The sequence below is a fragment of the Diprion similis genome, chromosome 2 (genome assembly GCF_021155765.1).
Source record: "Diprion similis isolate iyDipSimi1 chromosome 2, iyDipSimi1.1, whole genome shotgun sequence".
Taxonomy (NCBI): Eukaryota; Metazoa; Arthropoda; class Insecta; order Hymenoptera; family Diprionidae; genus Diprion; species Diprion similis.
In genome coordinates, this window is record NC_060106.1 from 1,884,644 (window position 1) to 2,008,529 (window position 123,886).

The window sequence follows — 123,886 nt, forward strand, 5'->3', positions numbered from 1 at the left end:
AGCTTCTTGTACATTTTTAGTGTATTTGCAACAGAAATATTTCGTGAGTTTCAAATTCATAATCAACATCAGATTTTTGAGTAATCCGATTCTGGAGTGGCAACTAATTAGATTTCTATTAACTAGAAATTACTGAGATCAATGCGGTACAATTTAACTAGTTTAACCGGTTAAAATAGTTAGCATGGTTAATTGGCTCTCGGCCAAACCGGTTGACTGATTTAGCTGGTTAATCTAGTAAAAAATTATAAATGGCTTAATCAGCTGATGTCCGGTAAATTTCCCCATTCGAATCAAACGAATCAACTCTAAATAATCGTCAACTGACCACTCCGGTAATAACTTATTACCGGAAAATTCTAATTTCTATTAAATTAATTGAATGCATTAATCATAAAAGAAAAATCCATGCATTGTTTAATAGGTATAATACTCAAGTCCTATATATTAAATTTTGTGACTTGAGACGTCAGTGCAAGTAGTTGCATCACAGAGATAATAAGGCTAGGTTGAGTAAATCTGACGATGAGCAAAATGTCGTTAACGGCCCCTATAAATTTTGACAAAACCTATCTGGCAAGGATAACCATGCCATTCCTTGCTATTCTCGTTGCTATTTGTATTCTACCAATGATGTGGCCTGCTCCGCTGATGCCAATGCTGACCTTTTTGCTGTCAACTTTCAGAAAGCCTACAGCAATAAGTCCTTGGGTCCTTTGCTGGTCCCTTCTGTTTCTTTTGATACTTTCTCTCAGGTTGATATATCCTGTAAGGATATTGACCTAGTCATTAATAAGTTACGGATCAACTCTCCTACGGGACCCGATGGAATCAGTGCTGCTTTGGTTAAATTTTTCTTGTCATAATAAATTGCTTCCGCCGCTCTTGATTTTATCCCGTCTAATTCTGACCAGTGACACTTTTCCCAGTCAATGGAAAACTAGCTTCATACTGCCATTATACAAAAAAGGTGATCGTAATTGATTGTGTTGATACTTATAGACCTATCTCAATCATTAATGTATTATCTAAAATATTCGAAAAGCTTATTTATAATCCGACATGCTTTTACCTTCAGAAACATATGGTTCCTGAACAACATTGCGCCATGCTAAAAAAGTCTGCCATAACGAACCTGGTAGCTTTCAAAGATTATGCTGCAAGGGTTATTAATGAGAAATCGATATTGCAAGTAGTTTACGTCGATGTTACTAAGGTTTTCCATCAGGTCAACCACTTGTTACTAATCAAACGCTTCGAGAGCATAGGTTTTCATGGTAACCTGCTTAGCCTGTTTAAAAGCTATATCAACGATCGCATTCAAATTGTTAAGGTTTTGAATACCACTTCCAAAAATATTTATGTTAAATCAGGTGCTCCGTAGGGGTCCAACTGGAATGCTTTATTCTATAACCTTTACATTAACGATATTACTAAATACTTGACAAAAGCTAAGTTTCTGTTGTTTGTTGATGACCTTAAAATCTTTATGCACATAGATTCTGAACAAGATATCATTATTCTGTGAAACGAATTAATCTCTGTGACTCAGAAGGCTTCTGAATTGGGATTAGTGTTCAATCGAAATAAATGTTGCACCATAGTCATGGGTAAACGTTGTTCACCTTTTGACCACACCCTGTCTATTGGCAGTCAAGCTATCGAAAGAGTTCAGAGCATGAAAGATCTAGGCGTTATATTCCAAAAAGACTCAAGCTCCACCCTCCATATAGAATATATAGCATCGAAAGCTTTTCGAAAGATAAACTTCATCAAATATAAGTGCAAAGAATTTAAGGTTATCTCCGTCTTTGTTTTACTTTACAATACTATTGTTAAGTCGATTTTAATGTATGCCAGCGTTGTGTGGTCCCCAAATCTTGCTGTTGATGAAGATAAGCTTGGAAGGTTCAGCGGGGCTTCTTGAAGTTTGCGTTCTATTACTCGAATATCCCTATGTCATACGATGACCATGATTATAGTCGCATTATGAAAGTTTTGAACATTCCAATGCTTGAAACCTCTCGTGCCAACAACGATATTCTCTTCATTTCCAAACTTATGAATAATAATATTGACGAATGCTGTTTGACCTCTAGCCTCAACTTCAGTACACTTCATGATATTCCAAGATCTACACAGTCAATGCTGCCCTTCTTCACGCCCCTTCAGAGATGTATGAAATTAGTAAACATTAACAAATGGATTACCGACTTTTTCCACCTTAGCGAAAATTCGTTTATGAAGATCATAACTATGAATTTTGATAAGATCAGATTAAAAGATTAAATTTATTTAGTTTGTATAATATTTGTGTTTTTCTCTATAGCTTTTTTTTTGTTTATTTTCTGCCTGCCATGTTATATTTTGCTTTGACAGTTTATTATTTATCCTGTCTTTTTTTCTGTTAGGTTCTATACCTGTATTGTATGCGTAAATGAATAAATAAATAAATTTAATTATATTCTTGTATCAAAACCAGGATATTCTGGAAAAAATTACGAACGAAGGTATATAGTTCAACATTGAACATAACGGTCACCAAATAAAGAATTTTAACAAAAAAATAAAAAATTCTGCATTGATTACAATTTCATTGTTCTTGAAATTATAATTCTCTGATAATATATGATAATTTGTTTATATTTATTTATTATTGTGTATTGTGTATATAAATTATAATTCTCTGATAATATGATAATACATGATAATTTGAATAAATGAAAAATATAATTTTCTGATATTTGTAGCTTAGTGAGTTGACCATTTTATTCACAGCAGATTTGTTAGCTTCGAATGATGACATTTACCAAGCATTAATTGATGCAGAAAATTATAAATTTTCATTAGATTAACCGACCAAAACGGTTAACCAAATTGACTAGCCAAATCAGTTCATCAAATTAATTGGCCAATTCAGTTTGCCAAATTAACCGGCTTGATCGGGTAACGGGTTAAACCGAGAGCTGATTAACCAGGTCAACTACTTTAACCGGTTAAAGCGGCTAAATTGGATCACTAGCATACTATTCCATATACCAACCCATTCGATTTATGGAGAGGCTATCGACCCTACACGGATCATTACTACGAGTGCATTAGTTCATTCCTACAAGCAGTAGTCTTGTAAATTCGTTTCTGCAACCGGCGGTGCGACAAGTTGTTTTTTCCAGAGAGTCATTTCGAAGAAGGAGGATCGATTTCATAGAAATCAGTTCTACACGCCACAACTTCATGTTCTGCAAAGATACGAACTGTACCTTTACTGCAAGAACAAGTCAGCAGCCTTGGGTTGAAGAAGCCACAATTTAAATGGATTGACGATGTATGAGATGCTTCAAACTTAGTTATAGTGAATAAAATTCATGTTTATTGTAATACTGAACTGTTTTGGGATTAATATAGTCTTATTTTTGAATGGATTTTTCATACTTTTCCTACCCACTTATTTCGTCGTATATATGTATTAAACAGAAAGAAACAATGTAGCGACATAAAGAAATCGATTTACGGTACAAAATATAAGCTACCTGAAAATATAAAAAATTCGTGATATTGAAAAATTCATAACTCTTTTTACAGAACTAATCCGCTAACGAAACTTGTGCGAAGAGTTAGTATCTTTAAAGAACTATTCGAGAAAAAATTGGTGAGAGAAAAAAAAATATGCAATTCCCGAAAATCGGAGTTGAACTTTTCGGATTATTTTACATTACGTTGAATAACTCCAGCGATTTTGTGTCAATCTTCCTAAACTTGTAATTTTCTGAAAGAAGATAAAAATACGCACATTTGGAAAAAAAATCACTCAAATCCGTTAATTCGTTCAAAAGTTGTAGCAGTTTAAAAAAAACAGTAAATTTACGGAATTGATTTTTTTTTTTTTTTTTGCTTAAATAGATAGTTTTGACCTTTAAGAATATGACTACAAATTTTAAAAACAATATTCGGCTTATAAGTATTCAAAATTGGCACCAAGCGTCGACTGTCGGACGCGTCCGGCCCGACTTTTTCGTCTATTCAGGCGCTAAAATTTATACCGGCGTGCTAGAGGAAGCCAGGCGTACATATATTTGTGTATTAGAAGACGGTTGGTTAGTTACAAGCCATATTTCGAGTAGCGTGCGTCTCAACGGTTTCTTGTAGAATTTATAAATTGTAAAAGTTCAGATAAACAAAATTCGCCACTCCGAAGAATCGATATGTTTTGTAAAAAGAAAAATTATTGCCACGAAATCGACCGAAAACGTATCGAGGACGCCGAGCGCTACTCAGCAGCAAGCACGCACGAGGCACGCTTAAGTGCTATAAACCGACGTGAGGATATGGAAATGTTATTGCTGGACGAAAATGAGCTTCTATATGGTCCAGGGATAGCAAACTAATCGGTAAGAACTTGTTTTATATCAATATTTAAGTTACATCATTCAATTTTATCCTTTAAAAACTTTAAACGTGTTTTTCTCGAAACATGTTTTTTGACCTGGTTGACAGCATAACTCTGTCAAATTTTGTCCAATCGACTGCGTTCAAAAAGTATTAGAAAACTTATCGCTATCGTCGTATCGTAGAGTTTTTTTTTTAATGTTTGCTTTTTTTTTCATAATTCACTGCAAATTTTTTGTGTAAAATTCGATTTTTTCTTTAAATGGCCGCCATTTTTTTCCAATCAAAATTTTCAAATTTCCTACGATGCTGCGATATCTATACTATTATAATTCCATAATCTTTTTGAATTTTTGATTTCAGATGCTTGCTGTGGCACTTATGTAGTTAACCGTCGGGAAGTTTTTTTTTGACGCGCCATTTTGCGACCGCTCCTCTGCTTTATAAAATGTACCAAAAATAAAAAAAAAATTCCTTGTATACTTGAATGCTTCAATAACAAATACACAAAATCCCAAATAATTCGATCGAGCCGTTTTTTCAAAAAAAATTCCCAAAAAATACCTCATTTTTCAGCCTGTCACACTGATATCTTCCCTTAAGTACTTATGAAACAGTAATATTGATTATCTTATTGCACCGACAGTATCTGCCCACATTCAGGTCGTGCTTAGCCACATTCCTGATAGTGCGTGAACGCTTCGGTCAATCCCCATTGAGTAGCCGTACCGAACCGATCGATCTCTTGACTTATGACCAGATCTGTCATGTGTTTCCGACATTAAAAGGTTAAACCCATTACGGGAATCATTACAAGCGATGTCAGTATTATCGAAGTACCGCACCCAAAAAAATTTACAACATCATCGATTTATGTTTCGTCTTTGAAATGACAGAATTATTCCAAATAATCTATGTATTATTTATATATTAAATTTTGAAAGCGGAAATTTTCGATGTTCGGATGTGCGAATGTCCAGAAATTGAATTTTGACATCACCGGGAACTTTTTCTCTTCTCCACCGTCAGTCTAAGGCACCCTGTGAGCGACCGTCGTGATCGATGGTTCATTCTCCCATCTTGGGGACTAAGAACATTAAAATTAAAACACTCAAGCGTCGAGACCTATCTCAATAGAAGATAAGAATACAGAAGAAGACGTACGCCCCACTACTTGCAGTTGATGGTAACTCGGGACGATACACAACATTCGCCACATGATACACATATCTGATTACGTTACTACCAATATCATGTCAGAATGGTCATATTCTGTAAATTTAACATGTTTTTCTGAAATTATACCAATGGGCCTAAACACGTCATCAAAACTACAAACCGAGGAAGCTGTAGAATTTTCTACGCGCTACTTTGGTGATTAGAACATTTTTATCAGCGTTCCCAGATATATTTACAATTAGGCAGCAAGATTAGGTTTGATGTGGTAAAACTACTTTTTGAATATCATAACTTGGTGTGATTTTGATGCCGCAATACTGTCATAGGTAAAAAAATCGACCCAACTAATAGATTGTTTACGAAATATAATCTTATACCGCACTACCAGCTCATATTATTATCAACCGAGCGTGAGCGATCGGCACGCGCTCTGTTGTACTGTCTCCGTAAGCTTCTTGGGTAGAGTCCATATAGCATACATGTGGTTGTAAGGTTAAAGGTCAACGAAAACTGACGATTTCGACGATATTGGAAATATTACAACTGGTATATCTCGGCTGTCCGTGCACCGATTTCATTGATATAGAGAAATAAAAGCTTCTGCAAACAACGTTCTCGATAAAATTGTCAAATGTCGAATTTCATCGTTGATTGTCCCCTGAGACGCTCCACCGCTGATAACGTGGGCTGGGAGTCGCCTGCATAAGTTTTTTTGTCTTATGCATCCTACGCGTGATCCTTGACTAGGCAGTCTTTATTCTACACCTTTAATAAATGGTCACGTCGACGCTTACGTTATATTTTCTTCTTGCACACTCCCTTATATTTACTTTACTTACAATAAATAAAAGACGATCTGACCATTAATCCACTTGATTCAAAAACTTATTCCGTGGCAATCCTCGAAATTCTCTAAGCTTACCTGATATTCCTAGACCCGAGAAGGAGGCGGCAAGGTAATACCAACCGTGTGGCAACACAGGTAGGTTTCCATCTAATAGCGGTAAAAAATAGTGTGCCGGCTCCTGTGTGGTTATTTATTTATTTATTTATTTATTTATTTTTAACGAACTTGGTACAATCGGTGGCTGCCGATCTTGATGAATAATAAACGTAGGCACTTTTAAACTTCGTTATCATATTCAATATTGTTATTCTTGTGACTCCCTTTTGATAACTTATCCTACTGACGATGAGGAGTAGGTTAGTGTTCGACTTGCACCTCTTCAATTCGCCTTTGCTTTGCTAAAATGTTCTATAAGATTTTATTGTTAGCGAAATTTACGTTTTTTGCAAAATTTGCCTAATTTTCAATCACGTAGAAGTGTATGGAATTCGTCTAGTGCAAAAAAGTAGGACTAATACATACACGTAACAATTTAGTCCACATTTTAGACTGTCCCAATTATTATTTATTCAGATGTAGAATACAGTACTTCTCAGGTTGACTATAATTAAAAACTTTCCTTGTACTACAGTTATTTTCCAAACCAATTTCAAACGGATACCTGCTTTGACAGTGACATAGCTTTAAAAGTGCGCTAAGGTAAATACCTGAGCTTTCGACCCTGTCCGAGTTCCTGAAGTGTACTGATACAACGTTTCCTTCCCCCATCAACTGGTAAATGTCGAATAGTTAGTCCCAGTCGAAAACTGAGATACTAGAACTCTTCATGTTTATTTTTATGAATTTCTACGGGCGAAGTAGGACACTTACCTTAAAAAGTGATTAACTGGAGCAGTTACCTTATTGTTAGTTCGTAAGGCCAGATTTTACTAATTTTTTTTTCATTTTATTTCGTATAATTATAGCAAATTCAATGTACAAAATCTGTTTTTTATTGATTTTCTCAACAAATAACAATATTTATCTATAGTGCAAATAAATACTTATACGTGCCGGCTCATGTGATTTCTGCGAATCATCTGCGAATCGTACATTGAACCATAAAATACAGGTAATATTTTGTCTGTGTAAATATGTGTAGCGCTCTTTAAATATATATTTTTCTACTTCTAATAACGCTTGCAAGAACGGTCGCACGTATTTATGCATTTTTGCAACTACGTGTACCTATGCGCCATCACTTATTCTGAAGAACTTTTAGTATTAAGTTAGAATGAAACCTTCCAAACTCTCTGCTCCCGAATAATTTTCTGCGATCCTCGATACCCCAATACATACATCTGCTTTTGTGAAGAAGTTACGTCTTATTATTCCTAAGCAACTGCGTATTTCAGTGCAGGCTATGAAAATTCGCAGTGGGCGGCGAAAGGACCCAAACTCAAGGTATGTATACGTGGATCGCCCAGTATTACTTAGCATCTTTGATTTTAAGCAATATTAGAATGCATATTAGAACCACCCCCGTACCGTAAATTGTATAAAAGTAATTACATATTCATAGCTTGCACATATGCATATCTGTATTAAAGCGGTCCTTATTTAGGATATTGATGAATTTTTTCCGGGCCGCCTCTCAAATCGAATCCAAATATTTCTTTTTTTTAATTCCCACATTTTTTCAGATTCTTATCTCAACACGGACTAAATTTAACTTTTTTCATTTAGAGGGTGCCTAGATTGCCTGGTACAATGATATGAATTTTTGTCAGATAGTAACACTAATCGTGGTGTGAGTATACATGGTGTGCCTAAAACTCCTACGAGACACCTCTTAGTTCGAGATCGAAGCCTTCAAGTAATTTCGTACTAATTGTCCAAAGAAATCCCTGTATTGTTAGGGAATGGTTTCTCTAGCAAATGCTACCCCGTTCGGCAACACCGTCGTGTAGAGTACATAAACACACACCGGTCAATTAGTTTGACAGTTATGTATCGTGTAACATAGAGGTTATTCATGATGTGAATCGAAAATCTATTGTTTCAAATGTTAATCGCAGATAAATATAAATTTCATACAATATACACATAAAAAAAACATACATCTATCAAAATATTTGGTAATGAACAATTTTATTTTTGTTTTTTGTAATAACTTTTGGCATTATTACCGTTAAAACTTATTGTTCTTCCAATTGTCAATAAGGTGGCAGAGCTTTTTCAGATTTTTAACTGTGCAATAACATATAAATCTCATTGCCATGGAGTTTTGAAGGTGATTGTATTTCCTATACATTCTTAAGCGGGGCTCAGTTTTTTTACATACTTTGCTTAAAATCGGGTTAGCTTTGCTAAAGTCGAGTATTATTCATTTATTAATACATAACAGTAACGTCATCATACACATCGCGTAATGCTTAATTTCCGTGATTTAATTTTTGAACCTCGCACTGATATTCGAATTATTCAATGTTTCAACAAATAAGTGTACTCACCAGAACATGAATTCTTTAACATTATCGCTACAACTTTGGAGGTACTCAAAAGACCTGCGCATCTTTTCCCTACGCAGATTACGTCACAAAAATTAATCACCACCGATATAGAGTATTTTGGCGCAGTTGGTACCGCATTTACTCAAGTCTTAGAGCACATAGTACATAAATGGAGGGAACCAGTCCTATCCTGTCCCATATACGATGAGCGTAGAGAGGATAGATATCACAGCATGAGAACCTTTCTCTCTCTCACAAGATGTGATTGGTCGGTTCAAAATAGTCATGTGACTAGGTCAGAGCTGCACCAAGCGATACGGTAAGGATGTAGCTGCAGTGCCCACGTAGTGCGCAGTATTGAAATAATATAAACAATCGCGTCAGTAACCAAATTCCAGCATGGGTATGAAATACTGTGTTTGTAATATAGAAAGTGACAAACCATACGGTTCGAGCATCAATTTTGACAAGTAAGTGACATTAGAAATTGTATGAGTTAGGTCATTGTTTAAATTCCCTTTGGAATCAGGTTCTCACATTATATATTTGATATTACACAGATCACCAGCGATACACGAAATACATTCTCTTCAATCATGAATAAATATTTCATAATATAAACGCTAACCAGTAATTCATTATTCATGTCTATTCTCAATTATCAATGATATTTAGTTTTCTTTAAACATAAATACTGAAAATATAATTATTCTAAGTGGTTAGTTAGTGTCAAGCTAAGTAAAGTGAGTTACTAAGTTAAGGGTACAGTTTAATAAACTATGGTCAAAGTGCTATTGTATAAATAAAACTATCATTTTTTTTTGTCGCTGATTATGCATCAGCACATCAATGATTTCTTTAAGCCCAAAATCCCAAAAATTCGAGACAAATACCAGATTCCTAAAGCAAGTTTTCTTTTGAACGAAAATTATCTTTCTTAATTACAATTGTCATGAATTCTTGAGTGTAAATATAATATAATATATTATTATGTATTATATTCAAATATATGTCGGAGTATGTCAAATCCGTGTTCATTTATTCCATTGACAAATCCTTGTTCACTTATCCTATTTAAATCAATACATTGGAATTTGAACTCTTGATGAGTCTGCCGTATTAAGCGTCAAGCGTTATTTTGGTAAGCTATGAATATAGCATAGCGATGGACCTTAGTAACAAACAAATGGGTTGTTTATAACCACGCTCAAACGAAATCGACAGTCATGGGCAAGCGAGAGAGTTAACCGGACGTGTTTGGGATTGTCACGCTTGAATATGCGTAATCTTCGTCAGGATGATCATTTTTCGTCCTCTCCGCCTTTCCGAGGCTTTTCCCCGACATATACATAACATATTGTGTATTATATACGATAATAATTATATAAATAATTACAGTACATAATATATACTATAATGAAGGCAACATACACTATTCAAAATGTCATACAAAATTTTAAGTAGGTGACAATCATTAACGTGGCCACTAAATTTACCACGATACGCTCTTAGCTTAGATGGAGAGAGGTTCTCATGTTACTGTTTCTCTCTGTCTTCCCGCTGTATGGCCAGAAGGCTCATGCTCCAAGACAAGTCCAGTCCAACGAGAGAGAGAAAATTTTTTAGAGAGAGAAGCTGCACTCCTAGGCCCACCACGCATACTCATACCACGACACTAATGTCTTCTCAAACCCAACGCCCACTGTTGTGGATCCGATCATAGACTTATAGAGATAGACTGCGCGCTCCGTGCACCGAGTTGAAGCCCAACGTAGAAAGAGAGGGCAACAGCGGGAGTCCGACCTCTCACTTTAATCGACGACTTGGTGGGGGGAAGCAACGTGTCTCTAGTCCTATCTTGATAACTACCTCCCCGCTTGCCTTATTGCTCGCGGCGCTGCTCCGGCTGCTCCCCACTCTTTCTTCCGTGCAAGAGAGAGGTCGGACTCCCGCTGGTGCCTTCTCTTTCTACGTTAGGCTTCAACTCGGTGCACGAAGCGCGCAGTTTATCTCTATAAGTCTATGGATCCGATCTAATGCGATTTGATGCGATCCGAACGGAACGAGTTCGACCGGCTGCGCAAGCTTATTATGGAAGCAAGTAATGTTCATTCAGCGTATACTTATAATTATTGTCACCCTTGCGTTTACCTTACCTAGAAAATCTTCCTTGTCTTATACAAAGTTGATGCAACCGTATCGAACAATTGATCATCACATATGTTGCTTCCATAATAGTAATTTGAAAACAAATGCAGCGATTTTTTCATAAGCTGAGAACATCAGAGCAGCTGTCAGGACTGTCTGCAAAAGTTTTGCCTCCATTCCCTTGTATAAGCCGCTAATTCCATTTCTCCTAGAAGAAAGACAGAAAGGTACACGTAGCATTTAGACACATCAACTTATTCACACTGTATGTATACGTATTGCATGGTGATTCACATTACCCTGTTCGAGCTAACCTAACATAATGATTACTGTCGCGAAGTATAGTCTATTACCATAAATATACTTACTTCAGAATGTGAAGGAGAATTTGTAGAGTACCAGCTTGAGGCCATAAATCAGAATACGTGTGGCCGTGCTTGAAACAAAGAAGAAGACATTATTTTGTTAAATCAATTTTAAAATAAAAGAAGTTTGAAGACATCCAGGTTTGGTCTCAGAATTTGATGAAATCTAGGAATATCGTAAGGGACCATACCCGACAATGAAATCCCACAGTTTATATTTATTAAATACTTGCTTTGCCTACCCGTGAAAAATTTACAATTTTCTTATGAATTATTGATCACGTTATAATAGTTATAGTCAACGACAAAGCGACGGATTACGGATTGAAATATTCAATACACTAAACTGCAAGATTTCTCATCAACTATGTCAAATTGACAACTTTCGAGTACTATATTACACAAATATATATATAATTTTGGATAGAGAACTTAATGCTCTTTTATCTTTATTACTGCTTCTTACACGTTCATTCACTCACACTCCACATCATTCTATCTTTCAGCATGAATGGCATTGAAATGATGTGCAAATAATATCATTGATCATCCTCCCGGCGATCATTGAATTTAAATAACTGTAAGTGTACCAATTTTGAATCCTGAATTGACTTCTTCCGTCATTTTAGACCAATTGGCATCATATTGCACATTTATATACTATTATGTAAATAGGGCATGCCAGCTCATTTCAACCAGCCAATGAAATTTATGTCTCTAATTTTCCACGAAATTAGTATGTTTGATGGATTAATTGTTATTTAATGACTTATGTCTTAGCTCTAATGAGCTATGAGGCTGGGTGAAGTAAAAGCCACGACAAGACAAAAACGAGTGGTTTACACATATATTCCAAAGGACGATAAATAAAAATTAATAGACAAGATCTTTTCCCAATGAATAATAGTGCAAATAACAAACAAACTTTGCTCCAAAGATGCCAATTTCTTGTGACGTCAAATTATGTGATAATAACAAATATGTAAAAAATCAAAACATAAATAATGGCAAACAAGTGACGTTTTTCTCGTTATCAAAAAAACAGCAACTGTAAGTAAATATGAATATATAACCTCACTTTCGCGGGAATGAAAAATACAATAGGTTTTTGAGTTGATTTAATATTTTATGTAACCATTCTTTATGATACGGTATTATGTACGGATATACATCTTTATTAAAATTTGACATTATTGTTTACGTTTTTTAAATATAAGTACTTTTTTTGATGTTATGTATTGAAGATTAACTATTTAAATATATAATTTCGATACAATGTGTTTGGTTTGTTGCCATTTATTTCATTAATTTTGTCTTATACTAAATTCACATCACATTCATAGAAGAAATGTGTATGTAACGATGCTTACTTTATGTTCTGTATCCATGCAAACATATTTATAGGCTGCCAGATATGGAAGAAAATATGAGATCGTTCTGTAATAACAGCGTTGACTGAAGAATTCATTGCAAAAAATTTATTATGAGAAGTTTTAAGAATTCTTCCCTCAACCATAGTACACGTATGTATGTATCCCGGTTTAAAGGGAGCGCCAAAATCGTAGTGGGGGTACTTTACTTTTCCTCTGAGCCACCAGAGCGTGCTGAAAATCGAGTTACGCTTTTATACATTAGCTCTTATGGGACCTTCCACTCTATCCTATACTCTTTGATCATTCCTACGGAGTGGAGAATCTCCGCCAATTAAATAACGCCGTAAAACATCGTATTCTATCACGTAGATGAGCATACTGCCTTAACACCCAGTCGACTATCATGACGCCGACTCGGAAGTTTCTGAACTAAGAGCTGAGTAGAGGGAATTTTCGCTTCTCGGGTGACCTCTAATCAATGTGTTGCTGCCCATGCAATGGTTCCCCACCCGAGAGAATGGACCAGAAAATCCGGCGAGTGTGACACGGCTCAACGTATCGGTCGTAAGCTGCTGCAGCCTGGCGACAACGCGCACACTACTAGTGACCGATCTCGAGCAATCAGGAGCCTCACAAAAGACGAGCCAATCCGGTGGTGCGGTACCTACCGCAACTCTGGCTGCCGGACGAGGTCCTGCAAGACCGCAGCGACTTCACTTTTGATCAGAACAAGCTCCTGGCCAGTCAGTCAGTTTCTTTGTTCTTCAGTATTTTTTTTTTTTTTGTTGTTTGTCCTCTGTTCCTGAATCGACACTCCGTTTCTTTCTTTAGGTATATGAGCTTTTTGTTATCGCTCGAAACCCCGAGTTCTTGCTTTCATTTTTTTTTGTCGACCGCTTACGTCGACCAGTTTTACCTCCGGCACGAATTTTTAATCCTAGTATTAGTCATAAAGACCATGGTAACGAGCCTTTGTATTATATTATATTCCTCGTTTTGTTCCCGAACTTAAATATTGTTCAACCTGATCCCGCCTCGTGCAATTATCCTTCTCATTACGTCAGATTAAATTCTATGCCTCACCAGGGTGACTAATCCCTGTAGTCGATTCGCTGATGTCTTTTCCAGTGACCCTTACGACGCAAATTCACATTTTGTGAAATATTACGAAGTGGAGCTGCGTGCAGAACGCCGCCCGCGCAGCAGCGCCCGGTTTGAATACCACACGCACTTTTTTCCCCTGGTCCAAGTCTACTCACGTTGGAAAATTAATATCCCGCGGTAGATCAAAGAGGCCCGACACATTTGCACTCGCACGCGAGTAATAGTTATAATAATAGTAATGAAATAATAGTAACGTTCACTTGCGTAAATAATTCTTTCAAGTTATTAGTGGCTTTGTTCAGATTTTATAACTATCCTCGTTGTCGAATTCCTCCTTGTGTCTCGCGTCGAGGTCAGAAAAAAGTGACTAGCACCGCCCATATTTGTTTTATTTATGCTTGTATTATATTGAGTCACTTATCTTTAGCTCAGACATACTTTTCCATTTCCGATATTGTCTTCCATATTGCATTCGTTCTATTCGCGTTAGAGTGATTATTACTGAACCTCTAGTTCTGTTATGCTGTCTGATTCTCCTTGCGCGTTATTCGTAGTATTTAATAGCCAGTTCTGTCATATTGTCCGATTGTTTGTATGCATTATTTCTATTACTTGTTAGTCCGTTCTGTCACTGTCAAATTGTTACTAACCGATCATTCGTATATATTGAAGCAAAACAAAATAAAGGGTTTATCGCGTCAATAACTAATTGATCTAATAGGTTATGGGCCCAGATCACCCATACTGCGTAATAACTTTGTGAGAGGAGAGAGGTCGTGAACGCGAGGCGCGAGCGGTAGCCATCTTGCTGTGTGACGCATGCATACAAAGAGCGCGAACGCGTGTGAATAAAATCCGTTATGTCTCAAGAGATATCTGCACGGAACGTGAAGAAATTCGACGGGTCGAACTTCCAAGGTTGGAAATTTCAAATGACTATGTTATTTACCGCGAATGAAATAAAAGAAATCGTCACCGGCGAGCGTACAATGCCGGATGACTCAACGACGGCCGAGGCTAAAGCGTGGATTCGTGATAACGCAAAAGCAATGTTTCTGATATCGTCAGCACTAGCATACGTTCATATGGAACCGTTACTAGTGTGTGAAACGGCGAAAGACATGTGGGGAAACTTGTGTCGGATCCATGAACAAAAATCCGCAGCCAACAAACTGTTATTGTTACAAAAGTTCCACGAATACCGCGTGGGATCGAGTGATTCGATTGTTGCGCATATCTCAAAAGTACGGAATATGGCCGCGCAAATTGAAAACGTGGGTGAAAAAGTGTCAGAGTTAACAGTGATTGCGAAAATCTTAGGCAGTTTGTCGCCAAAATACAGCACGTTACAGACCGCGTGGGATAGCGTGGATCCGGCGCGCCAGACCCTCGATAATCTCGAGGAAAGATTAATCCGTGAGGAAATGAGATTGGGTGCTGGAAGTGAGGAAAGTGCGAGTGCGTTTGCCGCAACGAAAAGTGACAAGAAAAATCGTGGCAATAACAAAGTGAAAACAAATAAAGACAAAAGAAACATAGAATGTTTCAAGTGCCACCGAATGGGACATTTTGCGTATGAATGCCCAAAGAAAAAAAATCAGAAGAGCGGGGATAGTGAGGAGTCACGTGACTGTGCTTTCGTGGTTGAGGAGAGTGTGTCGGGTCAGTCGAATGTGAGCCAGCAGCAGGCGTTACTCGCAGTCGACCCAAGCGATGTCTGGCTTACCGACAGCGGAGCCTCAAGACACATGACATACCGACGAGATTGGATCACGGATTTTCAACCAATCAAAGATGGCAGAACAGTATCCCTCGGTGATGGTAAAGAGTGCAACATTGCCGGCGAAGGTACAGTGTTGGTTCAAAAGTTCACAGATGGCCTGTGGAGTAATGCGCGAATCGAAAATGTGTTTTATGTTCCCGGTTTGCAAAAGAACTTATTTTCTGTCGGTGTTTGTACAAGAAAAGGGTTCGAAGTGTTTTTTACAAATGATAGTGTAAACTTAATTCGCGAAGGAAGTGTAGTCGCGTCAGGTGTCAGACAGGCGAACGATATTTATCGAATGCTTTTCCGCGTTGTGAAAACTCGTGCCGAGGAAGCGAATGTATCAGCATACAATTTGCGTGTATGGCATGAAAGACTCGGTCATGTAGACAAACGTGCAATTCGCGAGCTCGTAACAAAGGGGCTCGTTCACGGAGTAACAATGACAGAGACAAGTGATTTCGTGTGTGAAATGTGTCATCTTGGAAAGGCACATCGGCAGCCATTCAACAAAAAACGCGAAAAAGTGTCGACGAAACCGGGCGAGGTTATACACACCGATGTGTGCGGACCGATGTCCGTTGAATCAACGGGCGGTGCAAAATTTTTCGTGACGTTTAAAGACGACGCGACGGCATATCGACACGTGTTTTTCTTGCGTCACAAGTCTGACGTGTTCGAGAAATTCAAAATTTTTGAGAAACAAGTGTCAAATAAGTTTGGACGTTCTATCAAAATCCTGCGATCGGATAATGGCCGCGAGTTCTGTAACAGACAAATGGAAGATTATCTCAACTCTCGCGGGATAAAAAAGGAGAATACTGCTCCATACACTCCTCAGCAGAATGCGAAGGCTGAGAGAGATAATCGGACCATCGTCGAAAATGCGCGGACAATGTTACACTCAAAATCTCTCCCACTGAGCTTGTGGGCAGAAGCAGTTAATACGGCAATTTACGTACTGAATCGAACCGTATCATCTGGTGGTAATGCGACGCCGTACGAAATGTGGGTGGGGAGAAAACCCACCATGAGTCATCTCAGGATCTTCGGGTCTGTCGCGTTTGTGCATGTGCCCAAGCAGTTCACCAAGAAATTTGATTTACGTGGACGAAAAATGTTTCTTGTGGGCTACGAAGGTGAATCGACAAATTACAGAGTATATGACCCAGTGTCAAAACGAGTAAGTGTCACGCGTGATGCAACATTCCATGAACGAGTCGGTAAAGTAGAAGTACCCAGTGAGGAAGAGCACAACGAGTCAGTAGTGTTCCCAAAGGTGAAAAACGAAGTTGAAGAAGAGAATCGAGAAGAAGTTCAGCAACAAGAAATCCGGAACGAACCTGATGATCAAATTCAAGACAATCTGCAACAGCAAAACGTAGTTGCTTGCGAAGGAAGAGTCTTGCGGGATCGTGCAACAATACGTCCCCCGGTAAGGTATGACGTAGACGTGGCAGAATACATAACGCCAAACACCTACAAAGAAGCTACTCAAAGCATCGATGCCGCGCAGTGGGCACGTGCTATTGAAGAAGAGCTACGAGCACACGAGACTAACAACACATGGTCTATTGTAGAGAAAACTCCGAACATGAAAACAATAGATTCCAAGTGGGTATTTAAAATCAAGTACGATCCTAACAAAAAAACCCAGCGCTTTAAAGCGAGGTTGTGTGCTCACGGTTTCATGCAAATAGAAGGAACCGACTATTCAGAAACTTTCGCACCTGTCGTGCGATATGACTCGTTACGAGTACTCCTGGCAACGGCAACCGAGAAGGACCTAGAGTTACTCCAATTTGATGTGCAAACGGCCTTCCTCTCTGGCAAGCTCGAAGAAGACATCTTTATGGAGGTACCGGAGGGGCTCAAGATTGAAGAAAGTGCGTCGAAAAGTGTCACGTGTAAACTGAACAAATCTCTCTATGGTTTAAAGCAGGCGCCGAGGTGCTGGAACCAAAGATTTTTGCAATTTTTAGATAAATATGATTTTGTGTGTAGTGAAGCTGACCCGTGCATTTTTACAGGACAATTAAATAGTGAAACGGTTTATTTAGCCCTGTTTGTAGATGACGGTTTAGTTGCGGCAAAATCTGAGATAACGTTAAAACTTATAGCTAGTCATTTAGACAACGAGTTTGAGATTAAAATTGGTGACGCGAGTTCTTTCGTCGGGTTGCAACTCGAACGGAACAGAGCCAGTAAAACACTAGTCATTCACCAAAGAAGTTACACGGAGAAAACAATTGAAAAATTTGGCATGCGCGACGCGAAACCGGTAAATGTACCGGCTGATCCTCATGTAACACTTTTCCCCGTGGACGAAAACGAAAAACAGTCAAATAACGTACCGTACCGTGAAGCGGTCGGATCTTTAGTTTTTCTAGCCGCTGTGTCCCGTCCGGACATAGCGTATGCCGTCAATTCCGTTAGCAAATTTCTCAATAATCACAATATCGAGCATTGGCGAGCAGTTAGACGTATTTTTGGATATTTAAAGGGTACCATAGACTACGGGCTAAAGTACGAAAGCGGCGGTAGCGAAAAACATCTGATCGGTTTTTCCGATGCAGACTATGCGAGTGATATCGAAACACGAAGATCGACTACGGGATATATCTTTTGCCTATCAAATGGTCCAGTGTCTTGGTCCTCGCAAAGGCAAAAATTAGTGGTACTTAGTACGACTGAGTCCGAGTACGTGGCAGCCGCCACAGCCACAAAAGAAGCCATATGGCTACGAAAGTTTTTAAAGAACATTAGCTATCCGTGTGAAAGAGAAACAACGTTATTCGTAGATAACCAAAGCGCGATCCGCTTGGTGAAAAATCCCGCTTTCCACAAGCGGACCAAGCATATAGATATAAGATACCACTATATCCGTGAGAAATACGAGAATAAAGATATAGTGGTAAAATATATTCCGTCCGAGCTGCAGCGTGCAGATATACTAACCAAAGCATTGCCGAGAGATCGACTTCGTCAGCTGTGTGAGCTGATTAACATAACGACAATAGATTAGACGCTCAAACGGCGGTAGTATTGAAGCAAAACAAAATAAAGGGTTTATCGCGTCAATAACTAATTGATCTAATAGTATATGTTATTTCTATTATTTGAACATCACGTCTGTGACTGTATGTTTATTCTTAGGTGCAGTTCTATTATTTTACAATTAGTTCTGATAGGTTAATCGTTCATGTTCTGTGTCACCCCTATTATTCAATGATCCGCCTAAAATACTGTTTGTTCATCCGAGGCTTTGTACAGAGAGGAATAATCTGTGATCGTTTTTACCACCTTTCACTAAATTGAATATTTTTCATTCACCTGAATTCAGCAATTGAAAGAGTGTGGCTCAATATTCCTCTAACCGGCCCATGTTCCCCTTCTTTTTGTTCTTTTCTGCCTCCTATTCCTATCCCACCGTACATTGTACCTGGTACCCAAGATTCTTTCTTTTAATTCAGTATTTGCACTAGATTAAGAGTACATTCCGACTGTTCGCCCATCGCGGCTGACTCATCTTATTTGTAGACGCGTTCCTGCTGCCCGTACGAGTTCCCCAGAGGGTAAGTAAAGGTTTGCCGGTCACAACCTATGGGACAAATGCTACACAATTACTAATCAAAGCTTTGATCTCACTGATTGTGAGTTTAGGAAACAGCTCGTCCCAACCTGTAGAAGATATTTATAGAGCCGCGATTTGAAAATTCAAGGAGATGGCGCATTTGTGACCTGCGATAGAAGACTGTTCCAGAAGCAAATCGTCGATGGCGCAAAACAATTTTATGTTGTGTTATGACCAATAAAACAGCTAGCGCGAGGTCGTACATGGAGACTGCTAAGTTAGATGAATGCCAAGCGCTATGACTCAATTCGAGGAATCGATCAGTCAAATATTTCGGCGTGGACGTCGCAAGAATTGAATATGAAGCTGAACGTAGAAAATATAGCTGACGATCAACGATCCAAAGCCTCTTGAGCTTGCTATAAAAAAGTGTGATGTGAGCATCCCTCCTCAAAGATGTAGATAAATCTAATACCACTGTTTACAAACTTGTGCAGCTTGCGATTCAAGTATTCAGCGGCACCATGATAGACTAACAATAAGCTGCAGTAGTCGATATGAGGTAGGACCAGAGCTGGACCAGCATAGCCTTGACCTGAGGGGAAAGGATAGCACATTGATGCTTAAGCCTATGAAGCGTAGCATGGACCTTTTTCGAAACTTTAGCAACATGCGCGTTCCAACTTAAATCTGCAGATATGTGAACTAGATTTCGGGCCATGTTAACACGGGGCACTAGCATGTTGTTGATGATAACTGGGAAGGGAGGCCTGCTGCGTTAACTGATATACATATGAAGAGCGACCTAAAATATTAGCCTTTGTTTTATTAATCCTCCGTGTGTACACTGGGTCTTTAAAGGCACAGTCAAATTTTCAAGCTCATATCTTCCGCTTGCAAATTTAATTTTTATTAACAACGGTTTTAAAATTTTTACTTTCGCAACTCCTGGGCTATATAGTAAATACTTCAAGAACTAATCCACATTTTTTTTAGATTTTTTGTCTGTCTAAAACATTTTGAAAACCCAACTGTTTCCTAAAAGACGCAGTGTACACAACGCATCTCTAAAAATATAGTGTACATACGGAGGGTTAACATTCATCTGTAAGCCATTGAGTCTGCATCGTGATTTAGTTTGGTAATGGCATCGCCGATATTATTGGGAAGGGTATGTAGATGTATTTGTAAATTATCAACAAACATTACATGTTGGTGTGCGCTAACCCCAGTTCACCATCGTTAATAAATATCTGAAAAAGCAGTGGTGTTATGTTGTAGTATTACCGGAACGAAGATACTTCTGTAAATATGGCCCTCAATTCATGAAACCGGACCAACTACAGCTGAGCAAAGTCTTCCACGGTTTTCCTTGTATATATATATATATATATTTATCCTTTGTTGACGTTTGACCTCAAATAACTTTTGAAGGAGTAGATTTATCGTAAAATGACAAAAGACCTTTTTTGTAGAACGTTCAATTCCCTACAAAATCATGTTTATGGATTTTCTGTAGGACGCGTCGTTATCTAGTTATAACAATCGCAAGGAGCAAGAACCATTTTTGCCATGTTATTCTTATGGAAAATCGAAAAGCGCGATGCGCCGCCCGTTAATATTAATATTAAAATTCCAAATTTTAACTGGAGTCTTCATATATCTGAATGAAACTTTCAAGCTTGTTTCCAAAAAAAAATTTTTTTTTGACACACCCTAATATATATATAATAATAATATATATATATATATATATATATATATATATATATATATATATATATATATATATATATATATATATATATATATATTGTTACAAAGGGTCAAATCACCCGTTTTACCCCCTTTTCTAATGATCTAGTAGTCGGCATGTAACGCAAGAAAACTAAGCCTTCTTATGTCATCAAATGAATAGGGTTGCTGCGTCAACCGCTATTATTGTAAAAACAGTTCTGTTTCAGACTTAAAACGAGAAACACATATTGCCATTAAAGCAATTTTCCTCCAAATATTTTACATAACGCCTTTTATTGATTCCGTTAACTAAGCTCACGTACCCACATTTTATTTGAAACGCGAGTCCGTTTCAATATATTAGGGTGGTTTTTTTTTTTGAAGTTTTTTTGCGTACCTTCGAAAACGTTAGTTTGGCGCCTCAAACGAAGCCTCGTGCAAGCGGAGCACGGTGGCTCAAGTTTAAAAGGTGACGCATCCGGTTTGAATTTTTCCCATTTGAGTAACACATGATGAGGGCTACGCAAACACTCTAACCGGGATATCTCGGAAACTATGCAAGTTACAGAGCCGTTTTTTTTTTATTTTGTAGGTAATAAAATTTCCTATAAAAAAGGTCTATACTACTATACTCCTAAGTATGCATCTTGTACTCGATACGAACGTTTGAAGTTGAGTTCATTGAATAAATGAATAAACATGTTTGTTACCGCGTAAATTTTGATTTCATGAAATATTAAATTATCCACACACTATATCTCTCCATTTTTTCTCTATCTCTTATCACACACTATATAGTTTAAAATAAAAATTGAGACAATTTTTCAATAGTAGAATTTTTCCATTTTAGCTGACAGAAACTTTTGTAATTAATTTGAGTTCCACCATTTTAAAACGTAGTGAAACACACTAGAAGTAGGCTGCTGGAGAATAATCCTTTTTTTACCTGAATGAAATGTACAATGTATTGCTCGTAAAGGAAAATTTGAATTTTCGCGCAATGCATCACGCGCGGTGGCTGTCGAAAGCCATTTATTGCCTAAAAATCTTTATGTTTAAAAAACAGTTCAAATTAAGTGCTCACGAACTCCGCGAACTACGGCACATTTGTATTTTCATCGTGAGATATTACATCGTATCGTGGTTCACTGCACCGAATGCCATTCAAGCTCCTCATTATGACCTGAATTTGATTAAAAAATTGTGTCAATATCGCGATTTGAACCCGAAAATGTCAGACGTGGCTTGCGGTAAGCTGAGGAACCATTTGTGGTATTTATCGGAGGAATTAGTTTCATTATCTCTTTTTGACAATAATGTATCGATAGATGTTAAACGAAAGATGCTACATGCTATCAAACATCGAGAAAGTAATCCGATGAACCGTAATCGTGTTCAGTTAAAAAAAACTTCGCTTCGAGTCACTCTGTTCTCAAGATGTGAGTAATTTTGCTAGCAAACGATCATTGTTTTTATTCGAACACTTCGAATTGCCATGCGACTTTATTCAGATTGATCCCGAATTGTGGGAAGGAAACGAGTCGTACCAAGTTTGGTCATCATTTTTGAAAAAATTGAAAGTCGTTAATGACATTGCGGAGAGAGGAGTCGCGCTGGTCCAAGAGTACAACGCTATATTAACTAAAGATGAGGAACAAAAGCAGTTCGTCATGCAAGTCGTTTACAATCACCGCAAAAAATTTCCGGATTGTAATAAAAAAACTTTCTATGAATAAGCTCTAGAGCAATTGAAAATTATAAACTTGTTTCTACAATTTTCATTTCAAACGATATATTGTAAGCAGTAGAAGATGTATAGATAATCGTAACACGTATTGTATGAATAATTGAAATTTTCATGTAATATTTTGCGTGACATAATTTGAATACAGATGAAATAAAAATTGACCAGCCGGGAACATTCATTTATTCAATGAACTCAACTTCAAACGTTCGTATCGAGTACAAGATGCATATTTAGGAGTATAGTAGTATGGACCTTTTTTATAGGAAATTTTATTACCTACAAAATAAAAAAAAAACGGCTCTGTGACTTGCATAGTTTCCGAGATATCCCGGTTAGAGTGTTTGCGTAGCCCTCATCCTGTGTTAATCAAATGGGAAAAATTCAAACCGGATGCGTCACCTTTTAAACTTGAGCCACCGTGCTCCGCTAGCACGAGGCTTCGTTTGAGGCGCCAAACTATCGTTTTCGGAGGTACGCAAAAAAACTTCAAAAAAAAAAAAAAACCACCCTATTATATATATAATAAGTTATCTTTTATTCTTGTTATATTCACATTTTCCTGTTGAAAAAGTGCAATCTAATTGTAAAAGAATTACGATGTACCCTGTCAAAAAGGGCACCTTAGTGCTGCTTGTAGGTATAAAAAATGCAGAAATCAATACATGCATTACAAAAAATATGGTGTGTACCAAGGGTTGACTGGGCTTTTTGACTGCGTGTGGTTGCAATACTCGTCTTTGGCTCGCGGACGCATTTATCTTCAGCTTGCAGACACACTCACCCCCGACTCGTACTGCAAACTCCACACCAGGTCTAAAAAAGCCCATTTTACGCCCTTGGTACACAATATACTTTTATTAGCCCAAATATTAGGCGTTCCATAGAAACAGACTCTGTGAAACCGAAAACGTAAGATTATCTTTCTGTAGAATTGAACTCCATACCACGATCTCTATAGAAACAAATACTGTAGAAACGGTCCTCTTTATCTTCGAGAGTTAAAATAAGTTATGCTTCACTTTCTGTAAAGATAAACTCTGCAAAAATGAACTCTGTAAAATCGAATTCTGTGAAAATTATACTCTCTCATCTTCTACATTATTTTTTGTTCGCGAATCAACAGCTGATATTCATAAAATTATCTTTTTTTCGCTAACACTACGATATACTAATTTTGGAAAAAAATCGTTAACATAAGGTTTGTTGGCAGGTTCAGATAAAGGCAGTAGTCATCTATGAATACAGTTGACTGATTGAAAAATGTATTCATTAAATTTTTAATATTATTCAAAATTAATGTATGTATTGAAAGTTGAGTTACCCTTAATTTGGTTTGAGCCAGTTGTAATGGATAAGTCACAATAGTCGCAACGGTTTTTGCAATGGCTCCAATTACGAAGAACACAACAGCTGGTGGAGGTACCGTGCCGAAATTTTTCGCTATTCGTCTCTTAATAGCCTCGTAGGTCATGAATTGAATGGCGGGATTCGAGACCAAAAGTAAGCTCGGTAACGTCCCAGACCACAGCTTCTGGATACCTTCGGTTTTCCAGATGTAGATGAGACCCTCTAAGACCCAAAATAAATGTTATTTCCCATTGGATTATTTCGTTGCTTTGTCAGATTAGAGAACATTGTATTATTAAATTAACACGCCTTGAAAAACAGAAATATAGGGGGGGGGGGGGGGGTGTGTTGGCGAGTGCGGTGGTTAATTCAGTGCAAATGCTGACTTTGAAAGAAGCGAAACTGTGATTGTAACGGTAGATAGCCTGTCGGACTCCGGATGTATTCACCGACCAATAAAAGGGGAGAGGCTTACGCAATACCAACTCGTTTTAAACGATTCAGTTCAGGCAGTATTAGTATTGTGGACTGATCTTTGCCATTAACTATTTCCTCGAACTGTGTAGGTATGTACGAACACAGCAAAATTAATCATCCATTTTGATCAAAAATGAGACATGGTACATTCAAATATACAATTCGACTGCGCATTTTATGTAGGACATGAAAACGGTTTCTGTTGTGTAAAGCAAATTCCCTCGTTAAACGGCTCTAGTCCATTTTGCTCCCGTCGCGAAATACCTATAAAACGTGTATGGTTAGAGGAATTAATCATTAGGCTTGGGTTCGTCAACCCTATCCTATTAAACCATATCCTTCTACTCTTAATATTTTTCGAAAAACTTGAATAAATATAGAAAAAAGACAATTACGCGGTATCACAACATTCACATTACTTACAGTTCCAGAAGCGTTACTTATACTTACAGGTGAAATGTAGCCTTATTTTCTAATTAAACCTCACATTGATTTTTGGATTTTGAGAAAGATCTGTTTTTGCAATTAGGCGCAATATAATTAGGCATGTTGTATTATTCTGCATTCTTATCCACTATCGATTACCTTCTGACCTAACCTATACAATAATAACAAGTAACAGCACGTGCGTATGTATCGGTGGCATACGTATATCTATTTAGCTCATCAAGATGGCTGTCGGCACTGATTCTTCTTCAGTTTTTCGGCGCAGCCCCGCAGAGGGTGACTCCATTCATAAGTCCGTGATTTGGAGCGTCGCCCGACGCTGCCAGGTCTACCGCTTTAATGGTAGATCTACCGTTTTTGGATTCAATCTACCCCTCTGCCGTTATTTCGTGAATTCTACAGTCTTTTACCAGTTTCATCGAAATAATTTTTTTTTTTTTCATTTCTGCCGGGTGAAATATACGTAAATATATTTACGCTGTGAGCGTCGTTGCAAGCAACTATAATTATTTCATGATCGGTAATTAGTACATAGTCTATGGCTAAATGCTTGAGCTTTCAATACAACGAGGTATTCTCGTGTCAATCCGCTGTTGTCTTGTTGACCAATGAACTTGTTTTACAATGAATACACGGGTATGTAAGTTATTCACACCTAACGCTTATATTTACGGTAGGTTAAGAACTTGGCCTGAAATGATCAACATAACACCGTTCATTTCAGAATGCATAATTGTCTCAGAATCTCAAAACAGTGATGATTCCGAAAATACGCCACCAAACAAAACATATAAACGCCACGGTAAACAATCAAAAATACAACTCGGTGTGGGAACATGCCGCTGATTTCAAGGGTGGATCAAAGCACATCCTGAGGACATTGTTAAGAATAATATAAGACTGATGTTTTCATGTCTGACCGTAGAATTCACACTTTCAAATATTGGAGCCAGCGGCCATCTGCAATTTTAGATAATCGATACTAGTCTATAGAATAATCGATATAGTTTTAACCTGTTCAATATATAATCTATCTCTTCCATCTTGAACTCGATCAGTACGCCTGTAAACACTATGCAAATTGTGATCGAATAAAAATCTTCTGCATCCACAAGTTAACGAGTTAAAAACTTATTCATAACAACAGGTTATGGGCCCAGAACCTGTATCGCAGAAATATTTTCGGAATAAGGAAGTTTTAACAAGCAAAGACTTTGATCAAGACAAACGATTCATTTTGGGGTTGGTTCAGCCTCGTGCAAAAGTGCAGGTAATTCAAAATGGAACCAAAGGAATAAAAATCACAAAGTTGATCGATGCGAAGAGCTAGGGACAGTGAAAATTTCAGGTGTCAGTTTTGCTTAGAGACAAAGATGCCTTTAAGGTAGTGAATGGCGACTTGAAGAGACCTGTTCCAGATCCCGAGCCAACAGTAGTGCAGCGTCAATAGATGAGTGGCTGACTGAAGGCATATAACACCGCACAATAGATTATTGCTACAGGGGTGGTAGATTCTCTACTGATACGCATCATGAACTGCGGTAACGCCAAGGACATGTGGCTGACGCTGCACAGCCTCTTTGAGCAAAAGTCGGAGACCAGCACCCACATACTCCAACAAAAGTGGTACCAGCTGAACAAGGCCCTGAAGGACAGCATGGTAACTCACATTGCGAAGCTCAAGGATCTGGCGCGTCGTCTGCAAGCTTTGGGTGAACCAATAGCAGACTCCGTGGTTGTGACTAAAATTTTAATGACCTTGCCTCCAGTCTATAACCACTTCATAACGGTCTAGGAGTCCAGTTCCCGCGCCGACAGAATGTTGCCGAACTTAATCGAAAGACTTTTTGCCGAAGAGACGCAATTCTGAACCCTGGAACATGGCTTGTCAGAAGCTTTGGGCATGCTGAAGGTATCATCGTCCAAGAAGAATGGAAACCGAAGAGGAAAGAAGAATGCAAAATCTTGTAAGGACGCAGTCTCTTCAAAAAAAGGTAACGAAGACATTTGCTTCAATTGCCAGAAGCCTGGACATTGGGTACATGGATGTTGAGCAGAGAAGGTAGAAGCAACGAGCCACGATAGGAAGGCCAAAGGTCATGCAATGATAGCGCAGGCAGCCCTGTATCTGAATAACTCACAGAGTCGAACCGAGGATTGGTACTTAGATTCAGGTGCCACGCATTACATAACGAATCAAGAAAAACCGTTTTTAATCAAATATTTTTACAAATTATTCTCACACATTTTGAGCCCAGTCCCATGAGATTTGATGGTCAAATGACGAAATGGTAGCTGATCTGGTTTTCGATTACGAAAAACACCGAAATCTCATTTGGGCGACATTTGTTATCGACCTTTCGTGCATGCCGGTAATTTTTTACCGACATTACATACATAAATTACCGGCATGCGCGTAATGTCGGTAACAAATGTCGTCAAAATGAGATTTCGGTGTTTTTCGTAATCGAAAACCAGATCAGCTACCATTTCGTCATTTCACCATCAAATCTCATGGGACTGGGCTCAAAATGTGTGTTTTATCACCGCCGAGTGGCATCATACCGGATAGTTCGATCCATTCAGTGCAACTGTGAAAATTTGGCCAATTTCTGTGGGTGGTAACCAATCTATGAAAATTTTTTCCAAATTTTGGAAAAGTAAAAAGACGCTCCACTTTTTGCCAAAATAAGGCATTAACTGCCCAAGTTTCACTCTGATCGCTTGAGCGGTATAGGAGTTTTGCATCCCCGCATTGTCGAGGTGTACAATGTGTCTTTATAAGCACCTTAAGGTTGACTTGACGCGTGCGCAAGATTCTCTCTTTCTGTTAGAAATTCCGTTACCGGTCGTGATTTAATATTAAGACTCTTTGTGACATTTATGACATAATTTGAAGCTTTCAAGTCTCACGACAGCTAAAGTTTGTATCTCGTTTTCGATCCCTTTGTATTATATCGAGCCATCCGTTATCAACTGTTTCGTCTAGTTCATTCCGTTTCCTAATTTGTTAAGTTTTCCTGTATCTCGTTTATCGAAGACTGTATATTTTATTGTTAGTTGACGTTATTACTTCCGTATTGTATCGAGGTTAAGTTTCTTGTATTTCGTTTACCAAAGATTGTTTATCTTACCTTACGTTACTAATTTCATTTTGTAACGAGTTTTTAAGCTTTCGTGTACTCCGACTGACGAAGATTGTCTGTTTTATTAATTTTTGTAACACCTGCATGGAAAGTCCACTTTTATGCACCATTTACAAGCACCGAAAGTGGTCTTTTATACACATGTGCGGGAAAAACTTTCGCGCACTGCTAGCGGTGCGAGAAAAAATTCTTCGCACATTGCTGGCGGTGTAAATGGTCTGTTGGAAGTCCGCTTTTCCAAGATTACCGGACGTTTTCATTCTTTGACTGGTTGCAATTTGTTATATCAGACTTTCCATTACAGGTGTAACAAAAAATAGAGTTCGATAATAGTGCGAAAGTTGGTAATGCCAACTTCGCGCACTAGTACCGAAAAATACTATTACGTTATTATTCTCGTTTCCTGTATCGAGTCTTTTAAATTATCCTTTGTTTGTTACCACCGTCCGTTGAAGGTTGTGTACGATTTAGGTGGTTTTGAGACTTAACTCCGTTCCTATTAATAAAATAACTTTTCGTTACCTTGTGACGTTGCACCACCGCGTGCACGTCACAATAAGCCCCAAACCCGCGGAGCGAGGCCGAACACGGCCGAACACGGCCAGAATGGTCACTCGTGAGCCAAGATCCGAAAGGAGAACAGCAAAGAGTTCCAGGAAAGAGGAAGAATAACCGACTTCAGGAAAGAAGGTCAGACCACCACCGCACTAATCACCCCGATCACCATCTTGCATCCCGACGTCATCTACCTCCTCCTCCACCCACCCCATCTCATCTCTGCACTCTCGCAAACTTACTTTCCCTGTCTCTCGTCTCCATCCTCCCTCCCCCCATCACGTGCGAGACCAAACACCTCGTCACAACCTTTATTTTAGCAGTTTATAGAAAACTGTGTTGTACGTTCACTATCCGGCCATTCTCCTCCGCCAAATACTGAGCTACCGAGTTCCCTTTTCCCTTCCTATCTTAAGGTGCCGCTGAAGTGACTTGAAAATATCAAATCGTGACGTCATAAATACGTGCAGCGCTTCTGAACGTTGAACGGTGAACTAAGGCCGCTGATTTCATTGGCTTGTTCTGTTAGATCCAACCAATGATGTCAGTTACAGATCGGAACATACTTCTTGTGGACCATAAACGGGCTGCTGTCACATGAAAAACGCCTATACGAATCGAGCCATGTTTACAAAAAAATAACTGATAGTACAAGTTTTCCCGGATAACGTGTGAATCTCCCTGGCGAGGGTGAAAGAAATTGTGGAACAGTGCAATCAGTGAATATTCAACATGCGGTAGCTCCGACCGGTCATGTTTGTTGTCGCGTGATTTTATTCACTTCATCATTCTTTATTATAAACATTATCAGCGATTTGCCTGAGCAGTGACTGAGATTCACACGTACACTATTATTCAAGCTACGATTTAAAATATTTCCGAGTAAGATTCATACTCTCGTTATCGCAGGATTCGTATAGGCGTTTTCCCCCAATTTCCCCGTTATTGGTTGGAATGTTATGTCCTTCAATGCTAATTAGGATAAATAAATCATCTGTGAGCTCGCTCCACCTTTCTACGAAGAAGTTTAGTTTGCCGGCCATAGTTCTGTTTACCTGTTGGTTTATCAGTGGTTCCTGACCGAAGAGGCCATTGACTGAGATTGGTTATAATAGCGCGTTGGATAATGATGTTGTTCTTGGTTCATTCTGGAGGTGGACTGTCGCCTATATCGATAACTCCTTCTGACCTTCACCATTCGCACCTTTCTCCTCCGCGACTGAACTTCAGTTTAAAGTATTTCTGCGACGAAGCGACATTTTCTGATCTTATGGCTGAGGTGGCTTCAGCTTTGTTCCGAGCTTGACAATGTTTTTGACGTTGTTTACAAAGTCTTAGAAGTTGCTGCCGAATATTATCTTTTCTGGTTCTGTTTTTTCCAGTACGTTCTTCATACTTTTTACCAAACCTGCGATTATGAAGGCTCATCGGGCTTGAGATTGCCAGTGAAGCAAGCCTGCTAATAATAATTTAGTTTTCTCGACAAGTTTTTAGCCCTACGGCCCGAAGCGGTGGATCTTCTTTGTCGATTAAAATGTAAATAATATCGTTCAGTACTTGTGACACGGCTGACAGTGCTGACCCTGTTATATATTAATGAGTCTAAGGTATACATCTCTTTTAATTGCTTGTTCATTTACGGCCACTGTCACATCTTCGTTTGAACCAAATGCCACGAAGGAGCATTCCCCTTTCCTTGGAATGAGTGCCAATAATTTCTCCTTTTCGTTATTTGGAATTCCATTTTTCACCTAAATTTTTAATCTTGATGTGAGATCTACCGAAAAGACAAGTTCTTTGTCCTTGTCATCCTCTGACCCATAGCGAGAACTAAATCCATTTCATTTTCGTTTTCGTCGATTCTCTTGTTTAGTGTTTCCTTTTCTTCCTCTTCCGCCTCAGTTGAAGAACCGTGCCGCTAATATTTTGTTGATTTGTAATAATTAAACTCGACATTATAGACTATTTGACCTAGAGGTGTTAGTTTTGTTTGTTTCGATACGGGTGTCCTAATTTCTGTTGAGCCTGTCCATTAGTTAATGGCGTCTCAACTCGTAATTAAGCTCGACCATGGTTTCACATTGTTGTTTCAACTTTAGTTTGAAAAGAAGATTCAGGTGGGTCATAATAATTGAAACTTAGTTTAGTTTAAGATCCGAATTGCATAGCTCCTTATCCTCCTCGATCAAGCGTGTTCTATTCAACATCTCGAACTAACAATGAGCAAGTATGCTCAACTCTCAACGATCGACACCAATGGCGTCGAGACACGTTGTTAAATTTTGGAAAGCTTGTGATGGCCCGATTTAACTTCGATGATCTGCTCGTATAAATTTTCACGTTCAGCTTGCCTGGATCTGGAATTATCTTGTGGGTCATGCCAACTTTCCCTATGCGTGAACGAAATAATTATTCGCACTCAACACTTTAATTTAAACACACATTTATCAACAATGTGTTGTTCTTGTAATCGATTTGGAGATTTGGTTTCACAATGATGTTCTCAACTTATTTAGTTATACTAAGTTCTGAGGTTCTGAATTTAAGTATTCGATGATTTAGATTGATGTGTTCTTGATTTCGAAGTGTTCTGATTTGTCTGAAGTCTGCATTGCTTCCGTATTCGTTGACGTTCAATTTAGTTCCGATGATGATTATCTGTTCATCAGTCTGTTTTGAAATGTGGGAGTTTTGGAAAGACTCTGGCTTAGTCTTCAGCTATGTCAGTGCAAGAAGATTAGTCTTAAAGAGGCGAAGATCTGAGAATGATACTTTGTGAACTGCTTATCTTTTCGTTTCTGACGTTCTCTGCGTTCGGTTATTGAGGTTTATGAAGAGTTCTGTGAATTTGGCTTGTAGACCATACGGTCTATGTGTGAGTTGAAGTTAAAGATACAAAGTTAAGACTGAAAAAAATATGTATATATATAATATATATACTGCATAGCATTACACGAGTGTAAGTTTGGTTGCAAAATAACGAATGGTATGTTGTATGCAGATTATCGGTACAAGACCGTTGTATACTAAGATGGTAACTGTATCTAAATCGATACGGATCTTAAATCTATGGTGTGAGCATGTGAAGCTCTGTTATAATTGTTAATAAATGAGGTCCGGGATGGATGGAATATCTATTTTATTCTTTTCACTGATTGATTAGGAATATTTATTTATCATGATTTCTTAATTCACAAAAGGGGTTGCAGTGATAGTTTACGATTATCTTTTCTACGTTATCATCACTCTCTTCTCTCGCTATGCTTTCACTCTTACCTCAGTCACCTGTCGCGTTGCGCGCGCATCCTCCTCACCCATACATATTTCTACACAGGTAATCTATTTCTATATAGCATAAAATTACACGTATCTCAATAATAGTAACTGAACGTCGATAAGTTACGGTACAAAGAGGTTATCGTTGCATTGTCACCTGGGACGTAACAACGTGATGAAGACTAGAAGTTGTGACGTGGGAGGTGAGCTCCGAACGTCACGTAATATGGTGGCAGATAGCAGTAACACACTGTTAATCTCGTGAACAAGGAGAGAAATATCATAAACTATGTACTCTGCATTGTTGAGCCGCTGATTACAAATTTAGGGCGAAAATAACAATATTCTTGTAATGGAAACGAAAAATCTAATAAATTGCTAGAGTTAACAAAAGAGTTGGAAAATTTTGACCATGACGTACTACTGTTATTAATTTTTCTCAAGAGAGTAAAAAAATATATTTAATCAAAATCGCTATCACATGAAAATGTCGGAACGTCGTTTCTCTGTACCATCAAGATAGTGTACCTTAAAAATCTGAGAAAACGTTCAATAATGAAAGCTACTTCATCGCAAAATAGGAAAATTCTTTAGCAATATTCGTTAGCAATTCCATTTGATAGTAACAGAAAAATGTTTTGTTTTTCTATTTTGTATCATTTTTTCGTAAATAAGGAAGCAGAAATGATGGGAATCCAAAAAATTTTATTTTGAGTTCTCTTACGATTAAGATTGGAATGTTAACAAAGTCTTTCATTGAGGACAGAATGCAAGTATACCTATATTGATCCACATGAGGGTTCTGGGGGGAGATATTTCGGTTTAAGAATGTGAAATACTCACCGTAAAGTGTATTAAAGTCACTCCTGTTATGTTCGTCGTGAGAGACAATTCCTTTCATCTTTAGCCTTGTATTGACGACCCATAGTGGAGTTGTCGTTAAAACGTTAATTATACCTGAGGGCAAGGTCAATTACAATATTCATTGTGAATTAGCATTTGCGTCAAATTTATACTCTGTCGAAGAATTATTTCGACAGCACTGCCGTCACGGAAAAAACCCTCAACTTCGGTGTAGATTCGCACCCTCAAATTTTTGCGTATGAGAATTGAGCATTATCTGTGAGTTAGGGGTACGAATTTACGCCCAAGATGAGAGTTTTTTCCGTGAGGTCGAGGACCTTTTGATGTTCAGTTTTAGATGCCATTTTTAATTTAACTGCTACATTCCGTGAGGATTCTTTAAAGGTGATGATGTAAACTACGCCTCCCTAGCATATAGGCAATCGCAGTTACATCATACATGCAGTCAATTCAGCCACTTTTTTTTATCCTCTCAGATCTGTTCCATAATTGGTTATATAGTAGTACATACTACTTAAAGGTACTCTCTCTAAATTTTTTCAGATTCTTTAATTTACCGGTTTCGGATTTTTTTTTACACCCGTATATCATGGAAGATTAAAGTCGAGAACATTTTTTTTTTTTAAATAAATAAGTTATGTTTGTCATTTTATCTCGTTGAAAGTAGTCTTTTTGATGCCATCGAAAATATAACGTATATTGCATTAACTAGTTCATAGAAAAACATAACTTATTTATGTTAGAATAATTTTTGCCCGACTTCAATCTTCTATGAGATACGGATTAAAAAAAAAACTACTTCCGAAACGAGTAAATTAAAAAATCCGAAAAATTCACAGAGAGTATCCTTAAAACTACTACTATATAAGCAATTATGGAACAGATCCGAGAGTACAAAAAAAGTAGCTGAGTTGGTGCAGAATGCCTCACATATGCCCAAAAATGTCAATCACAATTTTAGACCCCAAGTGTAGGTTTTTTGGTTTTCACTGTATGTTTGTATCAGTATAGAATTCGTAACTCAAGAGATTGATTTGAGGAGGAATTTCCGCGGGAAAGGTTATTGGGTTGACTTGTGCAAAATAATTCAGTTTCAAATTGTTTTCGACGCTTGCAGCTGAGTCCAGCCAGCCATCCTGAGGTTATTTGTCAAACGAACAAAACAAAATAAAGATGCAATTCGTAAAATTAACTTGCTAGACAAACCATTTATCACGCGGTGCCAAGAGGTACATGTGCTTTGAGGTTATGAATGTATGTGATTATAAGTGTGAGGTTATGTCTATAGATTTGATATCATACCACAAGTTTTTACAAAGATAACGGAAAAAGGTGCTAGTCCTCTAGGATCTTCTTCTTCGATGTCAAACACACCATGTATACAATTCCTAAGCTTCTTTCTCACCTTTCTCCAACTTCAACAATCAATACCAACACAATCAAAAAAACAAGGGATAAGCTAGCTAAGAAACAGAATTCAGGACAGGCTCTAGGCCATAAACATGGCATTCCTTACACGCCAAATAAAATTCTTGTATATGACTTTATCTGCTCTGTGGAGACATGGCCAGAGCAAATGTTGCAAAAAAAAAAAATCCCAACACTTTGCCACTCTCCCAAAATGATCGTCTCACAACAAAGATGCCATTAGGCAAATTTAAAAAAACTAAAGAATTTCTTGATGGACATAGTAACTTAATTATTATAAAAGCGAATGTCATTGTTATATTGGATAAAGAGGAATACAATCAAAACCACTGAGAATCTTAACGAAGCACAAGCTTATAAAACCTGTGAAAATCTAACCAACAAGATTGAAAAGCACGTTAATGATTTGATTAATACTATCGAAAAGGAAGATATAATGTCAATCTCAGTGGAATACCCGAACGGCGCTGACCAGTGACATTTTCCTTGCGCGGTTACCGATCTCTGAATGGTCACCGACAGAGCGACTTTTCAAGCCTAAGTAAAGTGAAGTGCCAAAAGGAACGATAGCTGCCTTCTGTTGATGCACCCATCTCATTCCTAACACATACTGTTGTCCTTTCTTTTCGCGAATATTCTTATAAACCTCTCAATAGCTATCATTAAGAATGAATGGACTTAAATAACACAACAAACTGCTTGTTGAGGCCGAAGGACTTTGATATAAGCATAGTTGGTAAACGTGAGACGTCGTAGTCAATAGTGCAGTCTTATCTAGAAGTGATGTGACTAGTGAGACTGCCAGTTATACTTGTAACTAGCTAATAAATAATCATTATAAATCTCAATTATGTGTCTTCACTAACATACAACACTGCTATTTCCAAGAGTGAATTTGTTAAGGCTGTAGAAATTTGCCTCAACTCAACCTACATCATACGTAATGATTGTTTTTACAAATAAATCTTTGGTGTAGCAATGCGTTCTCCGATAAGTCCTATAGCTGATCTGGTCAAGGAAAAACTGAAACAGACTGCTATCAACCAGCTCCTCTTTGATTTGCCTTTTTATGAACGACTAGGGGCTCCGCCCCTGCGCGCTTCGCGCACCAACCCCGCTCGGCGCGCTACGCGCGCCTCTGATGCTCGGCGCTTCGCGCCTCGCGCTTTTGTGCGTTTTATTCGTTTATGGTTCAGGGAGTAAGAGATGTACTTTCTGGAGTTTCCCACACTAACCTTGTCACCCAATTGAATAGAGTGAATATAAGAGATGTCCTTATTGAGTGTTTTATTATATTACTTTATCTTTGGGCTGCAAAAGTCCCCTTCTGTGTTTCTAAAACATGGCACCTTATATCTTGATTACTGAATTCGTATTCCCGTCGACCTGGACCACGAATGCTACAGAGCGGTGGTTCTGGACGACGCAAAACATCGTCCCTGCGACATGTACCGATAAGTACCTAATCAAACAGTTCGTAACGCTGCCCCTGGACGATGAAAAACATCGTCCTTCTGATTACGCTTGTTCCGTCGACCTCGACCACGAATACTACGAAGCGCTGCTCCTGGAAGATGAAAAACATCGTCCTCATGCAACACCGTTCGACTCGTCTACGACTCACCTCCAACTCGTCTCACTGCTCGTGCAGCGCCTCGAATACGCTTGTTCCGACGACCTGGACCACGAATACGAAGCGCTTCCCCTTTACTATGAAAAACATCGTCCCTCTGACCTGGACCACGATTACGCTTGTTCCGTCGACCTGGACCACAAATGCCTTCAGGCGTCCGATCAATATTTTTTTACTAAACAGAGGGATTCTTTTTTCTTTTTATTTTTAAACCGTCAGTTATGGGTTATGAGACCGTGTACCAAGAGAATCGGTGCTTCGCACCTCACACAGCTATTTCTGCTGTGGCTTCAACATGCGTTGCTATGAGTTGAAATTAGAATTTCTGATTTGACAGATTAATCGAACCCAGTTATTTATAATTATATGTTAATTTGTCTATGGGATAAATTGCGAGGAAGGCGGTGCCATGCGGCCGATCGAGTGAAGCTTGTCGCTGTCAGCCGCGGTCCGGCAGAGAATGTGGAGCCATGTTCTGCTTGAACTGCTATCTTCATGCGTCTTAAAAACGCTAACTTCATGTATTTCCACAAATCTTTTCAGTAGATAGAGAGAATAATTCATTTTTTTAATTACTACGAATACTACGGAGCGCTGTTTCTGGACGACCCCTCGTGGTAGCGCTATGCTTTTACTAAAATTCTGGACGGTGTAAAACACATTCACGTTAACCTGGACCACGAAAACTACTGAGCTCTGTCCCTGTACGACGGCAAACACCTTCTCGTCAACCCGCACTACGAATACTACGTAGCGCTGGTCCTGGACGAATGAAAATACATTCCCGGCAACCTGGACCACGAAAACTACGGAGCGCTGGTCCTGGACGACGGCAAACACCTTCTCGTCAACCTCTTAAAAACGCTTACTTCATGCGTCTTACAATTTCAATCTTAAAAACGCTAACTTCATTAATCTTAAAAAACCTTTTTTTATATATAGATAGGTAGATAGATAGATAGATAGATAGATAGATAGATAGATAGATAGATAGATAGATAGATATGTGGACGATATTATTACATGTCTCCACAAGGATAACATGTATGCTCTAATCAATACTTTCAACAATTTTCATCTGCGTCTAAATTTCACCTATAAACTAGAATTGGAAAACAAAATCGGTTCTCTAGACACTTTGATCATCAATGGTACAGGCACATTAATAATATACTGGCACAGGGAAAAAAACTGGTCTGGTAGATAAGTCAACTTTAATTCACATTACCTTTTCCAGTATAAAAAAAGTGTAGCCATCGGATTTTTTAACAGAAATATAGCCTTATTGCACCCTAAATTCAGAAAGAAAAATCTAAGGCTTGTGAGAAATACACTCAAGGATGCGACGTGCACATAAGGCACCATTAATAGAAAATATGCCCATAAGACGAAATTGGAACGTTCTAGCAAATCAATACGACAATCAAGTTCGTAGAAGCGTATAGAAGCATCTATAGAATAAAAACACTCTGGAAATTGATAGAAGGTCGTATGTAACGATATTTATCGTGATTGACTTTTGTGCGTTAAAATTATAAATAAAAGAATAAATAAATAGAAATAAAAAGGACAGAGACGCGATGTAAAAGGGCAATAGCCAATCAAATTAAATATATTGTAAAAAAAGATAAAAAAATATATGTATAAATAAAAAATAAAATCATTCACACACACACATAAAAATAATGTAAAACAACACTTAATGGAACATGAATGATTTTAAAAGAATGACACAGTTTCTTTGAATAATCCTTGTCGCGTTATAACTTATCTTTCTTTCTTGTGTCGTCGAGTGTCGTCGAGTCGGTCCGTATTATTTTACCAATCAAAAATGCAAAATCCAACAGGACTGTCGAGATTACAATGTTTTTCGCAGATGATTGGCCAAATTTTGTGTGCACTCGAGACCATACCGTGAGGTTGCTTAGTTAAGCTTAAAATTGACAGTCGTGCTCTGTATGAGGTTCCTGGACCGACTGCCAATAGGCCGTGAACCTTGACGTGTCGCACACATACACTTCCACTGATATCGGCCAACCATCGACGAGTCTGGCGCTCTGATATTCGAATCTCACATTACCCCCCCCTGACTTTTATTTTGTTGCGTATCTGCCAAATAAAAGTCATACACGTTCATTCATATTTCATTCATACCTTGTTACTCATTTTCATTTTATGTTGTCAATCTCAAATTTTCTTAATTTCTAAATAAATATATATATATATATACATGATTTCCTCTTCGTTGATGGTCTTGCTGTACACTGACGAATCATACTTCGTAATAATATGATCATTATACATTGTCTACAATTCGTAATTATGCGTTATCTTTTATATCAGACTCAATTTAGTAAGTCATCATCGATAATTTATAGCGGATTTCATTTAAATTATAATATAAGATATATCCTTCGTCATTCATACCTATAAATCTATTAAAGTCTTACGTATAATTATTACAAAATGATGTAGTGAAGATCGGAAACGATTAGATTTGTGACAAGAAAGCAAGTTGCTAAATGTGTTGATATTTTCTTAGATTAGTTCTATTATATGTACCTTTAATTTTCTCTAAATCCTGTGGATCTGATAATACAAATGCATTTCGTCCAATTATTTTTATTATTTTATATGGTCCTTGATAAATATGGAAAAATTTATGTGTTACTCTATCTAGTGCATTGGATGGTAGCGGAACTTTCAATAATACCAGATCATTCACTTTTAATTCAATTACTCGTTTAACTTTTTGACTATTTTTACGCTTTTGAAAGCTTTGCTTCAAATTTTCTCTTGCTAGTAAAATTTTTGTTTGATGGTCGATTGGTATTGTATCAGGATATTTAATTATTTTCTTTATTTGATCTGTAGGCGTTTCACCAAAATGTAATTCGTGTGGAGTGTATCCTGTGCTGAAATGTGTAGTAATATTCAAGAGAGTTTCTATCTGAGGTATAAATTTAGCCCATTTGGTGTGTTGATCTGCGCAAAAGGTTCGGAAAAGTCTACCTAATTCCCGCATGACACGTTCCGTCGGGTTGGATTGTGGATGACGAATGCTCGAATAACAAATTTTGATGCCTTCTTTTTCTAGAGTATTTTTCCAAGCGTGAGCTGTAAATTGCGTTCCGTTGTCCGATAATATTCTCTTTGGCTTACCTGCTTTTGGAATGTAATACTCTAAAATTTTCTTCAGACTGGAATGAGTTGTAGCTTTTTTCATTGGATATAAACTAACATACTTAGAAAACGCATCTATCATTACAAAAATATATTGCACACCTCCAACTGATCTTGGTAAGGGGCCATAAAAGTCAACAGTCACCAATTCTCCTGGCTCGTCAGCTTTCACCATGTCATATTCTCCTTCCATATTTACAGATATATGTTTAACTCGTTGACATAAATCGCAATTGATTACAAATTTTTTAACATCTTTAACCATTCCTTTCCAATAATAGTTATTCTTCAAATATTGTAATGTTTTGTACTGTCCTGGATGACCCAGTTTTGAGTGAACAAATTGTACTAAAGATTTCTTTAAGCATACAGGTACCACGACTTGCCACAGTTTTGTTGTTTTGTCTTGATGGAATAAAATGTTTTTATAAATTTGAAAATAAGGATCTTCCTCATTACTATTTGATAGTTGCTCTTTTTGCTTTAATATTAATTCGTCATTGTGTTGTAATTTAGCCAGCTTCTTGAATTGATTTTTTAAATCTTTGTCCATGACTAAACTAAGGATTATATTTACAGTTTGCATATTAGTTTTTTCCGGTACCTTAATGAACGATTCTATTTTTGATATTATAAGAGGTTTTTGCGAATCATCTACAATTTCAAATTTTCCTTCAGGATTCCTGCTAAAGAAATCTGCCACCTTATTGTCTGTACCTCGACAATACTGAACATCAAACCAATATTCATTCAACAACAAACACCATCTTATCAATCTTCCGTTATGAAAGGTACTATTTTTGAGAAACGTTAAACTTTTATGATCAGTAATTATTTTAAATCGATTCTCTACTAGGAATGTTCTAAATTTTTGAATAGAATACATAATCGCAAGTAGCTCTTTTTCTGTTGTGGTATAATTCATTTCTGCTGCTGTTAAACATCGGCTTGCAATTGCAATTAAAAAATTATCTTCATGATCATCAGTTTGATAGAGAATCCCACAAATCCCTTTGTTACTTGCGTCAGTCTGCAATTTAAATTGGCAATTTGGTATTATATGACTTAACGTTACGCTTTTCATAAAATTTTCTTTAAGTAATTTGTATGATTCAGAATGTTCTTTAGTCCAATTCCATAGTGCATCTTTTTTCAACAGTTCTCTGAACGGATCTAAATATTGTGAATGGTTGATACTAAATTGTCTATAGAAATTACAAATTCCGAGAAATCGCTGAAGTTCTAATTGATTTCTAGGTTCTTGAAAGTTTTTAATTATAGCAAGTTTTTCTGGATCAGGAGTGATTCCTTGTGGTGTTAATAAAAATCCTAAAAAGATAACTGATTTTCTACAAAATTCTGACTTCTCTAACCGTAATGTAAAATTATGTTCAAGCAATCTTCTGAATACAAGTTCTAAATGTACGAGATGTGTCTCAAAATCTGGTGAAGTTATTAATAAATCATCTACATAACAAGTTAAAAATGATGAGTACTCATTTCCAAACGCTAAGTTTAAAGCTCTAATAAAGGCACTGCCTGCTGTCTTTAAGCCAAAAGGGACTCTACAAAATTGATACAAACTAGATTCGTGTAAAAATGCTGTTAATGGTCGAGATTTTCGTGATAATGATATTTGCCAATACCCATGAGTCAAGTCAATTGTAGACATACATTTTGCACCATGATGTTTTTGTAGTAAATCTGAAATATTTGGTGGCGATTCGTTGTCACCTTCGACTACATCATTTAAAAATCTGGCATCTAGGCAAACACGTATCTGATTTCTCTTTTTCTTTACAATTCTCAAGGGATTACAATATGGACTGATCGAACGTTCAATTATACCTAAATCTAGCATGTATCCAATTTCTTTATTGACTTTTTCTTTTAGTGCAAGTGGTACTGGATAAGACTTTCTAATGTATGGATTTTGTTTTGTCAACCTTATTTCATGCTCATATACGTCAGCACACCCTGGTTTGTCCGAAAATAATGCTTTATATCTATCTAGTAAGTCTAACAACAATTGAGCCTGAAGATCATTTAGCGTCGTTAGGTTAACCGCGACCGATGGAAGTTCCTTGAAAAAGTTATGATCCTCCTCAAGATCATTTATTTCCCGATTATCTTTGGATTTTACAGTTGTGTGAATATTATAAGAATCTTGAGTTTCAGTTATGTTGTTTACCTTTGAAAAATCATTAAGTGATTGCGAAAAATCAGCTTGATTACATTCTTCAATATGTACTGTTTCAGATGTTTTTAATTCAAGAATTTTGTGTATATTCACATTACTTTCATCATTTTTATCATATTCATTATTTTTAACATTTAATTCTATTTGGGTATCATCAACTATTTCATCAATCACATCTTTGCATAACACATCATTAATTCGTTCCGGGTAATATTCTTTGTCATTATCAATTTCTACATTATCTAAATCGTTGATTTCTTCCAAATTTTCAACAGTCTGTATATCAAAACATGAATTATCAAATTTTGTTGTAATTATCTGTATAACCATCACGTTATTGCTGGTTGAAGATACTAACTTATTCAAAGTTTCCCATTCGAACGACACTTTTGAACCACAAACTCTCATGTGATTAACTTCGATCGTACGATTTTTATAATTGATTATTACATTATTTCGTAACAACCAATCGTTACCTAGTATAATTTGATTCGCTAAATGAGGTATGACTAAACAAGGATAATCCAACTTTTGATTATCTATGACCATTTCCAAAAGAACTTGTTTTTTGATTGTAGTCGCCTTTTTACCTATAGCTGGAATGACTATCACATTACTAACCGGTAAAACATGTAATTTGTTTTTTGCATATAATTGATTAAATAACTCTTCTGAGATTGCTGTAACTTGACTTCCAGTGTCAATTAGTGCTTGAAAATGATTTTGCATAACTGTTACTATAAGATGTGGACATAAAGGAGTAATTGTCTCTAAATTTGAACTATTTACATTTTTATCTAAATTTACATCATAAGCTAGGTCTTCTATAAAATCAAATGGGTTACGATGCGGTGCCAGACCTGTTTTCATCGCATCGATCTTCAGTTTAAAGGACTATTTTGTGAATTGCCAAATTGTTGAGAGCTACTATTTGACGAGCGTGAACTCCAATTGCTATTTGTTTGTGGATATCTATTATTATTGCTATTATAATTATACGAGGGCGGTGGAACACTCGTATTAGGCAAATTAAAATTAGGAAAACTACTTATATTATTCTGATAACTATTAGGATATCGATAACTGTTTGATGCTTGTTGTTGAACGCCATATCCCTGGGGATCAAAATTGTTTTGTTTATTTACTTGTCCCATTTTAACATTTGAACCATAATCTTTATTACTGGAAAAATTTCTTCTCCTTTGTTCATTGTCTTTTTCTTCTTGTATGACATCTAATTGTGACAAGGCAGTTTCAATCAGTACTGTTTTAGAAAAATCTATTGCTATCATTGATTCTTTAACACTATATGGCATTTGCTGTACAATACTATAATTAATTTCATAATCGGACATTTTTGGTTCAAAGTATTGTGCCTCTTTTACTTGCTTTAAATAATAATCTCGCAAATTACCATCGCTTTGTTTAAATCTGCGCTGTGACCATCTGTTCTTTTCTCTAATTTGTATTGCGATTGAATAAAACTCTTGAATAAACGCTATTTTAAAACCATCATAATTATTAACTCTACCTCTTCGTCCATCAATCCAAATTTTTGCTCTACCCTCCAACGCAGTTTGTACAACCCATATTTTCTGTTCCTCAGGTACATTTTTAACCGTAAAATATTTTTCCAAGTCATTCACAAATTCACGCGGATTTGTATTATCTTCTCCAGAAAATTTAGGCAATTTAATATCAATATTGAAAGCTTGTAAACGATTTATCAACCCACTAACAACTCTACCCTCTACGTCACCTTGTTGTGCTGCTTGCTGAGCTCGAGTACGATCAACTAAACGCTTTTGTTCCTCATTTTCAAGTCGTAATCTGTTTAGTTCTGCGTTCAACTCGTCATAATCCTTTTTTTCTCGCATGATTCTCTCCAGCTCCGCACGCTGCTCGTCTATTTTCTTTCTTTCCTGTTCTAATCGTTGCCGTTCCTCCTCCATCTTTTGACCGTTATCACGACCAGATTTCAAATTCTTTGGTGTCTTTGGAATTGCGCCTTGCGATTTTTGCTGTTTTTCGCCTCGATCCGTCGTATTTTTGGACCTAGTTTGAATTGGCGAATGAATAGTTTTACCCACCATAAATGTTACGTTATGTTCTTATAAACTAATTACAAAATCATGAGATGTCGAGCCTTTGAAACGTTGGGCGCCAAATGTAACGATATTTATCGTGATTGACTTTTGTGCGTTAAAATTATAAATAAAAGAATAAATAAATAGAAATAAAAAGGACAGAGACGCGATGTAAAAGGGCAATAGCCAATCAAATTAAATATATTGTAAAAAAAGATAAAAAAATATATGTATAAATAAAAAATAAAATCATTCACACACACACATAAAAATAATGTAAAACAACACTTAATGGAACATGAATGATTTTAAAAGAATGACACAGTTTCTTTGAATAATCCTTGTCGCGTTATAACTTATCTTTCTTTCTTGTGTCGTCGAGTGTCGTCGAGTCGGTCCGTATTATTTTACCAATCAAAAATGCAAAATCCAACAGGACTGTCGAGATTACAATGTTTTTCGCAGATGATTGGCCAAATTTTGTGTGCACTCGAGACCATACCGTGAGGTTGCTTAGTTAAGCTTAAAATTGACAGTCGTGCTCTGTATGAGGTTCCTGGACCGACTGCCAATAGGCCGTGAACCTTGACGTGTCGCACACATACACTTCCACTGATATCGGCCAACCATCGACGAGTCTGGCGCTCTGATATTCGAATCTCACACGTAGAAGCTTCTCGACGGCGATTGCTCTTTTCGACGCGTGTTCTTTCAAAAAAAAAATATTCATTGCTCATAACAACAAGAAATAATAAGATGAAAAAAAGAAGACAAAACAACTTCAAACTCTACCAACGTCCAAATAGTTAATTAATATCTAGGTCCCGATTTAATCATAAGAAAAAACACAGAGAAAACTATAGAAGATTCCAGATACACTCACACTAATTCAAGAGATCCAAAAATCTGTGTGATGCACAGTATACCTAGCTTATACCTAGTATAAGCGAGGCAGTCCAGAACTCCTCAGTTCAGTACCGGATCATCTATTACCGCGAAAAGTCGATCAAGTGAAAAAATCCCCTCTTGACTTTTTGAAGTAATAATGATAATAATAAATAATTTAGAATATTCGGTAAAAATAATAATTTAAAAGTTTAGCAAATTATCTTAAGACGTTTTATAGAAAAAAGTTTTCGATTTGTTAATTAGTCTAGGACTAATTAACCATTTTCTTTAGTTTTTCTACACGTCCTGTATTTTCTTTATTTCGTTTATTTTCCTCACTTACTTTACTTTCCTTATTTTCTTATTCTTTTCAATTTCTGCGTAAACAGTGCTTTTATTTTTATTTGTGTAGAATAAACAATCAGTGAAGCATAATTACAATATCAGTGTCAGTGTTAGTGTTAGTATCGGTATACCTTTTTCAAGATTAGCTCTCCGAGTATTAACACATTGACAATCAGAGCTGATGGTTACATAATATTGCAAGCAGCGCTTCCTTCATCCAATATCTATTGCATGATTGACGGACGGTAGATTCCTGTGACCAATTGCGTATACTCATCTATAATCTCATTGCTAGATTCGTCTTGCTGATTACGAATACGAAGCCGGCGGCTGGCTCACATGGCAATGTGTACGCGTCGCGACTGTCTACACGTAAACATCACACAATCATATAATGTGATCGGCATACGTAAATTAAAAAATCGAGATATTTACCCTTTTACGCGCGGATCCAAGACGTGAACCAAAGCACGTATAGAAATAATATAAATTTATTATAGATGCTCTACGTTAACCGTTACAAGGAAAATGTTTATCTGATTCATCTTATCACAAATTCGAACAAAGAGAGTGGAAAAATTCTATAATAGCACTGAATATGAAAATTCAAACCACCGGGATTCAAATAACAATAGTAACATAACTTCCATTCCTTTTGTCAATGCCCTCTCAGAGCAGGTGAAACATATTTTGAAAAAAGAAACTATACAAGTAACGTACAAAATCTCTAATACATTAAACTGTTTGTTTTTTTCACTGAAATCAAACCATCCACTCTAGAACAAATTAACACTATCTACAGAATAAATTGCAATGATTGCAATAAATGCTGTGTCGGACAATCCTCACAACATTCAAAAAACGTATCGCTAATCCTAAGTATAACATAAAATCCCATTATCCAAATAAATCAGCTCTGGATTTTCATTCTCTTACTGATGGTCTTAGTTTCGATTTTGATGATGTGAAAACACTATATAAAGAAAAAAATTGGTACAGAAATCTAATTAAAGAAATGATCCACCTTTCTAATAATAATACTGTGAACAAAAGAACAGACATCCAAGATGTACGCTACTTGTATTCTGACATCATTAAAAATTCTAACTATTTCTAATTCATTTCTTAACAACTCTGTAATTTCTCTTAGATTCAAATCTGCCAATGATTAAACTGGTTTCATAATTCGTTTTACAGCACAAGACAAATGTATGAATTTAGTTCGCCATCTTGAATATCGACTTGATAATTCACCTCCTCTTCGATCGCCTTATAATGACCATCTAAAACGCTAAGGAATGTCATTTTGAGTAGGTATTCCTTTAAAAATGTTATCTAGTGATAGTACTGACACTCTTTCTAGACATAGCACCTTTTTCTGTTATCTTTGTAAAAACTTTTGGTATAATATTAAATGTATAATATAATCATACATATTTATAACCTCAAAGTACATGTACCTCTTGGCACCGCGTGATAACTGGTCGCCTACAAAACTTTGAAAACAATTTGAAACTAAATTGTTTTGCACAAGTCCTTCTCACAAGGTCAATCCAATGACCTTCTCCGACGTAACACCTCCTCAAATATATGTTTGTACTCATAATATTTTTTCTTCTAATTCATATTAGATAAATTGACGTCTGGAGGAAACCCAAACTTTGGATTGAAATGTTGTAACCATGGTTAAAGTTATTTCAACCGATCCCAGCACATACATTAAAGATGGTCAAGGCTACTTCAACATAGGGAAGTGTTATTGATACATCATACAATAAGTCTATTATGGGAATTCAATGTGACGAAAGCTATTATTGTTATGATTATACGTATTTTAAACCATTAACGTTGCCATGATAATAATTTTTGTTGAGAAGCATAAGAAACAAATTCGGTCGGCCAAGATTTTGAAACATTTGAAACATGTGGAAGATACTTTGGAGGATAAGATCGATCATCAGCATTTTTGGAATAGCAATGTGGAACTATCAATGGAAATTGGCATCACAATGAATGATTTTCAAAGGGTGGTTAGAGAATATAGAATAACTTTACCAGCGATTGAGGCCATAAGCAGATCATTTCCAGCATTCTGTCCCCTAGAACTTCGCAAGATCTTGAGGCCGTGGAAAGTGTAAAAATAGACAAAGTTACTGGCGCAGAGACTCTGAAGTACCGGTACCATTCCTCTGTATAATGTCGAGCTGTAAATAACGTTGAGAATTATTATTATCTATAATATAGGACTTGCCTCAACGTACAAAACTAACATCGAGGTGAAAAGGACTGCAATCATGCGACTGATGAGATTCCAAAAGTTGATCTGTTGACATTTCGCGTCCGTGACATACATACTATACGTATGCGCATAGTACATTGCATAAGGTACACTGTAAGCCTAACATTAGCAAGTGAAACACGCTGACTATGGAAAACGAGTCACATAATACAAGATTTATTTACTAAAAATATTCATTGTGACTTAGTGCCTATCGCTGCTCACTCTTTACTCTTCACTCTTTATTCTGTTTCAATATTCGAAACTCATACACCGAGGTTACCCATCTAGTGATGGGAATCGTGCGCAAGAGTGTTGTAACTTGGACATGATGTTTTCAAATCGTTACACCTTTTTTTGTCGTGAACAGAACCTCACGAAAAATGTGTCAAATATTTATATGTTTTAGAAAATGAATATTATACACTTGATGTTATACTTTTCTGTTTAGAAAAATGGTAATCGGTCTGGGGTACAAAATGTCTTGTACTTTAGAACGTCCGCATTTTTGGTTTGCCGCAAATTTCGACTGTCAAATTTTTTTTTTTTTGCATTTCAGAAATTACTGCAAATTAATAGGGGTGTTACGGTACAGGGGGACGGCAGTCCATGTACCCACCCGATGATGTTGGTTCGGGTGATATTTTTGTAGGTTCTTAGTCGTCGCCGTTTTCGTTCAGGGAACGGAAAGGAAGGAACAGTAATTACAGAATGATTATAACTTTTATTTTAATGAAGTCGATGAGGAGTAGTTGAGACAATGGTTTTGGGGAACGGGAGTTGGAGTTGAATGCAAGAGGTAAGAGCGTTGGAATCAGAGTGGGTCTCTTGCATGAGAAAATGAGCGAGGATACAGGGTAGAGGGGGATCGAAATAGCAAGGTAAGGGCGATAGCGAGTGGTGTAAGCCAAGATGGAAATAGGATGACAAGATATGGAGTGTGGGAATGGTAGGTAAAGACAAGCGTCGAGGAAGGTGGGAGAAACGTGAGGCGGGACGTCGGACGTAACAGGGGGGATGAAACATTTATTTTTTTATAATTTCATAACAGCACTGTCATAATTATGACTGAAACAATACAGCAGACTTTACTACCTTTAAATGGTATAACAGACGAAAAAATAAATGAACTTCATTGTCTCTTATAACATTACAAACAATCGCAAAATCTTCAACTTGTTGTAGAATAATTTATACGTCAGCAGCCCACAATCTTTGAGATGCCGTCATATTATTTTGCATGATATGACTTCAAAATTCTCTTAAGATTGAAACTTTTTCACTCCAAACTTTTTTGTATATACATAATGTACATAAAATTTTCAACGTGTACTGAACTGAAACTTAGACGGTGTTGATTTTCGAATATATATTGTAGGCTGCTGATATTTGAACGCCTTCGAATAAAATTCTATACAAAGTTATATGCACTCTCATCAGTGATCGAAAAAATTTCACAAAATTTCAACTTGTTTCGAGAGAGTAAGAGTTTTGGCCAGGTCGATTACATGTGCAGGAATACCCCATATATTGAGTTATTTTAATGTAGATGATATCTAGTACTTCCGAAGTGAGATGAACACATAAATCAATTTGTTAAAACAGTACATTGCTTATGTATTGTTTTTTTTAACCCTCATATGCTAACAATGGGTCATTTTTGTCCGGGTCAAAATTATCCGTTATGATTTCTTGTAGACCCTTGCAGGTGAAAATTTGGAACTGGGTAGGGGGGGGGGGGTGTTTAGGGACGTGGTAACCTAACGGTAGAGCTCCGGGATTTTACCTCATTTCGTTTGTGATTAGGGCGCTGTGTAGTGATGAGCAAAAGCAAGACCAAGACCAAGACTCTGGTAGTCTTGGTCTTGGTCTTGGTTTTATAAGTCAGTCTTGGTCTTGGTCTTGGTCTTGCACAGTCAGTCTTGGTCTTGGTCTTGGTCTTGCTGCTCACATGCGATCTTGGTCTTGGTCTTGGTCTTGCATTTTTGCAAGACCAAGACCGCAAGACCAAGACGAATTTTGCTCATCACTAGCGTTGTGAAAATCAGTCGAAGACACAAACAACCCATTAGCTGTAACGTAAGTAAAAATAATTTTGAATTTTTTTTTGTTGTTTTGTATAAAATATGTTCATCTAAGAAGAAAAAGTGTACCTACATTGGTCTCAAATTTTTTTTTTTTTTCGCAAATTGGCAACATGAAACCGTCTTCAAAAGATAAAGAAACACAATTTTGTTGTATCAGGTGCAGAAAACCCGTATGCGAGGAGCATCCTACAGTTGTATACTTAGACTGCAAATACAAAAAAAGGAAAGAAAAAGTAGATAAAAGTATATGCAAAATTTATTTTTTTATAAAAATTTGATGAATATCACCTCAAAAACCATGTCATAGGCGTAAAAATTATTCCGAATATTCCTTCCTTCATTAAACACGTATACGGAAGTCAGGAAAAAGGCATTTTCAGGTTGAAAAATAAGGGTCCGATTTTAACCCTCAAAATTTCACATATTTTTTTTTCGAAAAAGGTGTCATTTCAATGAAAAAATGCCGTTAGACTTTATAATTTATTCAACGAATCCCAGGAGATATGATTTTTTAAACATTGTCGTCAAAAATGCCTACACGTCTACAAAAAAATTTTTTCTTCAGATGAGTCAAATTATTACTATTCAGTTGAGGGTTCAAAGAAGGTTCATGAATTTTTTCAGATTTTTTCTAAAGTTTTAAAATTGTAAAATTAGGGAAAGACACGAACGAACCATCGTTAGCTTTAACGGTTGCTCAAAACATCGTTTGCTTCAACGGCTGCTCAAAACATCGTTAGCTGGTGAAGGTTAACAGTCTTGTAACATATCTTCAAGCGGTCTAAGAAAGAATGTACTGTACTGCACACAAGTCCGACCAGCAGAAATTCATAAAAACTGGTACTATAATTTGTGAGGTTTGGTTTCAGCAATAGTAATTTCCAATAAACAAATTCAAAAAATGTGACCAAGCGTCACTCAAAATCACTTGAAATTACAATTAACATCAACTAACACATCAAGGAAGATTCACATTTACAACCTGTCGTATTCTAGATAGATAACACTTTTTCAATGGCTATATCATGGTTTAAGTAGTCATCCGTGCTACAGCGTAGCTTTTTAAATGAACCAACAGAAAAGTTCCGTCAGTTGACGTCACAACAAATGGTCGATTCAAAACAATTGAAAGATTTCGAAAAAGGTTAGAAGAATACACATGGAACACACATAACGTCAGCTGATACGCGCATGTTTATTCAGGACAATCGTATCTGAAATCTAATAATCTTAATATCTTATTTTCCGAAAGCTCGATGAGCACTTGAGGTTCCGGAAAATGAGAGATTAAAGGGGTACATCTGAGTAGAATATTTAAAAAATCGATGTTCTTTTCTATTCGCGTTTCTAAAAGCTTAAAGTACGAAGAATATTGTGTGTAAATTGCATGATAAAATCCGAAGAATAGTAAAAGGTGCAGCCGATTTGCCGAACTTTAAACTCGATTATCTCGAAACCACGTTTCTGAGTCCGTGCATGGGATATCTCGAAGACGACATGAACAATTTTTACCAAATTTGAACACAATTTTTTTGTACATTTTGTCTCGTTCGCTGCATATGGTTTTTTTTTAAATTCAAATATTTATTATTTTATGGTCCAAAAAAGGCCGGTAAACAAACGTTGAAGTCGAAAAGTTCACCGTTTCGTTAATTAGAAAAAAACCCTATGCAGCCAACGGCTCAATATATTACATTTCAAGATTCAGTGGGAAATTTTTTATTTTAGATCAACAGACTGTCCAAAATCCTAGGTACCGCAAACCATGTCAATACAGAACATGTTTTACGCCGGTCACTGTAACAAAGCCACGAGTGTATAAATTTTTATGAAGAAATGACTGAATATACCTTAATGTATAAACTTTGAATTGAAAAAAAAACTGATGGAATTGAATAAATTGTTTTTTAGATAACAATCTCAAAATTCGCCTAATTTTCTAGTCACCTACTCTGATGTGCTCCCTTAAACATGTCCTCGTTAACATCCTTATACTTGTAACGCACAGTGTTAGAAAAAGTAGTATTTTACATCCTGAATATCAAGGTGTAAAATTGAATTTTACGCACATTGTTGCTAAAATTAGCGTATGCATCACGGGCGTACGATTTACCCCTCAGGCGCAGCGTTTAGCATTCGGGCGTGAAACCGTCTTTTTTGCGAAGTTTTTATCACTCACAATATCCTGAGGGTTTTGGGTGAATCGAAAATACCAAATAATAATTGATCAGCATGCTTGAGCACGATTCATAACGTGTAGTTGAGGTGTTTACGCACAGAACTATAATATAATTGGAACATTTTCTGTATAGTTGAGAGATAGGCCGAACTGTGTTTAAACTTCGATTAACATTGGAGGAATCGGGCCATAGACAAGCAGCGAGCCGAGATATAGCGTCATGATGCAGTTGTCTCTATCTTATGGCGTTGCGCATGCGCTCGTCGCGGTATCACAAAGCATCTAAAAAAAGTTAAGAATTGTCATTTACTCGACTAGCATTTGGGAATGGACTGTACGAAGATGCCACTACAACATGACGCCATCTCTTTTCGCTCGCATCGGATCATGTTCCAGTTATATTATAGTCATGGTTCGACAACACCAATACATTGGAGTGTTAACCATTTCACAAATGCCACCTGTAGTGGGCTCAAAACGCTAAGCCTTATATGTGCGAGCCGTTCAAATCAACTTAACAGTGCAGCTTTTCATACAGCTCGATTATTCCAAAAATTAAAATTCTTTCTCGAGAAAGGGAATATTTGCTGATATAGAAGAGAACTTGATTTGTGTTTATATTATTAGAATTTATTTAAAAATAAGCATGAACTACAACATCAAAATTGATTCGTCAATTATGGAAGAAAATACGCGTATAATGAAATATTTACAGGATTTACAAATTCTGGCTATGCCTAGAGTGTTTAAATCTGCAGTACGTCCCATTTTAATCCTACACCTGATTTATCTTGGAAAATACGACTCCGATCGAGTATTAATCAAGTATCAATCGAATGTAATCAAACTTTGAGGTTTGGAAACGGGACGTTCGAAAAAAAAATTTGTTTTGGTCCAAAATAAGAAATAGCGGTGTTAAGATGGCTAACGTTTCTTTTTTTTTCTGTAATGGAAACATGGCTTTTTTTCATCAAAAAATTTGGAAAATCAGAAGGAACAACTTTCGCAGTAAAAATTTTTCCATTCAAGTTCATGATTTTTAGATAAGAAATTTTGGAGCGCGTATGTGTGTAGAACAATCCTAAGGATTAGGTCTCTGCGGATCATCACTTCCGCAGTATTTTCAGATTCAAAACCCTCCATGTGAGTGAACTCTGATCACTTCCTAAAGGTGTTCAAATATTCCCCCATTCGTGTTCAAACATGCCCGAACTTCATCTCAAACATATATACTGTTCGTAACAGAAGATCTCTCGGGATTGCACGCATACGCGCACCAAAAATTGCTCTTACCTAAAAATTATGAGATTGAATGGAAAAATTATGCCCGCAAAAGTTGCTCATTTTGATTTGACAAATTTTTTGGTGAAAAAAAGTTGTATTTCCATTAAGGGAAGACCCTACTCAAAATAAAAACTTTGGCACTTTGGACATTTTTCGATGTCTTTCGCGAGAAAAAGGAAATAGCGAAAAACAATTTATTCTCCCCAAATTTATGGTTTTTTTGATCGATATCTCGATAACGATGATCGATACGTGAAAAATGTATAGGACCTTAATTGTAGATCGTACAAAGAGCAACAAAAAAGTATTGCATAAAAATTTTCGTATCTCAACGGGGAACCGAGTTATGATGAAAAAACTGAATTTAACCCTTTTTTCAAGATGGCGGAAAACCCACAAGGTTATTTTGGTCGACAATTTGAACTTAAGCTTTTCTAGCCCCCCCCCCCCTCCCCCCCCACATAATATTCAAAAATTGGCTTTCTCGGTTCATTTGCATTTCTAACCCGATTTTTCCGACGTAATGACTGGACTACTGTCGATATCTATACACGCTAATACTCGAAACAAGCGCGACAGCCGCGTACGAAACTGTAACAAGTTTTGTAATGTATATTTTCTGGAAAGCAAGTTGCGTATTATATATTTTATGAAACTCACTTCGGTTGGTATTTTCAACTCTTTTAGGTAATTTTAAAATCCTCTGATGTATGAAAATGAAAGTAAAGTTTTTGAGTTTAACCTTTATTTATAAAATAATTCGGCAAACCGGCTAAAAAAAAATCGAATTATCAAAAATGGTTGTCTGACAGGTGGGGGCAGTCTCCAAGAGTATTTTTCCGCAAAAAACGAAAAATCGATTTTTGGTGTAAATTTGGGTAGGGTCTTCCCTTAAAAAAATGAACATGTTAGCCATCTTAACACTGTAATTTTTTATTTTGAACCAAAGCAAATTATTTTTTTGCACGCCTCCCTTCGAAACCTAAAAGTTTCATTATACTCAATACTCGGTCGGAGTCGTATTTTCCGAGATAAATCAGGTGTAAGATTAAAATGGGACAAAATTTTCAATATAAAGTGCCCTATCATATTTTTCGGTGAGAATTCCATTGACATTCGAACGAAAAGCATGCGCCTGCGATAAGTCAATATTTCGAATAATTTTTCTTTTATTGCAGATGCATGCTTTGGATAGGTAGACCAAATAGCAAACTCGTTCTGGTTGAGTTTTGAGTGGAATGTCACCAGCAATTTTTTTCTGAAGCAATGATTGGGAAAAAAAGATTTTAACAATTGATTACAATGTTTGACTAATGCTAAGGAAACTAAATTAATAACGCGATGCAACTAGCTGTCTGAAAAAGTACTCTACATTGTTCAGCGCTATCTCATACAGAATTTGCCGCCACGTACACTCTTTACATTATTTACAGTTATTAACATGTTTCAACAAAATTTGAGTAACGTAACTGGCAGCACTATCCATGTTGACAAAACGCATTTTTTGCAATTTCTTGCAGGCGTCTGCCCAAAACAGTCTGTTCGGAGGTGAGTGTCCCTGTGCTCCATGTTGGTGATCCTTTCTCCAACGTTCAAAAATCCGTTGACCGAATCAAATAAATCATTTAAAAAAACATACTTTGCCGGTATCAACTGCTTCCTTTGGTATCCCGATATTTTCTGCTGATATCGTAGGTCCTGGAAACGAAGTATACGATTGTAATCTGCGAATGGATGCAATCAAAGTTTTTATCCACAGCAAGATACGTTAATTTATATTACATATTATATCGTACTGCCATAGCTAGGAAAGTTGCACAAGTTCGACTAAGGATTTGAGCTTCGTACTTTACTTTCCTCATTTTATGGATCGTCGATCAACGTGGCTTTTCGTTACTTTCCATAAACGCTAATTGTCGGTTTCCACATATATAGGTCCAAGTCATTTGGCCACTCCAAGTGACCACTTTAAAAAATGACGTTCTTTGGCGACCTGCTTTGAAGGCTCAAACTCCAGATGTTCATTCAGGAAATTGTTTCTCAAACATTTTAAAAGATGAGGAGGATCGAAGATGGGAATGATTTTCGTCGAAGAAAGCATGATTTGAAAGCAGCAACATTTGAATTCCTTTGATCACAAACTGTATTAACAAGTATCAAACCAATTTCCATGAGTACTTGTACATGTGTTATTAATTTGATAACCTTTCTGTTTGTGACACACAAAATGTGAAACTAGGGGTCATTTTCCAATTACTTTTTTATACCACGGACTATAAATATAAGAGTGTGGTTAGCAATAATTGACGTTCTACAACTGCCCCAATCTTCATACCCGACTATTTTACCGAGTTTTCTATCGTACTGTAAATTTGCGTCCAATTTTACGTCATCCCTCGTGACTGTAACGAGTTTGTTTTGAGGATCTTTCTATGAATCTACTTCATTTTTTATGGCTCTAATAACCTTCTTACTAATTCTAGCACCTAAGGGATATCTATTTAATAATGATGGTAAGGTGCGTACGCATGGTAATTGAAATTGGGATTGAAGCCAACGATACTCTCTACCAGATGCGTTCATCCAGAAAAGTGTTTTTGCCTCCAGGACGAAGCGCCTACCTTGCGATGGCACACCGTTGTTTTTGAGCTGCATTCTGAAAAATATAAACTATGCTTCAGTTCATTTTGCAGCGAATGCTTCGAGAGACCTGCTCGTGCAGTTTCGTAGCTTGCTGTAGCCTGTCTTTATACGTTGAAGCCCGTTTCTTGTAAACAGAAACGGCAACTCTCAAAGTTCGAGCTTTCTGTATAATGTATCTTCCTCTTTTCCGGAGACCCGATAAGTGAAACCCTAAAAGAATTTTCTGTTTCGGTGAAGCGGATACGGATTCGCCCTCATTGGATTTTGTCAAAGGTTCATCGCCCTAATATGATATAGACATCACTGACTGCTCAGCAGGCTCTGTCTCGCGAACAATTGATCAGCAATCCTCCGAGCTCTTTGGAGACTCGTATAACGAAGAATCGCCGTTATTCTCAACAGTACTAACCAGCAGCCGCAAACTCGGTGAATCCACCTCTTTCAGAGTAAGCTTATGAGTTGGCGTCAAACAGTCGGTGCTGGAAAAAATGTCGGTGACACACTCGATATTGATTCAACCAGAACCCCTCAGATTACTCAGTTCAGGGTTTCCTTTGTTGACATTTGTCGGGATCCGGTGAGCTTTTTCTTTGCGAATATCTGTCTGACACGTAAGCACCACACATTTTCACACTGCAATGGTTTTTCTCGCAAGAGACATCGTAGTCATAAGCCGTCATTTTACTTTCCTCGGTAAATATCAACAAACTTTTTACTTTTCACAAGAGCACTCCGAACACTACCGTACACAACGCTTGGAAGAACCGTAATGGCTGCGCATTCACTACGTCCCTGTTGTGGCTGCTCAAATGACGTACTGACTGCAACACCACTAGCAGGTGGGTTAAATCCCTAAATCACTCTTCCGTTCTCCCCTATACAGGAAATTAATGTTAACTCTATACAGACTTCTAGGGCGTGTAGGGGCTGCCAAGACAAGCATTATGAGGTAAGATACCCAGAGTCGGAAACTCATCTTAACGGCTGTGGAGGGCTTGGAAGGATTTGGTACCGTGCGCTTGTTTGTAGTGTAATGAATCAGATGTGATCACTTTGGTCCCAACGTTTTCTTCACAATCAGCCGTCGACAACAGTACAAAATTCTTGTGTGAAGCCAACAAAACGGTAGAATTGGCAATAAAAAAATTAAAATAAAAAACAATTCCGGTGCTTATGAACAAAATTTGAAAAAGTTAAAGGTGGTTCACAGTTTGAGCACCGACTGGGAAAGAACTATTTGAAGACCTAAAATTCTACATATTCCAATTAACTACAAGAAATTTTTATATTCTTCTCATTGCTTATTGCTTTTTTTCAAAGTTTATCATTTTCAAAGAACTTTATACTGTTTTCTACGGCTGTTGTGAATAAAACGATGGGTCTAAATTAATCAAATCTGTTTCATGATACTATGAACAAGCACGCGGTACTAAATCCTTCAAAGTCCTGCACAGCCGTTAGGATGAGTTGCCAGTCATGGCTATCTTACCATAAAATGCATGTCTTGACACCCTACACACCCTGGAAGTCTACCCAGAGTTAACATTAACACCCTGTAGAGTTACGGGCCCCTCATTATAGTTCAGTGTGCGTACGCACCGTGTATGTATGCGTGCGTGTGCTGCGCAGTAGACTCACTGTGCTTGGCCGGGACGTCGACTGGTGAAATGCACGGAAATGTAAGAAATTGTAGGAAAAGCGGTACTCAGTCAAGTGCACTTCGCTCCTTACACGGAGAGAAAATTTGTGTTCCACGACAAGTACTTCGGAATGAATAAGGTCAACTCCTTAGTTGACGCTATTTCTGTCAATGATTGTGGCACTTTCCTTCGATTATTGATGCAAAAGCATTCAATAGAATGATCGAGGTAATAGATGTAGATGATATACGGAAAATAAGTGAATCATAAAGGCGGAGTGCTTCAACGAAGTATCGACACGCCATCATCACTTCATTAGAGCGTCGAGGTCTCGCGGGTCAATGTGATTGAAGTAAATACAGTTAAAGTGTATGAACATAAATCATTCCAAATTTTCTCTCCGTGTACATTGTGGGCTATACTATGCTCGGGGGTCGCCATAGTCCTCTTTATGGCGATCAGTGCGTGACTCGACCCTTCGGTTTCAAGAGACGTTCACTGTACAGAAAGCGCGCGTTCCAGTATCATTAGAGTTCATTGTCAGTGCACTGGACCGAGGTCAAACACTGTTCTCTAGACATGTGATAGATGATATACATCACAAAAATGTTCAAAGAATTATTTTGCAAGTTTTACTAAACAGATACATGTTTTTACATTCACGATGAAGAAACTAATTCGAAAACGGTTCGATTCTGTATTGTTTCCATTGTATTTTAGAATAGCACAATTATAACGAATACTTTTTTGGTATCTCGAATGATATTGTAAGGACTTGTAATCGCTTTTATATTAGAATATGTGTACCTGTTTATTATTTAAAAAATAACGTAGGCTTAAGGGAACTTACAATCCTTCCTTTGCAATCAACTCCCGAATAATGGTCACAGTGTTCTTAGCCTCACGGCCTTCTTCAACTGTGAACAAAAAGATAAAGTAGGCATTTTTCAGTAAATCTCAACCAAATAAATTTTGCCATTTTCATCATACTGTATGATAACATTTCCTTAGATTCAATTTTCATATTTTTTAGTATCCATGGCTGAAAATTTATCCTAAGAATCCGAATTATATTTCTTGCTGTCAAAGTCACGGTGAGTTTTATTAATCAAGTATTGGCACTACACCAAGTGCACTTGTCTTCAGTAGAAACATAGAAGGTGACACTGACAACGTATAAAATTGGTCTAGGGTAACTTAGACTCAATGACATAGTGCGTAAGATTGAGTAGTTCAAAAGTGTGCATGCGCCGAAGGAAGCCCTAGTGTGTGAAATATTGTATTTTAATTATATGCATGCACCAACGTTGCATTACAGCACTGTCTACAGATGGGGCACTTTACGCACTGTCCGCAGGATTGCAAAATCTAATTTTTACAGCAGGTTTTGGAAAAAGTAGTTAATAAAGTGATTCAACAGTACATTGTATGTCAAATGCGAGAAGGCGGTGATATTTGAACGAGTGTGGCGAGATATCTGCACGTGTGACACTTAATACTTTTCTGCAATAACTGTACGGAAGGTTCTATTTGAATTGTGTTTCTTATAATTTAGTCACAATCAAAGATAAGTTTCCTCATATCGAATAAGCTAATTGCCAACTAGCAAACAAAAATGATTCCTTTGAGTTTTTTTTTTTTTATTTTTGCCTCGTTATTTTTGCTGATTTTTTCTGTACGACAAAGATTTTTACAAAATATTATTAAAACTCGAATTTGTCGTTATGTGGGAATAATTCCACGAAGTATGCGGGAATGCAAATTTTGTTCTTCATGACCCCTTCATGTCATTTGACTCATATGTACCTTCAACACATTCTGTAAATAATTAAACTGATTGTGAAAGTCTATATTAGAAAAGCATATATATTTATGTATACCTTCTACATTGTGTGTTTGACCGACTCCCGAAGTCTTCCGGAAATTATTGTAAAATTTTCGAATTCGTGCGGCAACGCCAACAGTTTTTCAGATAATTCATTCACAATTTTTCTTACTTCTTGAATTAATTATTTCAGGGGGCAATGCCCACCAGATTCATCCAGTTGTCAGAAATATTTCAAAGATAAAAATTCAAGAAACAATTAAATGTTCTCGTTCGTGGAGAAATTTTGAAGTTTGAAAATTAAAAACCCGTATGAGGATAAATGACAACAATTTCTTGTCTTTTATATCATATGTTGATAAATAGACGTGAAATCATTTATCATACCACAGAAATAAAATCTGGTGTACCACTGTACAGAAATTTATGGTTCGATTACCTACTGACAACATTGAAAATGATCAAATATTCTTATTCTTGGATGACAATGATGACATTTACAAAATAAAAAACAAAATATTTAAAAAAATAAAATAAAGCGCAAAGAACAAATAGATCGTACAGTATGAGTGCATTTAAGTTGACGTATCTTGAGAACAACATATTTTATAAAAAAATTTGTGCAATAAAAGTTTCCTAGTTTTATCGTACTTTTTATTTGGTGGATGTTTACAAGGTCATTTGGAGGGCAATAATGTTTTTCTGAATAGGAGAGTGTATTTTTTTTTACAAATTTGCATTTTATAGAAAAAAATACAAAATTTTGATTGCGTATTGTTTTTTCTTTCTCTAAAATTAATTGGAATGAAAATAAAAATGAATCAAATAAATCTAAAATTAATAAAATCAGTATGTACTAAAGTAGTAAATGTCGATGAAAATGTAATTCCATAGATTCCAAAATTATGTCCATGAAATTGGATACACTTTTCAAGGCGATTTATGAAACATACATAGCAGCGTGATAAATATCTTCTGGAGTAATTGCGGTATCATATTATCAACTGTTTTTTCGAGGTAGCCCCATACAAAAATCAGGACTTGTAAGATCTGGTGACCTAGCAGGCCAATGGACTGATACGTCTGTGCTACTCCAGTGATTATTATCAATCATGATTCAATATTTATCTGGATAACTTTGAATACTAAGCTGGGCAACCATCCTACTGAAACCACATACTTCAACATTTTTCAGAATCCAAATCTTCAGTCAGTCCCGGCAATTCTTGATCTATAAGACATCAATGTGCCTGTTCTTATATAATGTACCATTGCTGTGGAAAAGGCCACTTGATTTCTCACTAACAATTTGTAACGATTCAAATATTACCACCTCAGTAATCAAGTCAAGTGTCGCAAAAGCAAGTGACTTGAGGTGTCCATCACGTGATCTTCGTTTTCGTCTACTGATACCTGTCTTCTCGGAAATTAGCTCTCTCTCATTTCACCTTTCTTCAGAGCAAGACGTGCCTAATTTATGTCTCCTTCAGTATCATTTATATTTTTAAATAATTTTTAAAGTGATAAGAAGTATATTGAATTTTTTCTCATAGAAACATTTAAACGAAGAAAGTGGTTAATTCCTCGCTAGATCAGTCTGAAGCTTTACACCTATAAATTGTGATATATTTTCAAAAAGGAAATAACATCGATAGACGATTCAACGGGCGTGACGCCATTTATATCATCGAATTATCTACGTTGCCGGTAACAAAAGCTGAGTGGTTATTGGTAAAAACATTTAAACATATAAAATGACAAATCTTTATCGAAATTTATTAAATCTAAAAATTTCCAATTAATTATTTTGATACGAATATTCGACGAACAGAAACAATTTATATTCATAATTTTATATAAATACCGTTTTATTGACAATAAATTGTGTTAAATGAATGAATGAATGGATGGATAAATGAAATTTATAATTGTAGGCTTTTAGTGAATGGTTATGAGGTTAATGAAATGGAAATAAAATAAATAAATAACGTCTAATTGTCGAACTTCATGCCATAAAATATTTGCTTTGTTTAAAATTTATTTCTATTATACCTCGAACGTAATAAATTCGGCATCAAACGATTACAGATTTACTACCATTTTAATAATTTTGAAATATCTTGAAAAATTGGTGTCGTAAAAAAAAGATTTAGGATGAAAAAATTTATTTTCATGCGTGTGTTTTATAATCACTTTACACCCTGTATCCTTTCCTTATCTTCACCGAGTCAATAGGTAGATCTCTAAACTACAACTACCGAATCTCCTACGTTCTTTACAGTCGTTACTTCCATCGTAGCTTTCGCACGAGGCACTCATAAGTGGGAGAGAGTCGACTCTACAGAAATCAGTTTTACAGAGCGAATGTTCTACAGAATATGTTCTACGGACTCGTTTTTACATGAATATTTTTCTACAGAAAGGAACTTGAAATTCGCATCAGAAATTATCCTGCATGATTTATTTTACATGAGAATTGTTCTACACAATATTTTGCTACCAAAATTTGTCCACAGAACATTTTTCTACAGGAAGGAACTCAAGATTTGTAACAAAAAGAAGCCTGCATGATTTATTCTACAGAAATATTGTTTTACAGCATATTTTTCGACAGAATCTTTTTCTAAAAATTTTTTAATAAGTTCGGCCTCCCCACGACAGTGGTACTGGGAAGGTTAGAATAAATTCGGCCTTCCGAAACCACAACATTCACGAGGGTACGAACAACGCGGAAGGCGACGTTGGCACCCCAAAGGTTTCCTGAGCACAAATATTCTGTAAAAAAATTTCTGTAAAAAAATATTCTCTAGAAAAATATGCTGTAGAAGAACTTCTGCAAAAAAAATTCTGTAGAAAAATATCCTGTAAAACTATTTCTGTGGAATAAATTATGCAAGCTTCTTTTTGTTACGTATCTGAAGTTTCTTCCTTTGTAGAAAATTATTCATCGAGAAACGAGTCTGTAGAAAATATTATGCTGAACATTCGCTCTGTAGAACTGATTTCTGTTGAATTGAACCTCACTCTTATAAGTATATCTTTTCATGAAAATCCAAGCCCTTTTCCTTAAACCGACTCCTTTACTGTTATAATTCAAGTATTCGACCTTTAACAATAAACAAACTTCCATTTAAATCGTTTATCTCCATTAAAACCAAACCTTTTCTTCTTTTATCATTTTCTGTATTAGGATTAGTGGCACGTAAGTGCATAATCGACGTGTACGGTCCAGAAAATAGCCAAATAACACCTTGATTGTGCGAAGAGTAGGTTTCGGTAGCAGCTCATCGAAGTCTACGCGTTCAACTCCAAAACATTGCAAGGAAAATTTTTTTTTCCGCATGAAATCTCTGTCGATTGTTGTATTGTATGAAGCAAAATGGATCATTTTTGAGCGTTTCTTTTTTTGGCTCCCTTCACGGCTAAATTGTAACAGATAAAAAGGCGCCGCCAGTGACTTTTTTTATATGAAATTTTGTGCTTGGCAAAATTGGTACAATACATTTTTGCGACATCTGTTACCATTTTGGCAGCGTAAGCCACGAAAGCGTCAAGAGACGCGAAAAACGTAGTTTCTTAATAGTTTTTATTTAGTTATTTATTTTTCAAAATTGATTGGTGCTATAATCCTAACAACTCAGGTTCTCATTATGTAAAGTGTCCCGTGTTTTCATTTTTTCACATCTGGTAGCTAATTAGTGGAACTTAGGAACAGAATTTGTCTAGCCTAAAGCTTAATTTTAACGCCCAAGCTTGAGCTGTCAATTTGAAATTTGAAAAACACACGCCGTAATACGAACAGCAAGGCAGTTCGTGCAGTGTCAGAATAGTTGCGCGATTCACGCAGTCCTAAATATTTGTAGAAATGGAAGAATCGCAATGGATTAAGCCATAATAATCCGCAGTACGGACCGCTTCAATATAATTAGGTACCTCAGAAGCAGCAATATCGTTTAAAATTACCTCAAATGTGATTCAGAAGTGTGAAACATCGGCTGTCAAATATGAACTGTCAGTTGACATATCCGAATTACATTTATAATGCGAACTTGTCACTCACAATGAGCTTTCACAATAATTTTGAATGAATGATTGAAAACATTTCTTCTGTAGCTAAGTATAATTAATTTCAGGATATCACCTATGTCAGGCAGCTATGAAAAACACGACACATCTGGAAAAATATGCTCACAATGAGCTATAAACTCAATCAAACTGGCCGTCATGTCGTTTAGGAATACAGTATTACAGACGATCCGTTATATAAGAAATTTCTAAATTCATACCATAGAAAGGAGTAATGTTTAAGTGAAAAAAGTTAATTATAGAAAAACAAGGAGTATTCAGCCAATCCGCAGATGAATACATGAAGATTTTCAAAATAGATGCGAGATTTTTGAGATGTATGCAAGATATATAAAGTACTAGACACCATGACTCTTTCACTTGAAAAAAAAATGAGTGTTGGAACGAATTCGAAGGAACGCATAAGGTCATGTAGTACTCCTACCCTCACCAACCGAGCAAAAATCATCATTTTTCTTCCTATAATAAATAAACAAACGGATGAAATAAACAAACGGATGAAAAGGGTTCAAATTTCAACGGTGCATCGCTTTTTTGTAGCAGAATTCAAGAAAATTACCCATATCCCGAAAATCGTTAGAAAATGTGTGGTTTCTGACATGTGTTACTATTCTCACATTTCCCAACTTGCAGGAGCCAAATAGTGCATTACTGAGATACTTTGCGGAATTCCGGAAAGAATGAGGAGTAGATTTAACCACGGTGAAACTGTTTTCATGCAATATTGAGGTCACTAGACGAGAACTAAGAATCACAATACGTAATTTTGTAAACAAAAGATGCTCTCACATGTACCTACAACATTCAATGTGAAAATATACACTTATTCTCGTAAATTAAATCAACGATGGGCTTGTCAGGCGGGAAGTAACAGGTGAAATCGATGAACGCAAACTAACTGCGTATAAACTGCACTCCTCACTTGTATTAACCTATACATCGATTTCTATTGACTGAATATGAATTGTCTGGATTTCCATAAAAAGCCAGTGAGTCGCAATATCGTTGGATGCGAGTACTTTTCCGCTATCATGCAGAAGCTTGTGGGCGACGATATTGCGACTACCTAATACAGGCAGCAATTGTAGTTCTAAAAATCTACATGCAAGACACATTCTATATTAGATAGCTTCTATGCATCATTGCATGTTTTATTATATCCACGAAACTTTCTATATATGAAATCTAGTCACTGGCTACAAATTTTTGGCATTGTACTCTTATGTACACTTGAGTATTGGAACAGTTAAGATTGCAAAAATAATTCTGCAGGCGACAAAATTGTATGTAATTATTCCGTGGAGCGTACCAAATCACATTTTCATCATTTTGAATTTGCTCGAAACCTCCAAAAAAGAATTACAACACATATGTTTATATATATGATACTTGCAACACCGGCATATCATTAGATATCCATTATTATATTTCAAACAAATCATGTTAGTAAAATGAGGCGAACACAATGCTCACCTAATTCAACAAGATATTTTTATCGGACGAAATACTTGTGACAACTTAATATAGAATCAAGCCTTTGAACGATCATGCTGTCTATGAATTTATTCAAGATAACGCGGTATGAGTTCCTTCTGATAATGTGAATTTTGTATCAAGAAAATGTGTGATTGAAATGACAAAGAAATTGATTGAACGCACCTTAATCGATTTGCTTTAAAAATATGAAATAGTTGTATGAAAACAAATTAAATTTTTTTATAATTCATGATTTGTTGAATCAAGAGTTCAATAGTTTAAACAGGTAATTAAATTTGGTGTTACAAAAATCTTTTGCATTAATTGAATATTAGAATTATTCAAGCACACAATAGTATATTGTGTAGCTAGTGCGTGAAGCTGGCGATATCCGAAGAGTGTGAAGTTTGCTGCACGAGCCGACGGCGAGTGCTGCAATCACACTCTTCAGATATCGCCTTCACGCACGTGCTGCACACGCTATTTTTTGTAACACATGCATAGGAAAGTGTTATTTGAGAGGCAAACCAACGTCGAAGTGTATAGAATGTATAGAGTGCCGCGCGCGAGGCGAGGCGAGGTCCGGGGGCGCGAGGTGACAAGAATACGCTGCACCGGGAAATAGAGCATATCGAATGCGCGCATGCGCCAACTCTATTATTCAGGAATAAGGCACTTCACGCACGCTACACGACCCTGCAAAATGACACTTTCCATGCAGGTGTTACAAAAAATGTATTCTTTGAATTATGTGACTTCTGTTGACTTGAAATTTTTTGGGATTTACTTGATATTTAATGGGTAATACCTTAAACTTAACGTTGTACATGTAGAAGTATAAATTGAACGTGTGTCTAGTTTTCGTTTATTTGTCGTCAGTATCGATTTCGATTACTCGAAACTTGGTATTATGCTTTCTTCGTTTGTAATAGGTCTGATATCGAATTTATCTTACATTATCCGGAAACACATGAATAGGTTCACTCGAATGGATACTTCACTCGATCGCGACAAGAAAGGCTTTTGTTTGATTCAAGGAATTCGCTTGACTCAATCATTTTGACAAACTAATTAAATCGAGATTGTTGAATTGAAGGCATGTTATTTGGAACAAATAAGGGATACTAGATTCAACCAAATGGACGCCAACAAAATCTATTATGTTGGTTCAAAAATACCTTTTTCTCCGTGTATGCCAAATGGAAGAGGAACGTTTCTACAAATTCGTTTTTACAAGCGGCGATCCTACAAGTTCGTATCTCCCGATGCGCTCCAAAAGATTTGTTTTTATAAGTTGCGATCCTACAAGTTCGTCGGAAAGGTTTGTTTCTACAAGTTACGACCCTCCAAGTTCTTTTCTATGAGTGGCGATCCTACAACCAAGAGGTTCGTTTATATAAGTTGTAATCCTACAAGTTCGATTTTACAAGTGGTGCTACGAGCGAGAGGTTTGTTTCTGCAAGTTGCGATCAATTAATTTAAATTAAATTAAATCAAAATCTACGAAATTAATAATTAAATGTATGAAGAACAAATTTGTAGGAACGCCACTTGTAGAAACGAACTTGTAAGATCGTAACTTGTAGAAATGAACTTCTCGGTTGTAACGCCACTTTTAAAAACGAATCTCTCGATCGTAATGCTACTTGTCGAAACGAACCTGTCGGGCATAGTTGTAGGACCACAACTTGTAGGAACGGACTTCTAGGTGTCGGCACTTGTAGAAGCGAACTTGTAGAAACGATATGTAAGATGTAAGTTTGCAGTGTTGATGATTTCTCGGAGATGATTAACCTGAAACCAAAAAATCGAACGGTTTTATATCCAGCATTTTAATGGCCTTGGAATGAATCATACGCTTTTGAAATTTTGATTTTGCAAATATCAAAAATCGCATGATTTATTTCAAGGCCATTGTCATGCTGAATCTAAAACTGTTCGATTTTTTGGATTCGAGTTAACCATCTCTGAGAAATCACCAATGCCGCAAGCCTACCTTTTCTTTAGACTGATTTTCAACTACAATTTTCGTGTATAAGAAGTGATGGGGATCAATCAAAATTTTTTTTTTCTATAATCCGAGAGTGTATTTATCAAGACTAACGAAGCCTACATGAATATTTACAGTTAAAACTTATTAAAAAAATTCTTGAAGAATCTTTTTTTTTTTTTTGCTCGTCAGTTGGGTAGACCCCTTAAGGAAGATATTGAACGTTGAAGATAACAGCTAGCCTAAAGTTTGAGCGTAGTATGCGTATTCACACGCTTTTTTTGTCTTTATCAGTAGAACGTTTTTCATTACTTTTGTCACGATAACTCAAGAACACGGTCAAATATCGCTTTGTTTTTTTTTCTAAATGAAGATATCAACTTTCTCGACAAAGTGAAACAAGGTCTACGTAATAAAAAAAATGTGTTATTCTTGTTATTACAACAAATGTCATCCTTTTTTCGATGTCCTTCAAATTTTAGCCACCATTTTTTTTAGTTTTATGTTAAAAAAAAAATCTCAGTCTATAGAGGAAAATCCGACGAAGAGAGTGGCACTTGAAAACTAAACCGTTTACTGGGAATTGTGGAAATAAGGGAAGTCTGCTCTGGCATGAGGCGCGTGGTCTTCTTTATCCTCTCATATCTCCATCAAATATTAATATTTTTGAAATTATAACCACTGAATTTTTTAGCCAAGACTCCAATAAAAAGATTGTAGAAGGGAAAGTGTATGTATGTCGTTTCAGCTCTTCGCAAATGCCATTTGAATTTTATCACATTTTTTTGGTCTATTTTTGCTGCCTACTCCACTTAATAGGTGACTTGAATCAAAACGATGCATTATTTAGCAGTGGATCATATGGTATAACTTATGTTTGTTGTATGAAGATCTCTTTCCATGACAATTTTTATGCTCAGTCCGGTTGAAATATAAAGATATATCTCTGAACCTTTTGCAGTCTACATACATTAGCAGATTAGCTTAACCCTTTCATGCATACATTTTTCCTTACATGCCATTCATTTGAAATTATGCATGCATGGACTCTTCAGGTCACTGAGCACGAATCTAAACGCAAAATTTGATAATTCAAAATGGCGGATCTAATATGGTGGACATATTATTTTAGGCTCGTAAACATTTGAGGGACCATTTAGAACCAAAAAACTCGGCAGTTGTTATCAACAAAGTAGTTTAATAAATAAAAGCTGGAAAAGGTGGCACGCTGAGCGTCCCAAAGTAAATTAAAGGTATTAGGCCACCGTGTCAGCTACATTTTATTGAAAATTATAGTTTTATTACATTTCCTTGGCCAGGAATCGTACAAGGATCGAAAATTAGTAAAAGCAAGTAAGCAATTACGATTAGACAAACTGTCGTGTCAGTCTGTAAAGGATGCGTAAGTGGTCACAATGCCATCATATGGCGCCTTTTCAGTACTCTCATACGATTTAGCGCGAGAGGGATATTGAGCTTACTTCTGTGTTTATAAGTAAGTCGAAAGACCGTCTTGTATGTTATTTGGGACAGTCAGGAGGTGCAATATTTTCATAATTTACAAAATTAAAGTACGTGTTTATAAACTCACGTTGTAATCTGCTGCGCACCGTGTCGAGCGGGAAAAATGTCGTCATTGCCACAACACTTCCCTGTAAATAATATTAACCAACAAATTTCTAAAATTTTCAAGTATTCTGGCAATAGCTAAAATATACTCACCGCTGCCCCCGAGAGAGCGTGAACCAAAGTCTCGTAGGTAAACACATTGTCACTGTTAACGCGTCCCGGCATTTTAAAAATCGATGTTCTCCGAATAAGCGTAAAAACATACCCGTGGGCAGGATTTGATACACTGTTTACTGATGATCAACATCAACTAGCATTTATGAAATGTTCAACTCACTTCAACTTTGGGACATCATATAGTATGCAGAGAAAAATGTTCATCGATTATTGCTCTGTTTTATCATTTCCACTGTTTATTATCAACATAATCCTATGCCAAGTTTCGTTTGGTAATAAAAGTGACTGAAGCGTGATAGATACAAATTTGTCATGATACTGTAACATTTGATATTGTCGGAATGTTGATCAAAACATTGCAATGCCCTCGTGAATTTGCTAATAATTATCACCAACTTAGTGCCTCGGCTGTGTCGATGCAGGTAAGTTTACTGATGCACTTCCACGAAGTGGCAATCAAGGCCGAACAGAAACAGCATTAAAACCGCTCCTAACTCTCTATTACGTAATATTGCAGTGGCGTTTACCATGACCTGGCAGTGGCCTGAGCGTCGAGAGCCTATAGATACGACGCCTCTACAACACTGTACTGTCGGCTTTCACTAGCTGATTGACGAGGTACGCGGTTCTCGTGTAGCAAAGATGCTTCCCCACACCACGTGTGCACATTTCCATCCTCCCCTCTTCTCGTGGTATAACTAGTTGTAATAGACGAACCTCACTGTCCAATGTATACTCTGATATCGCAGCGTAATATCAGCCATATTGCTTTATTATAGAGTTGTCATGTTGCGCCTGCGTATAGCACTCGCTTTCTACGTATACACTTGCTTCCGGCAGCAATACGTGTGATTCAGCCACAGCAAAGATGCGAGCGCGAATGCAGGCCCGTGTGTGACATGTGCATTAGGGTGAGCCAAAAAAGCTAACCTGTCGAATTTATGGCTCAGAAAAGACCTATATACCGAGAAAAAAATACTCCCGCTTGAAAAAAAATTTATCTCAATTTTGAAAGGTGTCGCTGGCCATTTGAAATTTCCCATTTAAATAACACGTGAAAAAAATTTTTTTATTCAAACTGCAATAACTTTTTAACTATTTGAGATAAAATTTTTTTGTTTACACATTCTTGTAGGGCATTAAATTTGCTAAAAAAAACTTTTTGACGAGTAATTTCTAAACTCAAAAATTCGTATACTTACAGGCCGTTGAATTATGGAATAAATAGCAATATTATAGCAATATTATAGCAAGCTTGAGTTTAGAAATTACTCGTCCGGAAGTTTTTTTTAGGAAATTTAAAGCCCTACAAGAATGTGCAAAAATAAAAATTTTATCTCAAATAGTTGAAAAGTTATTTCAGTTTAAATGAAAAAAAATTTTTTTACGTGTTATTTAAATGGAAAATTTCAAATGGCCAGTGACACCTTTTAAAATTGAACTAAATTTTTTTTCAAGTGGGAGAATTTTTTTCTCGGTATATAGGTCCTCTCTGAGCCATAAATTCGATAGGTTAGTTTTTTTGGCTCACCCTAGTGTATATCTTTTAGAAATGTCGTTTAGTTGCCATAGATAATATCATCGCATACCCACGTGAATTCATACAACTACAATATTTTGTAGTTCTACCGTTCCAGGATCTGCAAATAAATATATCCAAAAAACAGTTGACACATACTACTGATTTTACGATATTATATCTCATGTATATGGAACATTCCAAACGAAGAAAATCACTAAAGCTGACCCATCATTACAAAATTGACCGGGATATTTGCAATTCAAAATTGGTTCAAAGTTTAGGTTGAAAAAATCGATAACTCGGTTAATGTTAATGCCATCAAGTTTGATTTCTTATTTCACGCAGAAATGTCTAGATTAAATAAAGAAAAATGAATTTGCAAGTAGATGTCAACATAAATTATTTATTTGAAACATAAATAATGTATAATTTATTTAATCCCAGTCGATAGCGTGAAACATTTTGCAAAAAAAAACACAAAAAACCTGTAGTGTCTAGAATTTAGTGAAAAATTATGGTAAATATATTTCTTTTTTCTCGAGAAAACAGTGTTTAAAAATGGCGAATGCGGATGCGAATATTTGTCATCGACATCGATAAGTGCGAATATACATTTTCAAATCTGGTGCCATTTCTCTATAACTAAGAGTTAACAATTCATTGACTAACAGGTACAACATGCAAGCCACGCGCATGCATTAGGACCGTTTGCATCTTATTTCGGAAATTGCCAAGCTGATCCGAACTAAGCCGATTGTTTGTTTTATTATTGAAAGACAAATTGACAACAGAAAAAAAATTAATTTCGAGGTCAGAGTGTAATTTAAGCGTGAGTACAAACTTTTATATAGAATGAATTCTTGGATATGTAGGTCTTTTAATTAACAACAAACCAATTTGATTTCAACGTTTCAACTCTGGATTTGAGTCATCTTTAGGACTCATATATTTATTAATTCATCTGCGGAACGAATGAAATGTTACAAACAGCTTGCGATGTGACGCAAGGCAAAATTTAAACGTATATAGAAAAAAAAATGCAAGAAGAAACTAACCTTTACACAATTTAACCGAAGCTATACTGAGATTAAGTACCTAAGTTTAACATTTTTTATATATATGGCAGGACGGCACAGTTTTTTGGATGGGTATACCCATCAGCTAGAAGAAGAATTTGACAATTTTTTAAAAACCGATCGAAAAAAAGAGGTAACATTCAATTGGAGAAAAAGCGAAACTAACCTTATATACAGGACATTGAAATTAGTAAGAAACGTCGTCAACCCATTTTTTTATACGTAGGCACAGTACACATGTTAGTCTTTTTCTCCTAACTTCCCACTTCTCCATTAGAGTTGTTTTAATTAAAAGGTACCAAAAATAACTTGATCAGACTGCGTATGAGCGGGACAACGGTCAATGGTCAAAACGGAAAAGAAACCGAACGGAACAGGTGCCTAGTTCATCGGTTATAAATTCGTAGAGACATGACAGGTTGAGAGACAAAGACAACAGTAAGAATAACAAAGAAAGTGTAGTACAGTCGATAACAAGTGCTAAGCACAGTCAGTAAATTATCTACGGTTTGGGACTAGTGATTAATTTAACGTATACATCGCTCAGGTATTCGACATCTTGTCTTAAATTAATGGAATTAGAATGGCTTACAATATTCGCCATTTCTAACAACAACCGGTTGTAATATTTAGATTCAATGTGGAGAATTTTTACATTGTCAAAATCAAAGTGGTGCTGTAAATTTAAGGCATGTTTTGTAAGAGCGGTATGATGATCATCACTATCTTTAAACTACTATGATTATCTTTAAAGATAGTGATGATCATCATACCGCTATCATCAAACTACTATGACTATCTTTAAAGATAGGTTAGACATAGTGGCATTGTCTGCATTGCAAAAAATATCCTGGGGCAATTTAAAAAATTGGTGAAAATGTTTCAACCACCCTCATACTCGGGGCGGTCGTAATACTAGCAGAATAATGAAAATAATGTTATATACTCATTCATCGAGACAAAAAATGTGGAATAATGCACAACATTAACGTCTTACTTAAGATTCAGTCTCGTTCAAATAAAAACTGAACTTTGACCTGGCATAAAATTAGTTACATCACATTTGCGCTAATTTTATGATAAATTTAGTATTTTAATGATAAAACCTTCAATAGAAGTCAAAGCTAATCAAATCTGACGATATTAACAAAGTTGGATTTTCTATGACAAAACACAAATCGAACAGTTTTAAAAAACGTGTGATAAAACGTTTTAACCTACCTCGAGAGAATTGTAACAACCATTCCCAGTCTCTCCTACCTGGCAATCCGAAACCCGAGAACGAGACGATAAACCAATTATACAGACCGTGTGGCAACACGGGTAGGTTTCCTTCAGTGATGTAAGAAATATTCGCATTCGCATATTTCTTAACATCCGTTTTTGCGTCCACATTCGCAAAAAAAGGGCGAATATTTTGCAAATCTGATTGTCACAAATACTTCGTATTTTCCTTATAAAAATCGTGAAAATAATATTCAACAAGACAAAAAACATTAGTTCCATAATGAACTTTTATTATAAAAGTTTAGTAGGTAAGATATGAGAGTTCTGGATTTAGTTCCAATTTCCGCCACCAGCCCCCCTATTCCTACAGGCCGGGGCGACTGCAGCGCCACTGGGGGGGAGAAGGGGGGGGAGGGGGGGAGATTCCTGTCGGATCTTGTTCGACGGCGGGAGGCTCTAAGTTAGATAACGCTAGACCACTTGAAAAAATTCCTGGAAATGCTGCCTCTCAGCTCATGCCGATAATAAACGCAGTCGGATAGGGACACAAGGAGGAAATTAAAACCATGTCAGAATATTTGGAAATGTGCACCATTATGAACCATCGCAAAAACCTTATGCAGAAATTTACCAAGCGGTTCAGTCTTGGCTAATCGTCGCAGAGTCGGATTCTCACCATCTGGGCGCAATAATTACTGACTGCTGCTACGTTTTCTCAAAAGGCTTTTCCCGAATAACCCTTTTCGTCAGGTCCCATAAACATAAATCACCCTGTCAAGAGTCTAGGGATCAGAATTCATCTCTATGCCGCTCGAAGCCACTCTTTGCCAGCCGATTCTCCCACTGTGTATCTTCAAAGTTTTTTTTCACTGATAGGGAAGGCATAGGCGTATGCAGGCTCAGACGTGGTTGACCACAATTTTTATCATGGAAGCTGCTGCTGCAGAACGCGGAGACCCCCATCCCTTGCCCTCACGATCCTTCGGCATAAGAACAGCACATTCATTGTAGACTCATCAGTCTTACACAACGCGTGAAAGTGAAAAGTTCGGAATATTATCGTCACCAACGTCAAAGTCATGGCCGCCGAAGCATGCATGGGACTCGTCGAGCAGATGGGGGAGGCGTACAATTTGTTGCGCGAGCGAACTCCCGGAGAAGGACGTCACGATGTCTTCAATCATTGGATCGGTATTGGAGTGGCAAATATACAAGTTTGGCAAGATATTCTTCAACAGCCGAGAATGAGTGTGGGGGCGAAACAGCAAATCCAACATAAGATCTCCCTCATACAATCCTGGGTGGCAAACATCCAGCAGCAACAGCGGCAACATGGCTTGGTGACAGGCGGCAATATTGGCAGTCCAGCCGGTGTACAGTGGGACGATGTTGACAGCGCTTCTGCTAACCGGATTCGCACCGGCATTGTCACCAATCTTGGTCATAAGGATTTGGAGGTCTTTTAGAGCGATGCGCGGCAGATCATCGTCGGAAAATTGAAACTGGCACAGCGTAATGAGGGGAATGTGAAGGTCAACATGATATTGACATGGAAATTTGAAAACGTCAAGCATGACGAGGTCGCTGCGGAAGTTAAAAGCTTCAATACATCCAACGTGACGATCCTCCCATCGAGTAATATAGATGGCTGGTTCGCGGACGCAAAGAACAAACTGCTCGTAAAGGTCGAAGATTCCGAACAACGCGATTCCGGCTGGAGTATGATCAAGATTTTAAATATTGCCGTAAATATCAACCGATACCAGCCTCTCGCTGCTGGAGCTTCAACATTCGTCACGCTACCCATGGACATTCAACGCAAGAAAGCGGTGGTCAACGTCAAAAACGAGGATGAAAGATGTCTTCTGTGGGCCGTTACCGCAGCTCTCCACCCGGTCGACATCAATGTTAGCCAGATGCATAGCTATTGTCGATATATTCGAGAGTTGGACTGCACAGGCATCAAATTCCCCGCTACTCTGCATGACGTGGAAAAGTTTGAGAAATTAAATAATTTGCGAATCAATGTATATGCAATAGAATCCAAAACTTTTTCGCATCATGCAAAATCCGAGAAAAGCATCATCGTGCCGATTTATTTGAGTAAAAATCAGCATAGCGCAAAGTTGACACTATTCATCTTCTAATGCTTGAAAGTAACAATTGTCCCGAGCATGATGTGAACCGCGAATTCACACCAAGATTCCACTTTGCTTGGATCAAAGATCTCTCGCGATTGGTTAGCAAACAATTGTCTCAACATAATGGCCAACTGTTTTTATGCGACAGATGCCTTTGCCACTTCGCTGTGAAACACGCCTACGACCACCATCGGCAGGATTGTATTATGTTGAATAAAGTGCGCATGGAATTTTCAAGATCTGAAGATTTAAATTTAAAGTTTAAAAATTTCAGAAACAAAGGCACTGTCCCGTTTGTTGTTTACGCCGATCTCGAATGTGTATTAAAATCCGAACCTTTAGACGAATTTCAAAACCGTAAAACATATGAAATTGAAAAGCATACCCCGCACAGTGTAGCATACTACGTACATTGCGCGTATGATGAGACCTTATCGGAGTTTCATGGTAAACGCGGCACCGATTGCATAGATTGGTTCATGCAGCAGCTTGAAGATTTATCAGTTAAAGTAGAGTCACGAATCAAAAATATAATTCCAATGGAGTCTCTCACCCAAGTGCAACGCGATCGTCACATGCGCGCAAAAAATTGTCATATCCGCAAAAAGCCGTTCACCCCCAAGGAGAAAAAGTGCCATGATCATTGTCACTTTACGGGTAAATATCGCGGTCCTGCGCATAATCGGTGTTATTTGAATTTCAACGAGTCGCATACAATTCCAATAGTTTTCCACAATTTGTCCGGTTACGATGCACATTTTTTTATTAAATTCCTAGCTTTAACTTTTCCCGGAGCGGTGACACTGCTACCCATAAAAAAGGAAAAATATATATCCTCCACGAAGCAGGTTGATGGGACGATGATGCGTTTGAGATTCATCGATTCGTTTCGATTTATGGCTAGCAGTATTGATAAACTTTCTTCGTAGTTAGGCGATGTCGATAAACGTATAACACATAAATTTCACAATAATACCGCGCAGTTCAGCTTGATGACCCGCAAAGGCGTTTTCCCTTACGAATACGTCGATTGTTGGGAAAAACTTGACGACACTCAATTACTTGAAAAGAATCATTTGTACTCACACCTCTGCAATTCAAATATCACAGACGCTGATTATGAGCGCGCTAAAAATGTTTGGGAAGAATTCCGTTTAGAGTCTTTGGGGGCCTATTCCGATTTATATTTAAAGACGGATGTTCTTTTACTTGCTGATATTTTCCAAAATTTCCGGGCTAGCTGTTTTAAAACATACGATTTAGATCCGTTGCACTACTACACGGCGCCGGGGCTTGCTTTTGACGCGATGCTTAAACACACAAAGGTGAATTTACAACTTTTCGATGATCCCGAAATGGCTTTATTTATTGAAAGAGGCATTCGAGGTGGCGTAGCGCAATGCTCTGATCGACACGCTCGCGCCAATAACAGATTTATGGGCAAAGATTTTGATCCGAATAACGTGGAATCGTATCTTATGTATTTCGATGTGAACAATCTGTACGGTGCAGCTATGAGTGCACATTTACCAATCCACTCGTTCGAGTGGGAGCATGATCCTATCGATATAACAACCCATCCGGACGATTCGCCGATCGGTTACATCCTGGAGGTGGACTTGGACTATCCTACAGAGCTCCACGAGAAACACAAAGACCTACCTCTCTGTCCGGAGCATTTCACACCGCCAGGTAGTAAAATCCCTAAACTCGCCACCACCCTTTACCCCAAAACAAAGTACATACTACACTATAGAAATTTAAAGCAATGTTTGAGTTTAGGTTTGAAATTAGTCAAAGTGTATAGAGTTTTAAAGTTCGCACAATCTCCATGGCTCGAGCCTTACATCACGCTCAACACCAACATGCGCAAACAGTCCAGAAAGGAATTTGAGAAAAACTTTTACAAATTGATGAATAACGCTGCGTTTGGTAAGACTATGGAGAATGTACGAAATCACAAAAATGTCAAATTAGTTACAAAATGGGCGGGAAGAGGTGGTGCGAGAGCGCTTATCGCTAGGGCAAACTTTTATAGTTGCACCGTATTCGAGACTGATATGGTTATTATAGAAATGAATCGTGTCAAAGTTTACTTTGATGAACCAATTTATATCGGTGCGGCGATCTTAGACCTATCAAAAATTATTCTGTACGATTTTCATTACAATTATATAAAGCCGAATTTTCCCGACAAAAAAGCCAAATTGTTGTACACCGACACTGACAGCCTTATTCACCAATTTAATGTACCCAACATCTACGATATCGTCAAACGTGACGTTGACTCAATGTTTGACACCTCGGACTACCCTCCCGACAATGTGAACAAGAAACGTCTGGGCATAATGAAGGACGAGAACAACGGGAAAATTATGACAGAGTTCATTGGGTTGCGCGCAAAGCTGTACACCTTAACGACCATGGGCGAGGATAAGAAAAAACACGGCAATCGTACGAAAGTGAGCAAACGCGCAAAGGGTGTCAAAAATTCAATGCTGAACACCATCACGTTTGACGACTACAAGCGCTGCCTGTTGCCTTACAAGGAATCGACTCGACCGCAATGTCTAATTCGTAGCAAAAAACATCAAGTAAGCACTATCGTACAGAAAAAATTGGCTCTGAGTTGGCAAGATGACAAGCGACAATTGATACCTGGGCAGACCGACACCTTACCTTGGGGGTTTGCCGCTGCCCCATAAAAGTAATTATAGGATTAGCTGTATGTATAAAACTGCCACGAATACTTACGTTCGACACCTTGGACGATCCTTTGTCAAATCATTTATTCAAAAATGAAAAAAAGTTTTCCAGAAATGAAAAATAGTTTTCAGAAAATGAAAAAAAGTTTTCGGGAAACCAATAAAAGTTTTCAGAAAACAAAATCCCCATTTGATTAACATGTTACGTCCGACGTCCCGCCTCACGTCTCTCCCACCTTCCTCGACGCTCGTCTTTACTTGCCATTCCCACAGTCCATATCTTGTCATCCTATTTCCATCTTGCCTTACTCCACTCGCTATCGCTCTTACCTTGCTATTTCGATTCCCCTCTACCCTGGATCCTCGCTCATTTTCTCACGCAAAAGACTCACTCGTATCCCAACGCTCTTACCTCCAACATTTTAGCTTTAACTCCCATTCCCCAAAAACATCACCTCAACTACTCCCCATCGACTTCACCCAATTTCCAAATCAAAATAAAAGTTATAATCATTCTCTAATTATTGTTCTTTCCCTTCCGTTCCCCGAACGAAGACGGCGACGACTACGAACCAACAAAAATAGCACCCGAACCAACTCCTCGGGTGGGTACATGGACTACCGTCCCCCTGTACCGTAACATTCTGGTGGCAGCGGTTTTGCCGTCAACCTACCCTTTGTTCAGTGCTTCGGAAAATCCACGCAAGAAAAGTGTTAATACGCAAAACTCCCGATATCATATCAATAAGTGATAGCCACGTAGAGAGTGTTCGCCTGCAAGTCAAGTGCGTACCTGACAAATTCAGAAGCCGCAACGAACTGTGCAACGAGTGGAAATATACGGACGACAGCCGAGTTATACCACAGCGGTGGCGGTTTTGCCGTCGACCTACCCTTTGTGCAGTGCTTCGGAAAATCAACGCAAGAAAAGTGGTAATACGCAAAACTCCCAATATCATATCAATAAGTGATAGCCACGTCAAGAGTGGTCGCCGGCAAATCAAGTGCGAACCTGACAAATTCAGAACCCGCAACGAACTAAATATACGGACGACAGCCGATTTTTACCACACATCATCTTTCGGAACTCAAAATTGTGATTAGCCTCCACCCGTTTCTGGACGCCTGCGCCGCTGGAACAAGAATTTGGACCCAAGATTGGCATCACTCAGATACCTGGAACACCAAACCGAGACTCTTCAACACGCAGCGGACTTCATCCGCCTACACCCTCCTCTTGCCGACGGACGACGTGCATCACATCTTCAAGTCTCACCTGCCTTCAGTCGTCTACAACCGTGCTGTACCTTGTAGTTGTGTTCATCTTTGCTCTGTAAGTTCGTTGTAATCCTTAGTAATAAGTTGATATTTTATCCCTGTACCCATTGCCCATCTACGAAAATCGATATGGCACCAACTAATGAGACCGGTTCATCTTTTTGGTCAGTAAAAGACGTCTTACCGACGATCCCTGCGTTCGATGGCAACAACATGCCTTTTGACCAATTTGTGGAACAATTGCGCCACGTGGAAACCCTCATTAAAGCTTCAGACAAAATGACCCTTGCTAAATTTGCACAATCAAAAATTACCGGTCCCGCTTCCCAATATTTAGTAGGCATTAATTGCAACGACGTCGAAGACCTTATAACGGCCCTCAGCCGAGCATACCGTCCAGACATCCCCGTACGTCAATTATCAACTCAATTAGATAGAATTACCCAACAACCGCGTGAGCGCGTCATCGATTACTCATGCAGAATAAGAGTAATATCAAATGAAATAAGCAAAGCTACCGAAAAAAAATACCCGCCAGACATAGCAAGCGCCTTGCTAAATGACTTGAGAAAAGACACTGCTAGAACATTCATTAGAGGGCTTAGACCAGAATTAGAGTGGAGAATAGCTACCATCAGACCATTCCCTACCTTTGATATCGCCGTCAGCATCGCCGAAAGCGAGGAGACCGAGTTGAATAACCGTCAAATGCAACGCTTTGCACAATATTGTACCCCTTCTACACCTATGTATCCCCCAATTTCCGCCTCTGCCTGCCAAAACGATACCCCTCCACCTCAGGTGTCCATAACCCCCTCCCTCATCCCCCCTCTAATGTCATTGCCCACACCTGGTTACGCGCATCGGCAAGCGCCCGGTATAGAACCCATGTCCTACGCCCAAGCGCTCGGTGCAAGCATCCTCGCGCCTCCCGCAGATCGAACGAGGACCTCACCGACTATTTGCCAATTCTGCAACCACCGAGGTCACCTGATCACGGAATGCCATCGCCTGCAAAATACAAGATACTGTACCAAATGTCGCAGAATGGGCCACTTTTACAATGAGTGCAACCAACCCAGCAGAAGCGACAAACTGTACTGCGATAACTGTAAGCGCAGAGGCCACACATCAGACCAATGTAGTTCTCCCCCGCGTGATAACCAAAACCATGTAAGTTCGAATCAAGATTTAAACGGCAACACTGCCCGCGGGGAGAACGCACCCGCGAGCTATGCAAACAACTAGCGTTCCGATCCACAAGCTACATCTCAATAACAGCTTCAGCTGATCCCCCTTTAATTTCAATCGATACCCCTGAAGTGACAAAGATTTCTAAATTTATTATCGACACCGGTGCAGACGTAAACTTAATCAACGAAAGTTGCGTTAAGCCCCTCGTACGACGCACCACAGACGAACGTTTGATATTGACTGGTATAACGGACGAAAAGACGGAAACCATCGCAAAAACGGAAATATGCTTTAATAACAACTTCCATACCTTTCACTTGGTCCCTGATTCTTTCCCAGTCCCACATGACGGTATCTTAGGCCAACCCTTTTTACGAAAAGAGAAAGCAACTATCTCGTTCAACTGAAACTCGGTAATGCTTGGATCCTCATTGCCAATCCACTTCAACAAAATCAAACACCCTCTCCTGAAACCGCACGTGTTATTACAATACAGACCCGCACCGCGAAGGTCATCCCGATAATAGTTGCAAACCCAGATATCAAAGTAGGCTACCTTAAACACATTAATTTAGGCAACAATGTTCTTTGTGGTGAAGCAATAGTTCGAAATCAGAACGGCATCGCTTATTCCTACGTGTTCAATTGCAACGAATCTGTCGTAGAGATAGCATCTCCAACCGTAACCCTGGAAGAATTCGACGAACCACTGAGCACAGCCATGCCCGAAATTACGTCTACCCCGCCGAATAATTCCGATAAAAATAATGGACAAAAATCCCCCCTTCCTACCCAAACCACTTCTCATAGTAATTCATTAATTCTTTCCACTAATAACCACATATCCCGTCTGCGCCATTACCCCCCCTCCAACCCCCGCCAGCTCACTGACCTCGCACATCAGCAACCTGAGCCCCGCATACCTGATAACAGTGCACCTCGTCGTGGCGCCGCAACAGTACTCTTGACTGACAGTAGGTCAGAGAGATTGGACACCCTAAAGAATAGTGTGTGCCTCGATCATCTAAATGACACCGAAAAACAATCAATACTCGACCTGCTAACAGAATTTAACCATCTTTTCTATCTCCCGGGAGATAAATTAGGCCACACCAATCTAACCCATCACACTATCCCCACGACAGACGACACACCAATTCACACCAAACAATATCGTTTTCCAAAAATCCACAAAGATGAAATCGAATTCCAGGTCAATAAACTCCTTCGGCAAGACCTTATTAAACATTTCGCATCTCCTTATAATTCACCGGTTTGGATCGTCCCCAAAAAACCCGATATTGACGGTAATAAACGATGGCGCATGGTGATCGACTACCGAAAGCTCAATGAAAAAACAATCGGCGACGCCTATCCAATGCCCGACATCACCGAAATTCTTGATCAACTTGGCTCAGCTAAATATTTCTCTACATTCGACCTTGCTTCCGGCTTTCATCAAATTCCCATGCACCCTGATCATAGTGCAAAAACTGCGTTTTCGACGCCCCGGGGTCACTATGAATTCTCCCGAATGCCCTTCGGACTAGAAAACGCCCCTGCCACGCTCCAAAGGCTCATGGACCAAGTCCTGCTAGGCTTACAAGGCAATGAGATGTTCGTATATTTGGATGACATAGTTATTTACGCTCGAAATTTACAAGAACATAAAATTAAATTCAGAAAATTGATAAAAAGACTAACTGAAGCCGGCTCGACTCTGCAGCCAGACAAATGCCAATTCCTGCGCAAGGAAGTCGTTTACCTTGGTCACCTTATCACTGAGTCAGGAGTTAGACCTGACCCCGGGAAGTTAGTAGCTGTGAAAGAATATCCTGTCCCGAAAATTCCCAGAAATGTTAAACAGTTCCTCGGTCTTTTGGGTTATTATCGCAGGTTTGTCCCAAATTTCGGAAAAATTGCAAAATGCCTCACTAATCCAACCAAGAAGGATACCCCTTTCATTTGGACATACGAACACCAATCTGCCTTCGAAACCTTACGTGATTGTTATGCAAAGAGCCAATTCTCCAATACCCGGACTTCAGCAAGCCGTTTACGCTCACTACCGACGCGTCAAAATTCGCCATCGGTGCGGTTCTGAGTCAAGATAAGAACGGTGCCGACTTACCAGTAGCGTACGCATACCGAGCACTCATATCCGCTCAGTTAAACTACTCGGCGCCCGACAAAGAATGTTTAGTCGCTTACTGGTGCATCAACCACTTCCGCCCCTATATCTATGGTCAGAAATTTACTCTAGTTACTGACCACGAGCCACTCAAGTGGGTAAAAAGCGTTAAGAAGCCTAATTCTCGTTTATTACGATGGAGTCTAGAACTAGCAGAATACGATTTTGATACCGAACATAAATCGGGAAAAGCGAATGTCAACGCCGATGCTCTATCAAGAAACACGCCGCCTGACGTCGCACAAATCCTTCCTTTAGATGCAAAACGCCCTCGTCCCACGACCGAATCCTCTGACAGCAGACCCAAAAAACGCACCAAAGAGACCCATCAGTACCCCCGACACCCTCGACAGACCACAGACGAATCTACGAACCCGGCCCCGCTAAAATGCCCAAAAATCTCACAACCCACCTATCAAATGATATACCCCTCTGATTCTTCTGATCTCTCAGATGACGAATCCAGTGACAAAGAAACCGCAACGCTTTTTAAACCTTCCCCCTCCATCCCACCTCCACACCCGGTTCATCCCTATCCGAAACGCCATCGAGAAACGAATTCCTCTACAAACCCTGGACCACGTAAGAGAGCACACCTGAGCTACTTTCCGGATACTTCAACTAGCTCAGATGACCTACAAACCCCAGAGACGAACTCAAAGTTGATGACATTAATTCGGCTACCGATTTACCTAGCTCCCCTCACATTCACAACCCTTCCTATAGCGATTTCCTTATAGAATGCGACACGTTCCCTCTTATGCGTAATAAATATATTAAAGAAATAAAAGCCGACCTACTACAGCAAAAAGATAATTTGGCTCACTGCATATCAGCTGATTGCCAAATGTCAAAAGGAATCGCGTCACAGCTAAGAGAACGTAAATTTATAAATCGCGAACAACTCAGAGAATTCAATCCGACTGTGACTGACGTTATTTCTACCACTCACGGAAACCGAAAAATTTATAACCTAGTGACAAAGCCAAAGTACAATGACAAACCCTTACCACACGATTTTTTTGATACCTTGGTCAATTTTAGGAAAACCTTGGAAGAAGATGGTGCAACATCTGTCTCAATCCCGTTAATAGGCTGCGGACTCGACAAACTAGAATGGAGCACGGTGCGCAAAATGCTCCACTATATTTTCAAAGATTCAAAAATGAATATCACCGTTTGTCGCCTTGACCCTCCGCTTTCAACCCCCACAGACCACGACGACACAACGGTGTCCGTTGATAACGCCTCACCTGACCCCATCCCTTCCACATCTGGTAACCCCGCTCCCTCTCTTCGTCTGCCACGTAAGAAACCGCAACCTCCGACCAAATCAGTCGCACCTCTCACCTCTGACCATGACATTGATCCCAATGTCGACGACGATTTGACCGATACCTCCCACGATTTCTCGAACTTTGTTGACAACTTGGACGACATACCGGTATCTGACAATGTCAAAGACACCAATGATGGTCTTTTGATGCTCAAAACCAATTATGCACACTTTATATCAACAGACTGCTCTTGTACTAAAGGCATACCATTACAACTTGCCCACGATAATATCGTTGACCCAGATATAGTTATGAGGCCCCGTCCACAGAAATTTGATATTATCGAATCCAAGCACAACAACCGACGGATCTTTACTCTAGTACTAAAATCAAAAGAATCAGATAAAAGCAACCTATATGATATTTTTTAACTCTTGTCTAAACTGAAAACAGTCTTGACCGATTCAATTCCGAAATCCCGTGCTTTCCCAATAACGGACGATAGTTTAGGTGGACTCGATCCTCGTGTTATCCGAAAACTCTTATCTTACCTTTTCGCAGACTTACAAATTCAAATCACGCTTTGCCGCAACACGACTGTCACCCCAGACGAATGTTTACGGAAAGAAATAATTAAAGAATGCCACGAATCATTAATTGGCGGTCATCAAGGCGTCGCAAAAATATACAACCGCATTAGACAAAAATATTTTTGGCCCCACATGAAAGAACAAATCCAAGACTTCATAAGAAGTTGTGAGAGTTGCCAAAGGAAAAAACTAGTAAGAGTAAAAACCAGGTTGCCGATGGTGATAACAGATACTCCTGCCGATGCATTCGACAAAGTAGCACTAGACATCGTTGGACCTCTCCCCCTTACTAAATCAAACAACAAATACCTTTTGACGATACAATGCAACTTGACGAAATTCCTGGACGCCATCCCTTTACCTGACGCCACTGCCAAAACAATAGGTGCAGCATTCGCGAAAGAATACATTACACGTTACGGTGCCCCTCGAGCAATACTTACAGACCAAGGACAGAATTTCATGAGCACAGTCATTAATAAGCAACTTTGTAAACTCTTTAAAATAAAACAAATTCGAACTACAGCTTACCGCCCACAATCTAACGGATCGCTAGAACGCAGTCACCTTGTTCTCACCGAACACGTCAAGCATTACACGAATGCTGGTAAAGACTGGGATGAATACATCCGCTTTGCTATTTTCTGTTGTAACATCGCGAAGCACGAAGGCACTAACTTCACTCCCCATCAGCTAATTTTTGGTTCCCATGCCAGACTTCCTACAGACGCGAACCCTGCCAGCGCTTACACCCGTTCCTACGATTCTTTCCTTCTAGATTTAATCTCCAACCTATCCAGCATACGAAAAAACGCCGCGGCTAACCTTATTTTAGCAAAGCACCGTTCCAAGACGTACTACGACCGTCGTACCAATAACCAAAATTTCGAAGCAGGTCAAAAGGTCTATCTACTAAACGAAACCCGATCTAAATTTGACGACCACTATAAAGAAGCATATACGATCAAGCGTGTAATTGACGATATCAATGCCGAAATTTTCATCACCCCCCATAAGACCAAAATTGTCCATCTGAATAAACTCAAATTAGCACAGGAAGAGAGTGATTCAAATTAAACCCCCTTTAGAAGCCAACAGCCGTATATTATCAATCTACATGTAACTGCATCATATTACGCCTCATGCCCTGAATGACATGCTCCAACGCTCAGCCGATCTAAGCACACACTATCGTACTCAAAGTAACATGCATCGCCTCACCACCAACCTCAGCTATGGCGGAATCGCCTTCGCGTCCCTCTCAGCAGTTCTTTTTTGCTACAAATTCTCATTATTCAAAAAAATCTCAAAAGTATACCCTTTCTGTAAATCCAGGCAGACACGCCACAACCTCGACTCACGTCATCCAAGATCCCAAACCCTTTCCCGACATGCCATCTCCCACCCCCACCTAGAAAGTAGACCATTCCCCAATGATCGGTCTCCTCGCACTTCCTCGCTGCCCCGAGCTCATTCACAAATTGAAATGATGGAAATGTCCAAGCTACGACAACACCCACGTAAACTGCCCCGCGATCAGAGCCTTGATGCTAGTTCCGACTCCCTCTTCATCTGGACAAACTAAGCCCTCTACTACAGATTTATAAGAACATACCCATTGTTATGCCCAAATATCGTTTAATAAAAATGTCTCAAATTACGCTATTATAATAACCGTATGCCGTATCTACAATCAAAACCCTAAAAATTATAATTTAACTATAATCGTATCTATACTATCTACAATTATACTCCTGACATTGTCATTTAACTTTGAGTTGTATCTATAATATCTACAATCAAAACCCTAAAAATTATAATTTAACTATAATCGTATCTATACTATCTACAATTATACCCCTGACATTGTCATTTAACTTTGATTCTATCTACAATATCTACAATCAAAACCCTAAAATTATAATTTAACTATAATTGTATTTTTATAATCCTAAAATTCTAATTTTACCATGATTGTAATTTACCTATGACGGTTATGTAACTACTACACACTTAAACTATAAGAACATATCTATTGTTATGAGAAAAAAAAAAAAAAAAAAAAAAAAAATTTCTGCTAAAAATGTATACTAACACGCATAAACGCGCATTAACCCTAGGCGCTATACTCTTTAAGGCAAACTATATTGTAATCTTTCGTAAGTGAGTCGATACATTACCCAAAAATTCGGTTTTCCTCCGAACATTCGGCTCTGTACCCTCACCGAATGTTCTTCCCGAAGGGGGGGCGTGGTACGTCCGACGGCCCGCCTCACGTCTCTCCCACCTTCCTTGACGCTTGTCTTTACCTGCCATTCCCACACTCCATATCTTGTCATCCTATTTCCATCTTGCCTTACACCACTCGCTATCGCCCTTACCTTGCTATTTCGATCCCCCTCTACCCTGGATCCTCGCTCATTTTCTCACGCAAAAGACTCACTCGTATCCCAACTCTCTTACCTCTCACATTCAGCTTCAACTCCCGTTCCCCAAAAAACATTACCTCAACTACTCCTCATCGACTTCACCCAATTTCCAAATCAAAATAAAAGTTATAATCATTCTCTAATTACTGTTCTTTCCCTTCCGTTCCCTGAACAAAGACGGCGACGACTACGAACCAACAAAAATAGCACCCGAACCAACTCCTCGGGTGGGTACATGGACTACCGTCCCCCTGTACCGTAACATTCTGGTGGCAGCGGTTTTGCCGTCAACCTACCCTTTGTTCAGTGCTTCGGAAAATCCACGCAAGAAAAGTGTTAATACGCAAAACTCCCGATATCATATCAATAAGTGATAGCCACGTAGAGAGTGTTCGCCAGCCAGTCAAGTGCGTACCTGACGGCGACGACTTCGAACCAACAAAAATAGCACCCGAACCAGCACCATCGGGTGGGTACATGGACTGCCGTCCCCCTGTACCGTAACATCTGGAAAACTTTTTTTCATATTCGGAAAACTTTTTTTACGTGTTAATCAAATGGGGATTTTGTTTTCTGAAAACTTTTCTTCGTTTCTGGAAAACTTTTTTTCATTTTCTTGTTACGATACAGGGGGACGGCAGTCCATGTACCCACCCGATGGTGTTGGTTCGGGTGCTATTTTTGTTGGTTCGTAGTCGTCGCCGTTTTCGTTCAGGGAACGGAAGGGAAAGAACAGTGATTAGAGAATGATTATAACTTTTATTTTGATTTGGAAACTGAGTGAAGTCGATAAGGAGTAGTTGAGGCAATGTTTTTGGGGAACGGGAGTTGAAGCTGAATGTAAGAGGTAAGAGCGTTGGAATACGAGTGAGCTTTTTGCATGAGAAAATGAGCGAGGATCCAGGGTAGAGGAGAATCGAAATAGCAAGGTAAGGGCGATAGCGAATGGAGTAAGGCAAGATGGAAATAGGATGACAAGATATGGAGTGTGGGAATGGCAGGTGAAGACAAGCGTCGAGGAAGGTGGGAGAGACGTGAGGCGGGACGTCGGACGTAACATTCTGATAACTTTTTTGTTTCCTGAAAACTTTTTTTCGTTATTAAATGAATGATTTGACAAAGGATCGTCCAAGCTGTCAAACGTAAGTATTCGTGGCAGTGTTATACATACAGCTAATCCTATAATCACTTTTATGGGGCAGCGGCAAACCCCCAAGGTAAGGTCTGCCCAGGTATCAATTGCCGCTTGTCATCTTGTCAACTCAGAGCCAATTTCTTCTGTACGATAGTGCTTACTTGATGTTTTTTGCTACGAATTAGACATTGCGATCGAGCCAATTCCTTGTAAGCCAACAGGCAGCGCTTATAATCGTCAAACGTGATGGTGTTCAGCGTTGAATTTTTGACACCCTTTGCGCGTTTGCTTACTTTCGTACCATTGACATGTTTTTTCTCATCCCCGCCCATCGTTGTGAATTTGTACAGCTTCGCTCGCAACCCAATGAACTCTGTCATAATTTTCCCGTTGTTCTCGTCCTTCATTATGCCCAGACGTTTCTTGTTCTTGAGCGGAATACCGTTCACATTGTCGGGAGGGTAGTCCGAGGTGTCAAACATTGAGTCAACGTCACGTTTGACGATATCGTAGATGTTGGGCACATTAAATTGGTAAATAAGGCTGTCCGTGTCGGTGTACAACAATTTGGCTTTTTTGTCGGGAAAATTCGGCTTTATATAATTGTGATGAAAATCGTACAGAATAATTTTTGATAGGTCTAAGATCGCTGCACCGATATAAATTGGTTCATCAAAGTAAACTTTGACACGATTCATTTCTATAATAACCATATCAGTCTCGAATACGGTGCAACTATAAAAGTTTGCCCTAGCGATAAGCGCTCTCGCACCACCTCTTCCCGCCCATTTTGTAACTAATTTGACATTTTTGTGATTTCGTACATTCTCCATAGTCTTACCAAACGCAGCGTTATTCATCAATTTGTAAAAGTTTTTCTCAAATTCCTTTCTGGACTGTTTGCGCATGTTGGTGTTGAGCGTGATGTAAGGCTCGAGCCATGGAGATTGTGCGAACTTTAAAACTCTATACACTTTGACTAATTTCAAACCTAAACTCAAACATTGCTTTAAATTTCTATAGTGTAGTATGTACTTTGTTTTGGGGTAAAGGGTGGTGGCGAGTTTAGGGATTTTACTACCTGGCGGTGTGAAATGCTCCGGACAGAGAGGTAGGTCTTTGTGTTTCTCGTGGAGCTCTGTAGGATAGTCCAAGTCCACCTCCAGGATGTAACCGATCGGCGAATCGTCCGGATGGGTTGTTATATCGATAGGATCATGCTCCCACTCGAACGAGTGGATTGGTAAATGTGCACTCATAGCTGCACCGTACAGATTGTTCACATCGAAATACATAAGATACGATTCCACGTTATTCGGATCAAAATCTTTGCCCATAAATCTGTTATTGGCGCGAGCGTGTCGATCAGAGCATTGCGCTACGCCACCTCGAATGCCTCTTTCAATAAATAAAGCCATTTCGGGATCATCGAAAAGTTGTAAATTCACCTTTGTGTGTTTAAGCATCGCGTCAAAAGCAAACCCCGGCGCCGTATAGTAGTGCAACGGATCTAAATCGTATGTTTTAAAAGAGCTAGCCCGGAAATTTTGGAAAATATCAGCAAGTAAAAGAACATCCGTCTTTAAATATAAATCGGAATAGGCCCCCAAAGACTCTAAACGGAATTCTTCCCAGACATTTTTAGCGTGCTCATAATCGGCGTCTGTGATATTCAAATTGCAGAGGTGTGAGTAGAAATGATTCTTTGCAGGTAATTGAGTTTCGTCAACTTTCTCCCAACAATCGACGTATTCGTAAGGGAAAATGCTTTTACGGGTCATCAAGCTGAACTGTGCGGGATTATTGTAAAATTTACGTGTTATACGTTCATCGACATCGCCTAAATACGAAGACAGTTCATCAATACTGCTAGCCATAAATCGAAACGAATCGATGAATCTCAAATGCATCATCGTCCCATCAACCTGCTTCGTGGAGGATATATATTTTTCCTTATAAATGGGTAGCAGTGTAACCACCCCAGGAAAAGTTAAGGCCAGGGATTTAATCAAAAAATGTGAATCGTAACCGGACAAATTGTGGAAAACTATTGGAATTGTATGCGACTCGCTGAAATTCAAATCACACCGGTTATGCGCAGGACCGCGATATTTACCCGTGAAGTGCCAATGATCGTGGCACTTTTTCTCCTCAGGAGTAAACGGCTTTTTGCAGATATGACCATTTTTCGCGCGCCTGTGACGATCGCGTTGCACTTGGGTGAGAGACTCCATCGGAATCATATTTTTGATTCGTGACTCTACTTCAACCGATAAATAGTTAAGCCGCTGCATGAACCAATCTATGCAATCGGTGCCGCGTTTACCATGAAACTCCGATAAGGTCTCATCATACGTGCAATGGACGTAGTATGCTACACTGTGCAGGATATGCTTTTGAATTTCATTTGTTTCACGGTTTTGAAATTCGTCCACAGGTTCGGATTTTAATATACATTCGAGATCGGCGTAAACAACAAACGGGACAGTGCCTTCGTTTTTGAAATTTTTAAACTTTAAATTTAAATCTTCAGATCTTGGAAATTCCATGCGCACTTCATTCAACATAATACAATCCTGCCGATGGTGGTCGTAGGCGTGTTTGACAGCGAAGTGGCACAGGCATCTGTCGCATAAAAACAGCCGGCCATTATAATTAGACAATTGTTTGCTCACCAATCGCGAGAGATCTTTGATCCAAGCAAAGTGGAATCTTGGTGTGAATTCGCGGTTAATAACCTGCTCGGGGCAATTGTTACTTTCAAGCATGAGAAGATGAATAGTGTCAACCTTTGCGCTATGCTGATTTTTACTCAAATAAATCGGCACGATGATGCTTTTCTCGGATTTTGCATGATGCGAAAAAGTTTCGGATTCTATTGCATATACATTGATTCGCAAATTATTTAATTTCTCAAACTTTTCCACGTCATGCAGAGTAGCGGGGAATTTGATGCCTGTGCAGTCCAACTCTCGAATATAGCGACAATAGCTATGCATCTGGCTAACATTGATGTCGACCGGGTGGAGAGCTGCGGTAACGGCCCACAGAAGACATCTTTCATCCTCGTTTTTGACGTTGACCACTGCCTTCTTGCGTTGAATGTCCATGGGTAGCGTAACGAATGTTGAAGCTTCTGCAGCGAGAGGCTGGTATCGGTTGATATTTACGGCAATATTTACAATCTCGATCATACTCCAGCCGGAATCGCGTTGTTCGAAATCTTCGACCTTTACGAGCAGTTTGTTCTTTGCGTCCGCGAACCAGCCGTCTATATCACTCGATGGGAGGATCGTCACGTTGGATGTATTGAAGCTTTTAACTTCCGCAGCGACCTCGTCATGCTTGACGTGTTCAAATCGCATGTCAATATCATGTTGACCTTCACATTCCCCTCATTACACTGTGCCAGTTTTAATTTGCCGACGATGATCTGCCGCGCATCGCTTAGAAAGACCTCCAAATCCTTATGGCCAAGATTGGTGACAATGCCGGTGCGAATCCGGTTAGCAAAAGCGCTGTCAACATCGTCCCACTGTACACCCGCTGGACTGCCAATATTGCCGCCTGTCACCAGGCCATGTTGCCGCTGTTGCTGCTGGATCTTTGCCATTCAGGATTGTACGAGGGAGATCTTATGTTGGATTTGCTGTTTCGCCCCCACTCTCATTCTCGGCTGTTGAAGAATATCTTGCAAAACTTGTATATTTGCCACTCCAATACCAATCCAATGATTGAAGACATCGTGACTTCCTTCTCCGGGAGTTTGCTCGCGCAACAAATTGTACGCCTCCCCCATCTGCTCGACGAGTCCCATGCATGCTTCGGCGGCCATGACTTCGACGTTGGTGACGATGATATTCTGAACTTTCCACTTTCACGTGTTGTGTAAGACTGATGAGTCTGCAATGGATATGCTGTCCTCATGCCGAAGGATCGCGGGGAAGGGCGGAGGGGGGGGGGGGGGACTCCGCGTTTTGCAGCAGCTGCAGCCTCCAAGATAAAAATTGTAGTCAACCACGTCTGAGCCTGCACACGCCCATCCCTCCCCTATCAGTGAAGAAAACGTTGAAGATACCCAGTGGGAGAATCGGCTGACGAAAAGCGGCTTCGAGCGGCATAGAGATGAATTCCGATCCCTAGACTCTTGACCGGGTGATTTATGCTTGTGGGACAGGACGAAAAGGGTTGTTTGGGAAAAGCCTTTTGAGAAAACGTAGCAGCAGTCAGTAATTATTGCACCCAGATGGTGAGAATCCGACTCTGCGACGATTAGCCAAGACTGAACCGCTTAGTAAATTTGTGCATAACGTTTTTGCGATGGTTCATAATGATGCATAAGCACATTTCCAAATATTCCGGCATGGTTTTAATTTCCTCCTTGTGTTCCTATTTCACTGCGTTTATTATCGGCATGAGCTGAAAGGCTGCATTTCCAGGAATTTTTTCAAGTGGTCTAGCGTTATCTAACTTAGAGCCTCCCGCCGTCGAACAAGATCCGACAGGAATCCCCCCCATCCTCGCTCCCCCCTCACCGCTAGTGGCGCTGCAGACTCCCCGGCCTGTAGGAATAGGGGGACTGGTGGCGGAAATTGGAACTAGAATCCAGAACTCTTATATCATATCTACTCTAGCATCCCAGGCGGCGGGAAATCCGAGTCACAACAACGAAATAATGTCCATTATCGAAGAACTACGCGGAGCAGAAATCATTCATCAAGCAGCTCTCATCGCTTTTGCATTCATTTCCGAGATGAGCGTCGATGTGTTCGGACGGCATCTGGATAAAAATACAGCTGCGGGTAATCGCGGCCCTCCCGGTGTCAAATTTCACTGCGGACGAACATTACAATCTACAGAATAAAAGACTGTGCCATGTCGCAGAACCTGTTGAGCAAAACAATGTTGTAACTCTAAAAATCTTACGACGAAAATTCAACATGCTGCAAAAACAAATCGACAATCTCGATCAAATGATCAAAGCTTTGGAGATCACCACGGGGAAAGCTTTGGATACCTTCCACGCAGATTTTAAAACAGGCAGAGACCTGTCGAGTCGAAACGCTGAAATCATTTCCAAATTGGACACCAGACTAAGAGCATTGGAATATGAACGAGAAAAAGCTAACGCTGGTGACGGAACTGCATAAACCTGCACGCCGGAATTACCCGCGTCGCCATGTATACGTGCACGGCATCAACGAGACCTGGCAGGCGGATCTTGTTGATATAATGTCATACGCAGGACTAAACAAAGGCTACAAACATATGCTCACAGTCATTGATATCTTTTAAAAGTATTTCAAAGTATGCGCGGGCTCTACCGATAAGGAGCAAGTCCGGGGATGATGTTACAAAGGCCATGGAATCTGTGCTAACTGAAGGACGTGTACCGAAAAAATTACACGTGGATAGAGGAACGGAATTCTACAACTCAAAATTTGAATCTCCCATGTCACGCTATGGAATCAAACTCTACTCCACGTACAGTAATTTGAAGGCTTCGATCTGTGAACGGTTTAATCGTACGCTGAAAAGTAAAATGTGGAAACGGTTCAGTATGCAAGGAAGCTACAAGTGGCTCGACATCTTATCTGATTTAGTATCAGCTTACAATAACACGAAACACCGAACCATAAGAATGAAACCATCGGATGTCACCGTTGCGAACGAATGGCTGGTATTACGTCAGTCGTACGGAGGGCTTCGAGCGAAACCCTCTAAACCGGCAAAGTTCAAAACTGGTGACAAAGTTCGAATCAGCAAGTTCAAAAACATCTTTGAGAAAGGTTACACTCCCAATTGGACGACTGAAATATTCACAATAAGCCAAGTAGAAAATACCAATCCTGTGACGTACAAGCTCAAAGACTACCAAGGTCAACCCATCGCTGGTGGTTTCTACGAACAGGAGCTCCTCAAGGTTGAACATCCGGACATCTATCTGGTGGAGAATGTGCTTCAGAAGGGGGGAAAAAAAATTATACGTCAAGTGGCTAGGTTTTGAGAATACTCACAACAGTTGGATAAATGAATCTGATAGGTAATATTGAATAAACGAGATTATTTTTCAAGTATTTGTCTCCATTTTTACATCTTAGAGATACAATTCATACCGATGCTCAGTTTAACTGCAGGTCTTGTATCCCCACAGCAGCGTATCGGTTGTGTTTCGAAATACGATACGCTTATCGTCGTTCCAGCTCAGTGCTACTTTTTTCTGTTCAATGGTATAGACCTGATGCTTCTGACTCTGTATCGGACTCTGACGTTCGACTAAATTTTCGTGTTCTAAAGCACACTTCAAGTAATCATTGAAGGTTATAGTTTTTAACAGGGATCCTTTGACACCCTTGGCTCGTTTTCGATCCTTATCCTCCCCCATCACTCTGAATGAGTACAACTTCGCTCTCAAGCCAATAAATTCCGTCATTATTTTTCCGTTACACTCATCTTTCATCAAACCAAGAACTTTTTTGTTAATCAACGGTATTCCGTAGACGTTGTCAGGTGGATAATCGGAGGTATCAAATTTATCCAAGTCCTGTTTGATGCATTCGTAAATGTTGGGGACGGAGAAGTGATATATCAAACTATCCGTGTCAGTGTACATTAATTTTGCCTGATGCCCAAATTTCGTGTTAATATACTTGTAGTGAAAATCGTAGATAAAGGTCTTTGCAAGATCTAAAATGGAGAAGCCTGCATACAATGGTTTGTTGAGTTTGACTGTCGTTCTACGCAATTCAACTATTATCATATCTTTATCAAAGATTGTACAACTGTGGAAATTTGGTTTGGCTATAGTAGCTCTAGCACCGTATCTTCCATCCCATTTCGTGATTAGCCTGACATCTCTATACTCCCTAACATTTTCCATTGTCTTACCGAAAACTGCGTTGTTCATCAGTTTATAGAAGTTTTTTTCGAATTCGTTGTTTGATTTTTTGCGTAAGTCTGTATTTAAATCTATGTACTTTTTGAGCTACGGTGTTTGTCTGAACTTTAGAACTCTATGAAGTTTAGCTAGTTTTAAACCTAATTCTAAGCATTGTTTCAAGACGCCGTAATGAACAATGCAGTTTTGCTTGGAAAGTAGCGTGGTCGTCAATTTCGGCTGCTTACTTTCTGAGATGGGAGGTATGTAGTGTTCCGGACACAGTGGTAAATCTTTATGCATTTCATGCAGTTCCTCGGGACATTCCAAATCTACCTCTAATATGTAGCCAAACTCCGCTTCGTCTGTGATGGAAAAAACATCGAATTGTCTGAAATCTAATATCCATTCGAAAGAACTGCATGGCAGAGCAAAGCTCATAGCCGCGCCGTACAAGTTGTTAACGTCAAAGTACATGAGATAAGACTCTTCGAGCGCTGGATTGAAAGCATCTCCCATGTATCTATTGTTAGCCTTTGCATATCGATTAGAGCATTGGGACACACCACCTCGAATACGTTTTTCTATAAACATAAGCATATCTATGTCAGTGAGAAGCTCGAATTCGATACCAGTACATTTCAACATTGCGTCAAACGAGAGACCGGGCGCTGTAAAATAATGTAACGGGTCCAGGTTGTACGTTGCATAACAATTTTGTCGAAAGTTTTCAAAAAGTCAGCCAACAGAAAAACATCAGTTTGCAAATATAAGTCTGAATATTCCCCCAACGTTTTAAGGCTAAAAGCTTGCCAAACTTTACACGCGTGTGCGTAATCGTGATCCGAAATATCTTGGTTGTTTAATTTTGAATAAAATCTTTCTTTAGGTTGTAACTTTAAGTCCTCGAGCTTCTCCCAATCATCCATGTACTCGTATGGAAAAACACCTTTCCTGGTTAATAACTCGAATTTTTCAGAGCTTGTGCAAAATTTACGTGTAATTGCTTTTTGATTATCATTCAAATATGTTGCCAATTTTTCGAGACTGCTGGGCATAAAACGGAACGAATCTAGAAATCTAAACTTTCTATCTGTCCCCTTTACATGTTTTGTGAACCAAATGTACTTTTCTTTGTTCACGGGTAGAAGCTAAATAGTACCCTGAAAAGTCGTGGCCAATGCTTTAATCAAAAAATGCGAATCGTGACCCGACAGATTGTGGAATATCACTGGGATAGTATGCGAGTTTTGATAATTAAGATTACAGCTTTGATGCGCAGGATCACGGTACTTTCCTGTGAAATGACAGTGATCACGGTGTTTCACGTCTTCGCGCGTGAACGGCTTTTCACAAATATGACATACCTTTGATAAATTAAATTCGTTAATTTGATTGAAGTTCAGCGACTCCATAGGTACAATAGTTTTGAAATACGTTTCTAAAGAGTGTGCCAATTGCTCCAACTCGTTCACAAACCATTCGATGCAAGTCTCCTCGCGGTTAATTTCGAATGTTGAAATGGAATCGTTAAAGGTGTAATGCAGGTAATATGCTATACTGTAAGGAATATGATTTTGGTAAATTGTTCTATTTTCTGACACTTGAATGTTAGTAGCTTGCAACAAGCATTCTACATCCGCGTAAATACAGAACGAAACGGTTTCTTTGAGCTTAAAATTTTTGAATTTTAGAATTTTTTCCTCTTTCTCGGGTAAAACAACTTTGGTCTCGTTTAAATTCAAGCAATCGATTATGTGCTTTGTTAAACATCTTTCAGAGTCAAAATGCGTTAGGCATCTATCACATAACCAAATATGATGTGCACGTTTCGATATTTGAGAGCTTATCAATCGCGACAAATTCCGAATCCAAGCAAAATGATAGATTCTATGTTTTTCACAATATTCCATATCAACATCATCACCATCATCATCATCATCGTCTGTAATTCCGGTTTCCACTGCCAAGAGATGAATTACGGGTTTATCAGACTTATTCTGACTCAAGTGAATCGGTACTATTTCACTTTTTTCCCACCATCTTGGTCTATACCATAAACATTGATGGAAAGTCCGTTGAGTTTTTCAAATGTCGAAATAGTATTTTCATCTAGAGACATTGGAAAGTTTATACTGTCATACCGTAGCACTGAGCTGAAATGTGGGTACGAGCTGGTTAGGTCAGGATGGGTGTTGTTGGCTGGGAACAGAGCTGCGGTGACCGACCAAAGAAAGCAATACGAGTCGTTGTTTCGGATGTTTACCACAGCCTTCTTATCTCTGATGTGCTTCGGTAGCGAGGTGTAGGTTGTAACATTGCGCTTATAACGCATGTTATAGACCGCCACCTCCACCCCAAATTCTCTTATAAAACGGTAGCGACGAGAAGTCATGGCGTACAATATGAGCGGAATTAAAATTAAATATAATATTTTCCTCATCCTGTTTGTTTCAAATATCTCTCCCTATGTCCCGACTACCTCCAATCCCTTCCCATGAACGGGCAACCCGAGAGCACGTCAAGGAGGAGAACGCCGGCAGCACCTATCCTCCCGAACGATCCTAACAACCTGGGCATGAACGTTTCTAACAACTTGGAAATGAACGCTTCTAACAGCCTGGGAATGCGAGCATCTCCTTGGATTCACCCCGGGCAGGTTCCTCAACGCCTCAGCCGACTACCTGGGTCTCTGCTACCGAACTCCCGAGATATCTCCAGGGCTGCCGCCTATCGACGGGACTGTGTCCATCAACTGAAGGGAAAGAGCATCTCCGAACGACTGCCGCCGAGACCGACCGACGTCTAGCCAATTCCGCCAATTCCAATACCGCTAATATTATCTGGCGTCAAATGGGTGAACCGCAAATCCTGATGGTCCAGCATCGCAGTTCCATCTGTATCGAAAAGACGCAAACTCTTCCTCGGCGGGCCGACAACGGCCCTGACTATCGGCGGTGAACGTAACCACCCTCGCTCGACCCCGCTCAACTTGACGGTTAGCCGCCTATCGCACAACGAGAGGGACCCGGAGAAACAGCTAGAGCCACGAGCCTTACCCGGACACCTACCGGCCGGCTTCTCCAGAGACAACGCGCCAATGCCATCTCTCGATTGTCTTCTGTTACTGTTTTTGGCAACGCTGACGAAGCTAGGGAAAGACCGCCATGATAGCGTCACTTCTCGTCCTGCTATCACAGTGACTCGACGTACCTCATCTGCATCCCTGAAATTACCTCTGTATTGTTTTCTTGTGTTTAGTTGTTATCGTTTGTTCATACGGATTACTAACTCCTGCATTTTGTGAGTAAGCTTCCATTTCCGCACGACTCCCCGAGTTATTACCTTGAATTTCTCTTGAATATATCCCATTCCGATTTAGACGCAACCGATCGAAGCCGCTATTACCGGTGCTTCCATCCGTTGCTTTTCTCTCGGGTTTTCGTGTGCTTACGACCGTTAGATTAACTACCTCTTAATTTATTTACCTGGTGTGTGCTAATATTTTGTTAATATTCTCATCCCCATTTCATTTCTATTGTATTATCACGTGTGTCACCTCCCCCTGTGTGAGTGTGTGTGTGTGCATGTGCGTGCGATTCTTTATTTGTATTAGTAGCGTCTCTTCCTTATTCCGCCCATATCTAGTCCAGATACTCCGTGTCACAGTATAGTTTGTTACCGACATCGCGTTCGTCGACCGCAATTGTTAATATAAAATAACCAGGACCGAGAAAATAGTCAGTATTCGATAAATATTCGCGACAACTACCGAGTGTTGTCCCTTTTGTATAATATCTTCCTGCCTGTTTGTGTTATTCATATCGTTCTAACTATTGTGATCTTGTGATATTATATCGAATAAGTCCTAGAGTAATTAATATTCAATTCCCGCGTGGGTAATTATCGATAAATAATTTGTTGAAATATTGTATGTCGAGTTAGGTGTTCTAGTTTAGCCATTTTGTGCCCCTTAGCTTGGCGTCACCGTCCATTAATTGTATCTCTGATATTACTTCTTTTGTTAAAACCTTGTTATTCTCGTTTCTCCCCCCCCCCCCCCCCCTCCACCCGTGTTTCCCGGCGCCTTTCGCGACGCGTCACGGGGACCTATCTGTACTCTGTTTTACCGACGAGGTGGCATGTTCAAGGTTGCGTAGTTGAGACTTTCCTTATCTACCTCAAATAAATCCCTCTTTTACCTACTAACCTACGGTGCTTTGTTTTACGCACGGTGTAAGAATAATAGGTGGTCCGGCTGCGGCTTGGTGGCTGTGATTATTTTAGCATAATTCAGTGCTTGGCCACCAGACGGATACGTGTCGCAAGGGTCAATTGTAAACAATTATGGCGCACACAGTGTTCGAAAAAGAGGAGATGAGGGTGTCATGTATATTAAAATTTGAGCAAAAGTTGCAGTTGCCAACATAAAATAACAATAATATCAAATTATAAAATATATAAAACATGTAAAGTAATATAAAATAAATACGAGTAAACTTATGAGGTTGAAATTCATAACGTTGCCGCAACAGAATGATTGGTAAAAGTTTGAAATTTTCAAACACACGAAATTATACGATGAAATTTTCGAAGTTTAGTCAAACATTATGTGTCTCACTTATTTTGCAATAACAATATTTGAGTCACAAAATTGTGCCTTTTTTCAATATTCTATTGCAGCAACGTTACGAATTTCATGTTAAAAACTACGTACTCATCAACCTTGATAATTTTCTCTTTTCACGGCTCTGCTTTAAAATATCCCGTGTATGAATTTTTGCCCATTGTCGCATTCTCATCATTATATAATAGTGCATGATATATGACACAATTTCATCCTTGTGTTGTTCGCAAGGAAATGAAAAGCTATAATTCTGTATCATGTCAGACACAGTCGATTCATATACAGATCGATTTTCAGATTCTATGTGCTTACAAAAGTATTTCTCGATCGCTGATAGAAGAGAAAACAGAAAAATATTGCTATGAATTAAACCACCTCGGGTTTTCATATTAATTAATTCTGCTTCGCTGAGAGTATCATTTTCTTTAACAGACTGAAAAGCTTTCTGACGTACTTGACACTTATTTTGTTTTCTTAATTTGCGACACAAAAATCCAGTTACATAATATATTATGCAATTGACAACCGAAGCCGACGCATAATCATGGTCAAACCTGACAACATCTTCGCATTCCCATTCTGTTGTTTGGATAATGGAGTCTAACTTTGTCTTTAATTCTTGCAAATGTTTTGAAATGTGTGTAGTATCCTTTTTGAAAATCATTGGGTAATCTGCCAATGAAACTAAAGGCTTGTGCGTATCTTCTTGTACTGTACAATTTCCAAATTTCGGGGGTTTCAACAGTTGATATATTGATATTAATTTATAAAGTTGCAAAAATGAGGGAAGCGTAGGGTGGTCATTGGCAGCTCCTGCTTGCCGGATAATCCCAAAAAATTGCTGCAATATAGATTAGATACTATTTTATAATGAGGCTGAAGTTAGTAACGTGAACGTAACGAAACATCAGGGAAAAAATCACTTTTTTACGATTTTAGTATGACTTGTAAGGAGTCGGTATTCCAAAAACCTTTTTCAAAACTACACCAATACGAGCAATTGAGTCTTTCCATTTATTATGCAAATCAATTTCTGTCGGAACGTTAAAAAAAGATATGTTCTTCCCATATGCGTGTGAAGCACGTTGATGACAGACACAACCTGTCTTGACCATATTCAAATGTATTCTTATCTAAATAAATAATAAATAAATATTATATCGTTGAACACCGTTATCGTTGATTATATTCACGATTTATATTTCAATGGTTATACCTCCTCTGTTGTGATTGAAACTTAGAGCATGAAACCTAGCGTGCCGCCATTATTGTTTACAATTGGCCCTTGCGACATGTATCTGCCTGGTGGCCGAGCACTGAATTATGCTAAAATAATCACAAGCCTTAGCATTGCGGGGATAGGGCAGCCGGACCACCTATTATTCTTACACCGTGGTTTTACGTGTTTTGTTTCACTCTTTGCCCCCACGTTCCCCTCTGCCAAAAACTGACAGCTGAGCATCCCGAGGTCAAGGACCGCAGCTGAGAGCAGCTGTTTACCTCCCTTTTTTTTCTTTTTCTTTTGATCTGCTTTAACGTATCACTACCTATACCGTGGTCATTGCGACCTGGCGCCCAACAGCTCTTCCCTTTCGGATTTCAATTAAATTTTATAATTATTCCTGGTGCACGTTGCGAGCGTTTGCTGGCGACCTAGCTTATCCTTAGATTCCCCGTAAGGTGAGTGTGGCCATTACAAGGTATACAGACCACCTTGGAGCGGTGTATGCTTGTTGATGTTGACGGCAAGATTTATAATTTTAAGTAATGACCAGCCTGAATCCTTTTCCTGGAAATCTTCCACCTTTGTTAACAAACGGTTTGTTACATTTTCAATGAACCATTCGTTAATATCTGTTGTCTGGAAGATGATTTCGTTTCTCGTATCAAAGAATTTGTTCTCTTCTACTGTGTGATCATCCTTCTTTACTTCGAATTTACAAGCCAGGATAGCGTTGACTTTTAGGCTCCTGGCTTTCTTCAGAGCGCTTTTCAGTCTTGTCACAGCAAGTAGCTTTGCGTCTTCTAGAAACCTCTCTACGTCTTTGAGTTTCAAATTGGTGATGGATCCGGTTCGTATTCTTCCCTCAAAAGCAGGCTCCAATTCTTCCCAGTTACGCGATCGCTTCTTCTTTGTTTCCGCGTACCGTCACCCGTTCTCCAAAGACGTTTGAATTTTTCTGCCAGTGATTTCAAGAGTCCGATCGTTGTAATAATTTTCGTTCTCTCACCCATCGTTGAAGCCTTCCGCAGAATTTTGTTTAGAAGCCGGATATTTTGCGTTCCAAATTTAATCCATTTCTGAATCTCCGTTGGCAATGATTTGTCCAACATTTTGTATGCAGATTCCATAATGTTGATCAATTTTAAACATTTCGCGGATTCCATCTTTCTTACTTCTCACGTGCTCTTGTCAAGATTAAACATGAATGATCGTTTGCTGTGATGGTAATCCTTTTTATAGGGCGAGCTATACGTGTGTATTGCGCGTGGTGTCGTGTCATTCGGTGAACATGGGGGCCGCCATAACAAAACATAAACACAAGGGTTCCTTACATAAGAGTCCTGGAGAGGTATTTCGTGGGGGGAAAAGAACGTCACGTGGTTGATATCACTTCGGACTTTGGACTTTTGATAAGAATGTCACGCGGTTGATAAACGCACCGGACCTTGGACTCGAACAGAACGTCACGTGGTTTATCCCAGCCATTCTCGGAACTATTAATTGTCGAGTGTTAGGTGGTTGATATCGGGTTACCGAAAACAATTCTCGGAACTGTTAATTGTGGAATGTAGGGTGTCAAATATCAGACTGCAAGCCGCTCAAGGTTAACCGAAACATTCCTGAGATGGGTACGTTGGAAACAGAAGGGTTTGCGTCTCCGCTACACCTCGACCGTCGGTAGGGAGGGGAGATAAGAGCAAGACCGATGGTAAGGCCGCGTGATTTTGACCTTCGATCGATAAAACGGTTGGTAAAACAGCAAGATTTTGACCTTCGGCTGATAACACTGTCGGTAAGGTCGAACCTTCGGTCGATTTTTGACCTTCGACTGATTTCTCCCAGCGTAGCTGACAATCCGCGTATTTGTCCATCATCATCTTCATATGTCAAATTTTGAGCGTTCGGAAAGTACTGCTTTAGGAGGTCTAAGGAAAGGGTTCCATTTTTATTTAGCGGCAACAATATTGCTTCACGACCGCAATGCACAGTAACACTGGACATCTGTAAATGTGAATTTGTGATAATTATAAATCGTAGTTTTTTCATTATGGCTATTTTCTCTGATGATACGGTATGCACATAATTTTAATTGCGTCTTCTCCTTAAGGTGATGCCCATACTCATGCTTGTTGATTCGTGTGAAAAATCCAAGAAAGGGAAAACGAATCATACCATTTCACGAATATCAATCTCACCAAATTTTTCCTCAGAATATTGCTTTGATTAAAAAAAAAAAAAACAACGAGCGATCGACTTACGAACTTGTAGAAAATTCGTTCTAAATGTTCATAATAAATACATAAATATTTTTCAAGTCGTATGATTTTTTGATTTCATCAAAAAGCATGAATATAAGGAATCAACTTAAAGAAAGAAATCCATTTTCATTCAGAGCCAACGATATTGTCTCACGTTTCAAGAGCATAGCGATGTCTGATATTACTAAAAATATAATTAACAATATTCAAATTGTTTCAAAACTTACGTTGAGAGAAGCTCTGTCCTTCACGACCGCCCACAGCCAACTTCAACTGCCCGAGACGCGTGCGTGCCGACGCGCATTTGGTTACAGTACTTAAATCCGCTAAAACGCGCTTTTAACTTGAAAAAAAGGAAAATACGCAAAAACGCTTTCGAACTTAAAAAAAAAACAGTGAAGAGGTTGATAAACGAGAGATTTATGCAAATTTAATGACTTTAATAAATGGCCGACTGACTGTGTCGGTCGTACACCGTCACCGCACGGCCGCCATACTGTGTATGTCGCCGATGTCCCCACCGGGTTTCCGTAGATTCCAAAGAGAAAAATTTCTTGCGCTGATAATAAATGATGGAAATTACGAAGCATGAATGAAAGTAAGCAGTAAACTCAAAGATGATATGAAATGGTGGGAAATAAACAGTCAAATTGGAGTAAATCCCATAAGGACGTTCGAGTACAGAATCGAGATTTTTTCAGACGCCTCTCTAACAGGATGGGGAGCTCACTGTAATAAGTTATCCATAAACGGTTGGTGGGGTGTTGAAGAAAGAAAACGTCACATAAATTATCTGGAGCTTCCAGCGGTCTTTTACGCCTTAAAAAGTTTTGCGTATCAATTACATGACTGTGAAATTTTGCTAAGGCTCGATAATACTACTGCAATAGCGTACGTAAAAAAAACTGGAGGAATTCAATACCCAATCTTGAACGAGCCGCACGTCAGATTTGGAAGTGGTGCGAAAAGAAAAAAATATGGATACATGCCTCGTATATAGCATCAAAAGAAAACGTTTATGCAGATGCAGCCTCTCGAATCACGAACTTAGACATAGAATGGGAATTGTCAGAAAGAGCTTTTCAAAAAATAAATAAGAAAGGGTCTAGCCGGATAAGAATGGTGAATCTGCCCCCACCGAATTTTGTGGCACCGATTTTTTCCCAAGTTCCTCACCTAAAAAAAAAATTTTGTGCAAATTTACAGCTTTCTACATCGATTCCGAGGGGTTTTTCTGATTAAAAAACGTGATTTTTGCGGTTATTAAATACTAAGAGGCGACCGAAAAATCTAAAAAAATTCTGAAAAATCAGAAACATGTTGACATTTATGGAAAAAATATTTGCAACTTTTTTTATGTTAAAGCCTATTATTAATCATCGAATCTTCCTTTAAAAAATATATTTTGTAGTGTATATATTTTGCTACTATTATGACAAAAATTGACGTGATTCTACTATTAATTCCCTGCAAATTAAAAAAAAAAGTCTCAAAATTCGGCCTGCAACACATTGAAAAAAAATAAAACGACAAAATTTCACATTTTTTTATGAGAATCCATACATAAATCATTCTTTGGATTTAATTGTTGGGTGATCATGGTTGGAGTAGTTGTGAGACACAACAAACAGATGTAATCAGTAGAATTTTATAGCTAATTTGAGTTTATTAATAAATGTTATGAGTATAATAAGTGTAATTTGAGTTTCCATAAATGTCATTGATCAAGCATTAACTCCTACTATTTATATTGCTACATATTTAATCTTCATCGCTATCACTGTTGATTACGGCATTGACCTCTTCTACATCAAAGAGTCCTGTGAGGATTTCAGCTGGTCTTATGATTTTCGATAGATATCGAGCATTAGATAGATAATAAACGATCGCAGCAATGTGTGAACAGCAACCAACGGTTCGTTTGCCATTTGGACAATCACAAACGTAACGGCGAATTCCAGAAGATCCTTGGGAATCAGTATAAGTATAATCAATGTAGCATTTATAAGTTTTGTTATTAATGTGTCTCGACCTCACAAGAATTTGAACGATTGTGTGAGTTGCATCTTCTAATCTCTACAAATAATTGAGTGCAATATTTCCATCCTCGTCCATCATTTCAGCAAGATAAGATACTGCTTGAGATAGCTGGTATGAATCAGTAAAGAGTATCTTCAATTCCTTTTCGGTCAGCTCCGGGAAATCAAGCAAATCAGCTGATGCTAATTGTTGAAATTGCGTTTTTCGGCGATCCCAACGCTCCAAGTCTGCCTCTTCTATCTCGTGAGTAGCCACAGTCACGCTTGCTTTCGCTCTGTCAATTTTGGGCTTTTTTCTGCCGCTTCCTGCCTTTGGGTGTCTCTGTTGCAGATTGAAAGCATGCCTAATACTGCTCTCATCTTTTTCACAACTGCATCTTTATGCTACGCTGCCGATTTGTGAGAAAATTTGGATTAAAGGAAGGAAATTTTTCCTAACCTACGAACGAGGTACGCCTGGTCCATTTTATTGCCAGTTACACACACCAACGCACACACTGCTGTACCAGGGCTTTACACACTCTCAACTCCCTCCGCGCATGCGCACTCGGACCACTGCTAGTTACACACACCAACGCACTCGCTACTCCATCTGGGCTCCATACATTCTCATCTTTCTCTGCGCATGCGCACTCGGACCGCATGACTCTGTCATCCGTGGTGTCACATATCTCGACTTCGACAACCCACTGCCACGCTCGGTAATATATCGACACGGCTCGTTTTTCTCATTCAGGCTCCAGCGGGTTATTGACCCACGGTACCGAATCAAAACTATGATGACACGGCGTAAGATGGTTGCTCGCTGTAGTATCTGTAAGCTGCAGGTCGGCAAAGGTGCTGGCAGCGTTATCTGCACGGGGAGCTGCGGCGACTCTCTACACGTTAAGTGCGTGGCGGGAGATTTAAACGCAGATTCAACCGAATTTAAAGAAATGATTAAAAATGCCCGTTGTGGCTTATGCGCGATGTCACGATCCTTCTTAACGCCACGAACACCAAATAAAAAAGATGCTGCAATGCCTGCAACCATGCATGGAGGAACGGGTAGTTCGGTGGAACCACTACAAGGCACGAGTGGTGGGGGAACGGTAACTCTTGAGGATATAATGAGACAGATACAGGGCTCACGGCTTGCCTCGGACACACAATTGTCGCAAGTGCGGGGAACCCTGTCGGGAGTACTGTCTAACATATCAGAGCTGCGGTCGGAAATCGTTGAGCTACGATCAGAGGTTTCTGACCTCTCTGATGGCCATGACGCAGTAAGAACCCGTGTCGCAACTCTGGAACAAGTTTCGGAGGATGTATAATCAAAAATGGCGGGTATAGAAGATGAAAACAAAGCCCTCAAGGATCAGCTGCATAAAATGTCGGGCCGTCTGGCAAAACTGGAGTCATTGGATAAATCAAATGAAATCACGATCACTGGTATACCGTAAACCGAGGGTGAATCAATCATAGCCTTGGTGATGCGTGTTTTCGAAGTTATCGGAGGTGATCTCTCCCGAGGCACTATTCTCGATGCTTTTCGACTTGGCAAATCTCAGGACAATAGACCGGCGATGATCCTGCTCAAATTGTCCAGTGCTCGTCTATGTGAACAGGTACTGGCTTCTGCACGTGCAAGGAAGCCACAAATGCTTGCTTCGGATGTTGACATCTCGTTCGAGGCGGGTCGAGTGTACCTGAACCCAAACGCACCTCAGGATCAATATCTACTCTTGAAATCGGTCAGAACCTGGGCTCGAGCGCGCGAGGGCTACAGGTACCCTCGTCTCCGCGACGGTACCGTACAGCTGACTAGGGATGAAGCACCAAACCCAATAACTTTTCATAATATGGAGGACTTCCGCCGCTTCGAATCATCGGCTGAGGGTCGAAGTACGTCATGACGCCAGCCACGAGTGGCACTGCCTAAGCCTGCGCCTCGTTACACGCTAATAATTGGCAAAATCGCGACATTGTGACTACTTACGATATATTTCCACTCGGGTTAAATTTCCCGTAATTGATTTAAGGGGGGGAGGGGGGGCGGGTCTTGAAATTTCAAATTTTTCATTTTTTTTTTATTTGCTCATATGAAAGTATAGACATTTAAGAATAGTGTGTAAAATTTTCAAAGCGATCGGAGCAAATCCACAGCATCACAAGTGTCCGCAAGGCGAATCCACATGGTGCGAATGGCAGAGAGCTTTCTACTTTTAAGCACAGTTATACTGCACTGCCGGATAATGTTCTTCAAGCCATGAAGCTGATGTATGAAGATCTCAGCAAAGAAGAACTGTTGAAACGATGTGTGAGGATGCAACATGAAAAACTCGATTATTGATGTTCAAATCTCGAAATTCGAGCGCTGAACGCTTTGAAAACTTAAGGTGCCGCTGAAGTGACTTGAAAATATCAAATCGTGACGTCATAAATACGTGCAGCGCCTCTGAACGTTGAACGGTGAACTAAGGCCGCTGATTTCATTGGCTTGTTCTGTTAGATCCAACCAATGATGTCAGTTACAGATCGGAACATACTTCTTGTGGACCATAAACGGGCTGCTGTCACATGAAAAACGCGTATACGAATCGAGCCATGTTTACAAAAAAATAACTGATAGTATAAGTTTTCCCGGATAACGTGTGTGCTTTTGTACGTGTGAATCTCCCTGGCGAGGGTGAAAGAAATTGTGGAACAGTGCAATCAGTGAATATTCAACATGCGGTAGCTCCGATCGGCCATGTTTGTTGTCGCGTGATTTTATTCACTTCATCATTCTTTATTATAAACATTATCAGCTATTTGCCTGAGCAGTGACTGAGATTCACACGTACACTATTATTCAAGCTACGATTTAAAATATTTCCGAGTAAGATTCTTACTCTCGTTATCGCAGGATTCGTATAGGCGTTTTCACCCAATTTCCCCGCTTCTGACGTCACGAAATATATATATGACATGCCAGGTCAGCGGGGCCTTAAACGCGTTTATCTCGAAACTCCTTTTTCAAAGTCCGTTGCCGCGATATCTCGAAATCTAATCAACTGATCCTTATGAAAATTTAACTCCATATTCTTGATCAACTTTTTCAGACATTGAAATCAAGTTTTTTTCAAAATTTACAATAAATATTGATTTTACAATAACAATTAGACCTTTTTTTCGCCGAAAATCGCTGTTTTAACTTCAAAAAGCTGCCAAAAATTTAAACAAAAACCCTAAAAAAAATTCCCTTCGTCAATTTCAGGGGAAAGTCATATAGTTTTCAAAATTTCCTGGTTTTTTGAATTCAGATGATCCAGTGACGAGTTATCAGGGCAACGGAAAACCAATTTTTTTTCGAGGCGTCTTCGGGAATCTGCTGCCAATCATTTATTTTTTTATATTTTCACTAAAAAAAATTACTACTTATTGATGATATGTTATTTTATCCGGAGCAGTTTATAAAAATAAATAATATTTAGCTCATCGTCGAAAAAAAAAATTATAAAAAATGGTCATTTTTTCAGCCTACAGACCCTACCCCCCCCCCCTCCCCCCCCTTAATATACTTACTCACGATACACCTCTACTCGGGTTAAATTTCCCGTAACTACATTGATCTAATATACTTATTATACTTTTATTTTTATTCTCAATTTTAAATATTTTTCTTTTGATATTATCTTTTCTTTTATTTGTTCTATTAAGACTTTCCGCCTTGATATACTTATCTCTAAGACAACTGTAATTTGTAACATTGATGTACACGCTCTATGGGATAAAACCCAGAGCGAAATAAACACACTCACTCACTCTTTTGCCAATGAATTATCGCTATCACGCCTAGACTTCATCTGCTCAATAATATCATCCCTAATGCCAACATCAGAATTCAACCTCTTTCCAACTACTCGCGCTCACCCGTTACGTCGAGAATTAAGGTTCGCGCGCCTCGTTTTCGATGTTTGGGGGATAGAAGTTTCGTGCGCTCAGTTGCGCGCTGTATCCCGAAAAGTCGATGCGCATGCCGTGCGGTTCAGGGGGCCTCCTATTATTTTCAAGCCAAATAAAAAATTGCTTTTATCCCCTTGCAGAGAGAAGTCGCACCCATTATCACGAACACTTTCGCTGGTGGTCGGTCAGTTGTCAGGCAAGCATTTTTAAGAAAAGGCCTTGACGAAGAAGCAGCAGATATCATGGTCAATTCACTCGCAAAATCTACGATGAAACAATATGAATCTTCGCGTAGAAATTTCACCAAAGAAAAAAATTATGATATTTTTGATACTGACGAGATTAAAGTAATCAAGTCTTTGACCAAACGTTTCAGAGAAGGAGCAGAATATGGTACTCTCAATTCTGATCGAGCGGCAATTACGCTGATAGCGTCCAAAAAATTGTCAGAAAGTGAGATACTAAGCCGATTTATGCGCGGTGTCTTTCAGCAGAGACCGACACGAGCAAAATATGCGACTACGTGGGACGTCGATCCAGTTCTCAATTATAAAGAAAATGTTTCGGCGAAGGGCAAACTGAATTTGAAAGAACTCTTAGAAAAAACTATCTTAGTATTGCTATTGACTACAGCTGACCGCCTGCAAACTATGGCTTTGATAGATATAGGTAATATTGAGGAAACAACGACAGGTATTGAGATAAAGATTCCAGAATTATTTAAAACTTCTAAGCCAGGAAAATGTCAACCGAACCTCATATTACCGTTCTTCAAAGAAAGAAAGGAAATATTTCCAGCTAGAGCGATATTAAAATATATGTATAGAACGCACAAAAGATAACAGAGGAGAACACACAAATTTGTTTATTTCTACCGTTAAACCGTACAAGCCTGTTAGAGCTCAGACTCTGTCTCACTGGGTAAAATCTATGTTAGAAATAGCGGGGATAGATATAAAAGCTTTTTCAGCGTACAGTGCAAAACGGGCAACTATTTCTAAGGCAATAAATAAGGGTGTTAATGTCGATACGATCAAACGCGTAGCGGGATGGTCTGAGAAATCGAAAACGTTTGCAGTTTTATAATCGGCCGATTCAGGACAAATTGAAGCTTTTGCCCTTTCTATTCTTAATTCATAAGTGAGTTACATTCAACCAATGAATATGGTAATAAAACGTTATATAAATACTTGTAATCATCGAGAAAGAGACGTCGCAGTATAATCTCTATTACTTCGGTTGAATTGTCGCTTGGACTGCTCGCTCGTTTACACACGCAATACATGTATTATATTATGCACGTTATCTTCACAACACGAGTATAGTAGACTGATTGGAATGAGCACAACAAAACGAATACTTGTCTAATTGAACTCCACTCTAACTTCCTGATTCTTAAGATTTTTAAGATTCTTAAAAAGACTTGATGTCATTTTTCCCCAAGGTGTTGTGAGAACGACGAAGTTTTTGTTATTTATTCAAGTTTCAATTTGTCGAGGCATTCGCCTAGTATGTAGTCGGGAACTTTGTATCTCTTTTTTCTATCACACTCTCAAGCCGTTTTTGTCAACTCAGCTGGCCGTACTCCAGGTGGATCGAATAGATTTGTGATGTGATCGGCGTGGAGCGGAGAGGCGCGTGAGGGAGAGAGAAAGGCGCCCTGCCTAGTCAATTACTTATGATTTTCGGGATTGATAACAACTTGTCATCTTTTCTACCGGCTCTTCAGATTCCCTTAGCCTTTGAACTATTTAAACTCCTTTTGCTTCAAACTGTATCATTCTTATCATTTAAATAAAACTGTGATGATTATAGTGAAGTGCACGCATTTGAATTAAGTGAGCCGTGGAAACTTTGCGTTCGCAGCAATTACAATTTACCCCCCCTTATTTACTTTTTCGGAGTCAAGCGTCAATACAATTTTTAATATTTAAGTATTGCAACAGTTTCAAGTCTACAGTTCTATTGGCGAAACAAAATATTGGTAGTCTAACTCTAGATTTTTAACCAGATTCTACAAGGACTTCGGCCGATATCTTGAATTTAAGGTGGAATTTTTTTTTTTCAAATAATCCGTTTATCGTAAACTTTTGAATGAAAATGGTAATAACCAAACTTGCAGACAATTTAATTCTCTACAACTTAGGTTTCAAGAATTTTTGGTCCACTGTTACGTTTTCCCGAAGGGTGAATCACTAACAAAAATCCGTACACCATACTTCCATTTCTTTAATATTTCCCAATATTCCCAACATTACCCGATATTTCCCAACATTTCCTAGCATTACTCGATATTTTCTGACATTTCCCGAGATTTCCAAACATTTCTCAACATTTCTCAACATTTCTTAACATTTCCCGAAATTTCCCAACATTTTCTGACGTTTTCTGACATTTCCGAACATTTTCTGATGTAATTCCCGATATCCTATACGCATTTTCGGTTTGATTCTAATTTTTTACATTAATATTCAACACTTTTATTAATAACAATTCATTTCCTCGTACGACACTGAAGTTATCAAATTTTACTCGTGAATCATTTTCTACAGCGAGGGATCGATAAGGATAGAGAAAAAGAAGAAAATCGAATATCCGAAACATACCAACGTTCAATTTTTATTTTTAATCTAAGTTACAATTGAAACAAATAATGAATCACAATGGTATGTTATCTTATAACATTATACATCAGAATATATATCTCCTTACCTAGACACAATCAACATAGAAATTACACAGATTATAATATTGCATCTTACGCGTATACATATCACAAATCAGACATCGAAATAACCATATATACATAAGTACATCACTATTAAATTTAGACTGGTTATATTGCGTATCTGCTGATCACAGTAAAAGCTCAAAAATCAATGAACGTATTATAATATAGTAGTAAGTAGTAGTGGGAACACTAGACAAAAATATTATGCAAATTACAGCGCAATGACAGAGCGTATCTCATAACATATCCAAATATATATATATATATATATATATATATATATATATATATATATATGTATATCTGCTAACTTAGAACAAACAACGAAAAAATAAGATCATAATATCGCATCTCGTGTCTATGGATATCACGCATCGGATTATATCACTATTAAATTATGAACTCTGTATTTTTATGTTCAGTTGCTTTTCCAGTCACGTTTCATTTCTTTGTACTTTGTAATTATTTTGCGTCTTTGAACTGGTGATATTTCCATTGGTAAATTGCCTATCATGTGAATTGGCCCTGAAAAAAATAGCACTCCTTGACCAGCTGTATGTCATTTTGCTTGGGCCAATGGAATTGGCCGAATCTTTCTTCTAAAAATTTAACTTTGTATTTTTTTTCCCTATTCTCTTGTTGTATCTCAATAACTCGACCTATATACCACGAATCATCGTAAAATACTGCGTAATATTCTTCTACGTTGATGGAGGCGCCTGTTAGATTCCCTTCATTGTTGGGATTTTTTCGACCGGCAATTGAAACATTTGTGTTTCCGCGGACTCGGATAAGACGATCAGCGCTCAATTTATTCGACTGTTCATTGAGTAACCAATATAACGACGATTTGCGAATTATTTTGACATCAGTCCCTACTTTGATCTTTAGAAACGGACGTTCCAATCTGTGTTGACTACTAACATCTGTCATATTTAAACAATCCCCGAAACCGGCTAGTTCCATCGAATGTAAATCGACAGTATCCGAAGGTGGACCATCATTTTCTGTTTCGTCATCCGAATCCGCAATAAAACCATTCAATCGACCTTCCAATGCAGTGCTAATCTTATCCACACCATCACAGATGTTAAAGTTTATTTCGTCGCCATCGGGGTTTTCATATTGGTCGTTGCCCGGGTCGTTATTAAGATTCAATATTTCTACTTTTTGCCATGCTTCATCATTAGCAAACGTAATTCCCAGTATTCTACAATCACGCCGAACATCGTTTAGTGAATTCATAACGCAGTCTTCTATTTCATGGTCACTCATGAATTCATTGCCGTCGGCTAGAAATTTCGAAGTGGTTTTACCAAGTTTTCCATGCTGAGATTCCCTGGGGAAAACGATTTTTTCTGATAAATCCGTTACAGCATTGTTTATGTGCTGTATTTTTGTTAATCTTGTCATAATATCACATATGCTGAAGTTTACAACTGTGGAGAATGTTGAAGTGAGGGACCTGGTTGCACGAAAAATACGTTCACAAGGCTGTGAACTAAAAAGCCACGGGGTAAACTGGCATTTTTCTGAGATATCTGGATCATCTCTGTAAAGCCGTATCAGTTTGATAAGAGCATGTGCGTTCAATTCGAAGCACAAATAACAATTTAGACTCACGAAATTTTTCGTTGTAGACAAATAATTTTCATGCAACCAGTTCCTCCAGATTCTTAGAAAAAACACGCAGTACCATACGTTGTAAATTCTGGTATATACGGATTCGTTTTTGTTGAGATACGCTTGTAGAAATGATCGAATTAAATTTAAAAATGCGACTGTTCGCTGGGAATCATGAACAATTTCTGTTAGAACATTTTTTACTAATGTTGATGACATTTTTTCGGCAGCCTTGAAGTTCATTTTATCCTCTGGTTTCAGATCAGATGACGTTAGAAGATGTTTATCCTTCGAAGCTTTTTCAACAACCTCTTCTAAATGATTAACCGATGCTTTATAATCCCCTATCTGCAAGACAACTGATTTATTTAGCAAGCGAGTTCTCATTTTAGTTGCAACGTGGACTGTATCTTGTACGCACAAATCTCCGTCCATTAAATTCATGTCGAACCATTTTCATTCCTGTTCTTTGGTGGGGCATAAAAACTTGGAGAAAATTCTCATTGTTTTCATGAGACGCGTATCCCCATCAGAGGAAAATCCTAAAATTCGTATGCCACATTTTTCAGCTTCTTGTTTTATGGTGTTCCAACGTCGGGCCACATCTTGATTTGTAAAACGATTGTTAGTTCGAAAAACACTAAGGCAGAAAGATGCGCTTTTATCTACAGGAGATTGAGCCATGATAACGTAAGCGTATTTCGATCTTTCATTTTCAGCAAAGTATTTTTGAATTCTTTGAGCTGAATTAGCAGGAAAGCAATTGCGTTTGGGCATACCATCCTCACCAAGTGGACTTACAAACCCAATAATTGAATCTGTCAATGAACAATACTGGATTCGACCTGTGATACCAGTGGCGTCTTCATTCAACCAAACTACGTGAAGCAAGTTTCGCTTTGACAAGAATATGCTCAATTGCTCGAATCTCAAAGATGCTTCGAATACATGATCTGAATTTTTGATGTGTCTCTGTATAGTAATTAAGGAAGGAATTGATTTCTTCATGTTGGCGTGTAAAGTTTCATAAATCAACCTTCCACCAATTATATACAAATACAAACAAAATTGCATCAAGTCAGGCTCGTATCTATTGTTTTGACCTTTATTTTTATTCAAGGTAGCTGAATTTTTTAGTAATGTCAACAACGATCGAATATTGGCATTCGTACCTTGTGAGGCGTCAAAATTTTCGTTTGCCGGTAAAATTTGAGGAATTTCTTCCAATAATCGAGTTTTCAACTCTTCATTTTCTTGAAGTATTTTAGAAATTTCATCGACCTGCGGCAAATAATTTGTGATAACTGGCTGATTGTCAATGGACTTCTCACGTTTTCTCTGTTCTCTTGATCGTCTTGAGTACTTTTCTTCTTTCCATTTGCTACTGCAGCTACTCGACGGAGAAGGTCGATTTACGTTGAAGTTATCTTCTGAATCGGGTGAATTTTTCAGATCGGCAGGACAAATGATTTCTGAAGTATCACCTGCCCTGCCTCTATAAAAATCCTGGGGCAAATCCTGAATCAATTTTTTATCAACAATACCCGGAAGTAATTCCGTCACTGACAATGTAATTTTCTTCGGCGGGACATTTTCGCTTTTTTTGCGATCATGGAGAACTGGAGATGAGCCTGGTGAATTATTTTCAGAATTATCCGAACTCGTCGAAAGAGGTGTGTCCGAGAATATGTCTACGACTGGGGTCAAACTGGTGGTAAATCTGGGTAATGTTGATAACGAGGTTGATACCGGGTTTACTATCGAAGTGATGTCGAAGTTGACGCAGAGACTGATGCTCCGGTTGATGCGCAGGTTGACGCCATATAATTGTATATTGTATTGTGTGACGTCTTTTTATCCCGTGTATCTGCCGTATGCATATCGATTATGTGCTTTGTGAAATGTTTCTTGAAATTTCCCATGAGCCATTTTGCATTTTTCGTACTGCCTTCTTTTTTGTATTTTTGTACCTTGAAAATAATCCAAATATTTCTAATTAATTATACCGTTAAAATATCATGGGGTTAAAAAAAAACTACACCTTTTCTTGAGCTTTTTCTCAATTTCTGTTCATGAGATTTCAATAGATATCAACCTCGATCTCGACTAACTGACGGTGGAAGTTCTCAATCTTATTGTTAGGTTACAGTCGAGGGTTACAGTAGAACCTCGACTATCCGAACCTCAGTTATAATCAGGTCAGACTGGAAAATTTTGCAAATAACTTGACGAGGTCGTGAATTTTTGTTATGAGGTACAGGCAGGCGTCGTAAATAATATGTTATAATGTTGGTGATCGATATATTTAGTGTAAATTTTGCAAAAACCGTGCAAAAACTAGCGGAAAATCGGGGTCTTTTCGGTTTTTATCGATTATCTCACTTAACGTTGGTCGTACAAAAAAAAGTTTTAAACAAAAAATCTTGATCGAAAAATTTTACACAAGATTATGTACTTCAAAATATTAATCTTTGTTTTTTGACTAAAAAATTCAAACAAAATCATTTCCTTCTTTTTTTTCGTTTCGATATAACTTTTGAAATAATTGTTGCATATTTTTGCGAATTTGTGAAGGAGTGTGTATTTGTGTTCGAAAAAAGTTGCGAAAAACGCGAGCCCGGTATTGCAAATACCTAATTACGTCATAACGACGTAAAACCGTCAAAATTATGATAAATATAATTAGTAAGGTACTTATATTTTATCAAAAAAAAATTCAATTTCTCGTGTTTAAAATAAAATATTTGCATTTCGGTCATTCGACCTTTTAATTATTCTAACGAGCCTCGGTCTTAATTAATTCGGATAATCGAAGCTCTACTGTTACTTATCCGGTAACTTACATTCTAAGTTACGTTTATTAAATTTAACATGCAAAAGATCACGGTGCTACAACAAGCTTCTCTTCCACCTCGGCTTACATGGGAGCTTTCATATTTATCAAAAATTCCTTTAGCTCAATATGTAGACTTATTATCGAGCTTATTATACTTTACTTCAAATTGAAGTTAAATTGTATTCACACGACGCTTACATTTCCGAGATGTACGTCTTTCTTTAGCCATTATTTATTGAGGACAAAAAATGTTTATTTGATTCGACAAAAAATACTCAAAAAAATATTTATTACATTCAACAATATTTTCTTTCGACGTTTAAGATTGAATAGAAAAGATCCCGGAATTTTGTCTTGCACAACGTAATCTACATATTACATTTTAAATCTTTACTTTTGAATTAATAATTTAGCTCTGTAGACATCTCCCCCCCCTCTCTTTCCCCCACATTTAATTACTTAGATATAGGAAGACAGGTACGCCGCCTACCGCGGTAGTAGAGTAGCAAGAGGCAGAAGGCAGTGACAAATTGAGTAAAAAAGATGTGTAAAATCGTGACGAGCCAGAAGGGCAGAACTGTAAATTCCACTAAATAATAAAACTATACAAACAACATTATAAAATAGGACGTGATATCTGAGAGAACCCATTTATTTAACCCCGACCGCCCACCTATAACAGGATTCCTACAGATTTCAGAAGTGGGATGAATCTCAGAAACTTGTCGCGTGAACGGAAATTAGCAATTTTGATAACAACTTTTCCCTGCGACTACATCATTTAGAAAGTCGAAAGTGTGTAGCGGAGAAGCATTTGTTTTGTGTGAAGTTGACGGAGTTACGAAAACTCCCTGTGATCGACCTAGAACAGTAAAAATCAGGAAAGCCGGTTCCCTGTGTCCACGAGGCAAAACGTGGCGGAACTTGGGTATGTTGGATGAGAGTTTGTCACACTCGAATTTCGCGCGCCTGCGAGCGCCATTGAAATAAGAGACGTGAGTGCGTGTATGAGGCGAGAGGAGCGCTGGTGTGTCTGAGCATGAGTGCTAAGAAAAAGAAAGAAACAGAGAGAGACTTACTTCCGGTGCATGTATCACGGAGAGAACACGTTTGTCATTTATACTAATAATAAAGAATTGCTTATCGTTTTGAATCCACCTACAGTGAGTTATTTAATAAAAATATTACCCGCTTTCCTATTCCTGAAAAATAACAACAGGTTATGGGCCCAGGCGTTTTGAAAAAAAGTGGTATAACTGTTTGGTGAATTCGAAAATTGTTCGGCAACGGGTCGGTCGTACCGCGAGCCACGTGGCAGCCATTGTGCGTTTTTTTTTTTCGAGGGCAGAATCGTGTCGAGCGGTTTATCGAAAATTAGCGTGCGCGGTCGAGACAATTAAAAAAAAAAAAAAAAAAAAAATGGCGAGCGAAGTTTCAGTGCGACATGTTGAGAAACTGGACGGAACGAATTTCATAACGTGGAAGTTTGAAATGGTGTCCGTGTTCAGGTCAGCACGAGTGCACGAGGTCGTAAACGGCACGGATGTGTTGGCGGGGGACGCCACGGCGGGGGTAAAGAACGCATGGGAACAAAAGGATGCGACGGCGAAAGTTTTGATCTCGACGACTCTCGAGAGGTCGCAAAAGATATCCCTGATTACCTGTGAAACCGCGAAAGAAATGTGGGACGCGTTATGTAGCCAATATGAACAAAAATCAGCCTCAAGCAAGTTGCTTTTGTTGAAAAAGTTTCAATCGTTCAAAATGGAAAAGGGAGACACAGTGGTACAGTATGTGTCAAAAATTAAGAATTTGGCATTACAGCTAAAGGAAGTCGGTAGAGAAATGCCTGACGACATCGTCATGGCGACAATACTTTCAGGATTGCCGGCGAGCTACAGCGGCTTCCTATCGTCGTGGGACAATGTCGACGAAGAGAAGCAAACTATCGTGAAATTAACAGAGCGACTTGTGAACGAGGAAGCGAGACACCAGTCGAGCGGTGACGCGGTCGAAGTGTTGGCGGCTGTGAGAAAAAGTGGCGCGAAGAAAAAAACAGAGAACTTAAATCAAAAAGAAAAAAAAGACATAAAATGTTTTAAGTGCCACGGAAAAGGACACTACGCGCGCGAGTGCCCGCGAAAGAAAAAGAGTGGGAGTGATAGTGAGAAAGACGGAAGTAGTTCGTGCAAATATGTGCTTGTGGCCGCGGTAAAAGAGAGTCGGGCGACGACGCCGGTAAGGCATGTCGGTATCTCATCGGAGCAAGTGAGACGACTACTCGAGGTCGATAAGGCAGACGCCTGGATTGGCGACAGTGGGGCCTCACGTCATATTTCTCATAGGCGCGAGTGGTTTGAGACTCTAGACACGGGCGCTGACGGTACGGTGGTGCTAGGCAACAACCTCGAGTGTAAGATAGAGGGAGAGGGAAGCATCAATCTCGAAACGTTGGTCGACGGGTGTTGGAATCAAATGCAACTCAAGCGTGTGTTGTATGTGCCGGAGATAAAGAAAAATTTACTTTCGATGGGCGCGTGCGCGGAAAAAGGTTGTTTTATCGGGATCGATGGTGAGCGCGTGACGATATCGATAAAGGACGAAATCGTGATGACCGGGGTGAATCAAGGTAACGCGATTTATCGGATGCTCGTTCGCGTGACGACACCGAGAGAAACGACGGAAGTCAACACGGCGACAGCGGACTTAAAAGTGTGGCACGAGAGATTAGGCCATGTCGGTGCGCGTGCACTCGAGGACATGGTCAAGAACGATCTAGTAACCGGTGTGAAGTTGAAGAACGCAAGAAAATTTTTCTGTGAGCCATGCCAGCTCGGAAAGGCGCATCAACAACCGTTCAAAGGAAAGTCGAGTCCGCGAGAAATGAAGCCGGGTGAGTGCGTTCACACTGACGTATGCGGACCAATCCAGGTAAAGTCACAGGGAGGCGCGAGTTACTTCGTAACTTTTATAGACGAAGCCTCGAGTTTTTGCATTGTTTATTTCCTCAAGCACAAAGACGAAGTGCTCGAAAAATTCAAGGTCTATGACCAGCTTGTCGAAAACAAATTCGGGGCGAGACTGAAGGTCGTGAGATCCGATAACGGTGGTGAATACAAAAGTAAATCATTTGCAGCGTACCTCGAGGAAAGAGGGATAGGCATGGAAAATTCGGCGCCCCACACACCGCAACAAAATGGGAAGGCCGAGAGAGCGAATCGCACCATCTTCGAGAGTGCCAGAACCATGATGCGAGCGAAAGATCTACCGAAGACGTTGTGGGCTGAGGCAGTCAACACCGCTGTATATGTGCTCAATAGGACGACCCATTCGAGCAGAAAAGGTCTAAAGACGGCATACGAGGCGTGGACCAGAAGGCGACCAGAGCTGGGCCACGTACGAACTTTCGGGTCAACGGCGTACGCGCACGTTCCCCGACAATTCCGAAAAAAGCTCGATGACAAGGCAAGGAAGCTGATACTCGTGGGATATCAGGACGAGTCCACAAATTATCGTTTGTATGACTCAACGAAGCGAACGATAACTGTGTCTCGAGATGTCGTTTTTAATGAGTCTGTGGCAGACATAAACACGAGCGTGAGTGACTCCGACGACGAGGTCCTGAAAAGGAAAAAGGAGCCCGATGTTATCGAGATTTCGGACGAGTCGGAAGAGGAAGCTGAAGAAGAGGATGCAGTACCACGCCAGCGTGAAGAAAGGGACGAAGAGCACATCGAGCAACGCGAGGAAGTGGCTGAGCGAGCACTCAGAGATCGTAACCGGATTCAGCGACCAAAAAGGTATCAGGTTGAAATTGATTTTGTAGAATATCATGCACCGGAGACGTTCCAGGAGGCGATAACGGGTCCTGAGAAAGAAAAGTGGTCGGAGGCCATCGATCAGGAGCTACAAGCTCACAGGACTAACAACACTTGGACGTTGGTTAGAAAGAGACCGGAGGACAAGCTGATAGATTCAAAATGGGTCTTCAAGGTCGTACAGGGGTCAGCAGCGGGTGAGTGTCGTTACAAGGCACGCCTATGCGCACGAGGCTTTCTGCAGCGGCCGGGTGTGGACTATAACGAAACGTTCGCGCCTGTCATTCGTTATGATTCGCTCCGGGTGTTTCTGGCCATGACAACGCAAGAAAACTACAATCTAGCACAGTTCGACGTGTGCACAGCATTCCTATACGGGGAACTGGAGGAGGAGATTCTCATGAAAGCTCCTGAAGGTCTCGCGGTCGGAAAAAACGACGTGTGCAAGCTAAACAAATCGTTATATGGTCTGAAACAGTCACCCAGGTGCTGGAACCACAAATTTAGCGAGTTCTTAAAAAAATTCGAGTTCACACAGGGCGAGGCGGATCGCTGCATCTTCAAGGGATGTGTCGACGGCGAGAATGTTTTTCTGGCGCTGTTCGTCGATGACGGCCTTGTGGCCGCGAAGTCGAGTCAAGTGATAACCGCGGTGCTAAAACATTTAAAAAGTGCGTTTAAAATTACAGTGGGAGACGCGTCGCGTTTTGTGGGCGTACAGATCGAGCGTGATCGTGTTGAAGAGAAGATGTTCATACATCAAACCGACTACACCAAAAAAATTCTGAAAAGGTTTGGGATGTTGGACGCGAAAAAGTTGTCAGTGCCTGCTGATCCGAACGCTGTGTTGTGCCCGGCCGAGGACGAAGACAAGTGTGAGAATGTGCCGTACCGTGAGGCGGTGGGTTCCTTGATGTTCTTGGCGATCGTGTCGCGCCCTGACATCGCTTTCGCGGTAAATCAAGTGTCAAAATTTTTGAATAAACACAATCGTGCGCACTGGTCGGCGGTAAAAAGAATCTTCGCGTACTTGGTCGGAACGCAAGATCGCGGAATTCTTTACAAAAGTAAAGGAGACGAGTCTGAGCTCGTCGGCTACTGCGATGCCGACTTTGCCGGGGACATTGAGACCCGTCGGTCAACCACCGGGTATGCATTTGTGTTCGCGAGTGGAGTGGTTTCGTGGTCGAGCCAGAGACAAAAACTCGTAACGTTGAGTACGACCGAGTCCGAATATGTGGCTGCCACAGCAGCTGCTCGCGAGGCAGTTTGGTTGCGTAGGTTGCTCAAGGAAGTCGGAGTGCGCTGTGCTAATCCGTCTGTGATCTGGGTGGACAACCAGAGTGCGATAAAGCTTGCGAAGAATCCTGAATTCCACAAACGTACAAAGCACATCGACGTTAAGTTCCACTTTGTACGAGAAAAAGTAGCTAGTCGCGATATAGAAATAAGATATGTATCTACGAAAAATCAAAGAGCAGATATGTTTACCAAAGCGTTACCGAGAGTGCAATTTCATGGGCTATGTGAGAGTTTGGCAATTACGAGTGTTCAAACGGTGAGTGTGTTGGATGAGAGTTTGTCACACTCGAATTTCGCGCGCCTGCGAGCGCCATTGAAATAAGAGACGTGAGTGCGTGTATGAGGCGAGAGGAGCGCTGGTGTGTCTGAGCATGAGTGCTAAGAAAAAGAAAGAAACAGAGAGAGACTTACTTCCGGTGCATGTATCACGGAGAGAACACGTTTGTCATTTATACTAATAATAAAGAATTGCTTATCGTTTTGAATCCACCTACAGTGAGTTATTTAATAAAAATATTACCCGCTTTCCTATTCCTGAAAAATAACAACAGGGTAGACATCTTGGATAGTTGAGTGAGATAGATAGACCCCGCGAGGTCCCGCGTACCGCGTTGCGTGTGTGTGTGTATAGTTTTGCCACACTAAATCTTGAACTTTGAACGCAGCCACGATCTCGGAAGAAGCGTCGTTGACGACACGCGCTAAACGACGGTTATCGACGAGTGGGTGCGAACGCGTTCAAAAGAAAACAATAAACACTTCGTGGCGAAAAAAGTGTAGTATTGGATTTGTTTTGAAACGATGACCGACCCGACAACGTTACTGGTCGAGTTTCGGGCCGAACGTACACAATACCAGCGCGTGTTGGACAGTATGATGGCTCAATTAACACAAATGACCCAGCTGTTGGGAGATCGCGATAAAGAAATAGTCACCCTGCGGGAGCGAGCCGATCGAGCGGACGCTCAACTAGTTAATACTACAAATAGTGAAGAGCAACAGACAAATTACAGGATCCCGTACACAGAAATTGCTTCTCAGGTACCTCCTTTCGGTAATAAAGAAAATGAGGCCATGAGCCTAGACATGTGGTTAAAGCGAATTGACGAAATACAAACTCTGTATAACCTCTCTGACGACACCGTGAAAATTCTTGCGACCAATAAATTTACTGACGGCGTACGGAAGTGGTACGAGACATGTGAGAACGCGTGTGGCAAAGACTGGGCTACTATTCGTGAAGAAGTGAAACAGATGTTCGACGAAGACCAAGATCCAGTCCGATTGATGGATAAGATAAAAAACAGACGATGGGGAAAAGGAGAACGACTCGAAGACTATTATTTGGACAAACTAAATCTGACAAAGAAAGCCAAAATGACTGATGCTGAAATAATTTCGTATATCATTAGGGGAATTGACAATTTCACGATACGAACGCAGCTTGTCGCCGCCCGACATGTCACACCTACATCCCTTTTTAAAGATTTAAGACTTTTATCGATTGAGATGTCCAATTGGGATAAACCAAAGGATCCGAAAGATGGACGAGATTTTAGAGATATTAGAATCGACGCTAAGAAGAAGACATTGCTGAGATGTGAGATTTGTAAAAAGGAGAACCACACAAGCGACCGATGCCATTGGAGACAAAGCAAGGACAACAGACGTGGACCGCCAACATGTTTTAAATGTGGACAAGAAGGACACATCTCAAGATTATGCACCAACCCATCAACAGTCTCAACTTCAGAAAGAACAGGAATGATGCATATTCGAACTGCGGACTATCCAAGGGACACCTCGAGGTATTATAAAACCATTAAAGTTCAAGGAGGCATGTTGTCTGCCTTGATCGACACAGGTAGTACCCTAAATTTGATTAAAGAGCACTGTATACCAAAAGTCATAATACATAATACGAATAGTCAGTTAAGGACACTAAGAGGATTCGGGAATGCCCAGACCTCTAGCTCGCAAGTTTTAGAATACGAAGGCCTTGTTGATGGCAAGATGTACAAAATTCCAGCTGCAGTAGTACCCAACAACTCCTGCAACGTCGATTTGGTCCTTGGTCAAGCCTTCCTGGATTCTGTGGACTGGACGGTAAACGGAGGCGAGATCACATTTCAACAACGGGACAACCAATGGGAGGACGCCGCCGCAATGGTCATGAATATTGAGGTGGAAGCTACCGAACCAGACGCACCAAAAATCAATTTTGGATCACAGGTAACCCCGACTCAAAAAATGAAGGTACGAGAAGAAATCAGCGGATGCTTAAGTAAATATAACCCTAATGAAGTACGCGAGCTCCCTGTGGCTTTAAGAATAGACGTCAAAAATGATAGACCCGTAAGATGCACTCCGCGAAGATTGTCACATCACGAGAGAGATGCAGTAGAAAAAATCTTGGAAAATTACCTGACCGAAGGCATAATTAGGCCTAGTAATTCTGAATATTCAAGCCCGATAGTATTAGTAAAGAAAAAAACAGGAGAATACAGATTATGCATCGATTATAGAGAACTTAATAAATTGACAGTCAAGGATAGCTTCCCTCTCCCACACATAGATGACTTGATTAGTAACTTGAGTGGAGCTTCCTATTTTACAACCATTGACTTAAGAAATGGATTCTTCCATATTCCAATCGAAGAAAAATCCATCAAATACACCTCATTCGTAGTACCAGGAGGACAATATGAATTTTTAAAGATGCCTTTCGGGTTAACCAATGCTCCCTCTATCTTCCAGAGATGCATCAACCGGATTTTTGAAGATTTAATTAGGACCAGGAAAGTGCAGATTTATATGGATGATCTGCTCATCGCTACAGAGACGTTGGAAGAAAACTTGGAATACATCAAACTAGTCACGGATAGAATGAAGGAGTATGGACTTCGAGCAAGGATAGATAAATGTTCTTTTGCCAAGGAAGATCTAGAGTATCTCGGATACCGAATCACTAAAGATAAAATAAAACCTGGATCAATTAAGACGCAAGCGGTTCGCCAATATCCAATACCAACAACACGGAAGCAATTACGAGGATTCCTGGGTCTCACAGGTTATTTCCGGAGATTCGTACAGGGCTACTCACTTATAGCAAGACCACTCACCGACTTATTAAAACAAGAGGCAAAGTTTGAAATTTCTAAGGTACACATCGAAGCCATCGAGAAACTGAAAAGAATATTGACGAGTGAACCAGTTCTGAAGATCTACGACCCGGACAAAGAGACAGAAATCCACACTGACGCGAGTAGTCATGGTTATGGGGCAATCCTATTTCAGAAACAAGAAGATGGAGTATTTCACCCAGTATATTACTTCAGTGCTAAGACGACAAGTGAGGAGAAGAATTACCATAGCTTTGAACTTGAGACACTCGCAGTAGTAAAAGCACTAGAGAGATTCCGTATTTATGTTTTGGGAAAACCGTTCGTGTTGGTTACTGATTGCGAAGCCATGAGACAGACCCTGAAGAAGAAGATTATGAATAAGAAAATTGCACGTTGGAGCGTGACATTCCAGGATTATACTTTTACAACCCGACATAAGAAGGCTGAGAAAATGACACACGTCGACGGACTGAGCAGATGTTATGACGTAAACTCCGTACTTATCGAAGACGACGGATACGATGGGCTGCTGCTACTTCAAGACGTAGACCCTGAAATTATGGACATCAAGAAAAAGATCACTGAAGGAAAAGAAAAAGTACAAGACTACGAGATCATTAATGGAAAGTTATTCAGAATTGTGAAGCAGGAATACTTGTTTGCGGTACCAAAAGGGTTACGACACGATCTAGTAATGAAAATGCACAAAAGGGTTGCACACCAAGGAGCTGACAAAACTACCGCAGAGATACGGAGGAAATATTACTTCCGTAATATGAAAAAATATGTCAAGAAATGTTTGACAAACTGCATAAAATGCCTCGAATTTAACCAACAATCGAATTTGAAAAGAGGTTTCTTACACACTATTGAAAAGGGCACAACGCCATGGAAGACTATACACAT

General features: G+C 38.9%; 1 protein-coding gene across 2 annotated transcripts; it reads right to left on the bottom strand.

Moving 5' to 3' along the window:
• Window positions 1-11,116: 11,116 nt before the first annotated feature.
• On the bottom strand, window positions 11,117-68,123 carry LOC124415845 (peroxisomal membrane protein PMP34). Of its 2 annotated transcripts, XM_046896520.1 has the most exons (8): window positions 67,804-68,121; window positions 67,673-67,733; window positions 57,555-57,621; window positions 46,649-46,797; window positions 32,809-32,922; window positions 24,039-24,286; window positions 11,421-11,488; window positions 11,117-11,260 (listed from the first exon to the last, which is right to left on the bottom strand). In XM_046896520.1, the coding sequence occupies exons 1-8, from the start codon at window positions 67,873-67,875 to the stop codon at window positions 11,119-11,121; spliced, it is 921 nt and encodes a 306-aa protein (XP_046752476.1). In that variant the 5' UTR covers window positions 67,876-68,121; the 3' UTR covers window positions 11,117-11,118. The 2 variants fall into 2 exon arrangements, with proteins under 2 accessions (XP_046752476.1, XP_046752477.1); XM_046896521.1 differs by lacking the exons at window positions 11,117-11,260; window positions 11,421-11,488 and adding an exon at window positions 23,944-23,979 and having other exon boundaries at window positions 24,020-24,286; window positions 67,804-68,123.
• Between the last annotated feature and the right edge of the window lie 55,763 nt (window positions 68,124-123,886).

Coding starts and splice junctions, on each gene's coding strand:
- LOC124415845 (XM_046896520.1), bottom strand. CDS start 67,875: ATGCCGGGACGCGTTAACAGTGACAATGTGTTTACCTACGAGACTTTG. Junction 57,622..67,672: donor GGTGCGCAGCAGATTACAAC/GTGAGTTTATAA, acceptor TTTTGTTCACAG/TTGAAGAAGGCCGTGAGGCT. Junction 46,798..57,554: donor TTGATTGCAAAGGAAGGATT/GTAAGTTCCCTT, acceptor CGTTATTTACAG/CTCGACATTATACAGAGGAA.